We start from the raw sequence: 144,179 nt of genomic DNA on the forward strand, positions 1-144,179 counted from the left end.
CCAGCTATTGTGGCCATTTGGGGAGTGGGCCAGCAGATGCAGGATCTTCCTCTTTGTCTCTCCTCTCTGTAAGTCTGCTTTTCCAATAAAAATAAATGAATCTTTTTTAAAAAAAGAGTTTTTTTCCATACATTCATTCCCTGCAAAACTTGAAAACGGTGATGATCAACTAGTTGGAAAAAACCTGGTAAGTCCAAGAAATTGGTTGAATACTAAAAGTGAGGCCTGAAGAAAAAAAAAAAGGGAAGGCCTGGATCAAGCCCCGTTTCTCCCACCCCACCCCAGCCGGTCAGCCTGCAGGGGGAAAGGTCAACAGAGCTGGCTCTGGGCGCGGGCAGCATGGACAGAGCTAGGAAGCGATACTGCTTCATTCACCTGGCGGCTGTCCAGCCCTCAAATAGATTCTGCGTCCAGTCCAAAAATAAGATCACATGAGAGAGGGAGAAATAAATACGCAAGCACTTGTCCTTGGGCTTTCTGTGCACACCAGGGTCAGCCACGCTTGGAGGAGCCCAGGCGAGTGGCCCTACACGCCACCTGGCTGCCTCGGGTTCCAAGAGGCCCGCTGAGGGTGAGTGTGGAGGCTGGTTTGGCCCAGCCCTTTCCAGGAGCTCCCCTCACTCACCCCAGAAAGGGAGTAGGAGAGGGAGCACCAGTGGATCCTCCAGGCTGGCAGATCAAGGCATCGCCCCTCTGTCTTGAAGGACACCCCTGCTGATGCGGATGGGAAATCCCTTCTCCCGCAGTTGGCTGCCTGCAGCTCCCAGGCGGCTGCTGTGAATGCTGCCCCAGAACCTACCCACAGAGGTGAGTGTATCTTGGTGGCCAGGTGCCCCACTCCTGCAGAGCATCATCTGCTTAGCTCCATGCTCGCTCTACCTTCACGCTTGCTCTCCACAGCTACACTCGCGCCCACCTGCACCTGCCTTCCTGCCCTGCTCTGTCCGGCTGTGTGGTGGCTTCAGTCTGTACAAGGCACGCTACAGCACAGTGCTCCTGTCCTCCCTCTGCCTGGAGGCCAGTGCTCCCATGAGGAACTGGCTAGGTCTATTAGTGGGGCAGCAGGAAGTGAATCCCACCAAGTGACTTATCATCTTTGCTGAATCCAAGATATTTATCAACAAACCATTATATAAATTCCATTATGACAGTTATTGCTTCTTGCTTCTAAAAGGTGCAAGATGAGATAGGAAACAAAAGGATGTCAGCAGATTCCTCGACATTGGGTAAAAGAGGAAAAAGACAGTCTCCGACCTCTCCACCCCTCCCTTGCTGACTTCTCAGAGCCCTGCATGAGACTCTTCACATATCCCAGAACGCTTGGTTGACAAGAAGCGGAATGCCAAGGGTTTAGGAGGAAGGGTGGCTCTGTGAGAAGAGCCCAGGGACAAAGAGGAGAAATGCAGTGGTCCTGGGCTGACCTTTTAGTGTCTCTGCCTTGTGGCAGACAGGACATGCCCCCACAGCTATGTAAAAAATACAGGTGCCATAATCACATGTATAGGCATGTTGTTCCTCTGGACACAGACTGCTCCTGTGTGCTGGACTACACACCACCCGCTCCCCCTTGCTGGGAATCAGCCAGCAAGAGTGAAGTCGTTCCTGGGCTAAGTCATGATTCCTGCAGTAAGCAGACACTGGGAGACTTAGACAAAGAGAAGGCAATTGTTGCTCATGGCCCCAAAAGGGCAAAGGTGTGAGAGCATGCAGTGTCTGGCATGCCAGTGAGGGCTTCCAACATCTGTCTCCACTTCTTGGTGCGGTATCCCCTGAGTCAGGCTATTGCCAGGAAGACGTAACCTGACTGTGGGGACATGGTGGCTGACACCCTACCTGCATTGCCAGCCTGCAACAGCAGGTGCTCCCTGCTTCCAGGAGTGCTCGAGTCTCAGGGTCTCATCTCAGGGCACCAGTGTGGGTACTGCCCCTGTCCCTGCCATGGTGCTGTAGTCATCCCCATCCCAAATCACACGAACTAGAAGTAATGAAGGAAAGGCTGGCTCCCCACAGGCAAGGAAGGGGCTCGGCCCAGGAGAAGGGCATGATATAGCACGGCCAGGGCCAATGGCTGCCACTACGCTACTTGTTTGTGACTGAGAATTAAGCTTCATCCCCTTCCTTTCTCTTCCGTTCCACTAACATTGACCATTGACACAGCTCTCTCCGCATGCCCCTAAGACTCCATGTCATATCAATCCTAGAGACCCTCAAAGAGTGGGGAAGACATCTGCGGGTTGAGCTCTAGCTCAGACCCCAAATCAGCCACCATGCCCAGGTCCCCAGGTTGTCTATGCTTGTTTGGGTCTCCCTCTCCCTCACCCCTACCTCCCTGGTCCTGCTCTCCCTTCCTCTACCAAAATGACGCATCTAACAAGCACCAGATTCCCAGTGAGGCCTGGTGTGACCTCGCAGACTTTCTCTGAACTTGGCTGATACTGACTACCAGGGTTGTAGCCTAGAATCTATTCACTCCTTTAGAACTCCATGTACGTTTGTTTCTTTATCATCTTGAATTTTAGTTTGCTGGGGGAAAATGTAACTTCATTCCCCAGCCCACATATAGCAGGTGCTCAGTTAAGTGCATCCAATTAACTGCCAGCTGACCTACACAGCTTAGGGAGGATGGCTGCATTGTTCAGTTTTTAGAATAATTATTATTAGTGTAAATACCGGACTGCACTTGGAATGTGTGCTGGGGTCCCTCTAGGCCTCACCTCATCACAAGCCTATGAGGCAAACACTCCTGCTATCCCATTTGATATGGGGGGAAACAGAATTTCATAGAATGAAGTCACTAGTCCTAAACTAACATCTGGTGGCGATGTTAGGATGATAATCTTGGCTTTCCCCCTGCCTGACTAAAGAGCAAGGGACCTGGGGCATTGGTCAGGGCTCCGGAGGAAGCTCAGCTGCTGCAGGGTCCTCCTCTGCCACCTGCACTCCTGTGGTCACCAGGGGCTGGCGTGGTGTATGACTGTCAGGGTTCTTAGTAGATTCTACCCAGGTTGAGGGGTCATGCTCCTGCTCCAGAAGCCATAGGAAAATCAAGGGAGCAGGGACCTCACAGAAGGAGGTGCCCCTGAGGCTCTTAGGGCTCTAGATGCTCTCTAATTAAATGGAGGTGGGATGGTTTTTGGTGAAACTGCTGGAGGGCAGGCTTTGGAATTCAGGCTTTAGACCACTAGTCACCAGATGTGACCCTGCCCACCTCCTGCCCTTACCAGGGGTGATTGGGCCCTCTCCCTCAGAAGATGGCTGGATGGATTTGAAAGACAATGAAATTCCAATCTCAAAGGATATCAGAAGGTTAGGAAAATGGCATTCCTGACATCACACCTCCACATCAAGCCACGGCTGAACAGTCCCCTAGGTACTGGTGGAACACTGGACCCCAGGGCAAACTCTTTCTTTGAGGCTCCCTAGCTAGTGTCCCCAAAGAGCACATTCTGTTTGATTTGTGTTGCTGCATGGAGCCTCACCATGTTCACCAAGAGACCAAGGGGCTGAAGCCCTCTCCTCTCCTAATGGTACAACCAAGGCCCAGGGAGGTCACGTGGTGCCCCCACATGATACACAAAGTCCTGCAGAAGGATTAGAAGAGCACTGAGGTGTTGGGACTACATGTTTGGTGGTAATCTTCGGGAGAATCAGAGAAAAATCACCTTCAGACTCAAGAGAACAGAAAGCCTTCAGAGCAGCATCCATTCCTGGCATCCCAGCCCAGCAAACCAGACAGGTGCACTGCTGATGCTTGGACAGAGTGCATTGTGTCTGTGTGTGTGTAGGAGGGGTGGTGGTATCATTCTGAGCAGTAATAGGTGGGTACCCTGAAGATGCCTTGCTAGGGAAGCAGTCCACTCTGTGTGATACCATTTACAGGAAATGGCCAGGATGGGAAAATCTACAGACACAGAAACTTCATTAGTGACTGAGCTAGGCCTGGCAGGAGGCCTATGGAGTGACTGTCAGAAGCCATGGGGGCTCTCTGAGGTGGATGGTGAAAAAAAAAAGTCACTAAAATTGTGGTGGTGGTGTTGGTATAGCACGATGCCAACACCAAAAGCTGCTAAGTACACACTGTAAATGGGGGGATTGTAGGGACTGAGAAACCCTAAATAGCTCCTTAGTAAAGTCACAGGCTCAGCAACGGATCCTCTCTGCAGGACCCGGTGCCACTGGGTGGGGCAGATGAGCTCATCTTTGTCCCACAGAGCCTGACTGTGGGCTACGCACACAAGTCCGGTGCCAAGATCACAGACAGAAACCACTAGGATCCACACTAGGTCTCCCTAGAGGCCATGCTGGGAGGATTTCCCCTTCTGTAGCACAGAGCACTTATATTTCCCAGGATCAAGTTCATGAGTCTTTTCTCACTCTTGGCTCTCAGTCATGCTCCAACACTGAAAGCACCAAGAGTATAAATCTTATGAACTGATGCCTGCCTGTCATGTCTTCCCTTCAGATGTGTCTTTTTACATCTAAATTTTTTATTTTTCAGGATTTTAAAGAACAAACCGGAGTCCAAATTGATTTTGTTTGTTTTTGCCAGATGACCAATTTTTTTAAGATTTATTTATTTTTATTGGAAAGGATGATATGTAGAGAGAAGATACAGAGAGAAAGATCTTCCATCTGCTGATTTATTCCCCAAGTGGTCACAATAGCTGGAGATGAGCTGACCCAAAGCCAGGAGCCAAGAGCTTTGTGTGGGTCTCCCAAGTGGATGCAGGGTCTCAAGGCCTTGGGCCTCCTCTACTGCTCTCTCAGCCAAAAGCAGGGAGCTGGAGTAGCTGGCACATGAACCAGCACCCATGCAAGATTCAGGTGCATGCAAGGCAAGGATTTAGCTACTAGGGTATTGCATTGGGTTCAGATTGCCAATGATTAAACCAGGAGTCCTTAACCTTGGTTCAAGTGAGCTTAGTGTATCTTATAACTTCCTGAAAATTATGTGGGAAAAGTATAGTAGTGTGTGGGTGTACGTGTATGCAGAAAAACATTTATTTGGGGAGGGAAGTAGGGGGTCAAATATTGTAAGATTTTAAAAAATTTATTTGAAAAAAATTAAAGAGAGATAGAGACAAAGATCTTTCATCTGCTAGCTTCTTCCCCAACTGGCCATAACTGCAAGGGCTGAGCCAACCAAACCCAGGAACCAGGAGCTTCTTCTGGGCCTCCCAGGTAGGTGCAGGGTCCAAGCTCTTGGGCCATTTTCTGCTGCTTTCTCAGAGGCATTAATAAGGGGCTGGATCAGAAGTGGAGCAGCTAGAACTTGAACCAGTACCCATATGGGATGCCAACATTGCAGGTGGCGGTTTTATCCATTATGCCACAATCCTGGCCCTGATCTTGTCAGATTTTGAAGCACGTCTGTGACTCAGAAAAACCACAAGGCTTTCTACATCTCCTAACGTGCCTGGGATCCAGGCCGATTGGTGATGTAAATATTAGTTTACAGGACAGCTCTTATGCCCTCACAGATGGAGGGCTGAGGGGTACTCCTGGGAAGGCTCTTGGTCATGAGTCACGTGAAAGTCATAATACCTTGTGGCTCAGTATTTTGCTGAGACAAAGCAAAGGGAACCACTTTCCCCAGATTTCTTGGGGTGCCTACAGAGCTCCTCCATTTTAATTGAGGAGCTGATACATCGGTTTTGCTGAGCACATGGGGTCTTTTTTTGTCACAAATACTTTAAGGAGGCTTAGAGTTCAATAGGCACAAGCCAGGAGGAAACTGAAAACCAAACTGCTGTCACAGACTGGGAGGCAAAAGCCCTTGGGCACAGACTCATACATGCAAGTAACAAATACACCTGCTGCCCCCGCTGTGTGCCAGGCCTGGTCTACAACAGAGGCTCTCACCATGGTCCCTGCAGCAGGTACACCAGCATAGCTGTGGTGGTTCCACCCATACTCACCGGGTTATAAACTCAGCAGTGAGGAGGGCTTGGTGCTCTGCAGTCTAACAAACCCTTCAGGTGACTTGATGCACACTAAAGCTTGGGCACCACTCGGCTAGGTCTCGGGGATAGTATGACAAAAGGACACACACTTGTGCGATAGGAGGAGACAGCAAGCATGCAAGTAACTATCTGATAAACATGACAGTTTTCCAACTCCTAGGTTATAAGCATGGTCCTGTGAGGCAGTGTGTTGAGAGGCTGATGACAACAGGTGGTCAAGGTGAAGGTCATCCAAGTTGAGATCAGAATGCTAAGAAGAAGCCAGCCAAGAAAAAAATCCAGCGACAGACAAGGGTTGTACTCATTCTGGGCCAAAGAAATAGCAAGGTCAAAGGTCCCGTAGCAGGTCCGAAGCTGGTCAGTGTGAGGAGAAACAGTGTGCCTGGAGCACAGTCCTCGAGAGGCAGTACACAGGGGTGACCTGGGAGAGAGGCAGGTGGCCTGGCTTCTCAGTGCAAGGGAAAGGTACCAGGCAGTTTGGAACAAAAAAGAGCACAATCAGACTAATGTCTTTGCTTGATCCTCCTGGAATGCACTGTAGGAGCAAAGGAGGACAGCTAGAAGAATACAGCAATAATCTAGGCAAGACGTACTGATGCCTGGCTAGACTAGGTCATTGTGCAAAAAAATTCTGTTAAGTGAAAAAAAAAACTAACAAAGAATTGTGCAAGACAGTGTGCATAGAAAATGGTTCTCTAGCAGAAATATGCTGGAGGCTGCAAAGGCACCCCTCTGCCCAGCTCCACACTCAAAGGTAACAGGGTTTCTCTTTGAAGAGCAGAGGTGCAATGAGAGGTGCACTGCTCTATGCCTTGTGCATTTTAATTATGCGTAAGGAAGCTTTAAGAGGTTCATGCAAAAAGGAGAAAAGGCAGTGCAAATTTTCCATAACCTTTTAGAATTCTTCTACATGAGTATTCTGTTTTCCTTTAATTATTTTATAACAGGGGCTGACTTTATAGCACAGCTAGTAAAGCCATTGCCTATGATGTTGACATTCCATATGAGTGCCAGTTCATTTTCTGGCTGCTCCACTTCTGATCCAGCTTCCTGCTAATGTACCTGGGAAAGCAGTGTAAGATGGCCCAAGTGCTTGGATTCCTATCACTTATGCAGGAGACCTAGAGGAGACTCCTGGTTCCCAGCTGCGACTCAGCCCAGAAAATCTGGCTGTTGTGGCCATCTGGGGAAGGAACCAGCAGATGGAAGATTTCTAACTATTTTCAAAATAAATAAATCAGCCTCTAGAAATAAATATATGTGTGTGTGTGGCATTTAAAACTGCAACAGAGGAAAACATATGAGAAGAGGTGCCCAGTGACGGGTACTGGTGGTGACGATGCCCTCTTCCAGCCTCCTTTCCTGGAGCTGCTGGAGAGCTGTGCTGGCAGGTAAGGGGTGCACAGGGGCTCTGCAGAGTCCTGGGACCCAGCTTATGTCGTGAGGCTCTGCAGATGTGGGTGGCGCCATGAATGGCTGCTGCCCTTCCCAGTGCCCTCCGTCGCCCTGGCAGCAGGTTCACTGTGAGGCCAGAGTGCTGCTGATTTACTGGCTTGAGTGGACACAAACAGAGGAAATGCCTTGCTTGGGAGACAGAGGCACACAGCATCTGATTCCGGCCGTCAGCTGATTAGGATTTGTTGTGCCCGAACAGGGTCAAATGAGATTAGAAAGAAAATGCCGTGCTCCTGGGCTGTGTTTCAGAGAAACACACCATTCCTGTCAACAGGAGACGGTACAGCAGCTACTGCATGTCAGTCTCCAGTTCCAAGACGAGGAGATGCGGGGCTTCCAGGTTGCAGGGGGAGAGGCAATGCTGGTTTCTGGGCCAGGACAAAACCCTCTGCCTCCATCCATGCTCTGCCTCTTTTTTCCATTGGTGTAGTTTGTCTGATTTTCAGAGGCACTGAGCATAGAATAAGTAAAACCCTGGGGGTGCCACCCTCTTCCATTATTGTCACCAAAGGCTGAGTCACTTCCGGTGGCAGTGACTGTCTAAGTGCTTTGCATCAAGCCCACCCCTTCAGACACAGCAGGAAAAGTTTCACTCGTGGCTCCAGCCACAGCCCTTGGGCCTGACTCTGGGCAAGAGTGTGACTCTGCGTATAAGCGTGCACACTGGGATTCAGTGGGTCCTGCATATCTGTCATTTTTCTGCCTTTCTCACACCTCCTCGGTAGAGCTAGCAAGGCTCTCAAGTCAGGGTTCCTCATGGCAGACACGGCTTTGACCATGCGCAACAGCTTGGAGGGGAGACCTGGCTTGTGCTGGCTGCCCCTCACAGGACTATGCACACTGCGGATGCTCATAAAGTGGCCTCCCTGGTTCATCTGTCCCCTGATCATTTCCTGGACGGAGGCTCTTTTGGAGTCAGACTCTTCCACGTGGCCATCCTGAAGTCCTTCCCACTCGAAACAACAGTGGGGCCAAGCAACACTCACATGATCATGTCCTGGGATTCTTAAAAGTAAAAAGGTCCCCATGTATATTATTTAAAAGATAAATCTAGATAAATGGCATAGAAATTGAAATAAATATAGAAACTGATGGATGTTGACACGAGACTTTGAAATGTCAACGCTTGGGGGATTGTGTTACTGTGACACTCTCTCTTTCCCACTATTGGGATGGTAACATTGCCACTCAAAGGATGGTGCAGAAACGAGTACATGATGGTAGCTAGGGATTATACTTGTATTTGCCTAAAAGCTCAGTGTGTGAGTGTGTGTGTGTATGAGAGAAAAAAAACACTGTTTCAGAACTAGATGTAACAGGGAGATAAAATAATAACTTGCAGCTGTACATCCAACATCCCAGATTCTCCCACACTCAGTTTTCTCCACAATCCCATCAGTGTGCAGCGGAGATGTGCTGGTGGTGGCCAAGTCTTACTGATCTCCTTTAATGGGGAAGGCATTGGGAGCCCTGAGGGACTCAGGACCAGCCCACAAAACAGCTGGGCAGGTTCCAGGGTGTGAGCATGAAGTGAGGGGGCTGGGGGACTGCAGCCCTGGGTACCCCAGGTGCAGACATTAGGTCTGCACCTCTGGGTGGAGCACTTGGGATTCTTCAGGTTTTCCTGCCAAACCCATCACTCCACTTGGCTCAACAGAGAGAAGGTGCACACCCTATGGAGCTGGTGACTCAGTGTATTCTAGAAAGCAGCTGTCGGAAAAGCCTTCATCTTGCCATTCAGAAGACCCATGTAGTCTCATCAGGAGGATGTTGGGGTTGAATGCTAAAGACCCTTATCCCCCAATGTGTGGATGTGGCAGCTCACAAAGGCCTTGCTTCAGAGTATCTGCAGACACGAATGTGCTCTACACCTTCCAGTCCCTTTTGGGAAAGCAGCTGTTGGCCCACTATGAGAGTTCCATCCTAGTCTGGGTCACCAGCAAGCAAGCTCATCCCTGCAGAAGACTTGTCCCGGAGCTACGTGAGAAGACTGGGGATCAGGCTCCTGTCTCCGTCTTCCTGGACCAGAGCAACTGCCCAGAGGAGGGAGAAGCAGAGAGTAAATTTCCAGTTCCCATAGGTCTGGCTGTTTCTGAATCATTAGGTGGGCACGCTTGCATGTTCACAAACACACACACACTTGCACACTCACACCTCCTGGGCTCACCAGCGAGAAGAAAAGATCGATCATGTTTCATTGTTCTCTTCAAAGATTCTGCATCCATGCATGCCCATCCTTTACACTTTCTAGTTCAAGAGTCACTCATTCAGGTGGCTTCCTCCCTGTCTTAGCTGCCCTGCCTTGGACAAGTCCCTGCCCAAACAGCAGGGCCCATGGGAGGCTCCACCTAGTGCAGCCGGTCAGGGGATGGCACAAAGTGCTCTCTGCAGCCCTCTCCACCCCCACGGCTTTCTTGGGTGGTCGTGACCCCTGTGATTGGCTGTGTCTAGTGCCTTTGGCAGGGACTGGCTCAGGATCGGATATCGCGCGCGCGCGCGCGCACACACACACACACACACACACACACACCACGGCCCCAGACACTGACACCCTGGGCCAGGCGGCAACACAGTAGCAGAGAAAAGGGCTCCTTTCATCCGCAGCCCTGCAACTCCCAGAAGTCTCTGCCGCATGACCTGCTGCTCCCTGGCAACGCAGGCCTCCAACCAAACAGGACTCGGCGCTTGGGAGTCCTCCATGGTGATCGCCCCAGGACCAACCATGTTAAAATAACACTCAGGGGCGCTGCGGGGCTGTCTGCCGGCCTCTGCCTCCCTCCCCACTGGCTGGAGAAGCTCCACATTCCCCCGGACCCGGGGCCACTGACAGCATTGGGTGCGTCCCCAGGGAGTGGGCTGGGGCAGGGACAGAGCCAAAGGCCGCCGTTCTCAGCGCTGCCCGGGGACTGGTAGGGGCTGTGTGGCGCGGTGGCTGGAAGCGGGCCAGCACCTGATGTGCATGCCGTGGCCCGTCCCTCTCTCCACACAGAGCCGCAGTACCCAGAGGACCGGGGAGCGGCCCGGCCTGCGGGGGAAGCAGCCGCACGCAGGACACACGGGTGGGCTCTGTTTCTTCTGGGAGGACCCAAGCAAGTGAGCCGAGAGCCACAGCCTTCAGTCATCTTGCGCTTCCGGTAAGAATTGGGGTTTCTCTGTTCTAGGGGGACAGAGAGAAGCTTATACCAGGAGTTGCGTGTGTTTGCATGTGTGTTTGTCTGAGTGCAAGTACAAGGCTACTTGAGCAGAAAGAAAGAGGAGCCAGGTAAAGGCAGAGAGATGTTTTAAAGTGGCTAGCACTTAAACTAGCCTCCTGGCAGGTGAATTCCAGACATCTCCCTTCTGGCTCTGTTTACAGTAGGCAAGCGCTTGCTGACGCTGATGGCACAGACAAGGAAAAACAGCACCTGCACTCAAGAGACTACAGAGGGAGGAACAGGGGATGTACCAGTCTGCCCCATTATCTCTGCTGCTTCCGCCAGCCAGGGAGCTGCAGGGGTCTGCAGGGGGAGGGAACAGGCTAATTTACCGCAGAGCTGGACGCAGCCCTTGTGGTTCTGCGGGTGCCCACAGCCATGGCCCTGTGGATCTGGCTACTACTATCTTGCTGTGTCACACAGTCCACTCCCTCTGGGCAGTCTGGAGCACCTGTCCCTGCACTGGGCAGCTTCGGTTTTGACCTTCTGATGGACACTTGGGCCAAAAGGCAGGGTTACAGAGTGTGGCAGCTGAAGGTTTTAATTGGGGTGGGGGAGAGGGACATCCACTGAGTACCTGGGTAACTTGCAGCCGTGACTAGCACAGCCTCTCAGGACCCAGTTGATGGGTACCCGTTTACAGGAGCTGGAATGGCCGCCACTGGGCATTCTTTGGCATGTATGGCATAAATACTCAGATTGCTTCTGCATGCCAAAAGTATGAGAGGCTTCTAGAGTGAGCCTAAGAAATTCAGACTGCTGACTGTTGGGGTGAGAATTTCAGGTATTTCATCAAGCTCTCATGTTTTCAAGGACCTCATCTTGAGTCTCACGCACAGAGCCTACCCTGCATTGTGACAGAATGCAAACCTTATGCCTTCTCTAACTGCTGTCCATTCAGCCCCACTTCTCCTTCCCTTCTGCTTTGGCAACAGGCACTTTCCCTTTCACTCTCTGGGGGCTGTGACTGTTTCCTGCTGAGATGCACGAGCCCAGGAAGACGGGTCCAGCTGTCCCTGCGATGGCTCTGTGCAAGGGTAGCACGGTGGCAGAGGGCTGGAAAGCCAGGGACCTTGCCCTGGTCTGGTGGTATCTGCTGAGGACTCAGCCAGGGCAGTGTGTCCCTGTGGGGGAGTCTGACTCAGTCACAGATTCCCAGTTCCTTTGTTTTCCTGGGAGCTCACTGAGGGCTTCCCAGGCAGATCCTTTCCTGCGCTGGTATTCCTGAGGGCAAGAGCCCTAATCTGCCACAGGGGGCAGCTGGTGGACACAGGAGGCTGAATCCTGTGACCCCGGCTTCAGTTAATGTGAATGAAAGGACTTGGCCAACAACAAAGTCAATAGAGGAAAAGATAACAGGGTGAAGAATGAGTGTCTTGAAGATACGCTTCCAAACCTGTTGTTTCCATATGGCTTGTCTGGTTCCAAGAAGCAGGGTTGGGCTAAGTGGTGTGATGGTGCAGGCAATCAGCATCCACAGGGGACACGTGTCTGTGCACCTGACTCTTCCAGGAGGCATGTCTATACACTCTGCTCCTTGCTGAAAGATGTCTGAACCCAGGCAGGAGCGAAAACATTATCACTGTGCTGTAATGCACTGTGTGGACCCTGCAGAAACCAACAGAGCTCCCAGGGCTACCAGAGCTGCTGTCCTGCCTGCCACGAGAGAGGCTAGTGTGCGCAGTGGAAGGCACACCCACTTCCAACTCATTAAAGAGGTATTGCTTGGCAAATGCCAAGTGCACCTTGAAGGAGACTGCTGGAAAAATAACCTGTAGTCATTTGTGCCCCTGGCATAGCCTGCTCTAGGTAAATCTAACACCCATCCATGACACATACGTTGAGAGTGAATGAGTATGTTTTTCCTAAAGAAAGAATTCACTCAACCACCAATGTTTATCATGTCTAAAAATGAGTCCCATCTCAGACCTAACAGGATCCAATCCTGCCAACCACAGAGAAGGGCGGTGACCGATGGAAGAAGGGCAGGTAACGGAGGAGGAGCTTGGGCTTCAGGGAGATCACATTCAGCCAGCAGTTCTCTAAAGGAACCCCAAGACGGAGGAGCAAGGATGGGGGTCTGAGCCAGGGGCCTGCAGAAGAGAAAGGCAGGAAGGGAACACCAAATCTTTCAATTCCTGAATTGCACTTCATGAGGGAGGCAGGGTCACTCAGTGGCTAAGTACATCAATTCTGTGGTCAGTTTGCCTGGGGTCCAAAGCTTGGCCATGCCACTTCCCGTGCCTGTGCCTCAGTTGCCTCCGCTGTTACAAACACAACCTTACTGTTAAAAGAGTCAAATGGGTGACACCCTTAGGGTGGTGCCTGGCTTCCTGTGTGATGTGAGCACTGCTGTTATTGCTGAAAAGTGATCTCTGAGAGGGCTGCTCACAGCCCTTTGACTCCAAAGTGACACTTTCTGAGTGGCCACCAGGGCCCCTTGGATGGGTGGGCTGCCTCTGAGCACAGAAGGAAGTAGAAGAGCTCTTCTCATGGTCAGCGGCATGACTTATACCCCGACCGATCCCAGACACACCCCGGTCTTTATGTATAGCACCTTGTAGGTTCACAATCCCCACCCTCTGAGTGGGCCTGGGATGACTTTTAAGTTTACTTTGACTAGATTAAGGAATACTTACACATAGAAAACCACTATTTTGTATGTTTCAAAAGATCTTAACGCATGGACACCCTCCAGGTGAGCAGGCACCATCCCACCGGCAGGACACCCAGAGACCAACCTAACTGTGAATTGGTCTCTCCACCTTAGAGCTGGAACACACTCATCTCGGGCTATGGGCATCAGAGCTCTAGATGTGCTGGCCTGATGTAGACTCTAGGACCCACGCCAGCAGCTTCCGTGCCAGGCACTCAGACTCCTGACCCTCAGCTGGGAGCCTCCCCCTTTGGCTTCCCTGGCCTTGACACCCTTGGACTTGCTTAGAGCAGTGCTACTTGGCACTCCAGTCGGCACAGGACCTGTCATGGGACTTACTCGTTTCAACAAGCCCACTGGCCAATTCCCCTAATAAATTCCTTCTTGTAAGTTTGTGTATGAGGGCACCTCAAGAAGTTAGTAGGAAAAAATGGATGTGAAAGGAAGTTTATTTTTATGTAAAATATTTGGAAACCCATGTTGTTTTTTTTTCATAATATGCTTTTACCATCATCTTCTTGAACACTCCCTCATACATACTCTGTTGGTCCAAAAAGCTTTCTGGTTTCTAGAAAGCAATGACTCAGACAGGATTTGTACAGATGCAGGGATAGTGGTGTGGTGAGGTGGAGCCAAGCATTGCCAGTGACAGGCTCAGGGCGGGGGTAGTGCCTACCTTGGAGCAAGGTGGTGTCACCACATGGCATTGCTCATGAACACGATGCATCTCCGCTTATCCAGGATTCATGTTCTGTTCTCCAGGGCCTCTCATGCTGTGTGTATCCTAAGAATCAAGGGAAGCTTGCTGAGAAATCAGGTTCTGAGGTGCTACCTGCAGAAGTTGCCATATAGGACATTCCTGAGGGACCCAGGGGTCCTGTACTTCCTAGTTGGAGTCCAGATGTTTCTGCTGACAGGGGTCCCTAGGCCCCCGAACGAAGAGGCTCAGTTTGTCTGTCTGAGTAGAGGGACCACCGTTTCTTCAGCTTTATCTTCTTTGTCATCACCTACTTTCTGAATGACCTCACAAGACCTCCACTACCCTAATAACAATATCCATACGCTTCCTGCATGGTCCTTTATCGTGGCCAGGCACAGTGCTAAGCCTGCTACTCACATGCTTCTCTCATCAACTTTCATGTGCATCCTGTAAGTTAGGTGCTGCTCTTTCCACATCTCACAGCCCACTTTGGGCCCTGACTTTGGGTGATCTCATTGAAGACCAATACATGAACCAGGTGGCAACTGGTTCATTTTGATTCTGAGTGCCTCTATGTTGGCTTAACCCATGCTAGATACAAGCAAGCCCGAGGCCCAAGCAGGAAAGACTAAAGAGGAAGAGTAGAGGGGGAGGAAAGAAGATAAGGAAAGGGAAAAGAAGACAAGAAGCAGGAGGAGAAACAGCAGTGGAAGCCTTGTAGGAACTGCTAAGGACTGCTGCACTTGGCCCATTCCTGGGCTACCTCTGGGGACACACAGGCACAGGAGAGCCAGGACTGATGCTACACAGGTACAGACATCTGCTAGGCAGTCACACCCCTGTGTGCATATGGTGGAGGAGCTAGGTCAGCTTCTATAAGAAGCTGATGCTTGGGTTGCCATCTCACAGGTTGCCAAGTGTGTCACCTGCTGAGGGCAAGGTATGCCAAGTGGGGGAGGAACATGTGTGAAGGTGACATACCATCATGAAGGGGCAGGAGGAGGAAGGCTGCTGGGGCTGGAGTACCAGGAAGAGGGAATGAACCAGAGCCATAGGGGGCAGGCAGGGTGAACCCTACCGATGTACTGGAGGGTTTAAGTCCTTAAGCTGCAAGACAGGGGAGCAAGTGATCCGACATAGGGAAAATTCTCATTTCAACACAGGCAGTGTTGGATGGCAATGCTGGAGGTGTGCCTCAGCAGAAACCCAGCACTGAAACAAGATATGAGATTCCCAAGATAAAACATTTGGGTTCAGATGGTTTATCGATCCCAATGTCTCTCAACAGTGTGCTCTGTCACAGCCCCCCTGGGAAGGGACTAGAAGGGGACACTACTCTCCCAGGAACCAGGCTGGGCTCCTACTGCATGTGACAACATGGCCTATTGCTAGCATCAATGGGGTATACAGAAAGCTCCCATGACTACCAGCTCTCCTTTGCCTGCTTCTCCCCTGCCCAGCCCAAGAACAGGCAGGTGTATTTTTCAGCAGAGTCCTGGAGAATGATAAGGACTGCCATGGTTCAGGTTTTGCAATTGTTTTGCCAGCCTGCTGGAATGTTCCCCACAGTTCTTCACATAGTGAAGTTCCTCTCATTTGCAAGCCTTCCTGTCCCTCCCTAGTGGACCTCTTTTTGCTTCGTAGCACTTATCCATGGTGATCTTGCCAATCTTTCATTTTAATGATTTGAAAGTCAAAAGTTATAGCAAGAGAGGGAGAGACAGAGAGGCAGAATTTTCATCTGTTGGTTCACTCCCCAGATGGCTAAAACAGCCAAGGTTAGGCCAGGCCAAATCCAGAAGCCAGAGGCTTCATCCTGGTCTCCATGTGGGTGGCAGGGGCACAAATGTTTGGGCCATCTTCTGCTGTTAACAGGGAGCTGGACTGGAAGCAGAGTAGTTGGAATATTAAGTGGCACCTATATTTCATGCTAGTGTCACAGGCAATAGCTTTCCCGGGTATACTACAATGCCAGCTTCTAATTAGAACATTTTGTAGAAACTTGGTATTACCTATTCTCCCCTCCAGAACATTAGGCACAGAAAGGCAGGAACAAGCTTTTGTCTTGTTCCTTGATGTATCTCTAGTGCCTAGAACAGAGCCAAGCCATACAGCAGGTGTTCGGTTTTTTCAGGCATTGAATACTGAGTGGGGATACCCAGGGCAGCAATGGGACCTTATAATTGCACTGGAGAGGGGTGAGGCACTTCTGAGAGCAAAGCCAAGAAATTTCCATCAGAGCCTCTAATCCTAACAATGCCCAGGACCTCATGCTATGAGTCAACCATTCTAATCTGGTTGCCTTAGTCTCTTTTCTGCAGAAAAGTTAAGTTTGGAGTCAGGAGAAGTCCACTCTAGTGGTGCTGTTCAAGCAGAAGAGTGGATGACTTATTCTAGCTGATGGACATCACAGGCAAGCAAGTGAGGCCAGGTGCCTGGAAGGGAGACGGTGATCCCACTTGCTCCCAGAAGCAGATGGAGTCCCATCTCCCCCCACCCATCTGATGGGAATTGTGGAAAAGGTTTGCATTGATTAATCGATATGGGCACAGAGCTGAACCAATACCTTGGGGAATGAGAAGAGCTTCTGGTTTCTGAGAGTCCTCCTGTCTTTTCTCAGAATCTCTGGGAGAGTTGAGAAATGCAACTGAGGAAAAAGCTGAGAACGAGGCTCCCCAGTCCCTCCATGGGTCTGCCCATGGAGGGTGAGTTCAGAGTTACAGGCTGCCTGGAGCTCGCTGGCTGCACATGCTTTGGGAAAAGGTGATGCTTATGTCATAAGAGGAAATATTCCTCCCAAATTTCAGCCTCACTCGGTTTTTTCTGCTTGATAATGAGGGGCTTTCTAGCTGGAAGAAACTTAAGATCAGCTTCAGTTTCTTTCCAAGGTTAAACTCTGCACCCAGTTGACACATGAGACTGAACTCTGTTCTGGGATGCCCGGCCGGGGCCTTGGGAAACAGAGCTCTGGGTTTCTCGGAAAGGGAGTTGCCATGGGATACCAAGACTCCTTTTGATCCCTCCAAATCAGACCCGTGTCTCTCAGAACCTTTCATTATGTCAGAACAACAGCCCTGGCATCTGGAGCAGAGCAGGACTCTGGGGAAGCCCGTGTAGCTTGGAACTGCAGATCTGACACTCAGCAGCTGTGTGATCCTGGTCCAGTTACACAACCTCTGTGCTCCTGTAAAATGCAGGCAACAGCAGCCCTAAATGCTAGGCTGTTGACAGGGGATATATGAATTCACATACAAAGCCTACAGAACATGTCAACACCATGTCAGAGTCAGTTGCCTTATCTCAAAGGAGAGTCGTACATTTAAATGCAGAATATTTTACCACCCAAGGCACTGTATGCATGCAGTATTTGCTCAATAAAATACCACTGACAAACTTTGCAGTCTGGCTAACGGCTTCTGGATGCCTACACAAGAATGCATCTGAACCCCCTCAAAATGGCGATGGGAACTGAGGCACCTGCTGCCCTGTCATTGCCTGCCAATATTCTCTTCTTTGTTCCAGGAGAGGGTCACCATTTCAACCCTTTTTGGCACTAACATCCTCATGTCAAACATCTAAAACTAGCCAAAAAAGCAACATTCTTCCAGAGTTTAATCCTGGAGCAGACCCAGGCCCCACCTCAGCAGTTTGAAGTACAGGTGCTCTCAATAAATAATTAAACAAGAGTGGACTGGAGCAAACCCCTTCCATTTAATGCATGCACACATATGTACATGCGTTTACACACACACACACACACGCTGGATTCCCACACAGCCAGGGGTATGAGTTTCCCTAATACTTGAACTTTTTGAAAATTCTGTTCCTGTCCCCTGGTGCTGGGCTTTGAGTTCAAGCTTTCTGAAAGTTGCCTGTAGGGTTAAGGGGTTGACCTGGGTGGGGAGGGATGCACATGGGCTGCCTGATGTCCCACCCTCCCTTGCTTCATGGCCTGGTGTAGGAGATGGTCCACTGTCTGTAGCAGCTGCTCTAAGGATGGCTGTGGAGGGTAACAGAAGGATAGCGTGGCATAGCACAGTGAGCACTCTCTCTCCCTTTCTCTCTCTCTATTAGGGTCTATTAGAAATTCTACCTATACCATTGTAAGGCAGGAGCATGCCCTGGGCTGGCTACAGGCCAAGTCTGTTCATCCACTGCAGAGCAGGAGAGGGGCTGCGGGTGGCGGATTAGAGCTGCACACCCACCAGAAGACCGCAGCCCCGAAGGCAGGATTTCCCGGAGTCGGAAGCCCAGCCTCTCCCCTCCCAGCCGGCCCCACATCCTGCTGAGCCCGCACTGGCCACTCATGTTTCTCATTATCTCTCCCCCATCCTCCAGAAAGGCTCCTTGCTCCACCCAGAGGTTTATTTATAACTTGCATGGTAATGCTAGGGCCGCACAAGACACACTGCCTCCATCCGCAGGAAGCCAGGCTGCCTGGCAGGACAGTTGCCCTTGCTCAGGGAATTTCCCCCTCTCTCCCAGCCTCCCTTCCTTCCCGGGTCCATGACAGCAAGCAAGGGCAAGGAGCAGCCAGTAGGCACAGCCACCCAACTCCACCCTCTCAAGCATAGCCACATGGTGATGAGGTCTGTCCCCCACACAGGACAGCCACAGCCCTGCAACAGGGGGGCTATTACCCTCTGAACAGAGGGAGGAAGTTGCTTCTGGGAGGTGACACAGAAGTGGGGACCAGAGAGACAAGGGACCACCGTGCACACAAGGAGCAGATGAGATTTTGGGGAAGGTAGGAGAGAGGAGAGGAGGGGATATGGAAAGACTTGAGCTGGACAAGAGCTTGGTGTGTTCTAGAAGGCAAGAGAAGGCCAGCAGATAAGGGGGAAAGCAACCAGGATGAGACTGCAGAGGCAGATGGAGACCAGGCTGGGCAGGGCCTACAGTCGCACAGAGTCGGTGCTGTGCAAAGCCTTCAGGTGAGCTGGCAGGTGCAGGTGACGTGCAATGACTAACATCCCCATACCTTAGCCGTCTCCCAAGAGAGACTTGATCTAACATTGAGATGGGCAGGCAGGAAGGCAGGGACGTGAGTTAGGAGGCCATGGGGTCATGCAGGTGACAGAGCTGGGGCTCAAAGGGGACAGCACCCAGCTGTGAGCAAGCAGCCTCCTCTACAATCAGCAGACAGAAACACTTTCCTTCCACAGGGTGCACAACTGTGTCTTTCAGCTGTAAGACTGATCAGAACTGAAGGCTCAAGCTAGAGATTTGGTCAGTAGGACCTACAGGGTCTACACAGCCCATTGCCAATGACTGGCCTTATTCATTAGGTTACCAAGCACAGTTCAGGCTTAGTACAAGGCTGAGTGTTTCAGCCTGGTAGTTAAAACAGCAATTACGACATCTGCACCTCACATTGGAGTATCTGGGTTCAAGTTCCAGTTCCAGTTCTAGCTCCCGGCTCCAGATTCCTGCTAATGCAGACCCTGCGAGGCAGGAGTGATGGTGCAAGCAGCTGAGCTCCTGCCATTCCTATGGGAGACTTGGGCTGTGTCCTGGCTCCCAGGTTTGGCTCTGGCCCAGTCTTTGCACAGTTTTGGCCATTGTCAGCATAGCAGATGGAAGTGAGTGTGTGCTCTCTCTCTCTCTCTTTCAAGCATTTTTTTTTTTTAATTATAAAAAGAAGCCTAACCCCAACACCTGCCCCATTTTCCTGAAAGATGTCTAAGCACTCTTCTCTCTTGTTCCTTAAATCTTGGCCTCAGATTTGAGGCCACAGCCACCATTTCCATTTTCCTGTGTTTATGTCCCTGCTCATCTCTCTTCATCTCCCTACATATTTATATATTTATGCGTGTTTTTAACACAAAAGGCACAATTCTGTACTTTTAGGCTTTTTGCTTACTTTTTCATTTAGCAGTAGATATGAGCATATCTCATTCCATTAAACAATCTAAAACAGAATTTCTGAAGCATATTTGATTTTTTAATTGACATGAAGGAATTACACACGCGCATGGGGTACCATGTGACATAAAGCAGAGAGCAAGTGTGGCAGTGTGGTCCTCTGTGAGTAACTGAGCCCTCTCCTGACATCTCCAGTTCATGGTCACTGTGATGAATGTTGCTGGATCACACATCCTTCTGCAGAAATGTTTATGCAAAGCTACTGTCTGAGTGTGTCTGGGTGGCTGTAACACAGCGTCAGTGACTGGATGGCTTACAGACAGCAGACTCATCATTCATCGCTCTGAAGGTTGGGAAGGTCAGAGCTCCAGCTGATTGGGTGTCTGAAGAGGACAGCTCACTGGTTCATAGATGATGTCTTTCTTTCTGCTCACAATTGCACATGGCAGAAGAGGCAAGGGCTCTCTCGTGGGTTTCTTGCTTCATGAGAACCCCACCCCTGTGATCAGGTCACCACCAAGGACTCCATTTCCTAACACCAGCATATTAGGGTTAAAGTTTCAACAGTGAACTTGGGGCAGGGAAATGGGGAGACACAGACATTGGGACTGCAGCAGTGACATTACAGTAAGAAGGGAAGAGTGCTGCATTTCAATGCCGAAGGACAAGACAGTCAGCAGGGTCCTCAGGGCTAGGCCAGATGCCATATGCCTTGGCCCGGCTCCCCTCAGAATCACTTAAAGCTGAGTAGACACCACACATAAAGCTCCCCATTTTCCTTCCCAGGACTGGTCATTAGTCATTCTCTCAAATATGTTCTTGGTGCAGTTCTACCACAATGGGGGTAGCTTAGGAAAACATCCGGTTCGTGACTAAAATGTGGTCTCAACCTTAGCCCGCTGGTTTTGAAGGCTGGCTGTATGTGTCCCCAGGCGAGTCCACATGCCTGAGGCCGTCTCCCCAGGTACCAGTGGCCCACACCCCAAAGATGCAAGGACATTCTGCATTCTATGGAACAAACGCTCAGGAAATGTGCAGCACTGTTTTGAGGCTGAGGGGACAACTGTCTGTCCCACAGGTGCAGGGCTGTGGAAACCACCATCCCATCCTCTCAGCAGGAGCCAGGGAAGATGAGCTTGTAAAATTACTCACAATACCATCTGGCTACGTGACCCTGTTTCCATCTTGCTCTCCTTTCAGTTTTTCTGGGAGGGGAGGAGTGTGGATGTCTGAAGTATCCAAGGCCATTAACTCTCTTTACCTTCTTCACCATGAACCAGGCCAGCTGGATTAGAGAGACTAAAGTAATGCTGCAGTTTACAGACACATACAGAGTGTCACCTTCCAGATCTGTTTTTCTTTTTTAAGAAAGATTTATTTTTATTTTTATTGGAAAGGCAGATATACAAAGAGCAAGAGAGACAGAGAAAAGGATCATCTTTCTGCTGGTTCAATCCCTAAGTGGCCACAACAGATGAGCTGAGCCAATCCGAAGCCAGGAGCTAGGAGCTTCTTCTGGGTCTCCCACACAGGGACAGGATCCCCAGGCCTTAGGCCATCCTGTACTACTTTCCCTGGCCACAAGCAGGGAGCTGGATGGGAAGTGGAGCAGCTGGGATACAAACTGATGCCCATATAGGATCCTGGCATGTGCAAGAAGAGGATTTAGCCAATAGACTATCCCATCAAGCCCTCAGCTGTATTTTTAAAGGGTCTGTACTAAAACAGAATAGAAAATGGGCCCAGTGGCATGGTCTAGCGGCTAAAGTCCTCGCCTTGAACGCGCCAGGAAACCCATATGGATGCCGGTTCTAATCCCGGCAGCTCCACTTCCCATCCTACTCCCTGCTTGTGGCCTGGGAAAGCAGTTGAGGACAGCCCAAAGCTTTGGGACCCTGCATCCGCATGGGAGACCCGGAAGAGGTTCCTGGTTCCCGGCTTCGGATTAGCGCACTACCGACCGTTGCAGTCACTTGGGAAGTGAATCATTTGATGGAAGATCTTCCTCTCTGTCTCTCCTCCTCTCTGTATATCTGACTTTGTAATAAAAATAAACAAATCTTAAAAAAAAAACAGAATCGAAAAGGCTATGTGTATACACACACAATAAGCTCAGACACATATACCACATTATATACTCACACATACACGCATGCACAGAACAGTCTATATCCATCCCAAATTGTCCTGTGATACATAACACAGACAATGTCTAACCTCTAAGGCACAGGCCACAGGAAGGAGGAACCTGACATACACACTGCATTCTTTGTTAACAGACACTCTGTTGCCAGAGTAGTGCTCATGGACCCGTGTTAAACACATCTCTCACATCTACGTTTTCCTTACACACAGGGAGAGAGAACGAAACAGTGCATCCACGTAATCTAATTACCACCAGAGGTGACTGAAGGGTGATGAGGTGATGCCTTGGAGTCTGGAAGCTGAGTGTAGAGACAGAAAGACACTTTTGCACCCGCCTCATGGATTGTGACCCAAAGGGTCACAACAGCCAGCACTGGGCCAAGCTGAAGCCAGGAGCCCAAAACGCCATCAGGGTTTCTCACACAGCTGTAGAGGTCCAAGCACTTGAGCCATTATCTGCTGCCTCCTTGGATTCATTAGCAGGAACCTGGACCAGAGGCTGATGATCAGGACTCAAAGTGGCACTGGGACATGCATGTGGGCCTCCCGAATGGTGGCTTACTCGGCACACCACACCACCCTCCCCATATGTGCTTTTTTAAGGAAAGGCGGAGGCGGAGGTGGGGGAGTAATGTGGGTCTCAGGCCCTCTCCACAGACCTGCCTTTGTGAGCGTGGGCAGGTGGGCAGCCTCCTAGTCTACTCAGAACCCTCGTGGCATCCTGAGTCAACTGCAGTGGGGCAGTGAGGACTGAATGACTGGGAAGGGGGAAAGGCTGGTTACGTAGGAAGCTGGATACAGACAGTGACTTTCAGGCCAGCCATGGTGCTTCTTTCATTCCTTCCATTCCTGAGTCGGGAACAGAGAGTGGAAACAGGACGTGGCTGGCCCCAGAGTTTGGACCCTTCCAGGTTCCCAAAGCCTGCATGAGCTGCAGCCTGGGGCATCTGGAAGTGAAAGGACAGCCGTTCCCAGTTCCTCTCTCCCTTTCCCATTGGCCTGCGAAGGACTAAAAGGTTGATGGCCTTTCCCTGCTTTATTCCTTTGCATGGCTTAAGTCAGGCCTGTTTTTGCACACTGTATAGCGACAGCTTCCTAGACAGTTTTCCTCCAGATCCTGGCTTAAATGCTACCTGTTTTGTGGGGACCATGTCACAGAAGAGGCAGGCAGGGGCAGACCGATGAATAAGTCAATGCCGGGAATCTCATCTAACAGTCTGTGCTTTCTAGACTCTGATTCAACACTGCCACATTGCCGCTAGATTTCATGAAATCCTACACCACAACCCAGCCCATGTGTTGCACTCTGACTTTAAGAATTTTAAAGAAGCAGAAACAAGTTATGAGAGGCTAAGATTTTGGGGGCATGTTTCTCACAATATGAAATTCATGTGGTTGTGTTACAAATGCAGTGGAAAGTTCTTATCCATAGTTACCCCAGTGGCAATCGTTGAGCCCAGGGTGCTGCTCCACATTCAACCCCAAGTGAACAGGACCTTAAGGTGGAGACTGTGGCTAAGTTCCATTCAGTCAACTCTGATACTTCCACCAAATGCCATACCAGGGTGGTAGGTGGTTGGAACCACCGTGGAACTCCATCACTGTGTGACTGGTAGACATAAGTGATGGTGTTCATCACCCTGGCATTGATGCAGGAAGTGGGGGTCTCAGCTCAAAAGGGAACAGTGTACCTGTGAGCCAGCCTGGGAAAAAGCCACTGGTCAGTGCTCAGGAAATGATGCAAAACATTAAGCCAAGAAGAGGAGATGCTTACAGTCCTGTGAGCCTTCGCAGCTTCCCCAGAGGGAAGACTTATTTACAGTGCTTGATGAGGAAGGCTGGGAAGCTGCATAACTGTGACTAGGGGAAAGCCACAATGTCTGAAGACACAGGGAGGCTCCTGGCACAGGTGTTGTCCATGTTGAATGAGCAAAGCCTGCTGGCCTTGACTGACAAGGCTGCCTGTGCAGAGCCTCTCAGCCCTGCACAGAACATCATTTGTATTTAGGTCACTAGGCATTCAGGGACCCAGTCGGGACAGGGAACAGCTAGCTGGGGACAGAGTAATCAGGGAGTATGAGGGGAGACAGGAAGACAAACAGAGAGGACTTGTGTTGGGTTCAGGTCTTGGGTCATTAACGGCCTGGGGAAACCCCAGCCAGGACTCGCGGTGGCCTTTTCCAAGCAGGAGCGAGCCAGCCCTCTACAAGGTAAACATGAAGGGCCTGAGGAGGACATTGTCAAGGGACCAAGAAGCTTGACTCAGAAAGGAGCCCTCATGGGCAGCAGAGAGAGCAGGCAGGAGGGTGCAAGCTGAAATGGGCAGATACTGAGGTGCATAGTGAGATGTGTCCAGATACCATTACGGGGCTCACTTGGGCATGAGGACCCTTCCATGCATGCCCAAGATGAGTGCCTGGTGCTGGGGTTTCCAAGATACCTCAGAAATAAGAAATATTTTAATAATGTATAATAAGACAGTGTTATTAGTTCATAATTTGTATCATCATCATCACTTAACATTTACACTGTGTAGTGCTGTCTAGCACCTTATGTATCTGTGCCTCATTTCACTCTCCCAACACTGTTGTTCCTATTATTCAGAGGAGGAACACTGAGGTTCAGAGACATGACATTGGCCAGCCCAAGCCTCAGGGAGAGTGGCAGTGGGCTCAGGACTTGCTCTCAACTGGGCTGACTGCAGGGTTCCAACTTCTACCCACCAGAAGAGAGCATTCATGGGCCTATGGAGAGGAAAGGACAACGCCATGAATCCAACACAGTTACAACCACCACAAAGCTTCCCACCAGCCACTCACCGGATATCCCCTTACATATTCAACGAGATTGTCAAGCGTCCTACATTATGGGATACACTATCATCAGGTCTACCAGCCTGATGGTAGAGATGGTGCCCCCTGAGAACTGTGCCTCTGCTGTGCTATGCAATGTGTCAGTGCCAGGCGGTGCTAGAATCATGGCCTCCATGCCCTTGGTCCTGCCCCACGCATGACAGCCCTAACAGCACTACCAAACTTTGCAGAGGGGGACACTGGGACTAACAGCTGGGAGTGTGTATCCACTGGAGCTGCAGAACCTGAACCCGTCCTCAGCCACTTCCTGGGCCCTGCCCTTGACCATCAGGGCATGCTGACTGTTAGAGAGTAGTCACCTTTGTCATCTGCTCCTTTTAGTGGCCTAGACAAACAAACAAAATGGAGGTGTGGACTGCAGGACAAAGGGGGATTTTGCCTCCTCTGCTTTATGGGCTCTTCTGTTGGGGCTTACTTGGAAACCTTACACTCCCCTCTGGACTCCGTAGTTGTGAAATCAGGAAATTCATGAACTTGTAGGAGATCCCAGAAGTTCTGGTTTTCTTGATTCCCAGCTCAAGCCTCCCTGGATCAGGGTCTTTCTCGGATCATCTCTCCCTTTTCCAAAAGTCCACTTGTGATTTGGGCCAGAGTTTGTATCATCCTTGACCCTGAACTTTATTCTTCCCACATCTTCCTGCCTCCTCCCATCTCCCCGGGTGTCTCAGTGTTTCGACCTCACCCCATATTCTTCAAGAACCTTATTTATATCTTAATCACCGCCTACCCCTGTTCACACCTCCTTCTCAGTAAGAGTTTTCTTTTTCCTAGAATTCTGAACATTAAGATGAAAATATGGTACGAAAGAGGTAGAATAAAGAGGTTGTATGTGTGGAGAAAAGCCAACTAGATATATCTTCTCCCTTTAGTTTTTGACCTCATCACTCACTGAGTTGTGAAAACTACAAGCTGCTTTCTTGGATCCCCAACTTATGTCATCCTCCTGGATCTTCTTGCCCTCTGTCTTGACCTTGTGGCCCTCCTTCCCATAATTTTCCATGGTGAAGAAAACAGTTGGACTTGAATGAAATCTTCCTCAGCTCTCTTAAACACCCACGACCCCTCCCCTTCCAGCCACTGAGTCACTCTTTCCCATCTCATCTCTTCTCAGAGCTTTCTCCGACAGTGGGTGAAAGCCAGCCCTTGGCACATCCTCCTTTTTTGATTCGACGCCCACTTCAATAAGCGATTAAAATAGCTACTTGGAAAATCATTCTACTAGAAATGGTCATTTTCTTTGTTCCCAGTGAACCTTCTCCTCATGCATCTTCTGCCCTTAGGAACTTCTCTTAGGGGCTGCATAGTGATATCAATTCAGCTTAACTTGTCCACAAAGCCACACTAGAGGAATTTGGGAACCCCTTGCAATTCCAGCATATGTTTACTGAGCACTAGACATGATCAAGCATTCAGCGTTTGAGGAAAATGCGAAACCTGTTCTGTGTGATTTCCTTTGTCCCTTAATGCCCCTGGGACAGAGATGTCCGTTCCATCCCTGCTCTCCCTTTGTGGAGGGGGATGTAGGAAACAAGTGCTGAGTGTGGGAATGACCAGCAGTCAACACTGGGCGCTGTGCCCATTGAGGATGTGAGCTCTGTGAAGGCCTCCATTCACTCGGTCATGTTGACACTCATCTGTCCACAGCGTCCTGGGTGAAGCAGGGTGGACACAGCAATGGACAAAACAAACGCATTCCCACCCTCTGGGACCCTGCCCACTTAGGGCAGAAGACCATTTAAAGGCTGTTCCATTGATATCCACATCTGATTGGGCTCGAATACATGTGTTAAGAAGAGTCTTGAAATCACAGAAAGTAGAATTCATATTTGTTCTGGGAGAGCTATGACACTGAGAAAGAGGGAGACAGAGTGAGAAAATTTATTAAAATATAGTTCATGTGAAAGTCATTCTTATAGACAGCTCAATGGTTTTTGGTATTACTTGGAGAGTTGTATGACTATTTCTATCAGCTAATCTCATGGCACCTTCAACACCTTTCCTAATCTGGACATCTGGCAGACACGGAATCAGACAATGTGTATTCCTTTGCAATTGTCTTCTCTCACTTAACACAATGCTGTCACAACGCATCTACTTTGGTGTATGCATCAGAACTTCATTCCACATTGCTGAGCCATATTCAGTTGTTTGGATCTGCCACATTTTGTTTATCCAATTATTATTATTTGGTGGACATTTGAATTTGCTTCCCCCTTTTGGCTTTATGAGTAATTCTACTATGAATATATATGCACTCATTTTTATAGGGACATATGTTTTCCATCCTGTTAGGTACATGCATAGGTACAGGTCTGTCATGTCATATGATATTTCTTAGCCGTATACAGGACCACCAAACTGTTTTCCAAAACTGGTGAGTTATTTTGCATTCCCACCAGCAAAGTATGCAGGTTCCAATTTCCTCATATCCGCACTAACACTTGCTATTATCTGTCTTTTGGATTTAATTCATTTTAGGGGATCAGAAGTGATTCTGTGCTTTTGATTTGTCTTCCTGGTGGGCAATGACACTGAACATATTTTCATGTGGAGACAAAAACATCTGTTTTCTGTTCATGAAGTACCTGTCAACTTGGTACCCAGCACAGGACTATATACTTAAGGTGTTCAAAACCAACTGTCAAATGAGTAGAGCAAAGAACATTTTCTGGAGGGAAGTGAGTCCCATCAGGTATGGCAGGTGTGTAAGAGGAATGGTTGGCTGCCCATGAGGGATAAATACTTTGCAAAGGAGAAGCAATGTAATTTATCCCTCAAATCCCATCAGCATGCCTTGAAACCATGTTCCATTTGGACCTTGTTTCTCAGAGACTGGGACTAGGAGGTTTTATTACCTGGAACCAGAGAAGGAAACAGAAAGAGAACAAAAAAGACTCTTGGCTCAATTGCCCAGATTTGCAGAGAGATGATTTGCAAAATGGCCAGCACTCTCATTTCGCATAATGCAGATGAGGCCTGTAGATGGATTAGGGGCTTCTCTGTGTAGGGGAAGCCAGTCTCTCCTGGCGGGTGATCCCTGAAGATGGCATTGGAAAGGACAGAATGCTATGTGGGTAGGGAGGGGGAGAGCAAGCCTCTGGCTGTAGAAACACCCCCCCTAAGCTAGAGAGGCACTGAAGACAGATGGCCTGCAAATCCTGGGTGGCCTGGGGAGCTGAGAAGCTGCATGGGTGTGGTTAGATGGCGAGTGGGTGTTCGCTGCTGCTCCCACAGAATGCAGATGCTGAGAGCTGGAGGCCATTGTGGGGTGACCCTGCAGGGAGGTCAGGGGTAGACCTCCTGTGCAAAGAGGCCAAGATCCATGGCCAACAAGAGCTGGTCAGCCAAGGAGCCGCCTTGGGCCCTGACCCAGCGGAGAGAGGCTAGCAGCCCCAACTTGAGTCATAAAGGGCAAAGGGTGAGCAGCAACAGGGCAGGCAAAGGGCTCCATGCTGTAAGCCAGGGCCCCCAAGGACCCTGCACGGGTGATGTGAACTCTCCTCTCCCAGGGAATTCATGAGAGACTCCCACCTCTCCACCTACCGGAGAGAGGAGCATAGCAAAGTGAGGATGAACTGCAGTCCCGGGCATTGTGGTTCGAGAAAGCAAGGGGACCACCATGCTTGTGTTTCTGACTAGCTATTCAGCAAAGTACTCACACAGGGCTTAGAAAGGGCATGGTCCTACTGGTTCAACTGTGTCTCTTGGGCACCTATCATGGTGTCCGGAAACACATCAATGACAGGACTTCTCTCCTTCAACCAGAAACAGTCCCAAGTACATGTCCAAGGTCATTAGGATGCATCAGGCCAACAAAGTGTTGTTCCCTAACAGTGGTATCTGCTTTCGTATGCCACTGAACTTTCCCCAGCCACACTCTAGAAGCAGATAATGAAACGAAGGGTTGCAGGAGGTGGCCTAAGATCCACTAAGTGGTTGAACTGGTATTTGAACCCAGGGATCTAATTACAGAGACCAGACACCTAAGAATACACTGCCTCTCACGAATCTATTTAAAATGTCCTTTTGGAAGCTATACAGGATCTGGTTAAAAGCCATCTGTAAAAGACAACTAGCAAAGTGCCCATTTCACAATCAGAAGGAGGCTTAAGTAGAAAGCTGCCATGGAAACAAAGTAGTATAGAACCCATGCGAGGCCTGTTCCAGCCATTCTTTCCCCAGCAAGCTCCAGGCCTCAGGGTTGTCCGTCACGTGACTGTCCCCCAAAGACACTGCATCCAGCTAAGCTCAAATTGTGCATGTTTCTACCCATCCTCCATCTGTCCATCCCCCTCTTCTGCTACCCATGCAGTCATATGTGTATCTCTCCATCAACCCACCAACACATCTGTTCAACATTCCCATCCCATAGTTAGTAAGCCTACTATGCACCGGTTACTGGAGCTTTCCCCCACTGGAGAAGGTCACAGAGCAGAAATGTCCCCCCAACACGCGGGTCCAGGTACCAAGAGGGTGACTGGCTCTCTGGAACATATTTTTCCTTCTTTCAGGTCTCAGCTTCAATGCTGCCTTCTTAAGGAGGTGCCTTTTGGCCTTATTCTTTATTCTCTGCCTGGATTTCCTGATATTAAGAAATATGCCCCACAGGTTAGCCTGCAATGCTTCTGTCACTGTCCTTTAATTCGAATATGTGTGTATGTTTGACCTGTAAGATCCCACGCTGACATGGCACAACAACAGTGGGGACTGTAACTATTTTATGCACAAAGCTATCTTCAAGTCTTGACACACAGTAGGTGCTTACGTGGCTGCCTGAGTGAATACAGACTGCAACTACATCAGAAATAGCATTGAGTGCTAAGCTAAGAAGTTTGGACTTTGGCCTGTGGGCAGTGAGAAAAACAATCAGATCAAGGGCAAGGCAGAATCCCATTTGTGATTTGGGAGGACAAGGCTGGAGATGGGGGTGAGTGGAGAGGATCAGCTAGAGAGAGAACAATTAGAACTTATGTTGGCTGAGGCCTGAGACTCTGCTGGCCTGACAAGACACAGAGAGAAGGCAAACGAGAAACACTGAAAAAACAGGCAGCATCACAAGGAAGTACTGGGAGCGGGGAGGGGTTGGGAAGGGAGCAAGACTGAAGTCAGGGTCACATGGCTATGTCTGCACTGTGAGTGATGCCATGGAGGTACAGGGCACTGCCAAGCAGGGCAGTGGGTTCCTCTGCTCCCTGGGGCTGAATGTCTCACAAGACAGAGCGGGAGGACCCAGCCTCAGGCTGCTGCATGGGTGTAGCCAGGCAGGACAAGCTGTGCTGTAAGGCCAGGTCTTCAGGAGGTTACATGGAAGCCAGGAAGTGAAACGGGAAGCAAAATCTTCCAACTAGCCAAAGTCAAGTTGGTTAAGAACAGCATTCACACCTGAGCTAGGCTCGCTTCAGGCCCCTGTGTCCAAGCTGTGGGAAGAGCTGGCAGCAGTTTCAGTGGAGAAGTGGGCTGGGACGGGGCCTCCAGGGTTAGAAGGGGGCCTGGCAGGCCATGTGGAATAACCAAGTGAGGCAGCAGCAGGGATGCTCTAGGAGGCAGGAAGGTGTCTTGGGCAAGTCTGCAGGGATCAGTTAACAGCAGCTGTGCAGTCCTTCCAGTGTGCTTTTCAACTTGCTACTTCCTTTCCCTTTCAATCAGAAAAACACCTGAGCTGACAAAATCAAACACAACTTCCTTCCCCTACCCTCTCTGGCACCCCAGCACATTGCCCAGGGACAATCATGGTTTTCAGGTCTCCATCACTATCTTCACAGAGGATCATTAACAATTAGCCCTGGGCTGGGTGCCGCCTTTCCACTCACACAGGCACACCCAAGGTTGCTTGCTCTTTTCTCTGGCTAGTTGGGCAGTCCATAGCTTTTAGGTTAGTTTTGAATTCATCCTCTCATGATAGAGGCAACGCTGTTCTTGAGTGGCTGCTAAGTGAACAGCGCTGCAGTGACCTGCTTGATCCTTGCGTGAATCCATCTGCGACCCAAGCCCATACTCCCAGACTTGGCAGTCACCAGGGTCTGCGTGAGTTTGTTTTGCCTTCTTGAAGGGCTTCTTGGGCTTTTGCTTATGATGCTGAGCAAGAAAAACACAGGGAAGAAGACACATTTCCTGGAGCCCATGAGATGTTGCCAGTGTCAGTATTTGCAAATGAACACTCATGAACCAAATGATTAGGGACAAACAACTCTCTAAGAGATAAAAGAATGGTTTACTCTACTTGGCTCCTCCAGGGAATATCAAGACCTGTTATAAGAGTCATGGGGTAGGAAACTTGTTCAAGAATTTCCAGGGGACCAAAGGTTAAAAGTCCATTCAAAACAACAATAACAACTTAAAAAAAATGTACTATGAAGAGGCTTCAAAAGGTTCACAGAAAATGAGCCTTCTGTTTTAATTCCATTTTTTGGTTGAACTTTTGAAGACCCCCCACCCTCCATTTCTGAGATATGGTATTTAATTTGTGAGATCATAAGCTTAATTATATTTTTAGGAGATGGTTCTTTGGCAGAGAGTGGGGAAAATCCTCTCTCATCCCTGCAGAGAACACAAAAAACCTGCTGGGAAAACAACAGAATGTCAGAGCCCTGCCTGCTCTGACTGCAACATGGCCCCACGGCACACTTGGCTCCGCACGCCCTCTTCTGGCCCCGCCCGAGTCCGCCCGAGTCCAGCCCAGCCGGAAGACAAGTCTTCGGTTTCCATGGCAACAAAATCTTGTGGTCACTGAAACTCTGCGATGTTCTTTCTCAATATTTTTGCTGTTTTTTCAAGACACTTGGGGCTCTTCCACCTCATGAAAAATGATTCCTTGGTGATTCTTCTTTTTTAAAGAATGTATTTATTTGCAAGGCAGAATTAGTGCAGAGAGGGAAAGACAGAGAGAGAGAGAGAGAGAGAGAGAGAGAATCTCCCATCTGCTGGTTCATGTCCGAAATTACTCTTCTCTTCTCAGATTCTTCTTATATTTGAGTTATGCCTCCATATACATTTGTTAACTTTCTGGAATAATTTGCATGATTCTGCATATGCGGGGACTAGTTTTAAAGCCAAAGCAGAGCAGCAAACAGTTTTCTGTATCATCATATTAAAGCCAAAGGTGGCTGGCAGACAGGTTTTTTCCTATCCTGGAAAGCTGTCAGGACTTTAAGCTGGCCCTCTATTTCCTGTATTGATTTAACACATGTTCTGGGTACATGCTGTGTGCCAATGAGTCTGATAGGTGCAGGTCTCAACTACGGATAGTGCTACCTTAGTTGTGTTGAATGACACATTCAGGGAGATCTGCAAGCACTCCAGGGGGTTCCTTCAAACCACGTGTTAATCCATCCCTGCTGTATGAATGAGCTAAACCATGTTCATCCTCTCAGCTCAGACCAGGGCTCTTTCCAAGTCCCTCAAAGCAATTATTCAACCCTCCAGGGAACATGCTCACAACCTGTTGTGATGGGAAAATAGGGACAGCTTGAAAGGAAACCATTTTTTGCAAATAACTGACTGCTTTCCTTGGAGTGGGGTGGGCAGAGCTGAGGATGGGCCCTGTTTGGATGTGGGAGCCTGTGGTTACCTGGCAGCATCTTCATCACTCCTGCTGGGCGAGCAATAGGCCTGCTTATTCCCTGCCCTGCTCCTCCACAGGGCAAAGAGCAGCTCCCCTCTTTCTCCCTTCCTCTCTTCTTCTCTGTATCAGGGCTGGAAGCCAGATAGAAGCAGCTCAGGCCTTAGACAGGGTCAGCTCCAGAAAGGGAGGCCATGACATCCACGGAGTTGGAGACAGTGGCTGACAGCACTGGCGGCCGAGCCAGCCAGTGTCATCCAAGAGAGATAAGGAGATGATGGAAGGCCAAGGGCTGAAAGGAATCAAATTCCAATGCAACCATCCAATGAGATTCCACCGGTTATTTATGCCCTGACTTTTACTAAACTTGAGATGAACCTTGGAGGGGCAGACATCCTTCCTCACTTCTTTTAGATTTACAAGCATAATGCAATGGCACTTCAGAAAGTTCACCTTTAAATGGAATTAAAAGATAACATTATCTTGGAGCTAAAGGCTTGGAAATCCATGTAGCTTTTTCATAAGATACATTTTCCATGAATGTTTTTGAAAACCCTTCATATGCATGGATTTCAATACAGATTTTCTGGACCAAAATCTACTTACGTTTTAATTCCATCCTCCTTGAACTTTTGACAAAAAACTTGAGTAACATGTAAACTACCTACTGGCTCCCTGGCAGTAAACTTGACTTTTTCAAGAAGTTCACATTCTGTCTAAAATCACTCCTGATTTTCAAGAAGGTGGTCCTGAGGGTGGGCTTACTCTACCAAAAACACCATATTCAGCTACACTCTCTCAGTCACATGGTCTGTTATATCTAGCTCACTCGGTTCAACCTGACAAATATTCACTGCACTGAGAACTGGTTTAGAAAAAGATCTAGACACTGTTCTTGCAACTCACAGGCCCAGGGAGGAGAGATGAATAAACAGATCATTGTAGTTGGGGAAGTGCGAGGAGAGAGCTGTGTCCAAGCTTGTCCTTCCAAACCTCTGTCCCTAGGCAGTTATGGTCTGGAGGTGTTCATTGACAAGTCAAGAAAATAAAAGCAAAGTTTAACCTCTGAGCAGTGCCATGGAGAAGGGGCAAGTGGCACCATGGCAGCTTTAACCTGCCATCTGGCCAAAGGAGGCTGGCATCTGAGAGAGTGGTCGTAAAGAACTAAGAGTACAGATAGGAGGATAGGTCCAGTGGAGTTAGCTGGTGAATGGTGGACACAGAGTGAGTAAAAAGACCTGTGGCAGAAGGCACGTGAGGTGCACCCGAGCCACCGACCCAGGACTGGTGTGGCCAGAGCACAGAGGTGGAAGAGAAAAGTGGGCAGCTGCTGTGAAAGGTCAGCAGGGCTGAACCCCACCTGGGGTCTGGTCAGCCATCACTTCCTCATCTGTCTGAAAGTGATCAGGTCGGGAACATCCCGTAACAATAGTGAATTTATCCGAGGACTGTCCCATCACCTGCTCTAACTTTTGGGAACACCAGCCCTGTCTTCCTCACTAGGTGGAGCCCGAGGATGTGGGGCTCTGTCGGGCCAGGGTCTGGTGTTCCTTTGGAATAATTTGCCCTGGCTATGTGGGCACAGTTTCATAGAGGTCTCTGAAACCACAGAAATTAGCGCAAGCTGCTGTAAAGGTAACCACGGGCTTTCTGGAGACAGTCTGTATGAATGACTGGCTGGGCTGCTGACCACAGGACTCCAAAACAACCACCAGGAGTTTATCCCCAAACACCCAGAAAAAAAACAAGACAGAGGGAGGAGGACAGAGCCTCCTGAGGGAAGGCTGCCTATAAATGGAAAATTACACTGAAGGAAAACAAATCTTATTTGATGTGAGCCCATTTTTGACTCTGTCTGGACAGCCAGGGTAGAAGGAAGTGGAGGGGACAGGCAGTGAGCAGCTGTGCCCAGGCTGAGTCTGCCCACTGGGGACCGGCGCGGACACGTGTGTGCACGGTGATGTGGCCGTGAGGAAGGGCTGTTGCCGCTGTGCCCAGACCTCTGGCCAGAAGCTCTCAGGGCTGCATCTGTGTGGTGATGGGTGCCAGGTTGCCCGTGGAAGCCTCTGGGTTGAGATGGGGAAGAGGGAGCAGGGAAGAGAACAGACAGGGATTTTCGAGGGAGGTGTGCTGGGGTTCCTGGGGCACTTCTGTCTCCTAAGACAGGGACAGCACTGAGCAGGGTAACCCGCCTGCTAAGCACTTCCTCAGCCATCATGGGGCTTTCAGAGCCTCAGGCCCCAGGCTGAGAGCTGCAGTCCCTCCAGCTATTGGCACTCAGCAATTTCCAAACAGCTCAGTGCCAGGCATTTCTTGTTCGAGAAGAACAACGACTTTGCCATTCAAGATCTACTTCTGAAATGTGAGCTGCAAAAGCAGGCAGGATTTGGTGACATTCTAAGCATACTTCCTGAGCACCTGGGAGTGTTCAGAGGTGGCACTGCTGCTAGCTCCCTGCTTCTGCTTTCCAGGAGCCCTTTAGCACAATCCCAAAAACCACATTAAAAGAGGTTGAGAATAATGCTTAGCACTAAAAAGAAAATGAGAGATCAACCTCCAAAGAGACATGGAGGAATCTTCAATGCTCATTATTTTTTTATACATTTTATTATTCTTGTTATTATTTTATAGTACAGTTTCATATTCCCTTATCCCCTCCCCAGTTCCTCTATATCATTACTAACATATAGTTCTTCATACTCAGTCTTATGTCCATCATTGCGGGCCTAGACAATGGCAGAGAGTCCAGAATCCTATTATCAAGATATAGTAAACCGTTTCATTGTAAGTCCATCTTTGTCTGGAAGCGGAAATGCATACCACACTACATCCTCACATCTGAATGTTAGTCTCCATTTCACAGCTACTGTACATCCCCTTAAATGAAAAGTCATGTTTCAAAATCAACAATAGAAAGAAAAGAGGAAATTTACAATGCCGTGAAGTTAAATGTCATGTTACTAGATATGACAGTCTCCATTACACAGCTACTATACATCCCCTTAAATGAAGAGCCACAAAACAAAATCAACAGGAAGAAAAAAGAAATTAACAACACCAAGAAGTTAAATAACATGCTATTAAATGACTAATGTGTAGCTGAAGAAATGAAAATCAAGAATCTTCTTGAAGAAAATGATGCTACCGTATGATATACGTGTCATTGAATGATGTAATCAGAAGGAAGTGTTTTGAAGAGATGAAACTAACAGAATAACAAAACCCATGTGATATAGTTTCCGCTAATCTTTGTTGAAGTGTGTCTCCTCCAGACAATAAGCAGATGGGTTTTGTTTTTTAATCCAGTGTACTCCTGTATGATGTTTGATTAAGCTTAAGCCATTTACATTCAGAGTTTAATATACATGGGTGTTACGTTGGTCCTGTCATTTTTAGCAATGGGTTGTTCATTGGTTTAGTCTTCTGTTGTCATTTTACTGGGATGTTCTTCCCATTTGCCTTTGGTTTCGGTAGGTGCTATTCCTCTTCTCTGTCAAGAGAACATCCTGAAGTATCATTTGTAGGGCAGGTTTGGAAGAGGCAAATTCTTTTAGCTTTTCTTTACTGTGGAAGAATTTTATTTCATTTTCAAAGACAAAAGAAAGCTTTGCTGGATATGTTATCCTGGGCCGAAAATTTTTTTCTTTTAGAATCTGGAATATGTCACTCCATTCTCTTCTTGCCTGTACAGTTTCCTGGGAGAGATCTCCTGTAAGCTTAATTGGCTTTCCTTTATATGTCAATTGATTTTTTTTCACGTGCACATTTAAGGATCTTTTCCTTATGTTCAATTGAAGAGAGCTTGATGATCGTATGTCGTGGTGAAGATCGCTTTTGGTCAAGCCTGTTGGGAGTTCTGTGCCCCTCCTGAAACTTGTTTCCCAATTCTTCCTCTAGATTAGGGAAATTTTCCTTTATTATTTCATTAAATACATTTGCAAACTCAGCTTCTCTTTCTGCACCTTCTGGGACTCCCATAACTCTTAGATTTGGCCTCTTAATAGTGTCTTTCAATTCTTGAATACTTTTTTTGGCCTGATCCAGCTCTGCTTCCAGCTTTTTGTTTGCTTCCCCCTGGTGACAGGAAATATCTTCCAATTCTAAGATTCTTTCTTCTGCTTGCTTCATCTATTTTGGAGGCTCTCCACTGTACTCTTAATTTGCTCTACTGTGTTCTTAATTTCTGATATACCAGCCTTGATTTGCTTTATTGCTTCCTTAAATTCTTTGAACTCTTGCATGAGCTTCTCATTGTTGATCAGAATCTTTAAAATGAGTCTTATGGATTCTGTGTGCCCCATTTTCTCGATGTCTTCCTCAGTTAACTCTGAGATTGGCATAGGGTTTTGCTCCCTTGCAGGAGAGTTTTCGGTAATATTCATCGTGCCTTTGTCTCTTCTTTTGCTCTTGATCATTGTACTTCTGGTTAGCAGAGTCTTCTCCTTGGGGTAGGTTTCTAAGCTGTGTCACCCACAGGGGTACAATGTGATTTTACTTATTGCAGTTGGTACACAACTTTTCTTGCAGCCACTTGTGCCACAACCTCCAGCAAGTTCCAGGTCTGGGCTCTTATGTTAGATTTCCACTGTGGTCTCCACAGCCCCAGCTCCTGACTCACCACTCACCACCTCCTGTGATACCGTGGTGAGGCTGCACCGTTGTCTCTGCAACCTTTCTCCCACTTCCAGTTGGAGCAGGTCCCAGGATTAGAGAGACACCAGGTGTCCTATATAATTAGGTTGTTGGTGGCGCTGATCTTGTCGGAACCTGTTGGACATTAGGTCTGGGTGCCACACGGACCTACTTTGACCATACGATGACACAGTCAGTATTATTTTCCTGTGGGACCAGTGCAATCTCGGACCTCAGCAAGTTCTTGCGAGATCAGCACATGCGCAGTTCACTGTTGTTCCCTGCAGTCCCAAAGCTATTGCCACAGTGCCAAAAATGGCGCCTGCCGTACAACCACTAAGGTTCTTGATTTGCTGGCCGTCAGATCCAAGGGCTATCCCAGACCTGCCCTGAGTGGAACCCATAGAATGCCACGTCGTTGCAGTTCACCCAGACAGAAATGAGCTCACTCCCAGCTCAGCGCATGCTCAGTCCTCTCCCTCGCCCTTTCCTCCTTATGCAAAATGGCGCCCAATTCAGCTCAAGGGGGCTGACTGGACTGTGAAATGCACTCTGTTCTCACACTGCCCGTCTGAGATCTGCTGCTCTGTCTCTGCTCCTGGTCAAATCAAACGGACCAGCGGAACGGACAGTTCTTTGTCTGGGTTCACCACCCGAGCTCCCAGTGAAAGTCCCTTCCCACCTGGTTGCTGGCGGAGTTCCGGCTGCTGTGGAGTTCAGATCGCCGTGCTGGAATATCAGTCTCTGCAACACCACACCGTTGTGTCCGCTGCTTTCCTGTGTCTGTCAGTCTCCAGGTACCCCTCTGCTGTTGTTCTGTCCTTTCCTATTTCCTGAAATATGTCCTCTCTGCTTCATCCTGGTTAAATGTTTTTCCATCTGTATAAACGTGTCCTTACCCTATTCCGCCATCTTGATTCTCTCAATGCTCATTATTAAGTGAAGGAATGGCTGTCTGGTCTCCAAGAGATGACAGACCACAGAGATGGGGGAAAACCCCAAAACCCAAGAGTTAGGAAGGGAGGACCAGTTCGACACGCAGGATTTTTAGCACAGTGACACTGCTCAGTGTGGTTAATAGAAGATTGACATTTGTCCAAACCCCCAGAAGGTCCAACCCTGAAAGCAAGCCTTCATGGAACCATGGGCTTGGCTCATAATCATGTGTCCTGACAGGTTTACGGACAGTAACACTTGTGCTGGTCTGATGGAGGAGGTTGACAATGGGGGAGTCTACCGAGGAGTGGAATGGGAACGAAAGAATGGAAACTCTATACTCATAGCTCAGTTCTGCTGCGAACCTAAAATTGCTCTTAAAAAAAAAGTCTTATTTACTTAAAAAAAAAAAAAAGTTAAGTGACCCAGCTCCAATCCTGATGTAACTAAAGAACACAGCTGCCAGAAAGGAAGAGGGTTGCAAGTCAGAGAGGAAAGCCGTTGGTGCCCCTGGCAGGTCACTGTTTGTCCCTTGGTCCCTATGAAGATTCCCCCTCAACCCCAACCCCTCCCAGCCTGCTGGCTTTTCTGGAGCTACCAGAACCCAGTTCTCTCTGAGTAAAGGCACTGGCAAAACGACTGTGTCTGAACTGCCTTCACATCACCTGCCACTGACACGGGCTGAGCTCCCCAGCCGTGTATGCCCGCGACAACGGGGCCTGTTTTAATCATGTGTTTACTTATTTGAAAGGCAGAGTTAGGAAGAAAGAATCTTTAATCTACTGATTCTTTTCCCAAATGGCTACAACAGGAGCTGGGTGGGTCTGAAGCCAGGAGCTAGGAACTTCTTCTAGGTCTCCCACATGGGGGCAGGGGCCCAAGTATTGCTTTCCTAGCTTCATTGGCAGGGAGCTAGATTGAAAGGGAGCAGCTGGGACTTGAACCAGTACCCACATCTGTATTGCAGGCATTAGCTTTAACCCCCTATGCCATAGTGCTGGACCACAAACTACACGTTTATATTTACAATTTAGAATATTTATCCCCAACTTAGACGTTACCCCTCCTCACTCTCAGTGACAGGAAATCTCCACTTTTCACTTAAAGGTATTTCTAGAATTTGCACCTCACAGCTGATTGTCATACATGAGAATAATCGAAGAACTAGGGATGACATACTTGAGATTTCTAGCAGTATAGCAATGTTGGAGTAATATCCCATTAGTGTTTATCTCTGCTGTAATTTCACATCATGGAGACTCTGAGAAAACCCCAGAAAATGTATATGCATTGCTTAGAAGGGATTCAAACAATGACCACAGTGCATCACTCTCCTTGCAACTAGCATGGCTAGTCATGTCACTCTCCCTGTTATCGGCATGGCTCCCAGGTTCTGGACTCAGCAGGTTGTCTGTTTTCACTGTGAGGTGACTGCTTGGATGGTTATCCTGTGTCAAGTGGGGACAAGGTCACCAAGAGTACACAGTTACTAAGCTACTGCAGAGACCACTATCAGAGGCCAGGCCATTTTTAAACTGCCATGTTCAGCTGTATTGTCCTTTAAAGCTTTTACCATGTCATCTTGCCAAGATTCATGAAGTTCTTGTCTCTTCTGTGGATGACCGAATACACAGATCACCCCCTAACCCAATGTTGGCCCACAGGAACTGCCACTCCATGTCACTCACCAGTCTCCCCCTGCCCCCGCCCCACACACCGCTCTTCCCATGCACCTGCTATTCTTTCCAAGGGAAACTGTCCATCCTTCCAAACTGAAGAATGCCTAAGAATCACCAAGGAACACTTGTTACTGAAGACTCCCATTGGGCAGCTCTCAAGTTTGGTTCTAGGAGTCTATATTTGGAAATAAACAACCCATGTAATTCTGATTTTTAGTATTCTGCCCCACACACCTTGTCAAATGCATGTCCTACTTTGAGGCCAACTGGGGCAAGACAGACAGCTTTACCTGTTTTTCTTGTCTTTGCGTCAAAATAATCAGTATGTCACATGGCACATTTGGGGGATGGCAAATTCTGCTGTCTCTGACCTCTAACTCTTCACCATCAACGTCCATCTTTCCTTTCCCAGCCCCTCCTCTTTCCCATCTCAAAGTCATTTCTTGGTTGTTGTGCCTCTTGCCTTTTCTGCAGAAGCTGATACTCTGGGTCACCCCATTGTCAACCTTCTCTCTTGCTCTGGCTCTTGTCACATTTCCTTACATAGAGTCTCCCCTTACAGGCGTCTCATCCCTCAGGCTCATTCTGGGGTACCACATGGCTCACAAGCTCCATCATCTCTGTTCTGCCCCATCAATGACCTTCCACAGTCCCCTGACTTCAATCACCTTTGAGCATCAGGTGGACATGCTCATTGCCTTGTTCTGCCTCCTTGGCTGACAGCCACATTTCCCTGCCTGTGGGGCAGGCTCACCCCCTATACCTTGAGGATGGGATAAACTAGGCCCATCAAGTTCAAATCAAATTTAAGTGCTTCTCAAATTTAATGTGCATGCAGGCCACCTGAGGAATCTTGCTGAACTGCATGTTCTGAGAAGATGTTTGCATGGATGTGGTATCACCAGAAAGAGGTACATGAGCAAGGATCCAAGAGCAGAGGAGCATCTCAGGACAAGGAAGGTGTGTGCAATGCTGCAGCAGGTCCACACTTGGCAGACTCAAGGAACAGAAACATCATAGAGAAATGAAGGAATGGAGAGTGAAAGGAAAGAGAGAAAATGGAGCTGAACCTAGAGCCTACAGGGCAGTCAGGAGTGCAGATTATCTTTGAGGGTAATGAGAAGATGTTAGAGGGTTTGAAGCAAGCAAGCAAGCAAGCAAAGGGATATGGTCCAACTTAAGCCAGTTGCTGTAAGGGAGCAAGCACTGAAACCAGAGGACAGGGAAGAAATGACAGTGGCTTGGAACATGGTGGTAGTCATGGGACAGGTCCTAGATGTCAGACTGGTCAAGTGCACTATGAGAGTCATACATTTCATTCCTGTGCTGGGTTATGAGTTGGGAGAGAACAGAGCTTGCATCCTATTTTTTTTTAATATTTTCCATCATATCCAGAAATGCAGTTAGCACCTAGAAGGCTACTCATGCATGGTGCTGAGTAAATGAATGACTGGGAGGTGTCCCAAGATGATTGAGGTTAACGCAGTCATCGGCGGTCAGCAGTGGGAGATATTCTTACCCCTACAGGAACAGATGGTTTTTGTGCCATGGGTCATTCACTCAGAACTACTTCTGGCAGTGGTGCAGGCTGAGGAACCCAGCAGCTCCCTCCCCTGCCCCTAAAGTGAGGTGCTGGGTGATGAGCTAATTTGGAGGTACAGCTCAAGGCCTGGCTGTGACTGAGCTGTCTGCCAAGACTATGAACACTCATCTGCCATCAGGGAATATTCACTCCATTGTGCTGGGCCCCACCTAACCACTGTCTTATTGTCTGCCCTTCACCGTGAGTAATGCCACTTTCCATTTTAAGCTGGAAGCTTCAGCAGATGACCGTGTCCTAAGACAGAGTTTGAAGTTAAGAGCTGCTTGGGAGATTACTCACTCACTTCAAGATGTGGCCAACAGTGTACCCTCCCACTCAGGAAGCTGCAGGAAGACCTTCTTTCTTGTTAAAGCCTAAAGGAAATCTGGTTTTCCCTGGAATCAGACTAGGCGTGGTGCCAGGACATCAGAAAGCTACCAACATAACCAGTTCTCCCAAGACAACTACTGTGCTCGTTTCTGTTCCCCTCCCATGTGCTCAAGCTCTGTTGCTTGTTCACTTGTGAGGGCCTACTATGTGCTGGGCATTCTGCAGTAATGTCAGCCACGAGTTAAACCATCAATAGCCCTGGTCCTCAGGGGGCTAACTGGGTAATGATAATGAAGTGTCAGAACCAACAGACACTGATGAATGACATGACGTGGACCATCAGGAAGCTTGGAGAATCAAGAGCCAAAGTGGCTTTGCCCAGATGCATATAAAGACAAGGAGCTGGATGTTTTTTTGTTTTTTTTTTTTTTTCCTGTGAGCCACCAAAAAGTGACTCCAGAAAGAAAACACAGAGAAACTATAGTTGCCCAAAGAGTCACAAGGAATGTAGGTTAGCCCAAAATGATGCAGCAGGAATGGTCCAGTCAGACCCCAGACTCATGAGGGGGAAGTAAGTCTCAAATACACAGGGTGGGGCTTCAGATGCTAGACAGTCAAGAGGATGACAAGCATCCAGGAGAGCAGGTGGATGGAGGAAAGGTGGGGAGGAGGAGGCTGTCTCAGAATGACCTAAGGGAGTCTGAGTCAGAGAACCCAAAAGGAAGAGCTTAAAGAGAGCACTGACTTCACTGAGGCAAGCACGCCTTGGGGCCCAGCAGCCAGGCTGTCGGGGAGCAGAGGGACCACACTCAGCGCTCAGCAGAAGGCTTTGGGGAGCCAGCCCAGGGCCAGCAGGTCAGTAGGAACTGCATTTTCTGCCTTTCCGTTCTTTTGAGATACTAGGGTCATTCTAGATCTCAGAGACTGGGCTAAGTCCACAGGCAGGTGGCATCTGCCAACCTTTGCTGCCTGGACTAACAGGACCTTACACGCAGCCTCGCAACAAACCTCCTAGTTTACAGGCGAACAAACACAGACGGGAACACACAGATGACTTGGCCAAGATCCCAGGGCTAGATGATTGTAGAGCAAGGACGCAGATGTCCATCTTTCTCACTAAGAATTTATTGACAGAAGGCATACACTGTAAGGGCCAAAGGGAAAGGGTCATCTGTGTTAAGTGCATGCTAAGAAATTGGAGGTTTAAACTCTTGGCTATCAGGTCTCTCATGGGTACCATTTTGAGTCTTACGGTTAGCTATAGCTCCCTATGGAGAAACTCTCTCACTCCAGCTGATGGGAGAAGTCCTGATTCCTAGCGGGAGCCTTCATTGAAGAACTTTTGGCAGTAATGCAGGGTATTGACCCCACATTGTAGAAAGAACTAGGTATACATATATTCTGCTTTCAAATAACAAGTTCTCTGCCTATACAAATAATACTTGCTGCTGACAAAAAATTTAAGGAAAAATCATCTTTCATCCTACCATCCAATGACACATTCTTGGGTGTGTGTTTATATTTTGGGGTGTGTGTGTATGACTTATAGCTTCATTATGCAATGTATAAAATGTGATTTGTTAAATCACATTTCTTAATAACTGAAATTACTGCTATTGCTTTGGTTTGGTCCTTTTGCTCAAAGAAAAGCTGCATCATAATTCTTCAAATGTACAAAACGCACAGCAGCTCACAAAGCAAAGCACACTATGGGAGGCAGGGGTTCTGTTCAAGTGAGGGAGTAGAAGCCACAGGAGCTTCCTGGAGTACATGGATGCTGCAAGCGAGAAAGTGCTGTCCCCACCACCACCACCACCACCCCCACACAGGGAGGATTCTGCCTTTCACCATTAATGGGATTTCCAGGTACTAACCCTTCCCTGAGAATGCTTAGCAAAATGATAAACCCAACCAGACACACCACCTGCTTATCAGGAGAGACTGACACACTGCCCACTGTGGGCATGATCTTCAGGAAGGTTATGTAGATGATGAGCAGGTGAGAAGCTGCTGGGACTGAGCTGCAAATGGAATGTTTGTTCTGACTCCCCCTGCCCTTCACAAGAATAGAGCACTCCATCTCTACACAATTCATAGGCCAAGCCAGTTCCAAGCCCCCCGCAGGTCTAATAAACATGGCTGCTTGGGTTACTGAGCATTCCCAAGCATCAGGCCTTGGGGCCCACGTGGCCCAAGGAGCACAAAACTCACTGTGTTCAGTCACTGCTGTATCAGTTTTTGGCATACCATGTGCCGCCTACCTCCCACCCTATCCCCCTGCCTCATCAGGACAAATTCCTAGCAGTTCAAAAGCCCCACGTGTTCCTCCTTCGCACCCCAGATATTTGTTCAGAGGAGAAAGTGGGTGGCTGGGCAAGCATGTTGCAGCAAGATTTGCTGATGCAAAGCGGTTTGCCTGTGAGCTTTTTATCCCATAAAAGATCTGTCCCCTGACACCTTGAAAAGGGGACCCAGTCAAGGGGTCGAAACAACTGAACTTGACTTTAAATCAGCCAAGAGGGAACCAAAGCACTGCTGCTTTTCTTTCCCTCTCTATCTCCACGTAACCTTTATCTGCCAGCCACTCCTTGCTCTGATGGAGGGCATGTTGTTGCCTCATGCATGTGTTGGTGACCTTGGAGCCAAGGTTAGCTGGCTCCTCTGACAATGGGGTACTTCCAACTTGCTCTTTATGGCACTTGCTTTTGTGTTTTGCTTTCCCATGCTTCATTAGATTTTCTTTTTATTGACAAAAGGAAGCAGTTAAACAGGGAATGTGCCTATTTGAAAAGCTAATTATCTCCACCTTCTGTTCTGATTTTTAGCTCCATAAAATTCATGAGGTTCTCATTACACATTTCATCTGAAAAACACACACACACACACACACACACACTGAATAACAGTTCAGATGTTTACAATGCCTCCTAACCCTGGAAGTTAATTAATGTCTCAAAATCTCCTTTTTCTTAAAAAAATGGAAAAATATTTTAATGCTACGAGGCTGGTATAATAAATTATGAAATAACATACATGGAGTATGTGTATACCTCATATATATGTATATCCATATAACATATATAAAGTATGTGCAGCTGTATACACTTCATTTTATTTTTGTCTTAAATTTATTTACTGATTTGAAAAGCAGAAAAACAGAGGGAAAATATCTAACCATCACTGCCCAAATACACACAACAGCCAAGGCTGGACCAGGCCAAAGCCAGGAACCAGGACCCAATCCAAGACTCCTCAAGGGCGACAGAGACACAACTGCTGAGCCATAACCCACTGTCTCCCACACAAGCATCCTCAACAAGCTGGAATTGGGAAGACAGCCAGTGTCCATCCCACCTCTTTTAGCTCAAGTTCATCTTTATGGTGATTGTGGCAAATAATACTGAGTTCACCTTTTCAGTAAATGAACACAAGCTTCAATTTTAAAAATACAATTTAAGCAGGGATTCAACTTTAAAAATGCTAATTAACTAACAACCAAATACACATTCTGAATGTATATACCTAGCGTATGAATATCCTGTGTATATGTAGAAAATAATTTCTTCTAAAAAAAAAATGGTAAGGGAGATAACAAATACCAGACAAACCCTAAATCAAACAAATAACCAACTAGACAGTAGAAATCTCTAAGTGAACTTGGTTATTTATGGCACAGAGTTGGGAGCACAAGATAATTTCAATGTTCTTTTCTTTCTTTCTTTCTTTCTTTCTTTCTTTCTTTCTTTCTTTCTTTCTTTCTTTCTTTCTTTCTTTCTTTCTTTCTTTCTTTCTTTCTTTCTTTCTTTCTTTCTTTCTTTCTTTCTTTCTTTCTTTCTTTCTTTCTTTCTTTCTTTCTTTCTTTCTTTCTTTCTTTCTTTCTTTCTTTCTTTCTTTCTTTCTTTCTTTCTTTCTTTCTTTCTTTCTTTCTTTCTTTCTTTCTTTCTTTCTTTCTTTCTTTCTTTCTTTCTTTCTTTCTTTCTTTCTTTCTTTCCCACCACCAAGACAAAAAGCCAAATAGGCAGCTGGATATCAATGCCTTGCCTTCTTATTGCGCTTCCCATGACTTCCTTTTCCCCCCTTATTTGTTTACCTGAGAGGGAGAGAGAGTACGCTCCCAGCATTCATTGTGCAGGTGTCCACATCAGTCAACTAGAACTGGACTGGGGTTGACGCCAAGATTGTAGTCGTGCTCTCCCATGCGGGAAGCAATTACTTGAACCACCCTTGTTGCCTCCCAGGGTCTACACAGTCAGGAAGCTAAAATTAGAACTGAAGCAGAAGCCAGACCTAGGCACCCCGAAGAAGGACACAGCCATCCTGACTGCTAGGTTAGATGCCCAGTCGTCCACCTGCCTTTTTTCCTCCTGGTCATCTCCCTCCCTCATTGCACACTCTCCAATAGATGAAGCACTAGGTGTGGAGTCTCGGTGCGCTAAATCTATTCCTGCACTCAAACCAAAACTGCTCTCTTAAAGAAGAGGCATACCTCTTAAGTATTAGCCAGAGCCCCCGGCTAGTCAGAGCCACAACCATCAACAAATACTCACCTATGTCCTCATGGAAGCAGAGAGCACCAGATCCAATCCCTTGCTCTCTACGAGTTGAGCATTCACTGGGGAGGCCAAGCAGGGGGATGCAAATAGCTGTAATTGCATGGTCAAAGACAGTCACTGCCACAAACAGCTAAAGCCAACATGGCCAGGATGCCGGAGAAAGAAATGATGAATTTGGGTATGGAAGGGTTCAGGACAGGTTCACGGTGGCCCCTGAGAAGCATCTGCCCTCTAAAAAAGTTTCTATTTACTCTTGTGTTCCCTCCTACCCTAACTGGCAGGTTATTTTGAGTCCCTCACCCTTTCTGGGTTAACAAAAAAGATTCAGCATCCTGTTGCTTCCTCCCTGAAGCACGCCAGCTCCTTGCTCATGAGAATCACATAGTCTCTCCCAGACAGACTTAGCTGCATGTGGCTCTGTACACATCCTGGCCCCTTCTGGAAAAACCTTGCTCATCTTCACAGGGCTCAGCCCTGTTACTTTCTCAGAAAGACCCCTTGGCCACCCTCCATTTCTGGTGTAGTGTGCCCATCCCACCACCCACTGTCTCATTTAAACAGGGTGCTATGGGTGTTGGCACCACTTCACATGTTCTTAGCTACTCACTTGTTAAAATGTTTAGTTATCCACCCTACAGGAATAAAAACAGACAGTGAAAGCATGGACTCTGGTTTTCTGCTTTGCCCCTGTGTTCCTGCTGACTGCTAAATCACAGTGTCGCATAAATCCTTCTTGAAGGAGTTAATGAATAACTGCCTAGTTTAATCACATCTCTCTGAACACTTTATTTCTCTCGTTGACTAGTTCATTTTTTTTTAAGATTTATTCATTTTATTACAAAGTCAGATATACAGAGAGGAGGAGAGACAGAGAGAAAGATCTTCCATCCGATGATTCACTCCCCAAGTGAGCCGCAACGGGCCGGTGCACGCCGATCCGATGCCGGGAACCTGGAACCTCTTCCAGGTCTCCCACACGGGTGCAGGGTTCCAAAGCTTTGGGCCGTCCTCGACTGCTTTCCCAGGCCACAAGCAGGGAGCTGGATGGGAAGTGGAGCAGCCGGGATTAGAACCGGCGCCCATATGGGATCCCGGGGCGTTCAAGGCGAGGACTTTAGCCGCTAGGCCACGCCGCCAGGCCCGACTGGTTCATTTTTGTGGGGAGGAGTCCGTGATTTTAGGAAATATACAGGATTAATACCAGATTGATTCAGTTGTTTAAATAATCATACTTGAGTGCAGCATGGTAATTAGCAAATTAGCAGAGTTCACGGGCTTGGTTCATGGGAAATTTTAAGGCAGCACATGTCATTTCAAAAAAATCTCAGGTTACAAAAGTTGAGATAGCTCCTTATTCCTTCTCACTCTCCTTTCTTTCAATATGTATTTTTTTGCCTCATTTTTGGGAATAATTGATAAGATCACATATATGTATGTTATGCTAAGTTGTATCTCAATATTTGCATACATTATGTCTTTGGTGATCTAACTAATGCACATGTCAGTTATGTCATATAGTTATTATGTGAAGAGAGAACCCCTAAGATCTGCTTTATTAGCAATTTTTAAGTATAAACTTTAGGTTATTATAACTGTAGTCACTATGCTGGACCATGGATCTTCAGAATGTAGGCATCCTGTGGCCAGCACTTCCCCATTCCTGCTATACCTGGACCGGCCCCAGGAGCCACCATTCTGCTCTCTGTTTCTATGGGGCGTGACTTCTGCAGATTTCACCTATGAGTGAGACAACGCAACATTTGCCTTTCAGTGCCCAGCTTATCTCACTTAGCATGGCAACCTCCAGGTTCATCTAAAACTTCCTTCATTTTAAGCCTGGGAAGTATTCCACAGTGAATAGATGCCGTCTTTCCTTCATGCATTCAGCTGTTAACACTTAGGTTGACTCCATATCTTGGTTACTGTGAATAACATTGCAAAGAACAAGGAATGCAGATACATACTAAAGACGCTGACTGTATTCCCTTGGATATATATTTAACAGAATTGCTAGATCATATGAAAGTTCTTTGGATTGTTTAAAAGAATCGCCATGTTATTTTCCAGAATGGCTGTACTAACTTTTTCAAAAAAGATTTATTTATTTTTTTATTGGAAAGGCAGATATACAGAGAGGAGGAGAGACAGAGAGAAAGATCTTCCGTCCGATGGTTCACTCCCCAAGTAACCGCAAAAGCCGGTGCTGCACCGATCTGAAGCCAGGAGCCAGGATCTCTTCCGGGTCTCCCATATGGGTGCAGGGTCCCAAGGCTTTGGGCCGTCCTCGACTGCTTTCCCAGGTCACAAGCAGGGAGCTGAATGGGAAGTGGAGCAGCCTGGAAAGAACCGACGCCCATATGGGATCCCAGGGCATGCAAGGCGAGGACTTTAACCACTAGGCTATTGCGCTGGGCCCTGGCTGTACTAACTTTTCCATTAACAACATACATGGAAACTCTCCTTCACATCTTCATCAGCCCTCATTATCATTTGACTTTTCTTTTTAACAGTAGCTATGCTAACAGGTGTGAGGTGACAGGTCACTGTACTTTCAGTTTACATTTCTTTAATGACTAATGATGTTGAACAATTTCTCATGTATCTGTTGGCTACTTTTATATCTTCTGAGAATTCTCTATTCTGGTCATTTGCTCATTTTTACTCAGAATATTTTTTTTCTTGTTATTGAGTTTTGGCTTTCTGGCAAAATTTAGGTATTAGCCAATTATCAGATGTATGACCTGTAAATATTTTCTCTCATTCCACAAGTTGTCTCTTTACTTTTGGTCATTTCCGTTGCTGCACAGAAGTTTTTTGGTTTGATAGAATCCCTTTTGTCTATTTTCACTTTTGTGGCTGTGCTCTTGGAGTCATAGCCAAGGAATCATTGCCCAAAACAATGTCAAAAACTCTTTCCCTGTCTTTTCTTCTATTTGTTTGACAGTTTCAGATGTTGTACGTAAGACTTTGATTCATTTGGAGTTCATCTTTGTATATAAGTGAGTCAAATATTTGTCAAGCACATACTGTGGGGAAAACAACCTGACCAGGGGGCTTGGCAGCGTGGCCTAGTGGCTAAGGTCCTCGCCTTGATCCCATATGGCTGCTGGTTCTAATCCCGGCAGCTCCACTTCCTCTCTGTCTCTCCTCCTCTCAGTTTATCTGACTTTGTAATAAAAAAATAAAATAAATCTTTAAAAAAAAAAAAAAAAGCAAAAAAAAAAAAAAAAAAAAAAAAAAAAAAACAACCTGACCAGGGCAATGACTGGTATTGTGGTGCCCTGGGTTAAGGCACCACCTGCAATCAATGCTGGCATCTGTATGAGTGCTAATTCAAGTCCCAGCTGCTCCAATTCTGACCAAGCTCCCTTCTACCATGCCTAGAAAAGTATCAGAATAATAGCCCAAATTCCTGGTCCCTTCCACCCAAACATCCAGAGGAGTTCCTGGCTCCTGGCTTTGGATTGGCTCAGCTCTAAGCCATTGTAACCATTTGGACAATGAACCCACAGATGCAAGAGTATCTGTCTGTCTGTCTCTGTCTCTCTCTCCTCCTCCTCCTCCCCAGCTCCTTCCCTCCCTTTCTCTTTGTCTCTCCTGCTTTTTCTGTGGCTCTGCCTTTTAAATAAATAGGCAATTACAAATATACAGAAAAAGACAAACAAAGCCAATGGGGTCTTTGGCCTGTCGGATGGAGCAAGGTCAAGAGGGAAAGCCAAACATCATCCTCAGAACTGCCCTGTATCAAAGAACTTGGAATTTGGAGAACTTGGAGAACTTGGAATTTCCTGAGAACTGAGGCAGCTGGGCCTGTGCAAAGTTGGCCAAGAGAGGTCCAGGCCAAGGGCACAGCCTGTTCCAAGGCCCCGAGGGTAGGACAAGCTTCACACATTTGAGAACTGGAAGATCACACTTGTTCAAGGCCACTGCTGGATATCATGACAGGGAACTCTCTGGCCTCCTATCTGTGGTCAGTACAAAGATCAGGAGAGCCTGGAAACGGGTGGGGGGACGCAGGGATGACGAATTCATTCAAAATACTGCTGGAACACAGGCTGTGCTTTGCTTCCTGCCTGAGCATGAGCCCAAACAAGGTATATTCTTCATAAACACTTGCTGAACAAATGAATGAAACCGCCTCTGGCTTTCCCCAGCCTCACAGCATCTTATGACTGGAGGCATCTGGTGGGCAAGTTGACCTAGCAGAAAGAACAGTCCCTTGTAGAGTTTGTGAACTACAATAGCATGACATGAAAACCTAGTTTGAGTGATCATACCCACACTGCTGAGAGAGCACCCCTCAGCCAGTGGGGAGTCCCAGGAAGGCTGGTAAAGAGAAAGCCAAGGTCTGGGGTTCTTAGCCCAGCAAGGCCCAGCACCACATGGGGTCTATGACAGCACTCCAGAGCCTGCTCTCAAGGCTGCTGCTGCAGCTCAGCCAGCCCCACATTCCCAAATGTGCAAGTTACAAGTCCTGGGGTAATTAGAGGTGGGATTTTAAAGGCCCAGTATCACTCACCTCTTGGCACCATTCACTGGCTAAATGCTACTGCTAGCCTTAGAGAAGGTGGAAAGTGGACATCAGCTGTGGCCTAAGCCGGCACACAGCACTGTATGGCAGGGTTTGCCTCTTCCTTGGGCTTTTCATTGGTTTTCCCTGCTTCTAACTTCCTTCCAACACTCCAGGGTGTATTGCTTAAACACTGTATTTTTTTTATTAATTCATATTATGAATTCATATTGGATTCTCCCCACCCCTCCCCAAACCTTCCCACCATGGTGGATTCCTCCACCTTGTTGCATAACCACAGTTCAAGTTCAGTTGAGAATCCCCCATTGCAAGCATATACCAAACATAGAGTCCAGCATCTTATCGTCCAGTCAAGTTCATCGGTTTCTTAGGTATACCCTTTCTGGTCTGAAAACAGAGCCAGCAGAGTATCATCCCAATCAATCAAAAGCTCGAACATACCATCAGCGAAAATTTCCATCACCATGGAATTAATTGACATAGTAATGAGTAACCAATATGTTAAGAGTAAATGCAAGTTCTTAACCACCTTCTGTGACTACCTCATTGACATTTCAATTTTGGTTTATACACAACATATAACATACATAACATAATATGTTATACATAACATCATATCATCTTAAATTAAGGCAAACATGTGGTTAAACACTGTATTTTTAAGATTTATGTATTTTTATTGGAAAAGCAGATCAGATTTATGGAGAGAAAAAACAAACAGAAAGATCTTTCATCCACTGGCTCACTCCCCAAGTGGCCACAATGGCTGGAGCTGAGCCAATCTGAAGCAGGAGCCAGGAGCTTTTGAGTCTTCCATGTGAGGGCAGAGTCCCAAGACTTTGGGCCATTCTCCACTGCTTTCCCAGGCCACAAACAGGGAGCTGGATGGGAAGTGGAGCAGCTGGGACACAAACCAGTGCCTATATGGGATCCCAGCACTTGCAAGGTGAGGATTGAGCTATTGATCCATCATACCTGACTCTATTGTTTAAACATTTATCTGAGGACATCACTCTAGGCTGCAGTGGTTTGTTGGATACAAGTCTCCAGGGGGTCCAGCGCAATACCCTAGTCACCAAATCCTTGCCTTGCACGCAACAGGATTGCACATGGATGCCTGTTAATATCCTGGTTGCTCCACTTCCCATCTAATCTCCTGCTTGTGGCCTGAAAAAGCATTGGAGGATGGCTCAGAGTGTTGGGCTCCTGCATTCATGTGGGAGATCTGGAAGAAGCTTCTGGCTCCTGGCTCCAGATCGGCTCAGCTCTGGCTGCTGCAGCTACTTGGGGAGTGGCTTTAAGTGACTTAGACCTGCCAGTGTCCCCAGCTACAGCCTTTCCTCTTCATGTTCAATCCTCTTAGCAAAATATACTCTTCTTGCACTCAGGACCTTTGCACGTGGTTTTATCTGTAATCTTCCTCTCCCTATTCACAACCACACAACTGCCTCTTCCTTCAAGATGTCCACCAATCTCCCTGGATCTGTAGATCACTTATTACACCTATTATAGGGTTCTGATGGGGCCGTACACTTTGCTGATACAACAATCAGTTCAGTGGCCTCCCATGGATGGATGGCTGGGAGGGGTGGTGGGGGGTGATGAGGGTAGGGGCTCTTTCCTTTCAGAATTCAAACTCCAGAGGGCCTCCCTGTGACTGTCTCATTCTCTACCTAATGCTATGCGTCTGTCACACAGAAAGTCTCCTTAAACAGACTTCAAGAGAATGAGTGTGAACTCAGATCACGGGACGGGGGGTGGGGAACAGCTGCAGTTCCAAACCCCCAAGGCCTTCGTCCTACTGGGGGCCTGACTTCAGTGCTCACAGGCTTGTTCTTGGTTTCAGATCATAGCTTATGCATTCTTTCTGAATTCCCATCTCAGTTCAGGGACATCTGAGCCTTTCCACCAAGTGCCAGGACAGAGCACTGGAAGGAACAAGCAGGTGTAGTCAGGAGGGCAGAGCCATTCCTGCAGGCCTGTTCCCACCCTGGCCTCCCGCAGAACGACTGGCAATCTTCACTCCTTTCCCCTCAGCCTCTGTTTTATTGTCTTTCCCCCAATAAACAATAATCCAGCAAAGGAAATATGAGTAATGGAAAGAGAGAAAAAAAACAAACATATCAAAATGGGCAGTGTCCTCTTGGCCATGGCTTCTAAAGCAAACATGGAGAGTGCACTTGGAGACTTTCCAGACACTTGACAAAGACAGGAAAAATAACTGAGCTCAGCCGTTGCTTCCAGCTGGGCTTCTCTACTCCAGCCTGACTCAGGGGACAGGTGACCAGGACCTGGCTTCTCCCACTAGGATGTGGCACAAGTCCATTCTACAGGTGCAGAACACACAGGGGCCTGCCCCAAATATCAACACCTGTGGTGGGAGTCACCTCCTATGATTCTCGTGCAGGTGGGTACCACTCTGGGGAAGGAAGCTCAGGGTGGGACTTCCAAATGATACCTTGTGCCTGAGGATAGAAGATGCTGCATGGGGAAGGGGGTGAGATTTGAGGAGCAAGCTCAGGCCCGTTCCCAGCAACTCCCCAGAACTCCATGCATCGTATTAATTTAAGGTGACAGTGACTGAGCTGACCCCAGGAGGGGCCAGAGCAGGGCTCAGTACAGTCAACAGCCATGGAACTGAGCTAGATCCTGACAGTGACACTGGCTAACACCCCAGCATATGCTCAGCACTTTACACGAGTTCTCTCATTTAACTCTCACAATTGCTTATTACTATCCCATCCTATGGATGAGAAAACCTAGGTACAGGGAAGTAGAATGACTTGCCCAAAGCCACAAAGTAAGTGCAGAGCCGGACTCCCTCACATTGCAGTCTGGTCTAAACCATGAAATCTCCCATAAAATACTCAGGTCCTACCTTGCAATGAGTATAATTAAGAAAATCAAAAGGAAAAGTGTAAATTATATAGCTTCAGGCAGCAATGAGCAATCAGCCTGGGAAGCACCTGGTTAATTACTCAGCAAACTCTTTGATACAGAGAGTCATGAAAGGAAGGGCTGCAACCCAAATGACTGTTTTCCCTCCTCCGTGGAAAGGTGGAGTCATCAGGTTTTTAGAGAAGGCCAAGCAGCCACATTCCTCAGCATCACATGGGACACAGGAGCTTGGAGTTCCACAGCCCAAAGTCATGAGCGAGGCTGCACGATCTGGTGCATTCCTGAAGGAATTTGTGGGGAATTGTCACAAGCTGGGTACCTCACTGCTCCCAGCTAACCTGCTGTTGCGGACCTCAATCTGCACAGTGTGGGTAGATATTAGCCAGAGCAGGTAACAGATGTAGAGAGGCTAAGCAACTCGCTGGTGAGGAGTCTTGAACCACAGTGCAGTTCTTAGCCAGGCTCTTGACACAATGCTTAGAGAGTAAGAATTCTCAACTATCCACCATGTTTTATGTGGCTGGGCCAATCTGGGATGCTTATCTCAGCAAGTGTCTACTATTTTCAACACATTATGCCCCATGATAGGCTCAAGAGCTCCCCTCCATTTAAATAAGTGGAAGTGGTTTATTTACACTATTGATTTATTCATCTAAAAGGTAAAATGACCCAGAGACATGTGTCTTTCATCTGCTTGTTCATTCCCCAAATGCCTGCACTAGCCAGAGCTCTGCAAGGTTGAAGTCACAATCCCAGAACCCCATCCAGGTGTCCCAAGCACATGTTAAGGATCCAAGTACTGGAACCATTATCTGCTGCCACCAATGGCGTACATTACTAAGAAGCTGGATCCGAAGTGCAGCAGGGACACAAACTCAGGCACTCCAATATGAGATGTGGGCATCCCAAGCTGTATTTTAATCACTGTCCCAAACAGCTGCAGGATGTTCCTCTCAAGAAGCTGACAACATATAAAAAAGAAACTGTCAAACTTAGAGGTGATCCTACAGGTGGGTCTGGATTACCCAGTCACCAGTGCCTGCAAACTCACTGAGGAGGTGGGCTGTACACAGAGCACAGGAGTGGAGGAGAGGCCAGAAGTCAGGAGAGGCATTGAACAACGGTTAGAGCTGAGAGGGGAGGGTGGTGCTGCCAAGCAGGACACAGCCCAGAAGGGTGAGAAGCTAAGGAAAGTTCCATGGTTGTTTCCAGGTGGGACAGCAGAGAGGTATGGTATAGCCCATTTGTTCAAGCACACAAGATTCTTGCAAGGGACCCAGGCCACCCACTGGCTGACATGCACAGAAGCAGGTGCAGTGGAATCCCACGAATGCCCTTCACACATCCCCAGGGAGGTTCGGGCACAGGGAGAAGACTCCTGTCTCACAAAGGGACTCTGAAACCAAAGCCTGCCGATGGGGAAGACCTGGAGTTAATTTCTCCTCTACCTTGAAAAGCAGGTGTATCAGTAGAGAAGGAAGTACAGGTAATTAAAGGAGCAAAAATGAACACAAACTTTTTGAAAATTTACAGTAAAAATTTTAACAAAATGCCTGTGATTTCCACATCATTCCATTTCAAAATATTCTTCCTGAGGAAGTAATGGGATTGTGTACAAGGACTGCCACAGCAGTGACAAACAGTAAGTAGCTCAAATGCCCAACAGCAAAGAATTAGTTCACAGTTGTGCATGTCCATATGGAATATTATGCAGCCATTACAAATAGACTTGTTGTGTTTATCCCTATTTCTCATTTTTTCTCTTACTCCCCTATGTCTAAGAGAGAACCTGTTTATTTGAACTGATAAAATAATGTGAGGGAAACATAAATCTTTTTAAAAAATAAAATAAAATAAAATAAAATAGTGTGAGGGAGCTTCAAATATTTCCTAGAAAGTGTGTATAGTGAAAAAAATTATGTATAGATTTTTTTACACAGCAGAATAAAGTTATCCCTTCTCCCCACTGTTCCATGAACTTTCTGAGGTACCTATGGAAAGCTATAAGACCTAAACACTATCTATCTGCTTCCTAAAGCATGGGGCCCGTGTCCCTGCTGATAGAAGGGAAGCTCTCAGTGGTGTTGATGCTAAGAAGCAACTTTCCCAAGCACTGCAGAGGAAGTCTAAGTCCCTGGACTCAAATGCTGGCTATTCCAGAAGAAAGCTTTGTCTTGTGACAGCTCTGTTCTCAAGTCCTTCAAGCAGAACTGCTCTTGTTTCTTTGTAACCAAAGAGCCCAGTAGGCAGGATGCAGCAGTTAAGCAGAAGTTAAGGCCATGAGCTATCATTATACACGTCTGCCTTCATGACTGCCTCCCATTTATGGGAAGGTTTTGCAATTATGCTAGATACAGCTTCCCTTAAATAAGGCAGTTTCAGGAAAATGGCTTGTCCCTGACGTAAACAACATTAACAAGTAAGGATCTGGTAGGAAGGTCATGATTATAACGATGAAGGAAGGTACACCAGTATTGAAGACTGAGAACAGTCTTGGCCCCCTGATAAGCAGAAAACTTCCCGTTATGGAACACCCTGACAGCTCCACTCAGCCTTGATTTTTGTCTGGCCATCTTACCATATTAATATAGAAACAACCTCCTGAAAATGACACAAGGGCACGTTGCTGAAGTGCTGGTCCAACCAGTGGCCCAGTGGTGGGGATGACCCGAGAACAGGAATGAAGTCCAGATAAATCCTGCTGGGAGAGTGAATGAAGAGGAAGATTCCAGGGAGCAGATAAAATCCTTTAGTAATGTTTGCCCTAAGGACAGAAGCCCTTCAACAGGAAGAAGGTTAAGTCTGATCTATTTTTATAAGAGCATTTCAAGTGGTTAGTGGATTTACTTCCTGTGGTTCCTAGGCATTTTACAGCAGGCTCTCAAGGGGATGGCGGTGATAAGGACTGCATGAGGGAAAATCAATAATTATCTCTATATTTGCTTCACTTTTTTTCTATAAAAATAATCTAGGGGGAAAGCACTTGCTTTAGAAGAGGAAAGTGTGTTACAACAGAAAGCAGAAGGGAAGTCTCCTAGTGTGTCAGTCTCCTGGACAACATTTTATCACTGAAAATGCATTTACTCCCTCCCTCCCTCCCTCATTCACTCACGTATTTGAGCAATGCGGGTCATTGTTGGAGTCAGGGAGTGGTGGTCCTCCAGGAACATACGATTTTGTTTGGGAGAAAGTTAGGATGCACATGAATGGACATATGTGTAATTCATTACAATGGGAAGGGAAAAGAGAGCCACGGAGTGGAGGGAGCACTGAACTGAGATAGGTAGCCAGCAGGACCTACTAGCAGGTGCCCTGCAGCTGCCAGCTGCACATCGTGGAGAAGGGAACAGTCTGCAGCGAAGGAACTGCGTGCAAGAGGCCATGGGACAAAGGAGTCCCAGAGGAGAAGGGGTGGTTGGGGTCCTTGGTCTGCCCAAGGGAGGGAATGGCAGGGGGTGACGTAGGACCACTCAGGGTCCTAAAGGCCATGGCTAGTCTGGATTTTATTTATTATTTTAAGTAGAAAGCCTGGAAGGCTTTAAGTCAGGGCATGGCCATTCTGATACAGATTTTATAAGATTGCTGTGGTTCTGTGACGAGAAGGGACTATTTGAGAAGGCAAGATAAGAGCCTATGGTGGATTGGCCAGGTGCTGACAAAGGGGTTGATACTAAGTATGCCCATGAATGGGCTTGAATGGCGGGTCTCAGAGAAGTCAGCCAAATAAGAGGGCTGGGACCAGGGCCCGATGAGAGACTCACTTAGGGCAAAAGCTTGACTGAGCGATCAAGATACATATGATGTTAATGCAATACTGCTCAAAAATCCAAAGCCATGCAAAAATATCTGCATTATCCATTAATAATAAAAGAATCCTATATAATGTGAGCAGAATAAACCTAGTAATGGCCCAAAAAAAGCTTATGTGTGCACCACTGTGCAGTGTGATACATCATCACTAGGCATAAAGATAATGAAAGAAACACCACTAGGTCTGAGATGGAGGACAGGGAAGTAGGCGGCCTGGTGGGGATGGTAAGAGCCCAATATGATAAACCCAAAGGGGCAAGTGTTCTGCCTGGAAGGACTGCATGTCAGGATGACCTCTTGTAAATGGAATCCCTCAGAGCATGAAGTTGTACAGCCAAACAACTGACTCCTAGGCAGGAGGCTTTTAAAAAGCAAGAACCACTTGTTTCTTTTCTAAAACATCTCTAAAAGAGTGCAAGAACATAGTATCCATGAAAACACTGGGACCCCAGCCATATGTTGGCAGTGAAAAACTGGGCAAACGGAGACTCTAAGGTAGACTATGTCAATCAGTGGATTCTGCAGCAACTTCATTGTGCTTGGAATGACGAGACTGGCAGCAGTTCATAACTGCTGAGCTATCAAAACTACTTGAGCAAGATCCTCAGAGCATGCTCCACATCAGGGACCTGGGATGGGTGGGATACTGTGTGGGGCTTCTCCCTTTATCTCCCCCTTTACCCCAGATACAGGAAAAAAAACAATGTGGAAATAATAGTCTTACCCACTTTCCTGTGGCCCTTGAACCTTTTTGCAATAATTCACTATGTAAAGATTGTCAAAAATAAAGAAAATATGGAAAAAAAAAAAACATTTCCCAGAAAAAAAAAAGAATAAAACACTGGGGAATGTACGGCTGGCTGTGTGCCCCGACCCTTGCATCTATGGAAACACTGAGATTTATAGAATTTCCAGGAGAGCCCCTTGAGCCTGACAAAGGCCAGGAGGAGCCAAAAATGTGGGATCTCTGTCAAGAGGAATTACACGCAGCACCAGGAAGGAAAGAAAAGTCACGTTGACATCTCCCCTGGCGTCTCGTTGCTTAATCCTCTTTCGGAGGCCAATTACTTAAAATCCCCTCCACTTTTTGAACCCCACCCAACCTAATGGCTCCTTGATCTCTAAAACATGAGAGGGGAGTGGTAGATGATGAAGGATACAAATGGCTTTGAAAGGTCAGTTAGCAAAGAAAGCAAGACGGGGCTGTGAGGAGCTGTGGGGTGGGAAGCTAACCATGCCCTGAGCTATCCTACCAAAGTCAAGGCAGACTCTCAGGAGGGGCCATGCTTGGCAGGTACGTGTGCTGCCTGGTAACCAGGGCTTACCTGTCCCATTCATTTCTGATAAATTCTATCTTGACTGTAGACACTAAATACCAGAGGCAGAGCTTGGCTTCTTGGATACAAGACTTCAACTCACTTCCAGCCCTTTCATCCCTTACACAATGCCAGACATTTCCCAGCATCTTGGCTAATGTTTTCTTACTGTCTCCTTCATACAAAACCCACCTGGCTCCTGTTACCAGCTGGGCTGTCTGTGTATGTGGAAAAGAACACTGTAGACCCAGGACACTGAGAGACTTCAGTATATGGTGCAGTTGGGAGAATGGTCCCTTTTGGACTAGTCACCAAGGATCAAAGAGAGGTGGTCAGTGCCCAGAACCCCTAAAAATAGCCAAAGTCCTCAAAAAGAAAGATTATAAAAAGAAACAAGTTTTCTATGGTTGTAAGGCAGGCCATGCAAAAACTGGGCCCCGGAAAGCTGATGCCAAGTCAAGAGACTTTTTTTCCTGTCCTTGGCCTGTGACACTTACTGGGTCCCTTTGTAGACCCTAGCCCATCCCTGCCCAATTGCCTGCTGCCTGCACGGGATGGCTGCCTCTGCAGGATGCAGCCAGCTGGGGATCCTGCCAGGATCCAGACCAGACTAAGATGTGAGGTGGGATCCAGAGTGTCTACACTCCTCTGTGTATCCAAGCACCTTGAAACATAAAGCCACATTCCCACTGACTGCCCTTCCATTCCAGAGATACCTAGATAGCACCTATCCAGCAGCAATGTGAATTTCCATTCATTCTCTCTCTCTTTTTTCTTTTTTTTTTTTTTTAAGATCCACTCTATTTTTATTACAAAGTCAGATATACTGAGAGGAGGAGAGACAGAGAGGAAGTGGAGCTGCCGGGACCAGAACCAGCAGCCATATGGGATCAAGGCGAGGACCTTAGCCACCAGGCCACACTGCCGAGCCCTCTCTCTCTTTTTTCAATTTTGCTTTTGAAACCTCTAAATGAGCCAAAGCCCCTTTGCAAATGAGGCCTCCCATTATAGGGGCGATATCATAAATGAGTGTCTTGGGACCAAAATTTTTTGTTCTCAGCTGAGCCACAGGTGTGCTTTGATAAGGCCACTCAGCCTGTCTGCTGGAAGGTCTCCTGCCAAAAGAAGATGAGTGTCTGTTTAGCCATGTAACAGAAGAACAGCAAACACAAAATGACCTCACAGCACCTAAGGTGGAATCTCACCACTTACTGTCTTCCTGGCATTACTTATTCCATCTCAAGTAGGACCCTCCACCTACATCTCCAAGAGCTGTCTGGCCTCACCGAGGATCCTCACCAGCCGTGGCAGTATGTGACAAGAACCAACTTGGTCACATATGATGCTGGGTTACTTCAAGGAGTAACAATCAGGCAAGCGCTGGTGGTGGCCTTTGTAGACCAGGGCAAAACACTATGGGTCAGGTGAGGAATTCCAGAAGATTCTGCTTCAGTGAAAGCAAGTCTATCCCTGGGATATGGCCAGAGAGGCTAGGGGAGTTCTGGGGGCCCAGAAGGTAAGAAGCAGAGAGAAGCTGAGGTGAGCATTTGGCCAGGTGGCTAAGTCACCAGTTGAGAGGCTCACACCCCACACTGAGTTCAACTTCTGGCCCTGCTCCTAGTTTCCTGCAAACATCCACTCTGGGGGTGGAGGATGGCAGCAGGTGACATCTCCAGGACTTGGGTCTCTGCCACACATGTGGGAGACCTGGATTGAGTTCCCAGCACCCCATTTGAGCTGGCCCAGCCACGGGCATCATGGCCATTTGGGGAATAAGCCAGAAGGCAGGAGCATGTATGTGTGTGCTTCATCTCCCTCTCCTTCTCTGCTTCTCAACTGAGATTTAGAGGTCATTTTCTAAAAAAGAAAAATAGAGAAGCTGAACCATCTCCAAGGGTTATTTTTGGGAGGGTCTAATTTGTATTTCTTCAGCCATTAAAATCATGGACTCAGGGGACAAAACACCTCATTAGAGATTCATCCCCAACATGTCTTTGTGCGAGCTTAGATTATTTCAGCTCTGTGAGCCTTGGTGTCCCAAGCTGTACAAAGGAGATAAAAAGCAGTGCCTTGAGCTCAGGGCAGCTTCCTTTTTTTTCTTAGTTCAACTTTGGGATATTAAAGCAGAACAAGTAATAAATAGCCTCCTATACACACATGGTAAATAGTAATATTCAAGAAAAGGGATAGTATCTTAGTATTTGTAGACATACTTCATTATTTCTGAGTATGTCCAGACTACACACAGGGCAGGGCAGACCCTCAGCATTTCCAGACAAGATAAGAAACACATATTGCAAAATACTGATTTTAGAGGAGCTGAATTTTCTAAGTCAAGAGGAAAGAAAAATAAAGACCCAGCAATGAGGCCATCTTGCTACAAGTTGGAAGGCTGGCTGAGTTGGAGAAAGGGAAGTCTGTGGTGCACTGGCTCTGGAGACTGTAACTTGCGCAATGGATTTCTCGGATTGCTGGATACTCCACTAAAGGGGGTTCTGAAGAGGGCTGCAAGGGCTGCAGGATCCCGTGTGGAATCATTGTGCATCTGGCTCGAAGTCCTGGGTCTGCAGGATGGCTTTGAACCTGCGGGGTGCTCTGCACCAGAGGCAGCCTGGTCAAGTCCAGACAGGGCTGAAGCCAACAGAGCAGGCTGCTATGCCAGAGAGTGCTCTGGTTTTCCTCTCAGCACAGATGCCATTTTCTCCAAGTACAGAAAAACAATTCCTCTCCTGGGATGACATGATGCTTCATGGAGGCAGGCATCTTGGGGTTAGGCAAGCCAGCCAGCAGAGAATAAAATATGCAGAATCAAGGCAGAGAGAGAGGAGAAAAATCAACAAGATGGGCCAGATCCTCGGGTGTGTGTGTGTGTGTGTGTGCACGCGCACACACTTATTTCTCTACTCTTCAGGGAGGATTATGAAAGCTGAGTCTGGACTGAGCTGTTTAGTGATGCACTTAGAGGGGATGAACAGCCTCCACTCACTGCCAGCTGCATGTGGTCCAAGCACTTACATCCCTCCCACCTGAGGCACAGTTTTCTGAATCCAATGGGATCCATATAAACTCCAGATGGGGAGAAACCGATTTCCACCACCACCAGTCTATAAACTGTATCCGAAAGGCCATGGGTGAAGTATGCTTCAGAATCAGGAATTCTGGAGATCTGAGAAAGGTGATCAGATACCTACACCAACAAATGGAATGACTACAGTGCTGTATGCATGATGGTAATTCTGCTCATGCCAGGTTATATAACCAAGGGGGATAAATAAAGCCCTGGAACCCTCTCAGGACTGTTCATGTTCATTCTGGAACAAGGTGAGTTAGGAAAAAACTTCTAGTTTCAGAGATGGTTTACATTTCAGAATTGTGGATTTGGGATTCCTCACTATTCTATTTCCTCTTTTAAGTTTCCAGTACATCAGCAGCATTCCACAAGGGTGGACACTGATCAAACGTTACTGACATGCAGCATTATGATATCTTGATGTCCCTCAGATAACCTTGAAAGCCTGGGGTCTTTGGGATTCTTTAGGATCAGAAAAATCTGACAGTAAAGAATAGGAGAGAGATCGTGCAATAAATGAGTTCTTGTCATCCCACAGAGTAGGACATGCAAACCCATGCAATAAACTGAGAACCCCATCAGAGTATTGTACCTAAGCAAAGAAGAAGGGCACATTCTTGCAATAAATGATAATGAACAAATAACCTATCCTAGGAAATGGTGTTTTTCAAAAACTGCTAAAACATGCTAAAAAGCATGTCTGTTCAATTTCAAACCAATTGCACAGCTGACTGCAATTGGAAACTAACAACAGGGAACATGCATGGTGATAACCAAGCCAGTGTCTACCAAATGTTTATGTCTCCAGATGCTGGGTTCAGTACATCATGTGGCTCATCATTTAAAACTTACACAAACTACATCATAGTGCCTATTAGGCAGCCCCACTCTGCAGATAAGGAAACGGATGACCTGTGAAGATGAGTAATTTGCTAATCAGTACTCAACCAGTATTCAAGTCTAGTGGTATGCTGGTAAACCAGCTAAATATGTGTTTGGGAAGGAAGGAGCAAGGGAAATAGCTCTAATTTGTAACATTTGCCAATTTCTCTGGTATAAATACTCTCACCAGGATTGATTTCAAACTACTAGCAGAAGTCCTAAATATTTATTAATTGGTTTTCTTTTTAAAAATTGTTTTATGATACAATTCCATAGGCTCTGGGATTTCCCATTCTCCACCCCCTGCCTTAATTGGTTTTCATAAACTTGTTGAAGCCATCTCTACCATGTCAAGTCCATTTCATAGACAAGTCCCCAGCTTCTTGTCAATCTTAGAAAATGAACTTGAGTCCATGGAAATACAGCTAGCTTGGGGTATATGTGGACAGGATAGCCCAGGCCAGTCAGTCACAGTCATGCTCTTCCCTCATGCCTGCTACAGACCACTAAGACAAGGATGAGGGAAACAGAGAGCAAAACACATCTTTTCTTCCTTTCTCCAGGCAAACTTCCCTTCATCAGGACATGTAAGGTGGGTTCTTGCCAGCCCAACATGTCCAGGCAGGGCATGTGCAAGACCGTAATTTTTCCTCAGGCCCTGAAGTCTTTTTTTTTTTTTCAGTCAGGTAAGGAGGTCAGACTTGAGATGGAAGTCTATAATTTCTTCCCTCTGAGCCCCTTCATACATCTAGTTAGGAAGCACTTGCTCTAAGAGGGAACAAGTTCCAGCTCTTTTAACCCAGGAGATGGTATCCCATGCTAACCTAAGCCCAGTTGAAATACATGCAGGCCCTTGATTGGGTCCCTATGATTATACCTGCATGTCTCCTGATCACAAACCTCTAGCCAGGGTTCCTACGAAAGGATGACCTGCTAACCCATCAATAAGCATGCACAAGATTACATGCAAGTATTTGCCATGTGATAGAAAAAAGAATACAGATTTCATCCCAGGGCCTCAGAGATCACCAAGCAGCTTGGTTAAATGACATTTATTCACTCTTTCTACAAGTATTTATCTGGTGTCCATTAGAGGCCAGCCATTTTGCTAGGCACCAGGAAACCAAGGTGAGCAAGGCAGATTGGATTGCACTCTGGATGGAACTGGCATTCCAGTCTCAAAGAGACATCATTTACATGGTCACAAGAATGACCATAATTTAAAATTTTAAAAAACAATTAAAAACTGGGGTGGAAGAGCATGGTGGTTTCCAGGAACTAGAAAGCAGCTTGGCACTGAGACAGGTGGCAGAGTTGGCAGGGGAGGAAGAGAAGGCCTGAAACCCCGGTGCCGTGCAGGCCATGCCAAGGCTTTGATCCTTAAAGCAGGGTAATGGAAACCAGTGGAGGACCAAAGCACAAAATATAGATATCAGTTCGTTCAATACTGCAACCAAGTAAAGGAAGTGTTGCTATCACAGGGGCATCAACAAGTTGAAAACACTGTGATTACGGTATGGGAGACCAGGAAGATGCGAGTTGGGCATTTGTCCAAATAAGGTCTGGAGGAGGAAATCACTGAACTGATTTTTGAAGGGTGAGCATGACTTAGCCAGGCCACAGTAGGAGGGTGGAGAAAGGAGAGAGAAGGCAGCTGGCAGCTGGATGATGATGGGGATAAGGCCTGGGAGAGTGAAGGTGTGGCAAGAGGTCTGGAGGAGGAGCTATATAAGAGAAAAGGCAACAGGGTTAGGTGGAGAGCAGATGATGAGAGCCTCATAGGACAGGTAGGAGCCTGGGCACCACTGACCGAACCAGAGTTCTTCAGCAGGGAAGTGATCTTCAGGACAAGGAGTTAGGAAGGCCACCAGCATCAAGACTGGAAGTGGACTGAAAGGGAGCTGTGCTGGAGATGAGAGGCCACTGCTATCCACCACAGCTGCTCAGGTGAGAGGTGGAATCAGGCACGCATGAGAGTGGTAGCAGTGAGGATGGAGAGAGAGGGGCAAATATGAAGGGGTGTTGTCACCAACCGGATGGGTGGGAATGACATCTACTCTACCCCATGTGGGGTCTACACGGAACAAGTTTCATTAGGTTGAGGTTTGCCTCATGACCTGGTACATAGTCAGTGCTTAGAAATGTCCTGTGTGTCTGAGAAGAATGGTGTTCACTTGCTGGATGTACAGTTGTCTTGTATGACTACAATAATTCACTGAAGTGTGCCATTAATGCATTTGAATCTTCTATAACCTTACTAATATTTCAGAGATGTTTGCTCTATCATTTTTGACAGCAATGTAGGAAAATCTCCCAGCATCTTTGCGGATTTGTCAGCTTCTCCTTATACATTTTTCCATTTTACTTTAGATATATGTTGAGGCTATGTCCTGAGGTTATGTCATTAGACACACAGAAGGTGGAAATTTTATACCTATCACCTTATTCCACTCATCATTATCCTCTGATCCATTTTTTCCTTAACAGTTCTCTTTGTCTTAGACTCTGGGTCTAACAGCCACTTCAGGGCCAGCAATGTGGCACAGTGGATGAAGTCACTGCCTGTAACACCAGCACCCCATATTGGAGTAGTGGTGGAGTCATGGATGCTCCACTTCCCTTCCAGTTTCCTGCTAATGTTTCTAGGAAGGCAGCAAAAGTCAAAAAAGTCTTTGGGTCCCTACCACTCATGTGGAGACTGGGATGCAGATTGTGTCTCCTGGCTTCAGCCTGGCCCAGTCCCGGCTATTGTAGTCATTTGGGTAGTATAGCAGCAGATGGAAGATCTTTATTTTTTCATATGTCCCTCTCTGTCGGTTGTTCTGCTTTTCAAATACATAAATCTTCAAAGAATAAAGTCGTGTCAACCTTTGATTTTTTTTTTTTTACTAATATTTGCCTGGAATCTAGTTTTTATCTTTCTACTTCACTTTTTTAGTTTTTAAATTTATTTTATTTTTTTTATTGCAAAGGCAGATATACAGGGAGAAGGAGACACAAAGAGAAAGATCTTCCATCTGCTGGTTCACTCCCCAAGTGACTGCAACAGCCAGAACTGAGCCGATCTGAAGCCAGGAGCCAGGAGCTTCCTCCAGGTCTCCCACATGGGTGCAGGGTCCCAAGGCTTTGGGCTGACCTCTACTGCTTTTGCAGGTCACAAACTAGGAGCTGGATAGGAAGTGGAAGAGCTAGGTCCCAAACCAGTAGCCATATGGGATCCCAGAAGATGCAAGGCGAGGATTTAGCCACAGAGCTATCGCACTGCATCCTACTTACTTTTTAAATTAAGTAATTAATCATTCCAATCCACCTGAAAGGCAGAGAGACGGTGAAAAACAAATAGGGAAAGAGACTTTCTATCCACTGATTCATCATCGAATGCCTGCAATCGCCAGGGTTGAGCCAGGCTGAAGTTTAGAATGTAAAAGCCAATCTATATAATATGGAAGGCAAGGCCCCAGCTACATAAATGATCATCTTTTGTTTGCCAAGATATGACCAGCAGGAAGTTGGAACCAGAAATGGAACTGATACTCAAACCCAGGCACCCTCGCACAGGTTGTAAGTGTCCTAAGTAGCAGTTTAAGCATTACACTAAGTGTCCAATTTAATCTTCAACCCTTCTGGATTCTTCAAATGTCTCTTGTAATCACAGTGTAGGTAGACTTTTTAAACCTCTAAATCTAACAAGTCTAGCCTATTGACATTTATTGTGTGATTATATTTTATAAATATTATTGGATTTATTTCTGCCACCTAATCCTGGTCAACTAAAAAAAAAATTAAGGATTTCTTTTTATTTGAAAGGCAGATTTACAGAGAGAAGCAGAGACAGACAAAGAACTTCCATCTGCTGATTCACTCCCCCAAATGGTCACAATAGACAGAGCTGGGCCAGTGCTGGGCCAGTGTAAAGCCAGGAGCCAAGCACTTCTTCCAGGTCTCCGATGTGGATGCAAGGCCCCGAGGACTTAAGCCATCCTCTGCTACTTTCTAATCCATAAGTAGGAAGCTAGACCAGGAGTGGAGTATCCAGAACACAAACCAGTGCCCTTATGGGATACTGGCACCCTGCCAACCCCCAATTTTAAAATTTCATCCTTTTCTTTCTGGATTATTTTGAATAGATGCCGTTTTATTCAATCCATTTCATTTCCTACCAACTGTTGGCATAATTAGTATGGTCTACTTTTCTTTTCAATAATTGCCATTAACATTTAATATGTATTATTTAACAAAAATGTAAGTTTAATTACTATCTCTGAGAGTGCAGGCTTTTGGATGATGCCAGTCACAGAGACACACAGGATGGACTATGAGCCTATCTGGAACCACAGCAGGGTCCTGTTCTGTGTTTGCTGGCCTGGAAGGCTAACACATTTATCTACCTTTGATGGCTTTACACACTTTGGAAAAAGACCTCCTCTCTAGGTGTTCTGCGTTGCTTAAACAGTGTCAGAAGTTAAAAGCAAAACCAAACTAACAAGTGTCAACGTCTTCCTTCCTTGGGTGCTTAGAACCATGTCCCTCCTGCCCCCAGCTTAATCATCAGAGCCAAATGGAGCACGGTGTCTCCTAGAAATAGCATGTTTCACAAACACCCCCTCCAGTTACTGTTGCAGAAGCTGAGAGCTGAGTCTGAAGTGGATCCATTCATACAAAAACCACAACTCACCTTCTCTGATCTGTTTGTGACTTAAATAATGGGGAGAGTCCTAGTTCATCTCTGTTCAATATAAGAGGAGATGACAAAACTCCATTTTCAAAGCAGTTTAAAAAAATCATTTAAAATGAAGCACTTCATCACAGCTGGCCTGGACCACCCCAGACTTCAAGTAGCTGAACATAATCAGTTGAAGCATCCCTCCTACAGGGTTTCATTTTTATGCTTTAGAAGTGCTACCATGAATGGTGTACCCACTTAACCTTTCAGATAACTCCAGCAAAAGGCAGGGTGGGAACTGTTAGAGGAAATGTCTGGGATGACCCGCTTAGGTTCCAGAGTGAGTCAGCGACAGCTGCTGGGCTGTTCAGCCCCCACCCTAAGAGGGGACTGCTATGTCCCTAGGTATGGGACTCAGCCTGGGCAGCCTGTTGAAGTGGCAGAGACCAGCCTGGCTCCCAGAGGCCCCCACAACCGAGTACGTCAGCCTCAACATGGTCGTCCCCCTAGTCTCAGTGTTCTCACTCTGTGTCGCTGATGAACCAAGAAAATCCTCTGGATTTCCCAAAGCCTCACCAATGCACCACATATCCATGGGCCAGGCTTAGTGCACAGTGATGACATGGGGGCCAGAGAGCTTGCTCTCCATCCCTGAATGCACACAGATAATCCCCTCCCCGACAGCCAATAAAAAGAAAACAGTCACGAGAAGCAGAGCTCACAAAAACTTCCATTATGCTTAATGCCTGATTTCACTGAGTTAATGGAGCCACTTATCAGAGCAATGTGTATAAATCCCCAAGGGCCTGCTAAGGTGGCTGTCTCCGAAGTTTTACTGTGTCATATACTTCTTCTCCTTGAACAAAGAATGGGTTGCCAGCCACAAGTTATGCAGGGATGAAGTGGAGGCTGTATGATAGGCACACATGTGTGAATGTGAGCAATCGTGTGATCCTATGCCAGGGCTGGTGCCTCCAGCCTCACTGGGTCTGGGGTACGTCTCTTCCTCTTCATCTCAGTAGGAGAGAACCAAGAACACGAATGGACAGAGCCAAACCCATGCTTGACACTTACGGAACACAAGGGAGATTCAGGGCATCACTCATATTGATTGTCAATGCAAATGACTGCTGTACAGTTAAACAGGAACCACTAGGGTTATTGCTCCTGTGCAGAACTAAGTATATAACTCAAAAGCTTTGGGAAAAGATAAACAAGAGGAAAAACAGTATCATCTTATAGTGTGTTTTAAGGAAAAGGGACCTGGAAATGCCCATGTGCCAGTGGAAAGATGATGGGGTACTTGTGTCTGGAAGATTTGCTCTACTATACATCAGAAAGGGGTCCCAACAGGACTGGGGTGAAGAGCCCGAGAGTGTGACTAAGGGATTGGGGAGAGACACAGGCAGGCAGAGAGTTGTCATAGACAACAGAGCAAAGACAAGTGTTCCAAAGAGATTGTGAGGACCTGGGAGGACACTGCAATGGGCTGTACTGGGTAACATCTTCAGTCCTCCCTGTGAAAGCGACGCAGGGAGAAAAATGCTCTGTCATTGTATTATGTGGAAAGAACCAGACTGAGTTCCACCAGATGAGTATGTGGAGAGAACTCTGGGGAGGGCATAATGCCAAAGTGTCTCCAGGAAGGGTCCTTGGAGGAACCTCCATCAGTAGCAGAAACTAGCGCCAGTGACAGAGTCCCTGGTGGCTGCACCTTCTCGGTGGAAAAATACACCAGAATCATTAAAATGCTAGAAGCAGAGAGGACAAAGGGAGGCTTCCAACAGGAGCCCCGATTTCAAATTCAGTAGAGTGAGTGATCTTACATGGTGATGAAACTGTTTGCAGTGACAGCAGCTCCCTGAGGCTGCCGATGGGTGAATGAAGCTTACTGCAGGCAATGCAGGGAGGCGGGGTCATCTCCCAGGTTTTCAGTGCTGGGGGATCTTTGGGAAGGAACAGGTGTGGCATCCTGCTAGGAATCCAGCATAGGGGCAAGGGCAAGGCTGCCAGTGGACGTGAATAACTGAATCAGTGACAAGTCTACAGAGGCAGACATCTCTGCCGGGCAATGGAGCAAAACAAACAGCAAGCTGGGACTGTGTGCTCACAGACGCCCTCTGGGGGTCAGTTCTACCACCTTCCTGCTGTTGACCTAGATGTAATTGATGCATTTACATAAATTTGATAACTTTGTAAATAGTGGGTATATACAAGGTAGGTAGCTTATAACAGTGGAGTTGAAAAAAAAAATAACAAAGGCGTTTGTGCTTTCTATGTTGCAAGTATGTCTCCTATTGGAAAATAATTACTGATGACCAGTGTGCAAGGTATAGACCTGCCCTCGCCGTGGAGTAGAAGGCTGTGGGAAAGCTGGGAACCATGCAGCCACCAGGCACAGCCTCTACACAGCTCGGGCTCAGAGCACTGCCTCAGTGCAGTATCTGCTCTTTAGAGTGCTACTGAATCCGCCCCGGAGCCCTAGCCCTTCCAGCAAACACAGAAAGTTTCCTTCGCGCACTAGTCTCCTGCTGCCCCCTCTCATGTCCCTGAAAGGCCTCCTCCACCTTCGCTCAGAGCCCCAGAGTGGCTCCTTGCTGCACAGGGCTGTGCATACCCAGTCAAAACAGTGTGAGGGTGGACGGCAGGGCTTCGGCCTGGCCTCTCTGCTCCTGTGGGTTTTAGCTATACCCAGGGTGTTATTTTAGAGCAACTGCAGTGTTTAATTTGAGGATGTGTGTGGACCAGAAGGAGGGACCCAAACATGATTTTTTTCCCCTTTCAGCCAAATGATTAAATATGAAGTTCCAAAGAAACGCGCAGCTGGGTCCAACGCTGCATCCAATCAGAAAGGGGGAAATACCCCCCACAAGCCCCTCCCTCACTGGGGCCCAGCCTTGTCTAACCAGTGGCCACCTTGCAGGCATCACCTGGGCAGTCTGTGCTCATGCCTTGCCCTGTAGGCTGGCAGCTGAGCTCATCCCTCCTGCACAGGACACGCACCGTGGGCCTGCACTAGGGAATCATTGTACAGATCTATTTCCTTTCTTACAGTGGTGAGCTGGCTGCCACCATGGCCGAGGGAGAAGTCACCACCTTCTCAGCCCTGACGGAGAAGTTCAATCTGCCTGGAGGAAACTACAAGTTGCCCAAGCTCCTTTACTGTAGCAACGGAGGCCACTTCCTGAGGATCCTTCCAGATGGCACAGTGGATGGGACCAGGGACAGGAGCGACCTGCACAGTAAGTGCCCAGCTTGGTTGCTCGCCCTTGCCTGGCTGGGGTTCCTTCTTGGTCAGGGACTGGAGGATCTCTATGTCTCTGCTGCAGCAGGACATGCTCACAGGTAGCAGTGACATACATGTGTCAAGGTTGGGTTTGGGAAGCAGGTGGCTGTGTGGGCTGCTGCTTTCCTAAAGGTGTCTGATTTCAAGTTGTACAAAGGATGATACTGTCCTAACCAAGCTGGCTGCCAGTGTCCAGCTGCTGTGCGTTTCCCTAGGTAGCTGTAGCTGGCAAAAGAATCAGCCTCCAGCCTCCAGAGGCCAGCCAGGGGCCCACCTGCTCCCTGAAAGCTGTGCAGGGTTGCCAGAGCTGGTCAGGGGGAAAGCACTAAAATCCCACACAAAGCTGTGGGCTTCATTTGCAATAAACTGATTCCCTAGGTTGGGTTTGCCCTGGACCTGATTTGCAGGGTCCTCAAGCACATGCAAAGACTCACACAGCATAAATTAGTCAGTCCTCCTTCTGCGTCCACAGGCAGACGTGGTCCCTGAGAGCAGCAGGTCCTGCTCCAGGCCTCAGGAAGCTGGAGAGCAGGAGCAGCCTGGGCCAGAGGCTGAGAGCCTCTCCAAGGCCTAGCTGGCAGTCAGCTCCCAGAAGATGCTAACACACGAAGCAGGAAGCATCCTGTTGGCTGATGGCACCGTTCTCTTCCCTGCATCTGGGGGGTTCAAGGGCAGGCATAGATGCTGGATATCAGGTGTTTGATCCTCTTGGGATGCTGCCACAGAGTGTGAGTGCCACAGAGGCACTGCATGCCACAGAGAGGCTCAAGTTGGACCATCAGGCTAATTTGAGGCCAAGAATGTCCAGGGCCAGCTGCGCTGCAAATCAGGGGCAGGAAAGTGTGGGTGGGATCCGGAAGAGCCAGGGCAGGCAGGAAGCTTCTGCTTATGGACCAGGTGCTCTTAATTATATATGCGCCATGCGCCCCGGTCTGCAGGCTCACAGCACAAAAGGCCACTTCAGTGAGGCATACTGCTTGCCCTCCCTTGTACAGAGATGGGTAGCATGGATAGGTGTGGGCATGGACATCAGGAAACACCGTCCCTTCCTTCCCACCTGCCAGGCAGACCACTGAGATGAGGAATGGGAGAGGCTGCAGCCAGGCCTGCAGCTGCAGGGTTCAGGGCTACGAGTTTGGAGCTTTAGCTGGCTGTCGCACCTTCACATGCACCTGTTGGATGACTGAGATGCAGTGAAAACAGCAGCTGCAGAACGAAGCCCTTCAAAGCCTCCATACCAACATAAGCCAGGTTTATTGTAAATAGGTGGATGTGCATGATGGTCCATATTCTAAGGCCTCTGGATTAGAAACCCCCTTCTAGCAAGTCTTGCCGGCTCTCTGAGTCGGTATGGAGGCTCTCGGGTTCTCAGAGCCCCAGAGCAGGGAAACGTTGGGTGAAGCACTCCTTGGAGTTACTGACTGTTGGGAAGCTGAATTCCAAGCTCCCAGGAGAACACCATGCTGCCTTTCTGTACAAACAGCGGAGGGCTGTAGTTGTTCCGCCATCAACACTGGGGACTATACTCAGGGTATTTAATGCTGGAATGACCTCTCGGCTCTGCTGGGGATTTGACCGCCTGACCATAAGGCATCAGGAGCCCTGGGAACAAAACATGGCACGGCCTCAAGAGGTTGTGAGGGCAGCTGTAGCCTGGTGATGCTGGAAGCTTTGCCCAGTAAGTGTAGGCAAATGCCAGAATCTTCCCAGCCTCACTAATGCCACAGAGTAAGAACAGCAGTATCACTGGCTTCATGGCTTTCTGGGGAGGATGAGATACTACCATGGCTACTGCTAGCAAAGGGCCTGGCCCAGAGAAGCAGCTCAGCCTGGCTGGCCAACGCTGCTACTCCTCTGCAGCTCCATCAAGACCCCATGTACCCACCCCAGCTCAGGGACACACAGCATGGCATGAAAGCTCTCCTGGCCACCTTTCCTGCAAGACAAATGGCTCCCTCCAGGAAAGATGAAGCTCTGCTTCCAGGCTTCTCTGCCAACACTCAGAGACAACACTGATTAACTTGCTTACTTTGGAATTAAAGACTTGGACCAGGAGGACTGAAATCAGAGCAAGTGGCTGGGTGGGCAGAGCTCCGTGGCTGCTGATGCTGGGGAAGAACTCAACAGAGTCAGGGCATCTGGAGTCAGAAGCTGGGAGGCCAAGCTACCCCTTCCCACTTTGCATACATTGCTATGCAGAAGCCTGGGGCCCTTCTTGCCACCCTCCCTGGTCTAGAAATGTTATTGTCTCAGGGTTCCAGCTGTCTGATCCTGGGGAACATCTGCTTATCCCAGCGGACTCAGTTTCCTCTTACTGTGGAACAGGAATAATTTACTGCTATGGGCTCAGAGTTAATAAGATTTGCAGGAAAGGAGTGGGCCAGGGCACAGCCTTGAATGGGGTTCTGTCGCCCTCTTCTGTCCAGTGACAGTACTGCTGCAGGCAGCCTGAAATCCAAAAGGAACATGGAGAAACAGACTGAGCTCTGGAGGGGACAATGAGCTGGACCCTACCTGGGAAATGGCAATGCAACCCAGTGTGTAAAGAGAGTGGTCCTACTCCTTGACCACTAGTTGCAGGATGGCTGGAGGCTGCTGACAGGTGCATGGTCACACCCTGAAAGCCAACGAAGTACAGGCTGCGGACACCTGTGACGTGGACATCCAGGCTCAGCCAGGCAGAGTTGTAGATTTGGACACCTGCGGGCGCAATCTCTAAGGTTCATGTTCATCCCTTAGGTTTGGGCTATGGGAGACAGATACACAGTGTCACTATGAGACAGAGGGTCCGGGGCAGCACAGATATAGGGCAAGACGGCCAGTTCCGTCTTGGACACAGAGCATAAGGGCAGTGTAGCTTAGCCTGCAGTCTGCGGCTGTGGGTATCTATGTGCACACATAATGGACGTCTCCTCTAGGACACCCTCGAAGGACACAGACCTTGTGTCTGTGCCCAACACTACAACTGTCTGTGTTCAGTGAACTGCTTGCCCCTGGCTATAAGGATGTACAAACACTGATCTGATGGCAGTGGTGGCAGCTGCATTCAAACTCAACGACAGATTCACTAAATAGCTCCTGAGCACCAGCAGGTGCCAGCCTCGTGCCAGACGCTTCATTTCCAGCTGATCAGAATCCCGTGAGGTTCCTAAGCATCGACACACTGAGAACAATTGTACCCACAGGGGCAGGGCTGCATCCAAACCAGGAGGTTGGGACAGTTACTTCTGGATGTGCCTCAGTTTCCTCATTAAAACATGCATTTTTCACTATTATTTGTTTGAAAGTCAGAAAGAGACAATACGAGAGCGCTCTCCCATCCACCTGCTCACTTTCCAAATGCCCGCAACAGTCAGAGCTGGGCCAGGGCCACGGCAGGAGCTAAGATTTCAGTCTAGGTCTCCTAGGTGAGTGACAGGAACCCAACCACCCAAGCCACCGTCTGCCGCCTCCCGGGTGCACGACAGAAAGAATATGGAATTGGAAGCCAAGTGAGGACTTAAAGTCAGATATGGGACATAAATGGCAATTTAACCACCTTACCTGACGCCTGCCCTAGCTTCTTGTCTTAAACATCAGAATGACAATAAGGCCCGTCTTGTACCAAAGTAGGAGTGTGACATATGATGATGCTTGTGAAAGAGGTCAGCACACTGCCAGGCATAGGGTAAGGGCTCCAACAACAGGATCTGCCACCTTCTCATCGTCACCATTTCTCAGGCACACCTGTCTTCCTTATCTAACTGTGCCATCTCAAGGCCGTCAGAAGAATGCCACACTTGTTCAGAGAACTGAGGATGACTTCTCTAGGATTCTGTGGCTTGGAGCACCGGAGGCTTGGCACACAGGCACAACGACCTCCTCGGGCAGAGGCAGCTCTGCGTCTGATTCTGCTCTGTGTGTGGGCGTTTCCTCCCTGCTGAAGGGGCCGGAGACATTTTCCTTCATGGGCTTCATACCATAAACAGTAACTGGAGGGCAACAGATGCTCCCAGGCCTGCCAGACCTGCCAGCCCTGCAGGGCCTCCCCTCCCACAGCACCAAGCCCACCCCCATCCCCGGCAGGCAGGATTCCGGGCGCCGCTTACTGCATAGAGGGAAATGTGCTGGAGCTGAGCGTGCGCCAATCAAATATTTATAAATCCAGCCACATCCTACAGGCACTGGTGAGCCAGCCGGTCGGAAGATTCCTATTCATAGCCGTTTCTCCTAGGCAGACAGCACTCCCGGGGAATCCCCCTTAGTGCTTTGGGGGAGTCCAGATGCTCTCGGTTTGGTGTGATAGGACACAGCCCTAGCTGGACAAGGTTCTGCTCCTCACCTCAACAGCCCAGGCCCAAGTTCAGACCATGGCAAGCAGGGAGCCCAGAGTGGGCAACGGCTGCAGGAGGGGCTGCCCTCCCCAAAGGGTGTGTCAACCTTGGCCATGTGTGATATAAAGGACTTCCTGGCCCTGCTGCCCACCGACTCTTTTCTGATCATGCACAAGCATTCTTCTGGATTTGTTTAGGTCTCTAGTATTTACATAAATTTCTCCAGGCACTCAAAGGAACAGAAACCTTGACAAGCCTTGTGAAAAAAAAAACTTTTCATACATGCATGTGCACAGATGCAAAAACACACATGCACACTAAGCATACTTCACAAAGTCTGTGGAAAATCCAAAGACATGCTGGTTTTCATGCAGGATCATTTTGAAATCTGTGCATGCCTTCTCATGACACACACTTTTTACGGACCCTCTGCAGGCCCTCAGACATATTCTAAACTACTGGATTTTTTTGTCTCCCAAGTCCGATTCCCCAACCATCTCCATCCTCAACGTTTCCTGGAGCTCGACTTGGGGCTCTGTTTTAATTCCAAATGTCCCTGGACACAAAACTACCTTAGTGAGTTCTCAAGGAGGCTGACCTCACTCTGCATAAACACAGCAGAGGACGGGAAGTCTCCAGCCCAGAATAAACCAGGCACGTAATCTCCTTTGGCCTGTCTCTTTGGAGAGCAGAAGTAGGAAGCAGCATTCAAGGCCATGCCAGCTGCAGAGGCCAAGCCTCTTTCTGTCTGGGAACCTTCCCTGTTCAAGGCACTGGCTGCAATCTTAGCTTCCCAAGTTCCTGGGTAGGATGGGTATTTGGTCATTTGGGATGTCTGCATCAGCTATCCCAGTGCCTGGTCAAGTCCTGGATTCACTTCTAATACAGTTTCCTGTTAACGTACACCCTTGGAGGCACCAGATGGTGATTCGAGCACATGAGTCTCTATCATTCACGTGGGAGACCTGGGTTCTGTTTCTGGCTCCTGGTTTTTACCTGGCACGGCCCTGACTGCTGTGGGTGTTCAGGAGTGAACCAGAGAATGAAGGCCTCTATGTCGGTCTCTCTTTCTCTTTAAAAAAGTCCCCAGAGCATGACCAAAAGATGCAGGGATAGCTCAGAGCTCAAGAAACAGGCTAAAAAAGCAGTCCAAAGCTCACTTCTCTCAGTTATGGCAGCCTCCCAACTCCTTCACCTTCTTCCTCCCCTTGCAAACAAGAGATCATAAATGCATGAACAAATGACTGCTAAGATCTAATGAATCTTTGGGCATGAGAGTACAAAACAAGAGATACAGACTTGCAGGGCCTCGGCGGGGTGTGACTAGCCCATGGGGACTGTGATGTCCATTCGAAGACACTCTGGGTCCTGCTCATCCCTAAATCTACAGAGACCTATGAAGGGATTTATTTTTTATGTATTTACTTCTTCTAAGATTTTTTTATTATTATTACTGGAAAGGTGGATTTACAGAGGAGAGACAGGAAGAAAGATCTTCTGCCCACTGGTTCACTCCTCAAGTGGCTGCAACGGCCAGAGCTGAGCCAGTCTGAAACCAGGAGCCAGGAACTTCTTCCAAGTCTCCCATGTGGTACAGGTCCCAAGGCTTTGGGCCATCTTTGACTGCTTTTGCAGGCCACAAGCAGGAAACTGGATGGGAAGTGGAGCAGCTAGGGCAAGAATCAGCACATATATGAGATCCCAGCACATGTAATACTAGAACTTTAGTCACTAGGCTACTATGCTGGGCCCAGGACTTATTTTTTAAGATGTGTTTATTTCAAAGGTAAAGTGAGAAAGAAAGAGAATCTTCAATTCATCATTCCCCAAATCCCACGTGGCCACAATGGCTGGAGCCGGGCTGGTCTGAAACCAGCAACCAGGAGCTCCATCTCCCACTAGGTTTTCCCATAAGGATACTGGAGCCCAAGCACAAGGGCCACTGCTCACCATTTTCCCAGGCACTTAGCAGGGAACAAGACTGGAAGTGGAGCAGCCTGAACTTGAACTGGCATCTGTATGCAATGCCAGTGTCAAGGCAGAGGCTTAACTAACTATGCCACAATGCTGTCCCCTAGGACACTTTTTAGAAAACTGCTTTCTCTGTCCCCATCAAAAGATGCTATCCCTGTCTCAACACCGTGGAAAGAGGAGGACCTTAGGGCCTCAGCTCATTGAAGTAATGTTTTTCTTCTTCAGAGAGACAGAGAAAGAGCTCCCATATGTGCACTCACTCACGCATTCACTTGTTTTCTCTCTTTCTCTCTCTCTCTCTCTCTCTCACACACACACACACACACACATACACACATACACACACACACACCTTTTATCCCTCTAAAAGCAAAGTAGAACATGACAGCATCATGTGGTCTGATCCTCTCTGGTGCTGGGCAATGTTAAGCAGGAGCAGTGTGCATGGCTCCCAGCACACCCTGCAGTCACAGGGGAGACGGCCGAGCTGCACAGCGGCCCATGCTAGGCTGGGGTGTGCCGCAGGGCACGTGTGTGAAACACATTTTCTACACACAGTATTTTCAATTTATGCTGGGTTTCTTGGGCTGTAACCCCGTCGTGAATCATGCCACATCTACACATCTACATGCATGGGCTATGCATGCTGCTTTCTCTTTGATAAAATTTTCACAAAGGATCAAGCCCTTACTCTATTGTCTCACAATTTTCGTTTCTACTATAATTTTCCACTTTTCTTTGGAAGGGGCAAAAAGATTGCCAAGTATATAGAGATTTTCCTGTGTTCTGCTCAGAACAAGTGGGGTTTTCATTACTGGGTCAAGAGCAAGAGGAATTGTCATTACTGTCGGACTTCTCCATTCCTGGCATTCTTTATCCCTCATGGCGTGGAGACCCTGAAGGCAGGACCCACCTACCCACCTCCACATTCAGTGTACAGTTCAAGGCTCTCTATCGACCGCCCCTGTAGAGCGGTGTGGCTGGTCCCACCCTCCCTCTCTGAGGCCCCCTTTCCTCACACTCTCTCCTTCCGCCTTCTTCCTCTGTGGCAACCTCAAGAGGATATGGGTCTGCAGACCTGGTGTGAGGTTCCCCTGCTGAGTCAGACACCTAGTCAGCCGCACAAGCAAGCGGCACAGGCTTGAGTATCACTCCCTCCTGCCAGCCCTGCTTGCTACAGAAGGATATATGTTCAGGAAACTCAGCCAGAAAGAAATCCAGTGAAAATGAGCTATGAAACTTGGACATCCCGGAGAAATAATATTTACAGAGGAAACTCCTGAGACGAACTGAACTCTCTCAGCAGAGTGGCAGCTCAGGCTGTAGGCTGAAGCCCCGCGAGGGGCAGGCCTCTATACGGCCACCACAGGACTTCACCGGAGGCCAGCTCCACCTGACTTAAGCCCCATGGCAAGGCCAGAGGAATGGGGGCAGCATAACACAAATCAATCAGGTAACGAAAGCCCTTGTAATACCTAGGAGGACCTGCCCTCAAAGACAGCACCTTCCAGATAGTGGGGAGGAGCGGACCGCATGTCGGAAGAGGACGTGCCTGTCTCCCTGTGTGGCTACCAACCTGGTGTGAAAGAGAGGGAAAAGCAGGACTCCTATGGCATTCAAGGCTGCGCTCTGGTCAGCATTTTCTCCTTTTACTAAGCACAGCCTTGAGTGCAATGTGCTTTCACTCAATTTAGCCCCTGGCCTGTAGGAGGCAGCAAATGCCACCTCCCACCAGGGACCATGATGAGGGACAGACAACATCAAAACAGCTCAGAAAGATGGCAAGTACTGACCACTTCCCTGGCATTTGGTCATGGGAGCCTCACAACAACTCACAATGGATAAAGAAACAGATACACAACTAGCCCTGACATCACTCAACAGCCAACAGGCAGTCAGGCGGAATGTGATCCCGTGTGGTCTAACCCACGAGCCCTCCTGTTTAATTCTTCACTACTGAGACCAAGACAGAAACCAGCATGATACCTGGCTCACTATGGGTGGTCAAGTAATGGTTCCCTCTTTCCCACGAGCTTTCTTAGCACACAGGATCATGCTGAGAAATGGATGGAAAAATACATGTGACAGTTTCCTGAAAACCATCAAGTCCAGTGGAAATATAGATTGTGGGGGGAAAATATCTTTATGGAGATGTAATTCACATATAATTCATCCACTTAATGTGCACGATTCTGTGGTTTTTGTAGAGCTGTGCCAACCCCTCCCTCGCAAATAAAAAAGAAACACTTCATTGTTGAATGAGAATTTCTCCCTGTCCAATTGGAGAAATCTCCAATTTCTCCCTCCCCTTCCAGGACTCATTTATGTCATAACATGTGTTTTGCTCCTATTTCTGTTCAAATAATATCCAATGGTGTATAGCACTGCTATTAACTGTTCCCTTTAGGTCTGCAAATATCTTTAGAGAGACTGAAGCCAAACGCCTCCCCTTTGACTGAGGAGGAGGCTGTGCTGGAGAGAAGCTGAGTAGCCTCCCCGAGGTCATCCAACTAGTTGGAAGCACATCCCAGCCTCGAGCCTTAGAGCTCCAACTCAGCCTCCATCCTTCTTCACCCTACACAGCATTACTGGAAACAATTCAAAATGCACAGTTTACCTGTGACCAAGCAGCAGAATCATCCAACACATTTATATTGACTTTCCCCGTTGTACATCCTAAAATATTCAGCAAACACACAGTCACGGTCCCTTGTGCAAAGTGATGGAACTCAAGCAGGAACGGCTCAAGCAAGATCCTGCCTCTCTTCTCTGGTTGTGCACTCTATTGGCGAGGCAGACATAAATGAGAAAATTCTTACACAATACAACAACCCCATATTCAGGCCCAGGAAAGAAACAAACAAGGGACTGGAAAAGAGAATGATGTAGGAAGTAGGGTGGCAGGAACAGGAGTAATGGAGTGAGGGTAAAAGGACCCACTGCACAGAGAACTTGGGAAAGGCCTCTCTGAGAAGGATATTTAGGCAAGGACGAGGACAGCAGGAATAAGCTGTCAGAAAGAAGATACAGCATGTGCCAAGATCAGGGGGCGTGGGAAAAACTTTAGCATGTTGAAGGAGAACTGGTGTGTCCACGTTACCAAGTGCACATATGGTGGGATTGGAGGCTGGAAAGAGCTGGGGGCCTGCTGTCTCAGGCCTCCACTCCCAGAGCTAAAGAGAGGAGGACCCATGGGAAACCAGATGAAAGACTTCCAGTTGCCTTCCAGTGAATTATATAAACTCCAGTTTGCCACAGGAAGCTACAGAAGTCCTAAGTTTACATAGCAAAAACTTTCAAGGAGAAGAGAGCTGCATCTTCAGGGAGGGAGAGAGACCTAGTTTTGTGTCTCCCTGGGGATGAATTAGAAAATAAGGAAAATGAAGGGAAGTGAGAAAATACAGGTGTATGAAGAGGGACTATGGTATAGCTACAGGACTGACAAGGGAATAGAGTGAACTCTTCACAGTCACTAGCTGAGAAAGATTTGCACACAGTTGTAAAGGGGTAAACAAGAGAGATACAGAATTGCAAAATGTGTTTGAAGTATTTTAGCTGTTATCAGGACAACAAAGGGTGACATGGATGCCGTGTGCTCCACCACCTAGGCATGCATCCATGTGGCTTCGCTGCCCTGGGAGCAGGAATAGGCACAAGTGGAAAAAGGGCCAGATCTTGTCTGGGCTACTGGCTCAGCTCCAACAGTTGCAAGATGGAAAAACAGAGAAGGTGGGAGGGGGGCTTATCCGTCTCCCCAGCGTGCTTCCAGGTTTTACACATGTAAATCTATTTCCTATTGAAAAAAATTGCATTAAATAAAAAACCTTTCCCCTTGTCCCCCGCCCAAAAAAGGCTGCAAGGGGTCTAGAACCAACCACCAAGGCTCAGCATGCTAGCCCCTCCCATCTCTGGACATCTAAGGAAGTCCCCTGTCCAACGAGGAAACTACTGGGCAGCCACAGCTTCCTAGTCACTAATGAGGGTTGTGACACACTCGTCACCAAGAAAATTATCCAAAAGACACCAGAATTCATCCTGATTCCCAAATGGACCATCAAGGCACCTTATCCCTGGCTTCCAGTTTCCTGTTGCATCTCCTGATGTCCTCTGGGGCATCAAATCATCCCATCAGGAACCACTGTTCTCATCACTTCGTTTCCAACTTTCAGCTTCATTCTCACAGTCAGAAACTGGGGCTTCCCCATCTGTTTGTACCCAAGCTGGGTCACCACAGATGTTGAAGGTTGACTGAACTTGACGGTGGGGGACAGCCTGGGATTTAAGATGCAGCAACCAATTCTAACTTCCTGGGAATTTTTGTCTGGGAAAAGAGTGATTTTTTTAAAAAGATTTATTTATTTTTATTACAAAGTCAGATATACAGAGAGGAGGAGAGACAGAGAAGATCTTCCGTCCATTGATTCACACGCCAAGTGAGTGCAACAGCAGGTGCTGTGCCGATCCAAAGCCAGGAGCCAGAAACTTCCTCCAGGTCTCCCACACGGGTACAGGGTCCCAAGGCTTTGGGCCATCCTCTACTGCTTTCCTGGGCCACAAGCAGGGAACTGGATGGAAAGTGGAGCTGCCGGGATTAGAACCGGCACCCTATGGGATCCTGGCACGTTCAAGGTGAGGACTTTAGCCACTAGGCCACCGTGCCGGGCCCAGAAAGGAGTGATCTTAAACAATCTGTGGATGAATTGCTCTCATGCTTAGAAGATGTAGCTGTGACAAGGCCCCCCTAACCCTGACTCACATGGGAGGTTTACTCTACTGCACCCTACAATTGCTGGGATGGTGTTGATACCCCCCACTAAACAAAGGTCAGTTCCTCCTGTGACTGTTTCCCTCTGGGCGAGAGAGAGAGAGAAGTAAGGCCCCGAGAAGGTGACTGGGGTTGTTTAGTAACCAGTGCAGGGGTTGACAGGGAAGCAAGCATGTCATCTGTCTCTCTCCTCCTTCCCTCTTCCCCTCCTTCCACAATTATGCCTGGGCAGCTTGCTTTGGAGGGCAAAGAAAAAGGAACTGTATTTCTGTATTTGGATTAATTTGAGGCTCATCCTTGAGGGCACTGGGAATGAATGAGCAGAATTTTCCAGGGCCAACTGTCCTTGCTGCCAGCCCTATCGGCAAACGCATAGTGTTTATTTACTTGTGCTCGTGTTATTTCTATTCCAGTTCAGCTGCAGCTGAGTGCGGAAAGCGTGGGGGAGGTGTTTATAAAGAGTACGGAGACTGGCCAGTACTTGGCTATGGACACCGATGGCCTTTTATATGGCTCGGTAAGTATGAGGCTGACATGCGTCCAGACGTGGCCAAAGTCTGAGGTTTCCAGAAATCTTGTAACACTGAGTGATGCAGACTGTGAAGCATCAATTAGCTTCTGTTGATTTTTCCAGTAGGATTCCCACCCTCTACCCTGCCTTATTTTAGACACAAACATAAAAGAGTTTCTTGTGGTATTCTCTGAAAATACTCAACTGTAGTATCATACAGGCCCACAGCAAACATCGATTGATGTTTTGGCAACTCATCAGTTGCTCTATTCAGAATCCCAAATTCCGTTTCATTTGTTCCTTCTGAAAATGGTAACTGAGCACTTACTATATGTATCAGAGTATTTCTAAGTGATAGTTACAAAAAAAAGCAAAGCCCAGGTTTTGTCGTTTATATGTCATTCATAAAGCTTTAAAAATAATCCCTTTTATTCTGGATCACCTCAAAGGATGACAAACTTAATAACTTAATGGAACATTTGTCAAACCTGCCCTGGGTCCTAAAAAATGAATGAGCCGGGTTGAGAAGTGGGTCTAATTGCTGACTCAGCAGCTAAAATCCTGTCCATCTCCTGCCTCTCCCCTCACAGTTCATGATTCATGGAGGTTTGAGTCAGTGGTCATTGTAAGAAAAGAACAGGCAATTCTATTTCTGCCCCTGTTGGTGTCACTACTCAGATTTCATCTAGAGAGGGAGCTAAGATCCATGACCATTTCTGAATTTAAAAAGTTTTTTTTTTATTTTATTTATTTGAGAAGCAGAGAGAGAGAAAGGGAATTTTCATCCACTGGTTCACTCCCCAAATACGTGCAAAAGCCAAGGTGAGTGGCACAAATCAGGGTACTTGAGCCATCGCCTGCTGCTATCCAGAGTTCACACAAGCAGGAAACTAAACTAGGGAATGGAGCTAGGACAGACACCCAGGCACCAGGATACGGGATGCAGGCTTCCCAAGCGCATCTTAATCACTAGGACAAATGCCTACCTCACCTTCTAGATGGCAGTGATTTCTTTGTCTATCCTGACAACTTTGACTGTAACTCATGATCCAATTTAAAGTCCCTCCTTCCCTTTCATGGGAAATTTTACAAAACAGTGGCCTGTACAGGATAACAGTCTGGGCCTTCATTTGACTTGGAACAAATCGCCACGTGACAGTGGTCCTGGAAACCCTCTGCACTTCACTTTTCTCACACTGCCCACTAGGGGTCAGGAGATGAAGTGTTCCAAGCGACAATTTAGTCTTTGCTTCCTGAAAGGTCAGCCTGACAACTCTCACCTACTGGCAGCAGAGGCGCTGACCGCTATTTAGGGAGTGCATTTCATACAAAGTTGTTCTAGCTATGACCAAAATTAACCAGTCAATCTCTGGCTTATAACTGCACTCAAGCCTCTGCCACCTTGTCAACTTGCTTGTCTGCTCTAACCCTTGTCTGAAACGAGGACTAAGGGCTGCATTGTACAGGCAGCAGACAGTTCTATGACTAAATACATAGAACCCCCCAATGGGCCAGGACCCCAAGCTGCTGTATCCATGGCAGCTGTAAGATACATAATCGCATATAACCACCTCACCTTTACTCCATTTTAGGCTATCAATTTTAGTCCTGTGATTTCTTCTACTTTTAATTAATTTTGATGTTTACTATAAACTTTTTAAACTTATATGAGAATATTGAGAATTCATGCCTGAATCTACTGTCTTCTGGGCTCCAAGCTCTCCCTCTCCCACCCTGGTCCTGGCTAGCACCATTATTTACCCAAAATGTGGTCTTAGGGAATCATACCTGAGAGTTTTACATTTTCCTCCTTGAACAAGAGTAATATCAAAACATCTCAGAGCTCTGTCTCATGCTCTTAACAGATTTCAGATACTAAAATTCATCCTGATTCAAATCTGTGTGTATTTATGTAAAATGGATATAATTTTTCTAAGAAAAAATTGGGGGTGGTGAGTGATTTTATAATAAATGAATGTCTTCCTGTTCTTTCTAAATTTTCTGTGATGAATGTATCTCACCTGTCTAACTAGAGGGAAAACAAGGCAGGCTAAATATAAAGAGAAGACAACTAAACAGCAGGCGTGAATCAACATCTAATGCACACGCCCTCAGCACTGGCACCAGTGCACTGCAAGTGCCCACAAATCTGGACTGAGAGAAGGAGTCCTCGGATCCATCCTGCTGACTCAGCCTGTGACTCAGCCATTTCGTGTGTATCAACAGCCCCAGTGCAATGCAGACATCAGGTGGAGCCAGGGGCCATCCTCACCTTCGTCATAGCACAAAGGTCTGACGCCCACTGAAGTGTCATGAGTTGAGCCCCCCACCCCTTACAGGGGAGTGGACAGTCCACAGAGCTCCAAAAACAGCTCCCCTTCTGGCCCCAACCTCATGCATCTGGACTCTGTTTCTCCAGAGGCAGCAAAGTCATCCCATTAAATATTATAGTTATATCACAGCTCGTCCCAGAATGATCCACAGTGTCTCACCCAAGTGTCATTCTTCTAGATTGTGAATGAATAAGAAGCAGGATACTTCCTGTTACCTAGTTCCGTAAGACCAAAAGCTACAGTTATTGATGCTGTGACAATATTCCAAGAATCTAGTTAAATTTACTAACTAGTCAGCAAGGCCTATTATTTGCAAGGCTGTGTGTCCAGTCCAGCAGGTAGACATGAGGTCAAGTGACTCCATGTCTTTCCTCAGTAGGCTTGGTGATCAGGGACAGGGCACAGCCAGCAGAGAGTACAATATAGCATGTGAACATGAACTTCCAGGGGGGACCACTGCCCACAGTGAATGCAGCAACCACAGAGATCACATGACTTGAAAAAGTAACAGTCAGATGTGACAGGTCACCCAGGCAAGACAACATATGGTATAAAGGTTGTGATATTTCGGTTTTAAGTCAAATGCAGTTAAGTGTATTCTAAGATGTGGACAGAAACATGGTTTGAAGACTGGGTCCCCCACTTTCTAACAGATGATAAACCAAACTATGTTGGCAGATATTTTTCAAGGAACTGTGCTGTTTGGTTAATATGCCATACCTGTGTTTCCATCTTAAGACATTTAAAGCTGTGCAGAACTCTACAGTATGTATGTGCTTTTTTCTACTTAACCAATCACCATCCCATGGGGATACAGGTTGCTTCCAATTGGTGGCCCTCATATTCAATGCTCCTAAGACCACTTTCAAAAATATGGTTTTATGGCACTATGGCTCAACAGGTTGATCCTCAGCCTGCTAGCACCAGTATCTCATATAGTCACCTATTCATGTCCCAGCTATTCCACTCCCAAACCAGCTCCCTGCTTATGACCTAGGAAAGCAGCAGACGGCTCAAGGCCTTGGGCCCCTGTACCCATGTAGGGGAATAGGAAGAAGCTCCTAGTTCCTGGATTTGGATTGCCTCTGCTCTGGTTGTTGAAGCCATTTGGGGAGTGAACTAGCAGACAGAAGAATAAAATGCATAGTGTATTCTTTTATGGTTTTACTATAAGGATGAATTCCTACAAAGGAAGTTTTTAGGCAGGCGGTAATATATACTTTAAATGTTTATACTTATTGCCAAACTACCCTCAGGAAATTTCTATCAATTTACCTCACCAACAGTGCATGAAACTGCCTATATCCCATGCTCTCACTAGCCCTAAAAAATTTTGAAGTATTTTGAACTCTGCATATTTTATAGTGAAAATACGGCAAAAAAAAAGTACACATTAATTTGCTTTTACCTTGCAATGGTAGGTTGAATGCCCATGTTGTAATAGCAGATGAAGCACACTACTTTATTTAAATCTAGATCCACATAGTCTTACTTAGTGGGTATGAACATAAATACAGATAGCTGAGAATGCTTGTCAACTTTAACAGTTGCCTTTCTGGGTGGCGGAAGGCTATGGGGTAATTTCATTCTTTTAATGTAAAGCTCTGATTTTCTTTTTTTGGAAAACACAGTTATTTTCATAAGCAGAATCTTTTTTAAAAAAAAATATTTATTCATTTATTTGCAAGAGGGAGAGACACAAAGAGATAGAATCTTCCATCTGCTAATTCATTCCTCAGATGGTCACAATGACCAGAGATGGACCAGAACAAAGCCAGGAGCTTCAGCCACATTGTGACAGGGGTCCAAACACGTGAGCCATTTTCTTCTGCTTTTCTCAAGTCATTATCAGGGAAGTGGATTGGGAATGGAGCAGCCAGGACGCAAATCGGTGCCCAAACGGGATGCTGGCACTAGAGGCAGCAGTTTTACCTCTCTTGCCACAATACCAACCCCAAAAAGCATCTTTTTATAAATAGCCAAAAATAAAGTCACTTCCTGTTTTTAAGAACTTATTTAAGTGGCAGGATATGTTTTGTGCCTAGGACAATTTTTGCAGAAGCATTTCTGCTCATAACAATAATGACATCAAATCCTGATATTGTTCGTGACAGCACCAGGATAAAAAGAAACACTGGTGGATTTTCATTTGCTTCTCGGGTTTAAACTTGGGAAACCCCCACCCCATCACCGTCTAGCTTTACCCTATTTTTGAGTACTTTTCTTTACTCATGCCCATATGCAGGGCTCTCTAGTGAGACACAGCACGCAGCCCTGCCTTGGCTGTGCTGGTGGTTAAGAAGGCTCTCCCCAGCAGGAGATTCTAGAATCCCAAGATCAGATGATGGAAAGCGAGCATGCAGTAAGAGCCAAGGCATGCTGAAGGCTCCTGCTGTGCCAGGAACTGCTCTAAGTCCTCATGCCCACACTCTGAAACAGGTGTCACCCTAATGAAGACACCAAAACACAGACAGGTGCAGCACTGTGTCCCAGGCCACACTGCTAGGACGTGCAAAAGGCCTGTTTGAGACTCCCCACTGAGAGTCCAACTATCCTTTGGCTTTACCTTTGTAGCAGACACCCAGTGAGGAGTGTTTGTTCCTGGAGCGGCTGGAGGAGAACCACTACAACACCTACACATCCAAGAAGCATGCCGAGAAGAACTGGTTTGTGGGCATCAAGAAGAATGGAAGCTGCAAGCGTGGTCCTCGGACTCACTACGGCCAGAAAGCCATCTTGTTTCTCCCTCTGCCAGTCTCCTCTGACTAAAGAAATCCATCCCAGTTGCCACTCACTCCCAGGGGAGCCTCGTGGGAGTCACTCACCTGGTGGACCCCAAAATGTTCCCTTGACCTTTGGCTGCACTAACCCCTGGCCCACAGAGCCCAAGTATGCAAGCAATGCGCTTCTACTTCTACATGCCTGGTTCCTTTTTCAGCAGGGCCCTTTCCCCCCAGCACAGTTCAGAACAGAGGGACCAACTTGCCTCCAGGGGTTCAACCAGCTGACAGTCTGGGCTTAAGTGGAGCTGGGCAGTTGGGGTGCCTCTGGCCCCTGATGCAAGCTGAGCTTCTCAGTCCAAGAGTGGGGGTCAAGTGGAAGGGGAAACGGAGGGGGGGTTAAGGCACCTGCTAAGAGGGCCATCACCAGTACATACCATTTCCCTCTGGTGAAGCAGCCCCATGAGTCCCTTTAACATCTGGCATGACTTCCTTTCATCTTTCAGCACCCCAGTAATACGAGCAGAGAAGCTGAAGCTAGGACAGAAGTAAGCAGTGTTCCAGGAGTACACACCAGAACAGAAACGAAGAGACTGAAAGGGGAGATGGAAAGACTGCCGTTTGGTAGACAACTGAGAAAGACGAGATCTCAAGGTGGAAAAGCTGAAGGGCAGAGAGAGGCTCAGCCACAGGGAAGCGGAATCGCTCCCAGCCTTGGGAGTCATCACTCCCGCCTTGATCTCCCCAAGGTCAGTCAGCAGCAGGAAGTCCTTAGATGATGCCAGGTGGTGGAGAGCATGACAAATCGTTGTGGATCAAAGCAAGGATGTTGGATGCTAGGAAATTCAGCTGGGTCTGGGGAGTGCACATGGCAGTGATGAGAAAGAAAGGAAATGTTGGCTGAGAGGATGCTAGCCTCTACGGGGGTGGGGAGGAGGTGGTTTTGGAAGGGAGGAAAAGGAGAGAAAGAGCTGCTTGGCCACCAGGAGGCAGATGCTGACCTAGCACGGCTGGGTGGAGCTGCTACGCTTCCACCAGGCTCCAAGAATGTGATTCCAAGCCAGCTCAAATCCCCTATCCACATCTCACCCTTAAAATCACCCCTTCCCCAGTGAAGATCCCTGGGCAGGCAGGAGGCATGGACAGAGGGGCTACCTGTGCCAGGGCTGGTTTTAAGGCACTCTGGCCCAGTTGCTATAAAACATCCATTCAGAAGATACACAATAGCATAGTTCAAAAATGTTAAGCCCTCACAACAGCTTTCCCCAAGAGCCCATTTGTGTTGCCATTACTTGTATAAATGTGCTTCCTGCTTAAAGTAAACTTGACCCAAGTGGCTAGCAAATTAGAAACACCATTCATCTCTGACATATGATGCCAAGGCCATGTAAAGGCCTTTAATAAGCTATTTAAATTTACTGTAAGGCTCTCTGTGTTTTAATCACATTTAAAAATATACAGCTTGAAGGCAGTTAAACTGATTAGCATTCAGCCACTGAGAATGATAATAATATCAAGTAGAAGCTACTCAGTTATCTAATGCTTACACTACATGTACATATAAGAGGAAATCTTTCTGCTTTCCACTGCTTGCACAAATTTTCTTTTGAGAAGGAGGACTCATCAGCATGAGAGTGTTAGCTTGTATTTTACAAGGACCGGAAGTAGTCATGAATTGGAAAAGAATTACCTGATAACCAAGCTGTCCTATTGAAAATGGAAGAGAAATGACACTTTGTGAAAGTTGAAAGTGAGAGGACGATCAAAGAACCAAACTAAGGAAGGTAACAATGTGGTTCATAGCAGCCACCTGCCTGTACAGAAAAATGTTTCTGGAACTTGGACAACAAGATTTGATTTTGTTTTGGGAAATCTTTGCAGACAGGTTGTGGGGGGGAGTGGGCACGCAGAGCACCTTAACATTATCTTAATATGAAGATTTGGCCAGCAAATAGTATGCAGGGAGGATCTCTAAGACATTTATCATAGCTCATAGTTTATGTTGTAGGAATCAAATTCAAGCATAACATGGGCCAAGAACAATTATATACCATCACCAACCCTTGAAACAACAACCTGTGATTTCATAGGTCCAAAGCCCTGTAGTAGGAGGACTGTTGTGACCCTAACAGTCTTGACTGGGTCATTGTTCATATATTTTATTCAATACATATTAAATGCCTAATGTGTGCCAGACACTGTACTGGGTCCCGGGCCCTGAGGACTCTGTCAAACTTGCTGCGGTGTCCTCTACCCAGGTATTTGTTTTGTGATAATGAAGAGGCTGTAGTTTCATTTCTTGAAGACAAATAAAAATCATATAGACTTTGTAGGTTTCTTCTGAGAAAAACAGCAAGCTCTAGGAAGAACAGGGAGTGTCTGAGGGCATGGCCAGACTTCAGAGCTGTGTCAAGTTCGGGGGCACTGCTTTGAAATCAGGAAAAGAGCCTACCAGACAGCACGGTTCACAGCAGTTCTTGTTCTGTAATGCTCCCTTCGGCTGATTCCAACTCTGGAAGCCAGTGGCCTGCTAGGTGCCTCACATGGGAACGAGTTTCCACGGCCACTGTCGGGAGTCAGTGTCGCCTGACACCGTGCACAGCATCACAGCAGGCGTGCTCTGGATGTTTACAACATGGTAGCAGTGGAGGTGGTGACCTGCTTACATGAACAGGATGGATGTTAAGGCATCTGGAAGCCAACACTGCGAACACGCAAAAAGCTGTGTGGACCTCACGCCTCCTGAGGAACAAGTTCCTGGTGGCAGAGACCTCACCCTCAACCACGCAGAGCACAGTGCCAGCTACGAAAGACCATGTGGGTCTCTCACCCCAGTCTCTCTGTGTCACAGCACCTTACAAATGTTAATAAATGTTCCCTGACTAGCGACACTGTCTCTGAGTGTCAGGGCATCACACTGTCTCCTTTTTTCTCGAAGGTCCCCCAGCACCTTCTGGGGCTTACTGCCTGGTTCCCTGTACTGCCACTAGAACCAGTTACAAGACAGACCACTGTGAACAGCTAAGGGAGATGGGGTTTCCATTTTGTTTGGAAACATAAGACAGTGCAGGTGGTCTGCTAGGTTTCTGTTAGGGAGACATAATGCAGAAAACGTGCCCTCTATGAAGCCAGGCACCATGGGCAAGTCTGGTGAAGTTTCCCACCATCATCCCCCGATCACTACCACACACACACAACCTAAGTCATGCAAAATGACACTGCTACTGTGGGCTGGCCAACTGGTGCTCAGGCAAGTATATTTCAACCAGAAAGCAGCACTCCAGTGCTTGTTTACACTTTGAGGTCCATGTCAGAAATGTGTATCTCTCTATCTCAGAACCCTGGGCCGGTGTGGGACTGCAGATTCCCCAATGTGATTTCCTGAATGATGACACCAAGCAATGGTTTCCCAAAGGAACCTCCAAACTTTTTCTTTAAGATTTGTTTATTTTTATTGGAAAGGCAGATTTACAGAGAGAAGAAGAGACAGAGAGAAAGATCTTCCATCCACTAGTTTACTCCCCAAATGGCTACAACAGCTAGAGTTGAGGTGATCTGAAGCCAGGAGTCAGGAGCTTCCCCCAAGCCCCCAAGGCTTTGGCCCATCCTCAATTGCTTTCCTAAGCCACAAGCAGGGAACTAGATGTGAGGTGAAACAACCAGGACACAAACCAGTGCCCATGTAGGATCCCATAATGTGGGGACTTAGCCACTGAACCACTGCTCCAGACCCAAATCTTGAAATTCCCCATTGGTACTATTGCCAACATACCACAGCAGAATTAGATTTCTCTCCCCTCCCCTTACACACACACACACCAGGCATATGCACCACCAATGAAAATGCTGGACATTGGGTGCTTGCTCTGCTAATTACATGACACAAGCAAGCCCTCCTTTTCCTTCTCAAGCTTTCTCAAGCAGAACTTTCAATGTTCTGGAGCTTGATCCACATTAAGAACAATGGTTTTCGGGCCCAGCGGAGTGGCCTAGTGGCTAAAGTCCTCGCCTTGAACGCTCCGGGATCCCATCTAATCCTGGCAGCTCCACTTCCCATCCAGCTCCCTGCTTGTGGCCTGGGAAAGCAGCCGAGGATGGCCCAATGCATTGGGACACTGCACCCGCGTGGGAGACCCGGAAGAGGTTCCAGGTTCCTGGCTTCCGATCAGCACAGCATCGGCCCGTTGCGGCTCACTTGGGGAGTGAAACATCGGACGGAAGATCTTCCTCTCTGTCTCTCCTCCTCTCTGTGTATCTGGCTTTCCAACAATAATAAATCTTAAAAAAAAATAACAATGGTTTTCATTGCAATCCAGCACATATATACCTTTTCACATACACAGCATGGCCCTTCTATTACATCCTGGTCACACATCTGTTAAACTGGGTCCCCACATGAAGAAGTCACAACCACAGTTTGAAAGCCTCTGCCTTGAAGTAACTGTCCTCCTTCCCAAAGATGACAAGACCCAATTAGCACCCTGTGCTGTGACTTCAGTATCTTTAGGGACACTGTTTGCTCTTAAGTAAACAAGACCAGGGGACATTCTGTAACCCAGGAACCATCTGTTCTGAAGGCTCTGTGAATTCTTTCAGCCAGATTTGCTATTAATCATGCAAAACGAATGTGCTGATGTGGACTCCACAGCACCCACCTCTGCCTCCCACTGATGCTGGCCTGGGCAGATTTCCGCTCTCAGCAGCCTGGGAGACACACATACCGCCCCCTTCCTTTGAAATTCCCATCACTCCAGGTCTTGAGAACATTGCCTCTCTGACTCCCACAGTCTTCCTTTCAGCCCAGTGTCTTGCCACCTCCCCAAATTCCAATTTCATAATCACTTCTAAGAAAGGCACACATAATTTGGTAAGCCAGGAAAAGATTGTAAACCCAAGGCTACTGAGCAGCTTCCCCAGCCTCCATCACTTTCTGGAAGTTACTGTAACCTCTTATCTACCTTTTTAAAAAAAGTTTACCACCATGACTCAGTCATAAGATAAATGCCAATGCTGCTGGGATGCGAGCTTATACTAGGATTTACAATTCCCATCTTTGCTGAATCAACTAAAAAAAAAAAGTATGTCATAAATGTCAGAGGGGTCTGGCACAGCTGACAATGGACCTTTTATGGGTGAACTTGACCAAAAGGGAAATACAAAAGTGACAAAGTCACTTTGCATATTTATCTGAGTGATGTCCTCTTTGTCATTGGGTGGGAACAGGAGGGAAATCTCAAATCCTCAGTGCTTTGAGGTTGTCTATGTTAGTTGGCTGTGATAAAAGCGGTACAACAAAGCAAAAAAAAAAAAAAAAAACTATACTTGCAGGGATTAAGAAGAGCAGCAGTGATGACAATGCAGGAACAGTCCTGCCCAGCCAAGCACTGGGACTTACACAGCATGTTCTTTATTTTAGCATCACCAGCACTGGGATGTTGGATGATTGCTAAGACTGAAATAATGGCACTGTTCATTCTGATGCCACTCCTAAAACAGATCCTCCACCATCAGAAAGAAACGCCTTTTGCCATTGTTCATAGATTTCATTCTAAAACCCATCACAGGACTCACAGTGTATGAGGCTTGGGGAGTTGACATCAGATGTGCCAGACCTCGACGGTTCCAGAACATTCTCTCAGGTTGGTTACCAGGGAAACGCTCTACATGACTACTGGACTCTTTCTGCAACACTGGGCCCACTTGCAGTTGACATATTGACCATGACATGCTACACTATTAGCTTTCCACCCCAGTTATAAAATTGAAAAGAGAAATGAGGCCACATGCAGCTTAAAGCCAGAGGGTAGGTTTGCTGTATAGAATGCATGGATTGTAGGACCCAGTTTGGGGAGTTTCTAGATGGGGCTGAGAACATTTGTGACATGGGGAGTGGGTATTTCCCAAATTGCTTCCTTCCTTTTTCTGCTCCCCATTGTTACACAGGTTAAATCTCCACGTTCAGAAGCTAAACATCAATGTCTAAATACATAAACCAGGAAAACTTCACCATGGCCTGCAGCCTTAGTGAAGAGCTGAGCACTCCTTATCTGGCACTATGTTCAGCTGAAGGTCCCAGTTCACTTGGCCCTGAAGTTTGAGGACCTAGCCATAGACAGGCAATTTGTGCAAATCATCACAGAAATATACTTCACTGTGATTCCCACATTTCAACCTTTCCTGTCTTAGGAAGCAATTTCTTTTAGTCTGACCCAGAGATACCTAAGAACAAAACGCTAGATTGTTTTTGCTGATATGTCTAAGCCCAAACACATTATTCTCCAAAGTAAGTTAGAGGAATGTTGCTACATACTCTCTTGTTTTGTGTGAATCGGATCAACAGGACTGTTTGGAGCGTGGGAATATCAACTGTGTTTTAAGTTCAGTAATTTCCTGGGGAAATGAACAGTAAAATCGCCAGGGCCCTTGAAACAGGAGAGTCACATTGGAAGCAGTGCTGCTGCCCTGGGAAATGGCACAGGGCTTCCAAGGAGCCATTTCTGATCAACCAGAATGACTGACTGTGCAGAAAAGGGAAATGAGAAGAAAACACTGTTGTGGGTGGCTGGTGCTGGGGCATATGTCAGAACGGACTGAACGAAGGCCTGTCAGAGCAGTGGTTTTCACTGTGCAGCTCCTAAGAATCTCGAACATCTGGGAGGAGTCTACCGCAACAGAAGGCTAACCAGCCCAGGAACAGACTGCTGCTGCTGCAACCAGCTGAAAACAAAGGATCTTTCCTCAGTTCCCTCCCTTCTCGGTCATTTCTTGTTAACTGTATGAGTCAGGGTCTGGTCAGGACATGAAAGTCACATCAAGATTTAGAGCAAGGAATTTTTTTAATAAAGATTTATTATTTATTTGTACGGCAGAACAACAGAGGGAGAGAGAGAGAGACACAGAGGTGATAGAGAGAGGAGAATGATTTTCCAGCCACTGATTCACTCACCAAATGATCGCAACAGCTAGGTCTGGGCTGAAGCCAGAAACCAGGAACTCCATCCTGGCAGTCCACATGGGCTGCAGGACTTGCCAAGCACATTAACAGGACATCAAATGGGAACTAGAGTGGCAGGGACTCAGACATTCAGAGATCTGAGTTAAATAACAGCTTAACCACCTGCACCACATCATTAGCCCCTGAGCAGGCAGTTTTGAATACAAAGAATTATTAACTAAAAATAACAGATGGAGGGACAGTGCTACCTCCAAGGCTGAGGATGTCATTTGAGGAAGGGGCAAATTTGGAAGAAATTGTCCATCTGAGGACACCAGTTTGGCTTTATTGGAGAAAATGTGGCTGTGGCCCACGGGTCTGTGAAACATTTCACTGAGTGGCTGCTGAAAGCATCCTGTATGGAACGTGGTGAGACGCCTGTAGCAGCTTGCTGGGATGACAGCCATCTGGCCAGCATCATGTACCACCAGGGCCACTGTGCCACAGCAGCGAGAAGAAAAGCCCCTTCTGGGCCCAGCGCAAGGGTTCGATTGGCTAATCCTTCCCCCATCATAAGCATCAGGATTCCATATAGACACCCATTCGTGTCCCAGTTGTTCCACTTCCCATCAGGTCAACTCTGGCCACTGCAGCCATTTAAAGAGTGAACCAGAGGATGGCAGATCTCTATCTTCTCTGTCTCTCTGTCTCTCCTCTCTGTAAATCTGCCTTTCCAATCAAAATAAATCATTAATAAAAGAAAGAAAGAGCCCTTTCCTTCGACACTGCCACCTCTAGCACCCTCTACTGACAACCCTTAACTGCATCAGCTGGCATAGAATAACGTTCACAGGGTCCAGCTCTAGTGTCCCATTGAAAAGCAAGAGTTTGGAGGCGAAAAGCAATTCACAGGAACCCAGCATAAGCACAATTCAGATTCCGTGCTCTAGGTAGAGTAATCAAAAGAGAAAAGACAATCCTTTCTTTTCAAAAGCTTGTCACAGTATTGGAGAATTCCCTTAAGTGAGAGCATGAATTTGTTTTTATTTTGGTCCCTTAAAAGTCTGCTGCTGTCTTTCAGAGCTCTGGCAGTCCCTCAGAAGGATACGTGTCCTGCAGCCACTGCTGTTACACTCTGCTGTCTGATTTCAAACAGGCTAAATCCACGTGACACACAGATACACTAGAACAGAGCTTTGAAGCCAGACTGTTAGAGCTGGACTTCTGGCTTCCCAACTCACTGACTCAGCAACTTGGGGGGAAGTTGCATCATCTTTACGTGCCTCTGTTTGTTCCCCTAGAAAATGAGCAGGCGACAACGTTAATTTCACAGGGCTGCTCATGAGATAATGGCATAAAGAGTGTTTAAACACAATGTTTGGAACGTGGTGAGAATTAAAATATTTACTGCTTAAAAAAAAACGCATATATTCCACATGTTACATAAGAGAAAGCCAAAAACTGATGCTTTGTTTTTAAGTTTATTTATTTGTTTTTATTATGTTGAAAGATGAGGGGGAGCTGTTGTTCCATCCACTGATTCATTCCTCAAATGTCTGCAACAGCCAAGGCTGCACCAGTTCCAAGACAGGAGCCCAGAGCTCCAGCCAGCTGTCCCATGTGGGGGGCACAGACCCAAGCACCCAAGCCATCCTTTTGGGCCTCTCAGGGGAGCCTGGAGGAGCCTGGATTAGAATAGAAGTACAGGCCATACCACCCTGAACACGCCCGACCTTGTCTGATCTCGGAAGCTAAGCAAGGTCGGGCCTGGTCAGTACCTGGATGGGAGAAGTACACATGGGACTCTATCCCAGGCACTCTGATAGGAATGTGAGCATCCCAAGAAGCAGTTTAACTTGCTGGGTGACAATACCTGCTCCCTTAAAATTATCTTTCAGCTTGTCAATTTAAGGGCCCAGTGGCTAATCTCAGAACTTCACATTTGGAGAGGTCCTGCTCCAAAGTAATCTATCCAAAAAAGATAGGCTAATCTTAGTTGACACCAAGTTTAGTAAAACCCAGATTATAGCAATTTCCCTGTCACCATTTGAGTGCTCAGGCTCCATCCAAGCTGTATCTCATACCAGATGCTGCATAGTAAATAACATGCTATAAATTTAAAAGCCCAAGTTACATGGAAGACATCAGATGAGCAGTAAGAGATCAGCAAAACATGTACAGGAAACAGCAAAAATGAAACAGGCTTGCTCAGTAAGGAAGAAGCTTTAAAAAGAGATAGGCTCACAGCAGTTTTCAGACAGTTCAAAGGTCACTTTGGTTTTCTTGCTGTAGTGGTCCAAAGGAGTGTAAGTACTTGGAACTTGGCAAAGAGGTAGTTTCAGTTCAATACAAAGGTGTTCTAGTTTTAAAGAAAACCATTCCGAGAGTTTCCCATCATGGAATACACACTTCTGGGGACCAGCAAGTTCCACTCCAGGAGAGTCTCACACCAAGCCTGTTGAGACCCTGTGACATATCACCCAGACCTTCAGCAATGACCCTCCTTGTGATCTTCAAGGACAGTCTTCGAGAAGACACTACCCTTGCCGGGGTCATGTGCTTCCCAAGGCAGGGTGTATTATGGACAGATCTCAGGGGTCATTCAGCTTCAGAACTGCCCAGAGGGTCAACTAGGCCTTTACTGAGACTGTCTCAACTGGTTCTTTTGCTGTACTCTGCCTCCTCCACTTGCACACAAGCTCCGAGAGAACCCCCTAATCCTCTTCCCTCCATGTCTATCTCAGGACCCGCTTCCTAGCTGTGGTCGTAGCTGTCCAGATACTCCTGATGCTGTTGGGGGCAGGACTACAGCAAAGGTCCCCTCCATCCCTGTAACTGAACCAAGTCTCCTGCAGGGCACCTGAAGCAGAATACTCTACCAAGACTGAGCGTGTCTCCTTTGGATCTAGCCCACATGCATGACCAGCCAAGTAAATCTCACCTTCTCCCTGTTCACCTGGTCTACAGCTAGCCTGCTGTCACTGAGAGTTGGGAGGGGTCACTTGCAGAGCATGACATTTACATTCTGTCATTTGTCCAAAATTTTGCTAACGATTGAACAACACCCAAACATGCACCAGGCCTATTGAGTCCAACAGCGCATAAAAGAACCCTGGCCTGGAGATGACATTCTACAGAGGGAAACAGGTGGCAATAAGGAAAGTGTGACTTCCCGAATGCCAGACACTTGCTTACTGCTTGCACATGTTTGCTGTTCATGCTTATTGCCTGATCACTGAGTACCTCTAATTCATATGGTTTCTGTAAGATGAAGTCACAGTTTGGTCTACTTTAGGTCCATGACGAGGAAAAATGCTGATAGTTGATACTACTTAGATATTTCTTCTTATATAAACTGAAACAAATGTAACTCTACCACAATAAAATAAACAATTGCAAATCATCTGTCCCAAATATATACTCTACAATCCAGGAAGCAATTTACACAAGGATCACACCGAGAAAAGTAAATTTGCAACTGTGATAGCTGCTTGCAAAGAGGTTTCATGGCCACGCAAGGAGACTGAACTTACCCAAGAGTTTCTTGAGAATGTATGGTGATATCTGACAGAAGAGGGAGGATTTGACGAGGTCAAGAGGTGGGTCAAGGCCTCTGAAGTACATTCTGGATGCAGGCAGAGGCCAGTGCAGAAGAGAGTGGTGTGGCTCCATTGTGTAGCATCTACAGACACCTGGAGGAGGGGGGAGAGTAGAACACACATGACCATTCTCTTTCCCCACACAGATGAACTGTAACATGCTTCTGACCCTGTGCCAAGGAATACAGCAAATCATAATCAGCAGGCAATCTTCTGGCCTGAGTTCAAGTCCATGAAATGTATTCTGGATGGGAAACAAGGGGCTGAGGCTCTGATGAATGTCTGCCTTCCCCAGAGGCTTTAATCATTCCATCCAGCAGGTGGAGTCCACGAAAATGATTTTTGCTCCCAGTGAATTCCCTGAGAGTCTACAGGAAAAGCCAAGTTTGCCAGCACAGTTAAGAGAAGAGGGGAGCAGGGATTGAGCCTGCAGGTCTCATTTATGTTGAAAACATGAAGTCATTAGCTTCTTACTGCTGTGCTTCCAGAGAATTCTGAACTGGCCGTTTCTGTCCAGGGTTGGATAGCTATGCTATTAATCCATCCAAAACCAAATGAGGTGGCTTAAAAAAAGAATCACATAACCAAAAACCACATCCTTTACAAGGCAGAAAACCAGAAAGGCAACTTGGAAAGTTTTCACAAGTGGGGCCAGTTTCAGGATTTGGGGGCAACTGGCTGACTAGAGGTGTCTCAATCTGCATTCGGAAACAGGCAGCACTGGGAATCATTGCACAAGACCCTCAGAGCCCACCCGACTCTTCAGCACTAACCTCTCACAGTCCTAACATCACACATTGCACCCCATAGAAAGAACAGTGATCAGAAGCAGCAAGTGAACAGAGAACCTCTGTAGTGCTCCATCCACGTCCTGGGAGAAATATGACCAGTTCTTAGAGTGACTACTGTGAATTAATCTCATTCAACTTTAAAAAAAAACAAACAGGATTAAACAAAGGACACAGTGCCTGAACCCCTGCTATACAGAGAGAAAAGTACATCATGGAGGAAGTCAGAGCTTAGCTGAAGAATGTGACTGATAAACCAATCCTTAGGATGCAATCCAGGAGAACACTGAGAGAAATGTCCAGGAAGCCTGGCTTACAAGTGGAGATGCTTTTTCTTTCCAGGAGAATCTGAAAAGGAGGAGCAACATATGAACTAGTTCACAGGAGATGAACAGGTATTGTGGTTGCAGAGCTCCCGTGCCCTCAGAGTAAACTTTGCTACCTAATCACAAACATGAAGGTGCTGAGACATGTGGCCCTAGGCAGATAATTAGGTCACCAGGACTCCGGCCTTATGACTGGGATTGACATCCTTATATATAAAAAAAGACTCCTCTTTGCCTCTTCTACCAGGAAAACAGGTGTCAAAGTTTCCAAGAGCAGCCCTGCAGCCAGTGAAGGAAACAATCCAAAAAACGGTCTACAGGGGTAGGTGTCTCGTGTCATGGTTAAGACATGGTTTGAGACATCCACATCCCTTACTAGAGGGTCTGGGGTATAATCCAGCTCTTCTTCCAATTCCAACTTCCTGCTAACACACACCTTGGGCAGCAGCAGGTGATGGCTTAAATACTTTGGTTCCTACCACCCACATGGGAGATCCGGATGGAGTTTCCAGGTCCTGGCTTCAGCTGGCCCAGCCCCATCTGTTCTGGTCATTGGCATTTGGAGAATGAACCAGCCAATTAAAAATGTTTCCCCACCCCTATCTCTTTCAAACAACAACAAAAGAATTAATTTTAAAAAGAGGGAACAAGTGTTATAGCATAATCAGTCAAGCCTCAGCCTACAATGCCAGCATCCCACATGGGCACCAGTTAAGTGTCCTGGTTGTTCCGTTTTAAATCCAGCTCCCTGTTAATGTGCCTGGGAAAGCAGTGAAGGATGGTCCAAGAGATTGGGCCACTTCTACCCAGAGGGAAGACCAGGTTTCTGACTTTGACCGGGGCTAACCTCAGCCATTATGGCCTTCTGGGGAGCGAATCAACAGATTGAACATCTCACTTTTCCTATCTCTCCCTCTCATTCTCTGTAACTTTTGTCTTTAAGATTTATTTATTTTTATTGCAAAATCAGATATACAGAGAGGAGGAAAGACAGAGAGGAAGATCTTCCATCTGATGATTGACTCCCTAAGTGACCACAATGGCCGGTGCTAAGCCAAACCGAACCCAGGAGCCAGGAGCTTCTTCAAGGTCTCTCACACCGGTGCAGGGTCCCGAGGCTTTGGGCCATCCTTGACTGCTTTCCCAGGCCACAAGCAGGAAGCTGGATGGGAAGCAGGGCTGTCAAGTCATGACCTGGTGCCCATATAGGATCCCAGCGCGTTCAAGGCGAGAACTTAAGTTGCTAGGCCACCGCTCCGGGCCCTCTCTGTAACTTTTTAAGTAAGAAAAATCTTTTAAAAGAAGAAAAATATTCTATATGTACTGGACTATGAAGATGGCTGTTGTCAGTTCCGTGTCATGAGGAAGACAGATGTCCCTCTGAGAATTTCTCATTAGGAACCTGTCCTCAAAATGTGGCCTCTACATTCAACAAACTGCATGGTCAAGGAAACATGAGATTAGAGATAAACAAAAATATGATTCATGGTATTCCTGGGACACCAAATTAAAGCAAACGACTCCTCTCTGCAGATACAAATTACCCAAACCACAGTTATTCCATGTTTACTGCACCATTAGTTGTTAGCTCATAATCAAAAACATTGAACAAAAAGAAAGAAGACACAACAAATGGTACTGCTCAATACCTAGGAGTCTCAGTTTCTTGGAAAAATGGTATAATGATCGGATGCAGGCAACTGTTAAGTATCTTTTAAATGATCAAGTCATGTCCCCAAAGGGATCTGAAACATAAGACTTTAAAAAAAGTTATCATAAACACCAGGAACTTTTCATTCAGAAAGGAACAAAATAGAGTTTCAGGTAAAAAATGGAAACTGAAATTAAAAAATCTAGAAGAAATGGCAGGGTGAGAGAAGGGGGGTGGTCATGAACTCCTCCCACAGATAGCAATGATCACAACATAATAAACAGGCAGGCATGAGCCCAGTAGATGTGATGTCTGCGTCCCAAAGTCGGAGAGAGAGCACAGGCGTGGCTCCTGGCTCTGGCTCCTCCTTCTGCTGTCCATCATTGCAGACCCAGGGAAGCAGTGGTGATGGCCCACACAACTGGGTTTCTGCTATCCTCATGGGAGACCAGGACTATGCTCTGGCACAGCCCCAGATGTTACAGGCATTTGGGGTATGAACTAGTACCTAGAAGCATACTCTCCTCTCTCTGCAGTTTCCCACCAAACAAAAATATTAATACTAATTTTAAGAAGGATACTGAAAGGCCCTGGAAAGACTCCAAAAACAGCCAGAAGCAGGAGGAGAGATCAATTCATGCAACAGGAAGGGGTCAGAACTGTGAGTTGATGTCTGTCCTGAAATGCCCAAGCCTCAGAGCTATAGCTGTGAAAAACAGCAGTGGAAAACCACAGCCACGCCAACTAGGGATGCCAGAGATCAGGGGTCAAGGCTGAACACGTAGCTAGAAATCTACAGGAAAAGCACCAGCAGCAGCCAAACCACAGATGTGGAATTGAACTCTGCATACCAACTCTGACCAAATCCCTGCAGTCGACCCTAAGGGACCGGATGAGAAAGCAAAGACCAGAACGAAGTGGACTCCTGAATCACAGCCTTATGTGAATTCAGTGCTGAGTCAACCTCCCAACCACGCTTAAGTCAGGTAGCAGCAAACTGAGCCTTACCAGCTTGAAAGGCCACAGACAGATTTTCAGTCGGATAAACAGCTATAGGATGGGCAGCAGCCCCAGAAGCAAGAGAATCTCAGAGGGAGTGAATTCCATCGCTGTCGAAATCCTTGGCTGACCACCAATGTACACAGAAACAGGGAGAACTCCCAACACACAAGGCCAAAAATCAGTCCCAGGAAGTTCTACGAAGAGATGCCAGCTGCTGTGCAGCAGGAGAGTGACAATGTTTGTGGCTGAAGTCCCAGCCATCTCCCACCAGAACAACACAGCAATCCTCAGAAGAATACAACAGAATCTAGAGTTGCCATCATGTATTATCTACAAGACCCAATTTTACACCAGAAATTATTAGTCAAGCAAAGAAACATCAAACTGCTCCTGATCCGTGGGAGAGAAGGCAACCAATTAGAAATGGACATTTGAAAGACTCCAGATGTGAGATGTGGCAAAGAATCTCTACAGTTGTGATGATGAACACAGCCAAAGAATTAAAGATATCATATCGAATGAGCAGGTACCAACTTTGTGGGAAGAAACGACAACAGAAAGAACAAAACAACAAAAAAACATCAGGATCTGAGAAGCACAAATACTAAACTTTAACAAGTACACAGATGGGCTTAAGATGAACACCAATGACTGCCAAAGAGAAAAGTCAGGGAATGTGAAGATAGCAACAGAAACATCACATCCAAACAACAGAAAGAATAAACACTGAAGCAAAATGAAGTAAACTGCACCTGGTGAAATTGTATCTAAATGTCCTGTTTAACTGGCATTCCAGAGGAAGAAGAGAGATAGAAGGATGAAGGAGAAAATGTCTGAAAAAATAATTTCTGAAAACTTCACAAGAAGCACAAGGCAACTTTCAGAGGGGGCAGAAATATTCTGTTCTGAGTGTGGCCGTGGTTTCGGAGATGTATGCATTTATCAAAACTCATCTGACTGTGCAATCTGCAAAGCTACTTATTAGCTAGGCAGAGATCCAGAGGGAGGAACAGAGAGACAGAGAGAGCACCTATTTATTGAGTCACTTTGCAGATGCCTGCTCCACCTGGGGCTTGGTCAGACAGAAGCAGTAAGTCAGGAATTCCATCCAGGTCTCCCATGTACTTGAGCCGTCACTTGCTCCCTCCCAGGGTCCACATTATCAGGAAGTTGGAATTCAGACAAGAGCTGGAACTCATACCCAAACATGGGACATGTTTTCTTAATTTCTAAACTCTAAGATTATCTCTGTATAACTCACATGAGTGTGCCTTATATGTGAACGTATCTCAAAGTGGGTTTGTGTGTGTGTTAGATTTTCTTTATTTGAATATCAGAGTTACAAACTGTGAAGAAGAAACAGAAACAGAGATCTTCTCTCTTCTGATTTGTTGTCCAAATGGCTGCAACAGTCAAGGCTGGGCCAGAACAAAGCCACATGCCAGAGGCTTCATTTGTCTTCCATTTGTGGGTGACAAGGGTCCAAATACTTGGGTTGTCTTCCATTGCTTTGCCCAGTCATCAGCAGGGAGGAAGATTGGAAGTGGAGCAGCAGGAACTCCAACAGGTGCCATACGGTGACTTTACCTGCTATGCCACACCACCAGCCCCTCGAAAAGACTTTTAAAAGCAGACAATGGGACAGGCATTCAGCAGAATGATTAAGATCACGCTTGGGATGCATACATCCCATATTGGAGTGCCTGAGTTCCAAACCCAGCTCCACTCCCAACTCTGGCTTCCTGCTCACACTTGCCCCGGGAGGCAGTGATTGATGGCTCTAGTGCTTGGGTTTCTGCCACCCAGTAGGAGACTCAAGCTAACTTTCTGGCCGCCAGCTGCAGTTTGGTCCCCTTGCCTCAGCTGTTATGGGCATGTGGGGACTGAACCACAGGATGAGAGACATCTCTGTGTCTCTACTTGATGGAGATAGAGATAAAATTGAAGGCTGACATATACTATTTCCTCCATCAGAAAGTCATCCCAATATATGAGCCAAGCATTATGTGGGACACATCTAAAGATAAGAGTAGGCAGGAAAGCACTTTGGAAATGAACCAGAAAGCTGTCCAGTGAGGGAAATGAGAGCAGGAGTTATGGCATGAGCACAGAGTCAAAAGGAGAAGAGATTTTCACTGAAGATTTTCTAGTTCATGTGAAAAATGAACATGCTGCTCAGGAAACATGATGGTTTCTCAGAGCATCAACCACAGCTGGGACACCGCAGCAGGGTGCTCAGGGACACTCCTGACAGGACCTGTGCGAAGGGTGATGCCCCATCAATTGGCATTTGTGGGTAGCAGACTCCTCAAGGCAGCAACATCAGCCAGGATGGAGAGGAGCTTGGTCATGAAGAGTTGAGGGAAAACATAACCAGTAATCCGGAGCCACTTCCAGTCTGAGCCCCTTCCTACCCCTCCATTCCCAGTCCCTCAGAATGCTTGCAGTCTCTGCAGGTTGTGAAGGCATTTTGTTTAAAGGAAACAGTGTTAATGTGTTCAGGGTGTTAATGACATAATATTGTGAACTGCCAGTGTTGACCTAAACCATTTTTAATTACAAAATTATTAAAATATCCAAACATATAAAACCAGATATAAATTTCTGTGTTACAACTATCAAACCCAGGGGCCAGTCCACCTCTGATCCAGCTCCCTGCTTATTGACTGGGAAAGCAGTAGAGGATGGCCCAAGGCCTTGGACCCCTGCACCCACATGGAACACCCAGAAGAAGCTCCTGGCTCCTAGCTTCAGATTGGGTCAGCTCCAGCTACTGAGGACATAGGGGGAATGAATCAGTGGGGGAAGCGCACTCACTCTTTCTCAATCTGCCTTTCAAACAAAAATAATTTTTAAAAAAATGACAATTACACCCAAACAGATGTCTAAATATTAAAAGTACTATTATTTGTAAATTTAAAACAAAATTTCATTGTCAACAAGATCCAAGATACTGACACAATCATGACAGAAAGCCCTATTGTTATTTGTTGATGGGCACTTGGATGGTTTCCACAAAATCCCAGGTTCTTAGAGGCTGGAATCACATCACATGGTTGTGTATGCTCTGCTTTATGATAGACTGCAGTCAAAACACCTGTGTTGAAGTCCCACTGTGTGATTTGGGCCAGTATCTTAATTGTACTCTCTGCCTGTTCTCCTGTAAAATAGAGATACAAGTTGAGAATCCCTAGTGTGAAAATTTGAAATTAGGGTCTCGCACGATAGCGTAGTGGTTCAAGTCCTCGCCTTGCATGCCTGGGATCTCATATGGGCGCCAGTTCTAATCCCGGCAGCTCCACTTCCCATCCAGCTCCCTGCTTGTGGCCTGGGAAAGCAGTTGAAGACAGCCCAAAGCCTTGGGACCCTGCACCCGCGTAGGAGACCCGGAAGAGCTCCTGGCTCCTGGCTTCGTATTGACTCAGCTCCAGCCATTGCGGTCACTTGGGAAGTGAATCATTGGATGGATGATCTTCCTCTCTATCTCTCCTCCTCTGTGTATATCTGGCTGTAATAAAATGAATAAATCTTTATTTTAAAAATGCTCCAAACTCTGAAACTTTTAAAGTACAGACATGATAGCACAACTGGAAAATGCCACACCTGACTTCACGTGACAGGTAACGATGAAAATGACTGTTGCACAGAATTACCTTCAGGCTTCATGAGGATATATGAAACAAACACATTTCACATTCACACTTGACTCTCATCCTAAGACATCTTGTGTAGGTATACATAAATATATCAAAACCTTAAAACATTCAAAATCCATACCACTGTAGATTTAAGCATTTAGAGTAAATGATATTTAACCAGTCCCAGGAGTATCTGTGCACAGGCATCTCACAGGGATGCTATGAGGGTAGGAGGCAACAGGAAGGTCAGCACTCGGTTCAGGGCACATACCTCCAAAAGGCTTTGTAAATTATCAGTGTCATTGTTGTAGTTTCTCCTTTTTCATGATAAACACATTCTAACCTCCCACTGCCAAGGCCCATCAATTTAATAAGGTGCTCCAAAATGCGAGGCTCAGGCACATGCTTGGCCTAGTGGGGAAGATCTTCATGTGCCACACCAGAGTACTTGGGTTTCACATCTGTCTCTAGCTCCTAACTCCAGCTGGTTCACTCACCATATGGCCACAATGGCCAGAGCCGAGCAATCTGAAGTCAGGAGCCAAAAGTCTCCTCTGGGTTTCCCATGTAGGTGCAAGACACCAAAGACATGGCCCATCCTCCACTGCTTTCCCAGACCATAAGCAGGGACATGAATCAGCTCTCATGTAGAATGCTGTTACCACACAGAGGAGAATCAGCCCGCTGAGCCATGGCATCAACCGATTGAACATAAAATTTAAAAAAATCTTTAACCCATGATACATTCAATATACAAAAAGGACAAGCTGAGCTGTACAGAAACATAACCTTATCATCTTAGCTTCCATGGGATAGTAAAAGATAAGAAAGGCTGACCTACACATCTGTCTTTGCAATATCCATCAGGAAAATTGAATAGGCAAATTAGTCACACGAAAGAAGAGATTTGTCACTATTACAAACACCTATTTTAAGCAACTTCATCCCCTTTTGTGTATAAATACAGCTATTAAAGAACAAATTAATTTAAAAAGGTGTATTATGTTCTTCACCACAAAGGCAAGTCCTGGAGAACATTACAGGCTATCCCCAGAGGTGTTATGGTTCAATCTGGCCCCACCACCAATCACTGCCTAGGCAAGGAGGAGCCAGCTGAGCTCTCTGTGAGTCTGTGAGGGTTCAGACAGGACCTTCAAAGGAAGCTGATCCGGTGCGCAGAGAAAAAGGCTGCTTCCACCTGCCCAAATCCAGTGGCCTGACAAACCATGGTGACAAAGTAGATTATGTGACACGTGACCACATCCAGACCAAACAAAACCATGACAGTCATGTCTGGGAGAGTGCACTCAGAGGCTGGCTCCAGTGATGGGCTCTGGCCCATAACCAAACTGTAATTCCCTCACTCTTCCTCTCTGGGCCCTGTGGAAACCAACTGGTAGAACTCCTCAAATTTGTTAAGAAGACGAAGAACAGGGCAGGTGTTCAATGCAGAAGTTAAACTGCATGTATATCAGAGTGCCTGGGCTGAGTCCTGTCTCAGCTTCTAATACAGTTTCCTGAGAATGTACACCACGGGAAGCAGTGGGCAATGGCTCAAGTACTTGAGTCTCCGCCCCCCATGGGAGACACCAAGCCATTGTGTGCATTCCAGCAGTGAACAAGCAGATGGGAGATCTCCTGGTGTCCTTGTCTCTCTTTGCCTTTAAAAATTTTTTTTAAAGATTTGTTGAATTTATCTGAAAGGCAGAGCTACAGAGAGGAAGACAGAGGGAGAGACAGAGAGAAATCTTCCATTTACTGTCATTCCCCAGATATCTTCAACAAGCAGGGTTGTTTTTTTTTTTTTTAAGATTTATTCATTTTATTACAGCCAGATATACAGAGAGGAGGAGAGACAGAGAGGAAGATCTTCCGTCTGATGTTTCACTCCCCAAGTGAGCCGCAACGGGCCGATGCTGTGCCGATCCGAAGCCGGGAACCTGGAACCTCTTCCGGGTCTCCCATGCGGGTGCAGTGTCCCAATGCGTTGGGCCATCCTCGACTGCTTTCCCAGGCCACAAGCAGGGAGCTGGGTGGGAAGTGGAGCTGCCAGGATTAGAACTGGCGCCCATATGGGATCCCGGGGCTTTCAAGGCGAGGACTTTAGCCACTAGGCCACTCCGCCGGGCCCAACAAGCAGGGTTTTGATAGGCTAAATCCAGGAGCTTCTTCCCAGTCTCCCACGTGAATGTAGGGGCCCAAGCACTCGGGCTATCCTTTGCTGCTTTCCTAACTGCAGTAACAGGAAGCTGGATCAGAAGTAGAGTAGACTGGTCTTGAACTGGCACCCTTATTAAATGCCAGTGTCATAGGCAGCAGCTTTATCTACTATGCCACAATGCTGGCTCCATAAACAAAGATTTTAAGTAAAAAGAAAAAAAAAACAATAACTAGATTCAGACAAAATTCCAGAATCCGAGAAACTGGAGTTCCCACCTCCCCTATGAGTTTGAATTTTAAAAAGAAATGGCAAAATAATTGAAGCAGTCATTCAAACATATACTTGAGTACCATCTGCATGGCAGCTCTGGGTACAACAGCCAAAAAGGTGGCAACCACCAGAACATCCATCAGGAGAGAGAGAAAACATGGTGTATGCCTATAATGTAATACTCGTCAGTCACCAGAAGGAATGAAATGTCAAAATATGCTACAAAACAGATGAATTCAGAACACATACGAATACGAACTGAAATAAGCCAGACACCAAAGAACAAATACAGTATTATTCCACTTGTACAGGTTCTCTAGACTGGACAGGCTAGCAGGAACAGGAAACAGATGAGTGGCTCCCCAGGCTGGAAGGAATGGCAGATTATCGCTCTGTGGTTACATGGTTTAGGCTCAGAGATATGAAAAAAAAGTTTTGTAAATAGTAATGATAACTTCATAGCAGAATGAATATAATTACATCATTGACTTACTTAAAAATAAAGATTGTGTATGTTAGCATAATTGTTTAAAGGAAGTTCTCAAATCACAGGGAACAACTCAAATGTCCACCAACAAGTGAATGAATAAGCAAACCATAATACAGCCACAGGTAGGGATAAAGTGGACCAAATTAATGATAGATCCAGCAGCTTGAATTAATCACAAGGGCATTCTGCAGCATAAAAGGAACCAGTTTCCAAAAGGTGACATTGGGACATGCAACTGGCACAGCGTAAGACCCTACCTGCATTCTACATCCCACATCCCAATTCCGGGGTTCAGGGTTCAGCTCTGCTCTTGAGTCCAGCTTCCTCCTAAAGCATGACAGTTCACACTCCACTGGCAGCTCTGGCCTTTGGAAGCCTCTGGAAGCCGCTGGGACACTATGGCAGCTACGAACCATGGATGTGAGCTGGACCAACCTGGGTGAAGGCTCAAGGGTATGGGTCCCGGCCACCCATGGCAGAGCCCCAGATTGAGTTCTAAGGCTCTTGACTTCAACCTGGCTGTTGGGAGATACTTAGGAAGTGAACCAAGAGATAGGTGGAACATCTCTAACTGCTATTAAGACAAATAAAAAATAAATAAAATTTTCAAAATAGTGGCATACTCTGACATTTTTTACATCCTCAAAATTCAGAACCATGGGACAGACCAAGGGTTGTGGTGGGTGAGAGCACATGCTTAAACACAGCAAAGGAAGTTTCCTGGAGTAGATGATGTTAGTATTCTGAATCCTGCTGCTAAAACCCGTAGGATCATTTGTTAAATATTTTTTAAGTTAAAAAAAACAGTAGGGCAGAAAGAGAACTAGCACTAACCTTCACTGCTGTTGTAACTCATAACTGTTTTCTCTCAAGCTCCCTGACTTCCTGTATATTTCTCCATCTCTTAAAACTGTCCAAAGAGTGCAGTCTGGAGAAGGAATCCTAAATTCATAATTATAACCCCCTCTCTGTTTTCAGAAAGAATTGATTTCACTGTCCCTTACCTTTCTACATACAGTTCCACTGTTGGTCCCGTTGTTCTTTCCTAGACAAATTTTTCACTTAGGGGAAAGAAATGGGGCTTTGTCCCAGCAACAATCTCCATAGAGTCTTGGAAAATACAACAGCACCCATCCACTGTGATGCAATCAGGGCATCCTTCCTCTGAGACACACCCTCAGAAATGTGTGTTCCTACAGTACGAGTTCCCCAAGTTGCTTAATGAAAGTAGCCCCTGAGAACCTTCTGGTTTCTTTGAATATTTGGGGTTAGCCAGCCCCTCTAGAGCCAAAACAGGTTCCATTTAACATGCAAAAAGCTCTGGGAAACTCCAGGTCCAAATCTAGGCCCTGCAGGAGAAGGTGCCAAACTATGTTTCCATAACAATTCACACTCCACTGGCAGCTCTAGCCTTTGGAAGCCCCGGGGACATTGGCACACAGACTGTGGATGTGAGCTGGACCAACTTGGGAGAAAGCAGAGATGGACTGCTGGACTTTATCTCACCACGACACTTCCTCACCTCTCCTTGTTAGATGGTAGTGTCACCTCATGAGAGTATTACACAAGCAAGCCATTCATCAGAGTTCCTAATTAAAAATCTGGAGAGGGTTACACCAGAGCTGCTCCTGCCGTCTCCAACACCTCATCAACCTCGTCACCGCTCTTCCATGGCAAACGGGCTCAGGAGTGCCGGTGGAAGGACCATCCCTAACACTCAAACCCAAAAAGAAACAGCATTATAAATGACCTCCCAAGTGACCACAAGAACCGTGCCAGATCACGCACCAAACAGGAAGGACATGACAGGGGGAAGAAGACCTGATTAGACTTTTTCACATTGGGGAATATTTGCCTTTACCCAGAGGACAATAGTCAGAATGATAAGTAACCCATTTTTCACTGACGAGGAAGATCTGTTCCTAACTTCTGAGTAAGATAGCTAAGAATAAATAGCCAGGGATTTGAACCATGCTGTGAACCCAAAGCTGCACATTTTGTGAATTTTGAACTGAGCCCAAGTAGTCTTTTTTTTTTAATTCAACTGTAAAACTAAACTTATGTTTTAAATACATAAATAAACCTTGGGTTGCAGTTCAAACTGAAATCATGTCCATTTATTTTCCATGACAGGTGAAGTGAAACATAAAAATGTTCACCAACCAAACCCATATTTCTTGGAATATGGAACGTTTAATGGAAACGGGAGGAAGAATCTGAGTCACCCTGGGGCAGGGAATCCAGCCCCATTGCACACACTCCTTCTGCGTGTAGGGCCATACTTAAAGGAGGAGCTGGCCCAGGGGCTCACATGATGCTCAGGGACAGCGCCCAAACCCCAGGTAGAATCTGAACCTATAACATCCTCACAAGTGAAGAACCTAGACGTTTTCTGCCTTTTGTGATTCTGCCTTAATGGCTTGGCTGGAGGCTGTGTGAACTCCAGGCCTGAAAGTCTATGTGACACCTGGCAGGACACCTGGCAGGTCATGTAGGCAGACCACTCCTCAGGAACAAGGTACCTGGTGTTTGATAAGATCCACCGCCCTATAGCTCATCAGTTTGTACTTTTTGATAGGTGCTTGCTTCAAACCCACCAACAGAAGCCTGCTAAATCATGACTGCATAATTAATAGCCTAAAATGTATAAGAATGCTGGGCTGTTCAACCGGCGAGGTGGGGGGGTGCTCTGTCTTTTTTTCCCTCCCTGCGGATCCTGCAGCAACCTCGGCTGCGGCTGCCCCTCCCCCAGCTGGGAGACCTAGGCTAACCTGAATAAACCACCTTTATGCCTTAGCACCGACTTCAGACTTGATGATTTTCTGGGGATTTCAAAATCCGGCACAACACAAGCACCACAATCCCTTTCTTTGGGGAAGCTTTCAGGGCCTATTGTTCCTGTCAAAATGAAAAAAGAACAAGGTAAAGCAGAAATTCTTTTTTTTTTTTTTAAGACTTATCTATTTTTATTGGAAAGGCAGATTTACAGAGAGAAAGAGAGACAGAGAGAAAGATATTCCATCCACTTGTTGACTCCCCAAATGGCCACAATGGCCAGAGCGAAATTAATCTGAAACCAGGAACCAGGAGCTTCTTCCACGTCTCCCACACTGGTGCAGGGTTCCAAAGCTTTGGGCCATCCTCCAGTGTTTTCCCAAACCATAAGAGGGAGTTGGATGGGAAATGCGGGCGCCGGGACACAAACCAGAGTCCATATGGGATCCCGGTGCATGGAGGTAAGGATTAGCCAGTTGAGCTATTGCACCAGGCTCCCAAATATGAATTCTAACTCTCATCTATTTTCTATGGCTCTAGCACAACTTAGTGGGGCTGATGCATGGCTGCCTAGTAATTTGGATTCCTTCCTCAAGGTTCTCTGCGGTACCTTTGAACAGAATTGGATGATGCAAAACATGGAAGATGCAGCAAAGCCACATACTTTCCCCTCCCTCATTAGAAACCAGTGGTGCATGTGGACAGATTGCCAGCCAAGCAGGGACACTAACATAGCCTGCAAATGCTGATACCCTGGGCAAACAATGCTGAAAACCAAGGACGCGTAGGCCACCCAGAAGGCAAATATAGAAGCAGCAACCAGTCTGCCTTGTCTTGCAATCTCTTCTGATTGGCTTTCCCCAGTCCTTTTTGCAGAGGAGCCTGTCTTTGGCTTCCCCTCTCCTTGGAGAGCTCCAGCTCATCTTCTGCCTCCAACTGAGTGTGTTTCCTGACGACTTGCACGTCAGTCCTGCAGTTTCTCTCAGGGTCTCTGGGGATGCTCCACTGCTCCCCACACAGTGGCCCGCAGGGAATCTGCAGATTCCTTTACGGTCGGCCCCTTCCGTCCAGTCTCAAAGTTCTGCTGCCTGTATTCACTAATGAAAATTCGGAGCAAAAAATTACTCCAGAATGGCTCCTGTGATGCTTTATCCACCTCAAAATAAACGCATTTCTGGCAAGAAGGCAAGAGGGTGATGGTGTCACGTGAATGTGAACGCTCAACCCTAGGACCGGTGTGGGGAATGGTGTAGGTGGCAGGGGATGATGAGCAGCAGTTACCAGAAGACAGGAAGTAGTTGTTTGAAAAGTTGGGAAAGCTGCTCAAACAAGCCCACAGGGACTCCAAGAGTTGTCAATATTTATGTTTCTGATTGCTGTTTATAAGAAGTACCTTGTTGTTTACAAAGAAAGTGTATACTTAAAATTGTAGAGTTGAATTCTTCAGGATTTCAGGATTTCTAGAATTTCCTTTCCCAAGTCAGCATGATTAAGTAAGATTCATAATCTTCTCAGGAGAGTGCCATCCTCTAGTGGTACAAAGGTTCTGCAGTCTCAGGTTCTTACCCTGAGTTTTTGCTTCCTTGTCTGAGGTTCTTAAGCTGTGCCCGACTAACACTTCTCATTGGAATACAAACAAAGTTTCCTTTTTCTAGTTCCACTTGTGATGTTGTAGCCCAGCAGGCAACTTTATAGAGAACATCAGAAAATAAATACGCAAGCAAAAATAAAGAACATTTATTTTCTCACTTACAGCTTTTGGCTATTAAAAAAAATACAGTGATAATTAAATCAACAACTTCTTTAACTGTCTTTTCAAAAATGAGGAAACCAGTCCACAGAGAAAGTAAATGGCCCATGATCACAAAAGTTTTGTGTGAGAGAGGCCCAACCCAACCTTGATGATTGAACTGCCTACATGACATGCTTTCATCCTCTCGAGCTTTTTTTTTTCTTCACTATATTAAAATATCAATTTATTTTCTTTTTTTTCTGATTTGTGTGTTTTATTTCTTTTTTCTTCATTAATTACATTGTATTATGTGACACAGTTACATAGGTACTTGGGTTCTCCCCACCCCTCCCCAAACCCTCCCACCATGGTGGATTCCTCCACCTTGTTGCATGAACACAGCTCAAGTTCAGTTGAGATTCCCCCATTGCAAGCATATACCAAACATAGAGTCCAGCATCTTATTGTCCAGTCAAGTTCAACGGCTTCTTAGGTATACCCTCTCTCTGGTCTGAAGACAGAGCCAGCAGAATATCATCCCAGTCAATTGAAAGCTCCAACATACCATCAGCAAAGATTTACATCACTATGGAATTAATTGACATAGTAATGAGTAACCAACATGTTAAAAGTAAATGCGAGTTCCCAGCCACCTTCTGTGACCACCTCACCTACACTTCAATTTTAGTTTATACACAACATATAACATTCATAACATAACATGTTATACATAACATCATATCAGACAATGTTGAACATGTCCCTTCAGCATAAGCCTCTCCAGTCACTCCCAGCACCATTATGGTTGCTTGGCTCCTAGGAATTGGTTTTTCCAAATACCTTGTTTTATTCAGGATCAAATTCCAATTTCTCTAATAAGCCAAACACTTTTTTTTCATATAAACTTTCCACTTAAGTTTGGTTTACCACTTAAGCAATGTGCCTGATTCGCAGCAGAGTTTTCTGGTGATGGGGACTGCTATCCATGGGTGTCCATGAATGGCCATCGTTCAGGTAACTGTTTCAACTCATCTGGGGGGCCTAGGGTGAGTCTCCCAAGCAATTCAGAAAAATACACTCTCAAAATGCTGTGTACTACTCTCCCAATATACCAATGCTTCAATCACGTGAATCTTTGACAACTGCATGTGTGTGCACACAAACTTACATTCATATAAACATCATGGCATAGTTATTCCTGTAATAATACTGATGGTGGCTATTCTTGCAAAAAATGAACAAAAATTCTGATAATAAAGGCACTTGAAGATCTGGGAGTTCACACAATACCATGCAGTAGATTTACCACTGGGCTGCTAGTCATCATAATGTGTTCCTTGTCCTGATTTTGCTAGCCAGAACTCTGATGGTCTGATCTGTATGCCAACTCAGGAAAGCTGGGGAATCAGCTGAATTAGCAGGAATACGATTTGTCTGAGGTCCCCAGAGCCCCATAAAATAGTTTTCAGACATCCTCAGCTATCTCCTAAGGGTAGATGCCAGAGACCCTCTCCACATTTGCAAAAGCGACATTATCTAATATTAGGGTTACAATTTCTTTTCTAGAAGTTTGCATATGGCTTTAAATTTTCTCTGGTTTGCATTACAGAGCATATTTAAAAGCAAAACTCACACTTTCTCCCTAAATTTTTGCTTTTGGATACTTACGAATGAACATTATTTCTTTTCCCCAATTCAGTGCTCAGACAAGGCCTGAATTTGTCTTGCAATGGTCTAAGCACCTGACCCCTCTCACCACCCACTCTTCCCTCTTCCTCTCTCCATCTTCCTACTCTTAGAGAGCAGGTACATGCACTGCATGTTGAGTGTGGGTGATCAGACTGCATTAGCCAGAGAGGGAAGGATGGAGGGTGGCTGAAATTCTCAAGAAGGTAGGTGTGTGAAGTGTCTGTGGCTGGTGTCTGAACATGCCTGCCATGCTGGAAATGCCCCATGCGCAGCAGGAACAAAGGACAGTTGCTAAGCCATGAAACCTAGGGAGAAGCACCAGGGGCTTCCCACTCTTCCTGGATCTAAAAAAAAAAAAAAAAAGCTCTTTGAAGGGCATGTTGGGCCAGATGGCTCAACAGATGGCCACAAAAAGCCGCCTGGACATAGCAACAAATGTCCACAATATTTCCCAACTCAGCTTATATATTCTGATATGAAAAGCAAAGACTTTGTAAGTAAACTATAGACCAACATACTTCATAAACACACAAAAATCCTCAACAGCATAGTAACAAGTACATTCTAGTGATTCAGAAAAAAGGATCAAGCAGCACACTCACACAACAGGGTAATACTCAGCCATGGCGAGAACGATGATGACCTGCTAATACAAATGAAACAATTATGCCTGCAGTCAAAGGAACAAGGCAAAAACCAGCTGTGTGTAGTCACAGACACGAAGATGCAGAAAATGCAAGAGGGAGTCAAAAGGTCCGCAGAATGAAAAATAATGTACATTTCCAAGAAAATTAGAAGCCTTTTCCTAAAAATATTCTATTGAGAAATCTCTGAAAAAGGCAAGTCAAATGTATAGTAACAGCAAAATTAGTTGTGCTGTTAATGTGTTAAGCCACCACCTGCCAAACCAGCACCTCATATGGGTATTGGTTTGAGTCTTGGCTGCTTCGTTTCTCATCTAGCTCCTTGATAATGAACCTGGGAAAGCAGTGGAGGATGCTCCGAGTGGCTGAGCCCCTGCTTCCATGTGGGTACCTGGATGAATTTCTTGGCTCCTGGCCCAGTCCCAGGCATTGTAGCCACTTGTGTAGGAAACCAGCAGACTTAAGATCTCTTACTCTTTGTTCCCATTTTTCCCTGTTAGTCTATCTTTCAAATAAATAAAATAGTTTTTATAAATAGGGATATAATAAATAACTGCTTATTTATTTCTTAACAATTATTTTTATTTGAAAAGCAGCTACAGAGAGAGAGAGAAAGAGGGAGGGAGTGACAAAGAGAAACAGAGAGATTTTTCCTCCGTTGATTCACTCTCCAAATAGCATAAGGGTCATGACTGGACCAGGCAAAAGCGAGCAGCCAGAAACTCCACCTGGATATCTCACATGGATGACAGGAACACAAGTATTTGGTTCATCTTCCACTGTTTTCCCTGGCGACTGGCAGAGAGCTGGATCCGAAGTAGAGGAGCAGGGCCATGAATTAGTGCTCTTATGGGATATGGCATTGCAGACAGCTGCTTAATCCACTGTGTCATGATGCCAATCCCCAATTACTTCTTAAAAATTTGACACAAAGTTTGTCTAATGAGAGCCTTCACCTTTCAAAGGCCATAATGTTCAATAAACTTGGCCCAAAGCAATCTAATCACCTGGATGGTCTCCCAACAGCAAGGATTCTCTGCAAGTGCTAACAGAGGAGCCCTGGAAAAGGTGACATTAGTGGAAAGAACATAGAAGAGTTAATCCCAAGACTTCTGGAGCTCAATAGCCCTGGATGGTACCAGAAAGTTCAAAAATCAAGGTTGACAGGGTTAATGCAGATTCTTCAAGTCCCCACAGTCTTCTTTTCTCCCACTAAGGCTCTCAGAAGAAACCTCCAGGAGCTGTGTGTGGATCTCAGCTCTTCAACTAACGGGCTCTAAATTCTTCCAACAACCTGAACGAACTTGGAAGCATACTCCCTGTAGGAGCTTCCAGAAAGGAATACAGTCCTGTCAACACCTCGACTGGGGTCTGGGAGAGCGGAACACAGAGTCAGCTGCAGGTCATTTTTCTGACCTATGGAATCAGTAGCTTCTTCCAGGAGAACTCCATAATGGCTAAAGGAGAGAAAAAGATGGGACATCGGCCATTTGGAACTTTTGGTGTTACCTTTACTTTTCAAATTCACTGGATACTGACTTGAAAATGACACAAGACATTTATCTGAAGTGGACTCAACAGTTCACATTTTTAAATAATAAGAAGTAAACTGTTCTATTGTTGCAATTACTTTTGGTGTTTAGATTTGCAAGCCAGTGCTCTACAGAGTTACTGTGCCTCATTAAATACTTAGCTTCTTGCTAGCGGGTGCCTTAGGCACAGAGAAGAGCATGAAGGACTATGAAGTTTGAGCTGTGAATTACCACTGCAGAAAAACTTTCCTAGGTGTCTCAATAGAAGCTTGTTCTAATATACTAGAATCTGAAAGGAGACAGGCCAGGCACCATGACTCTAAAAGGAGGTTGCCCTTCACAACAGCGCAAAGTAGACGAGTTTTCATTTATTTTCTTTGGACCATGCTATTGGCAGCTGCACACACTTGGTTCATGGAATACCCTGGAGTCATTAAACAGGCTCATTTAAGGAAGAGGAAGCAGCCTCTCTCTCTCCTAACACATCCTCCCAGGGTGATGCCTCTTCAGTGACTCTGGGGAAAGCAGTTGCCACAGGGTGTGAGAATCTTGAGCAGACATTAGAGAATGCAGAATGAAGGCGGAGAAGTCTCAAAGGGAAGGAATTTACAGGCTAAGGCCTCCTACACAGCTTGCCCAACAGGACTTGAATTGAACAGTGACACTGCCAATGTCAGGCCCCCCTGCAGGCTGACCAAGTTTACCCGAGGACTTGGCATTACCTCTGCACACCATGCCCACCCTGAGCCTGCTTATCCATGGCTTTGTTCTAGGACGTTGGACTACATGACTTCATGACAAGAGTCTCAATCTGTGGTCCCTTGCTGCTGAAATGAGAGCTAGACAACATTTGGCTTATTCCAAACAAAAACTCTGAAGCGGAAGCTAAAATCTTCAGATAGATGCATGAATTTTTAAGCATATTTACTTATTTGAAGGGTGGAAAGAGAGACACAAAGAGCAACAGAAATATTTCTTCAGCTGGTTCACTTCCTAAATGCCCCTAAGAGGTAAGAGAAAGCTTAAAGCCAAGAGCTCCATCCAGGTTTCCCACTGTGGTGACAAGAATCTAACCTGGTGAGTATTCCCTGATGCCTCCCAGAGTGCACCTTAGCTTAAGCTACCATCCAATCCAGGTGCCCTGACATAGGAGGCAAGTATCCTAACCACTACGCCAAAAGCCTGTCCCAGACGTGTGGACTGGGATTTGTGGTTCCATGAAGGCTGAATTCCATTAAGGTGAATGTGACTGCAATAACATCAAAAAATAACCTAAAACTCCTCCCAGGGCCCACTACATCCAGCAATATTTAATACCATGTACGTCTAGTGCAACCCAAAGGGTCTGTTACTCCTTTAGTATTTTCTCATACTGCATTTGACATAATGATACTTAGAAAAGAAGAAATTTAATCATGCACTAACATCTACCAATTATCCCCACCAGTGACTGACAATGTTGGGGTGTTTTAAGAGGTTCAAAATCAAGATCTGCTTCTCTTTGAAATACCACAATCCTACATTGCTATTTACAGGTCAGCTCTCTGCTCCCCTGTCTCTAAGCTTACCCACCTCATGACCTCCCCATGATACCTACCCCACTCAACGTAACAAAGTGCCAGGAAGTAATTCCGGTCAGTCCATCCTGCAGGCCACAGGTCGTGCTGAGGGGGAGCAGGGGAAGGCAAGTACCTCTGCCTGCTCCCACCACCACCCTGATGTATTTAGATACCTCAGTTCTACAAAGCCTAGTGTCTTAGCCAAAAACTTCATACACATGGATGATAAAATTCATTTCTCAACTTGAAATAGAAAAAGTCAACTGAAGGTAATGAGCACGAAGTTGGACTCCAGAAATTCAAACACAAACAGCTATGCTCAAGAAAAAACCATCTTCCCTCTTCCTTCCCACATATGCACTTCACTCCGCACCATTATAAACAAAGATGAAGCATCCAGGGAGGAAAGAGCCCTATAGCTTTTGCCATTTCCCTATTTTGTTTCTTCTGCCCCAGAATAAGAGGCATGAAGTCACATAAAATCCCCGTACTTTAGGACTCTTGTGTAAATTGCACTTTATGTTAAATAAACAAACTTTCTCAAGTATTGCCATTTGTTGGAGAAGAATGTAAATCTGGACTTAATGGGCCTCAGATGTCCTTCAGGGCTGTCTGAACTTGACCATGAATGGAAAAGTCCTAAGCAACAGAAGGTACTTTCAGTGCATGGCTGAGGATCTGCTAGCTGAAGACTTTCTCCTTCTCTCCAAAAGCAACTCTTCCTCCTGGACCCCTGGAACTTGAAGGGAAACTGTAGGGCTATCCACCAGGGGTCCCAAGGGAGTGCTGAGGAAAAAGTGACAGAGCTTCTGACATCCTCCAGGACCCAAGAGAATTAAGAAGCCAGAGGCATCAGTTCCCATGCCTGCCCAAACATTTGCCCCCAGGACACTCTACTCTGCCAATAAACCCCATTCTATCACTCATGGACAGTCATCTAGAAGGATCCCATCTGCAGGCAGGTGCATACCCCAGGAAGGAATTCATCCATTCTGTTTTGATTTTCTCCCCTAAGAAATGGGGATGGGGATGGTGTTGGTATCCACGCCACAGAAGTATGGCAGATGTTCCGCAGCAAAAGGACCTAGCTGGCTTCCTTCAGTCGATGCACTCCACTCTCATCTCTGGGATCCCAAGTCTTGACTGGGAAAGGTATGGACTAAAGGGAGTGGTGGGGGTTGGGGAAGTGGCATGGATTTGCTACTTCTTTCCCAGGATCATGATTCATTCCTCAAGACTGGCAAGGTCATGAAAAACAGGGAAGGACTAGAAGACTCTTAGACTAGTGCCTCCCGGGCAGACATGACAATCACAAGCTGTATGGTGCTCTGGACAGGACCCTAGAGAAAGCACTCAAGTCTCCTGGCTTCTCAGCTTTGATCAAGGTACCATGTGACATAAGATGGTAACAGCAAAAAATGAGTGAAGAGATCCAAAAGCCAGCTGTGCAACTTTCCTTTAAACTTAAAACTATGCCAAAACAAAAGGCTAAATGTACAAATCTGAAAACATAAAGTCCACAGTGATGGCACAGCAAAACAAACCTAATAGCAGCAGTAGCAGCAGATGCTTAGCAGATACTAGTGATGTGGCAGGTCCTGAGCAAGACATTGGTCACCACTGGACGTAAGGCCACTCTCTCCCTGCAACTGTGACATGCACACTGATTCTATCCCCAAGTCTTAGGTGACAGAACAGAAAGGCACAGAGCTGAGGTCATAGCAGGCTAGTAGCAGAGGCAGAACTCAGACAGGAAATCATTTCAAAAAACATTTTTTCCTGCCCAGGCATTGCACCTCCTTTTTGCTGTTGTTATTGTTAAGATTTATTTCTTTTTTATTGGAAAGACAGATACACAGAGAGAAGGAGATACAGAGAGGAAGATCTAACCGCTGGTTCATTCCCCAAGCGGCCGTAACAGCCAGAGCTGAGCTGAGCTGTAGCCAGGAGCCAGGAGCTTCTTCCGGCTCTCCCACGTGGGTACAGGGTCCCAAGGCTTAGAGCCATGCTCGACTGCTTCCCCAGGCCACAAGCAGGGAGCTGGATGGGAAAGCGGGGCTTCCAGGATTAGAACCAGTGCCCATATGGGATCCCGGTGCATGCAAGGCAACGGCATTAGCCACTAGGCTACCATGCCAGGCCCTGTGCCTCCTATCTTACTGCTCCCCATTCGCACAGTGTAAAAGGTAAACTGGAGGTAAAACAGTATGTATGGAAGTAGGGGCACTAGGTCTCCCAGTGAGAGACAAAGTGGATCTTCACCCAATGTGATGGCATCCCTCAAGAGGAAGCTGGACAAGAGAAGACCCACTGGGGATTTGCACACAGAGAGAAGCATGGGAATGAGGCCACCTGTTGCCCCAGGACAAACCCAGCCTGACTTCACCTTCCAGCCTCCAGACCCATGAGAACGAACTTCTGTTGGTCACCAGTCTGGCCTTCTCCAGGGCAGCCCTAACAGACAGGTCCCCTAGCTGCAGGAATCTGTAACAGAGAGGTGGAGGGAGCCAGAGTGGCAGGATTGCATAGGCTGCGAGCTCCCACCCATGCCAAGGCAGAGCATGGCACTCCCCTGATGCCACTCCCCATGGCTAGGAGGCAATGCCCGTGCAGCTCCAGAGCTTCAAGTTCCATCAAACCAAGTGACTTTCTGGCTCTGAAATCCTAAAGTTGTTTGGGAGCTCTTCAGAAAGGACTGCATCCCTTAGACAAATGAAAATGCACAATGAAGACGCAGTCCTCAAACGCAGGCGCATCGTAGAATTTTCTGTCCATCTCCAGCTTTCCACTCCTCAGCAGCTGATTCTGTAAGAAGCAGCTGGACACATCAACACATCCTTTTCTTACACTTCCAATGCTCCAGGAGCCCACCGTGCATGCATGAGCTGCCAACACACACACACACGCACAACTCCCCACAAAATCAAAGAGCCGACAGGTCCCTACCACAGCACGTACTTTCAAGGGGGCAAAAAACTATATGGTGAATTTCAGCAAACCTGTGGGCACCTGGCAGCCACCAGTGCTCACAGGCAGAATGGAAGGAAATCTGGAACGCAGGAATCTGCCTTGTAACCCCTTCATCTCACAACAGGAAAGATGAGTCTCGGCATCCTTAAAGTCAGCTTGGATCAAAGTATTTTCTTCCCTAAAAAGCTTCCTATACCAGGAAAACTGGTAGGAAACACTGGTTAGGAAACACTGTTTTCTTCATATTAAGAAATCTTTTAAAAGTGCCAGGAAAAGATGAGCTCATGACTGAGACGTGGGCCAACATCTGAGGAGGCAGGTGTGAACTAGAATGGTTTGACTTCTCTTGTAAGATGTAGTCTTGTTTCCAATGTTTAGCTGGATTACAGACTCAAACATTAACATAAAGAAAATATGGATAATTTAAAATTCTTAGTTATGAAAGGGTTTTGGAGCATGTCTAGAAGTATAAACAAATCACTCACAAACTTTCTATTAAAATAGCTTCCCAAATAGTTTAAGGGAAAAAAAACTGAAGAAAATCAAGTAACAATGATAAAGTTGGGAACTACTGGTAACACCTATGATAAAAAAATTTTTATCTATTAGGAGATTTTTTAAATCTATAAGTACAAATAAAATATTAGAAAATAGTTAAATTTATGTGAGCAGGAAATTCACAGAAAAAATGGTGATTATTTGGGAGTAAGGCTGGAAGCTGGCTCTAAGGAAATATTCATTTAAATAATAATAACTATTAGCAAATTCACAGAAGGTAGAATTTGATCGTACATGACATGAAAAAACCATAGTGGGTTTTGAAACATACTGGTATTGGGGTAAGCAGCATGGAGGAGTGTGTTAGGTAGTTGCTTGTGGACACCCATCTTCATGGGTCGGCAGTTCAAGTCCTGGTTACTCCATTTGCAATCCAGCTCCCTGTCCGTGCACGTGGGAAGCAGCAGAAGACGCTTCAAGTAATTGACATCCTGTCACCGGTGTGGGAGACCGTGGTGGAGTTCCTGGTTTCCTATTGACCCAGTCCCAGCAAATGTAGGCATCTCAAGAATGAACCAGTAAATGGAACATTTTTCTCCCTGCCACTCTCTCTTCTTGCCTTTCAAACAAAATAAATTTTACCATCACCACCCCACACACAAATTTTAGTTCCATCTTTCTACAATGTTTCTGAAGTACTTAAGTATTTGTAAGTGGTACCTGCCACCATATACTGTGACTCAAGTTTAGGCCAGCATAACTGCAGGGTGGCTGTTTGGGACAGAGGCTGACACCCAGCTTGGGAAGCTGACATTCTATGTGAGAACATCTGCATCCACTCAATTCCAGCTTCCTGCTGCTACACACTCCGGAAGGCAGCAGGTGAGGGGTCAGGTTCATGCCCATGTGGGAGACCAGGACTGAGTTCCTGGTTCTTAGCTGTTGCCCAACACAGCCTACCAGGGTCACCTGGACAGGGAACCAGTGAGCAGATCTGTCTCTGCCTTTCAAGTAAATGAAAGAAATTAACTAAATAGCCTTTTATAAGAGCAAATTGACAATACCCCTCAAAATTTTCATTCCCTTTTACAAATACACGTTACAGCAAAAGCATAGGATATGGATATAGCTTTAGGATAACTATGTTATCAACCATAATCCTATATATATCTGATACATATTACTGTTATATTGTTTGTAACCTCAATGTTCATTAATAGAGCTGGTAAGACACACTACTACATTCACACAACACAACACCACATAGCGATTTTTAAATGAATCAATCTAAGTTTATCGAAATGTCTAACATCCAAAATGCACTAAATGAAAGATAGCAGGTTGTAGAGCGAGCCTTCCAGGCGGCTTGCGCTTGCAGGATGGTCGGCACACTAAGCATTTCTGGAAGGAGGCAACAGAACGCTAGCTGCAGCCTCATCTGGAAGCGATTGCATTTGCAATCCCGACCGAGATGGTAAATTTCTTTAGTAATAAAAAATATATAGTTAAATATAAAAGGCCCCATGCTGCTGCTTCAGAAATTCCTCAAATGGGGAAAACTAAGTTTAAAAACGGCAGTGCTCATCATTTCCTCCTCTGGGTCTGGGCTTTGGGTGAGTCTATCCAGCTAGGGCGCGGGGCGTCACCAGAGCCCTGCCCTGGCTAACCCGGCCTTCCCCTTCCTGCGCCCGCCAGCAGCGCAGCGGGACTCCTGCCTGGCGCTCCGGAGCAGTCCGACGGGCCCCCCTGGGTGGGACTTCAAGGCGCTGCGCCCTCTCTGACCTCGGGGTCACGGCCCGCCCTAGAGCCCACCCAGGCGCCAAGCTGGAAGCCAACGCCGAGTGATTGAGGAAATCGCCCCGGCCCGGGCGGGTGGGCAGGAAAACGGCGATTAAGGGCGAGAAGGCAAAGCGAGGCATCCTCGGGAATGAGCGCCTTTGGAAGGCGGGCAGGAAGCGGGCAGGAAGCCTTGCTCGTAAAGCAATCTGACAATTACGTGTCAGCAGAGGAACGGGGCTCTGCAAACTCGCGCTCTCCCAGCCCCCGGCGATTTCCTCGGAAAGTCAAGAGAGGAAATTATATTCGAGGCCAGGTGTTTGCTCCTCCATATTAGGGTTCAGTTTGAGACTGGGAATTTGATGCTCACAGCCTGGGGTGGAGGCAGTTCCGGTGCTGCCGCACACCACCTTCAGCAGCACTGCAGGCACGAGCTGAATTTGGCGAGCGCTGGGCCAGATGCTCAACCTGCTTAAACCCAGGGATATGCCCTCAGGGCTCCACACTACAAATCCACCTGGAAAGCTATTTGATGGAAACTTCTAAGAGTAGCCCAGGCCATGACTATACACATCTACCCACAGGCAGTGGGGTCAGAGCACCCGGCTGCACCACAGGGGCTGCCTTCATGCACTCACTCTGCCATTCATTCCTTCACACCCATTAAGGACCTATCAGCATTTGGGGAGTTCACCAGCAGCTGGGAGCTTTGTGTACATTTCTCTTTAGTTCTCTGACTCTCACATCAAAAATAAATATATAGGTCTTGACGTGATGGTCTAGCAGCCAAATCGTCACACTGCAACTGCTGGAGTCCAATGTGGGTACCAGTTAGAATCTGCTGGGTGCAATTCCCATCCAGCTCCCTTCTTGTGACTTGTGAAAGCAATGGAGTATGGCTCAAGCCTTGGGACCCTGTGCCTCCGCAGGAGACCCAGAGGAAGCTCCTGGCTCCTGGCTTCGGATTGGCTTAGCTCTGGCCATTGTGGCTACTTGGGGAGTGAAAAAACAGAAGATTTTTCTGTCTGTCTCTGCTTCTCTCTGTAAAATCTGCCTTTCCAATACAAAACAACTTTTAAAAATAAATTAATTAAATTTATTTTGCTTCTGACTTCAGGTAAGGGCTCAGGAAGTGACAATTGCTAACATTTTAAAAAATTATGATTATTTTTGCAATGAAAAGCAAGCAAAAACAACAGATCCCGGGGCCCGGTGCTGTGGCCTAGTGGCTAAAGTCCTCGCCTTGAACACGCCAGGATACCATGTGGGCGCCGGTTCTAATCCCAGCAGCTCCACTTCCCATCCAGCTCCCTGCTTGTGGCCTGGGAAAGCAGTCAAGGACGCCCCAAAGCTTTGGGACGCTGCACCGGTGTGGGAGATCCGGAAGAGGTTCCTGGCTCCTGGCTTCGGATCGGCGCAGCACTGGCCGTTGCACTCACTTGGGAATGAATCATCAGACAGAAGATCTTCCCTCTCTGTCTTTCCTCCTCTCTGTATATCTTTTATAATATAAAAAAATAAATCTTAAAAAAAAAAAGATTCTTAAATTAGGAGATAAAATGAACAATGCCCATAGTGATTAGAATTAACCAGTACATCTATCCCCATCAGGGTAAATGTTTGGATGAAATGGACGCTAAACCGCTGAGCAAATTTAAAAAGCAACGATGAAACTATCTTCAAGTAGAACAACTGCTGGAGAGCAACAAATGGATGGTGAAGTGAAGGGAAGAGTATAGAAAGTGGTGGCAGGTGGTGGGAATGTGCTAAAGACTTACATGGCACAATGAAGTGGTCACTTGTTCAACAGAAGGACCCTCTCCAGTACATAAAGACTTCCCAGGGATGAGGATCCATGCCCATCCTTGCCTAGTGCCAAGCCACACACCTGTCCCAGTGGCTCTAGGACCTCTTGATCTGTCTGTAATGGGTTAAAATGGCCCTCAGTGACTTGCTCTTCAGACACCACATGCATGCCAACAATACGTTTTTGTTTCATATCCTCTCACCCCTGCATCATGGTCTTAACCTTAGCAAGTCCTCTTGCTGCCTATCCAGTCTTAGAACCTCCTGGGTTACTCCTGCAGGAATTTGCAGTCCAGCAAAGGAGTTGGAATAAAAGCCAGAAAGAGCCAGGAGGGGGCAGTGGTGGGGCAGAGCTTGGCAGAGTAAGGAAAATTCTAGTTATTCTCCAGGACACTTTCAGGCATTTGGACTTAGCCCAGGAGACGGTGCTACCTACTTCCCAGAGCGCTGCTCCAGGAAAAGCCAGGTCACCAGCTTGGCTCTGGAGCAGCCCTCTGGTCAGTGCCAGGGAAACACTACCCTCACCCAGGTCTTCCTGCTTTATAAAGAACTCTTGTCAATCAGGCAGATAGCAGGCAGGAGCCTTGTGAGCATGAGGACATCAGTAGAGCAGAAGCAGAGAGGGCTCCAGATGCAAGATCAAGAATCTCCTGTGGTTCTCAGCATTTACCTAGCATTACCAGCTGGCTAGCACTAGGGCTGATGCCAAAAACCTCCATCACCGTCACCACCTCCGCCATCACCATCACCACCAATACGACATCCTAAGAGGTGTGCAAAAGAATCTAGGGAGAGACAGTAGGGATAGGCAGAGGTGGTTCCAGATTATACAGTACTGAATGGGCCCCAGCTTCAGTATTGTGGGCTTTCCAACCACCTAGTCCTCGCTGCAGCACTGACATAAAGCATCTTGCTGTTTTCAACAGTAGTCAAAGTCCCTTGTGCCTTTGTGATGATTAACTTCTCCAGAATCTGATATCTATAAGTTTGGCCCTGCTCTTTGTTTCACCACAGACATCCAGCCAGTCCTCTTCTTTCTTAAGAGCTTCATACACCCATAGCTTGAATGTGAGTAACTACTAGCATCTTTTCAAGCAGATGGCCCATCCACCCCTGCCACACTTCAAACAGTGTAAAGCTCTGTGCCGAAGTCTACCATTCATCTGCTTTTTGGGGAAGGCAGAGAGGAGCTCCCTCTGATCATGTAACAAAGTAGTGGGACGGAAATAAAGCTATTGTCCAATCGTGCCTTCCAGTGGAAATTGGAGTTTAAAAAGTAGCCTGACACTGTTGTTGTTGGGACATTACACACCTAACCCCACCTGCATCTTGAAATGTCAGCTCTAGGAAATTCTTCTGCACGTGCACCCAAGAGGATCTCTTACAGCAAAGTGTGTGGGAACAAAACTTTGGAAAGAAAAGCTTGTTTGAACAGGACAATGATTAAATCAACTACGGTATCACTACTGTGCAATGCAGTTAGATGAAAGTTGAGACATATATCAACACTCATATATGCTGTTCAGGAAAGATGTTTAGAAATATGATTACATTTTAAAAAGTAAATTATTTTATAGCAATTGTCATATCATCAATTCATATAAATGGCATATAGATAAATTATGAATATGTATAGAATACATGCATACATGGTAAAAATTGGACATGTGTTCTTTTAAGAGGGGCTCTATACACATGGAAATTTTCTACTAGGATATCCTGAAAGCTTTGGACATGGATTTTAAATTGTGGGACTGGGGATATGGGAAACATTTTATTGTAAATTATTTTGTATTGCTTGGATTTTTTCTATCCATGTAACATCTATCATAATAAAAACCAGACTAAAGGAGTAGTGGCACATCTCTCATTGCCTTTAGAAGCTGCTTTGGCTCTTTGTCTCTACATCTGGAGTCCAGGACAACAGCATGAGCTGGGACAAGTCCCCACAGCAGAGGGGACACAAGAGTACAAGCCACATTAGAGATAAAGCCATTGTGGTCACATATTGTTATTCAGGCATTAATGCTGATGCTCAGGACATCAGGTGTTGAGGGAGAATGACCTGTACCGTTAGTAGAATGATCTGTGAGTAACTAAGGCATCTACCACTTGTGAGCAACAATGGGTACATCATTTTGGCCACTTGGAATAACCCATGGCGCATCTCACAGTTGCATTCATTAGCATTAGGAGAAAAACATCTCCAGTGAAAAACACAGGCCCCAGAGTCTATGCCACTCCTCCCTGCTTACAGCAACACACATGACCTCACAGCAGGTCACAGCATCTGCGTTTTGGAAAACTGAAGTGGAAAGCATAAGGAAAGAGGGCAAGAGGGCCGCAGACCAGACTTCCATATAGGGTTCCCAGGAACTGCCACTGGGTCCTTCCACCCACTTGCATAGTCCAGAATTCAGTGTGATGACTACCTAGCTCCAAGGGAAGCAGGAAACAAAGTTGGTGTGCCAAGTAGCATATGGCCTGAGTAAGGAGAAATGCCCTGTTTTGCCAGGGACTTGAATGTTAGACACTAGTTTATGGCACTGAAAGATGGGGAGACATCCTGGACTCACCTGTGATTCTCCCATCTCTGCCTACCCCGTCCCTAGCTCAGGGATCTTGACTAAAATGGATGGGATCTGCCAGCTAAGGGGACCAGGAACCACTTCATTCCCACAGTGGTGCCACAATAAACATCAGCGGGATACAGAACTGTCCTGTGATGTCACTTACAGACTATTTCCTGTGACTGGGACAATATGCACGGGAATAGGATACTATTTATGTTATGGGAAAAGCCCGTGAGGCTTCAGATTTAGGTTCAAGGAAAAAGGAATTCATGGGCTGATTACACTGGATCCCTGGGGACTGAGAATAATAAGCAGTCATAAAGGAATTGAGAGCTGCAAAGATTCCCAAGGTTAGAAAGAACTAAATCCAATTCCGGTGCAGATAGAGGCAGGCCCTTCCAGGCAACTGGTCTGAGACCAGTCACAACACCAGGCTTCCTTAAGACTATGCAGAAGACACCTGAGATGGCCCTGGCTGGGCAGTGAGTGCTACCACTTAGGGCCAGCTCTTCCCAGGACCACAAAGTGTCCTCAGTGTCTCCTGACCCCAGCAGCCAGCCAGCAGTCAACAGCTACACACCTAAAGGGCCCTAACTTCTCTGTTGTGGTCTTCTGCCTTATTAGAGACAAGTAACCTCAGAATTCTTTGATCAATAAATTGCGCAGGGAATATAGATAAAGGAAAAGACCATTAGCACAAGGGGACCAGACTAAACAAGGCCCTGGCTGATTACTCAGAGCGGAGGGGCTAAGATCAAGTGTAGTATCAAAGGCCTGCTGGCAGCCATTGCTGGTGACTCCAGAATTTCAGACTAGAGCACCAGGGGCCCCGCAGGTTCAGCATGCACGTAGTGTGACCCTGAATCCACGCTGCCCAGTCTTCTCAGACCCTTGGCTAGTCAGGGCTCAGTGCTCACCCTGCCAGGCAGTGGGACGAAGACTCCACCCTCCTGAATACAACTGACTAGCTGGCCTCTCCCTGCTGCTTCAGTGGGTCTTCTCCAATGCAACCCCACAGGCCTGCCTCTCCCATGGTCTCTTCCACCTTATCACAGGCCTGGGGCATGTCTCTGCCCTGGCTACCACTTCATATCCCACTTCTAAACCTTCAGACAAGCCTACCCGTCCTGCCTCCAGAATGGATGCAGAGGCAAATTTCACTTTTCACTTCCGCATCACCAGGTTACTGCCCCTCTCACCTGGATCATGACAGGGCAATTCTACCTGACCTCAATGTTTCCCTCTTGACAACCTCTGCCCCCCATTCTTACTCCACTCAGTAACCAGAGGGAGGCAGCTGAACCCCTAGTAAAGTCACAGCAGCCCTTGGTTCTAGAGTAAAATTCAAAGTTGTCCCAAGGCCTCCCCAGAGCCAGCTCCACCTCTCCAGCTCGCCCTCTGGCTCCTCTTCCCCAGTTCCCAGCTTCCACGCTTCCCCACAAGGAACTCAAGTGCCCCTCCTCAGGCAGAGGTACTCACAGCTGCCCAGGCGGCGCTTTCCAGCTCACTCTGCAAGGCTGGCTGCCTCACTTTTGCAAGTCCAAAACTCCCAACTGCCTTTGCATCCTGCTTTCCTTTTCTTCATCATGCTTCTCCCCACTGGACAGAAGATGTGTTGCTTTTCCTGTCTGTCTCTCCCCACTGGAATGCAAGTTCCACGGATACAGCATTTTCCCTCCTAGGAACAGCACCTGGGACAGGAGAAATATTTGTGACATGAATCAAGTTGTCCAGCGCTAGTGTGCAGCACAAGGCAAAACAACCATAACCACAATAAAATTCTCCATCACCTGTCTCAAAGCAAGCAATCTCTTCTATTTTTTTTTTTTTTTAAGAGAAAGGCATTTTTGTTGGTGGTTGATGAGGGGAGCTCACTTAGTGACATCTACCACATCTCAGGCCCTATTCTTGTTTTAGAGGTCTAAGAATCAGATGAGTAGACATCCTGATTTTTGTGCTTTCATTGTATCTGAAAGACAGAGAGCAACAGAGATGGAAAGACTTCCTCAAATGCTGATACCAACAAGGGCTGATCCAAACTGAAGCCAGGAGGCCAGAACTGCATCTGGGCTTCCCATGTGCATAACAGGCACCCAAGTACATGAGCCACCACTTGCTACCTTCCAGAATTTGAAAAAGCTGGGAAAAATACTAAATAAGCTACCTTATGTTTGAACGAGGTAATGTCAAAGAGCTGTTAATACTGTGTATCTCAAGAAAGCTTGGTTTGAAAAGAATCAATAAAAAGGCACCTGTCTTGGTGTTACAGCACAAGATTAAGCTGCTGGTTGAGACGCCTATATCCTATACTGGAGTGCCAGGGATGAAGTCCTGTTCAACCTCCTACCAGCTCCTTGCTAACATGCACCAAGGTAGGCAGAGGATGATCCAAATATTTTGTCCATGACACTTACCTACATGAGAGAAAAGAATGGAGTACATGGATTCTGACTTATCCAAACCTGACTGTTCCAGCCATCTGGAGAGTAAACCAGCAGATGGAAGCTCATTCTCCCTCTTTCTTTCTCTCTCTCTCTCTCCTTCTCTCCCTCTCCCTTTCATTCTGTCTTTCATGTTATAAAAAAAGCTAAAAACTAAAAATTTTTTTAGAAATTGCTTTAAACATGGCGACTTAGAAGTCTCATTCACCTTCCCCTCCAAACACTGGAAATAATAACTGAATACATATATTGTGGGTATATTAAGCTAAAACAAGGTATTCATCTTAGAGGAGCTATACTATAGCTTCAATTTAATGAAGGGCTATGCTTTGTCAAATGCCCCCTCAGACATGGGCTCCTGACACTGTCATCAGGCGTGTGTCCAGGGGCACCCATGAGAAATCCACAATCAACTTCCCCCATGTTCTCCCAAAGGGAACATCTGCGCTTCTTCCCGGCCTAGTCTTGAAGCCTTGTGGGTGTTTCTTGTAGAGCCATCATTGCATGCTTTGATTTTAGTAGACAATTTTAGTGACAATTCCATATGGATCCCTCCATTCACAAAACTGAATGAAAACACAGACCTCTTTAAAATAAAAATAGACACATTTGGGACTCACAAGGGAAATGTGACTTATTCTCAGCTTCTGCTATCCCTGGTGGTGGGAACCCACACTGTCATTTCAATTTCCTACAAACTTGGCAGGACTCTGTGTCCATTTGAAATTGTAATAGCCTGGATTTCAGTGTGGGGAGGAAGGAAGCAGTCAGTCACTGCATCCCACTAAAGCATACTCCAGTGGAATCCCAAGAAGCCAAAGCTTAAATGCCAGTGCTGTCCCAAAGGAAAGTCATGACCCATCCAATGTGTTTACCTGGCTAACACTCCATAGCCAATTTTGGCAGACTCCCTTGCCTGGTGTTTCTATGGTCATGAAAGTTCTGGCTCCTGCATTATTATTACTACTATTTTCAATTGTCCTTTTTCTTTTCTTGTTTCTTGTTTCTTCTTTCTTCCTTCTTCCTTCTTCTTTCTTCTTTCTTTTTTTCTAGATCAAATGTCCCAGGCTTTGCAAACTGAACATTTCAGGTTGGGTATATTCTTGCCATCCACACTTCACTCCAGCCATCTTTTTCTGTTGTAGCAGGATGACAGAGGAGCTGAACCCTATTACAGTGGGGGTGGCACGAGCAGCCCCTCCCCAGCACTGTGGTGGGCCAAGCGGAGAAGTGGGAGAGATCCACTGACGCTTGCTGAAGGCTGAATAAGCTCTGAGTCTCCTCCTTTACTCTTTCTCAGTTACTGTTCCAAATAAGTGATTTGCATGCAAACAGCTGCATTCCACAAGCAAGTCCTCTCCTCTTCCTTCAGGAAGGCAAGGGTGGGGGGGGCGAGCAAAGCTCTTAAGAAAACCTGCACTATGTCAAGGTCTCCCCAAGGCCCAGCATCTGTTCATTGGAGGACTCCATTCTTGTCTCTACCTGATGGAAAAAAAGGACAAAACACTACAGCCCCATTTAAGACAAATGTTTTTTCCCCAGCATCATCACGGAAGAATTTTCAATTCTGCTTTTAAAATTCATTTGGCTCTGAGGAACCAATGTCTAAACAATTCTTGGAAAATGAGAAGATCTAACATACAGATGGTTTTCAAATGAAACAAAGCTATTAATGAACACTGAAGTTAAGACCAGATTGACATAATGTTGCCTGGTGTAAGCATTTGAAGGAGGCATTTTCTAGTTTAAATTTTGTGAATTTATTTTCTTATGTTGGAAAATATAGACCTTGGTAAATATAAAGATATATCTATGACTATAAATGTGTTATGGCTGTAATATTTTTTCAGGGTTAAATATGACTGTCAGCCCTCAACCCTATGCCTCAATAGTCAACCAGAAACTATAGAAGGGAAAGTCCTTTCAACAGCAGAAAACCAAGACGTTAGCATAAAGAGTGAATGCAAACTCAAGGCTAGCGAGTGGCCAGTTGCGTGGAGGTATCCTGGCCAACCCTGTGGTCTAATAGGAGACCCAGTTATAGGAGGTCTCAGCCCCTTTCCTTCAGAGGAAGCAGTAACCCACACCCTCCCACATTCCCTTCCACAGGGACCCTCTTCCAGGCTGTCCTTCCTAAACCACTTGAGTCTCATTTCTCCTGCAGCTGATTCTTTTTCTTTTTCAAGATGTTAACAATTTCTGTGGAACCATCTGGATGTTATTAAGAAAGTGTCCCGGGTCCTCTGAGGCAGCCGGCTGCGGCCTCTTGCCTTGTTTCCTGTGTCCTGGATGTCTAAGTTGACTTTCATAAGAAATTTGGAATATTAGCTTAAAAAAAGAAACAGTCAATATTTTTCAGGCATTGAGCTCTTGCAGCTTAATTTCCCCGGCTGGGACTTTGCGAGTTCCCTTCTTGGGCAGGATGAAGCATGTCTGTTTCAAAAACAGAAGGCACCGTGGTCAGGGCTGAACCAGAAACCCAATCTTCCCTGCCCTCCCCAGTGAACCTCACAAAACCTTCCTTAGTGGCTGTTGCTGCCCTGCCATTTCCACACCCCCAATGCTTGTTCCAAACTGAGACCCTGAATCCCTGCCTTAACCATCACTTCAGTTTTGTTAAGACTATCTCCTAGCATCCTTGAACAAAGACAAAAATCAAGCCAGGCAGATGATAATGACTCCTTCAATACAAAAGGTCATGTGAGTAGGTGCGACAGTGGGTGATAGCATATTGCTCCTTTCTTAACCATCAGCTGGCAGCAGCTGGGACCAGAACAAAGAAGTTCCAATGGGTCAGAGACTGTAAAAGTGGTTGGAGTAGTGGCTGACCTCACTTCCTGTGTGTTACACAATCCCAGTGTCCAAGCTTTGAATTTCCATCCTTGACCATCTACCATTTATTTTATAAGAGTTTAAGCAATAAAAAGACTAGGAAAAAATACATGTGGGGTAGGAATCGGGTGCAGTAGCTAATATAACACTTGAGACACCTGCATCCCATATTGGCACATCTCTGTTCTTAGCTGGATACGGTAACTGATCCTACAGCTTAAGGGGCTCATCTCCACATGACCCTCACCCGATTCCCACGCCAGTCACAAGCCTCAGGCGGAGACTTGGACTCTAACTTACTGTCTATCATACATCAGGACTCCCACACCCCTCCTCTTGATGTTGATTAGTTTACTGAAGCAGCTCTAGGAATTGAAGGAGAATGCCTTGCTTCCATTTAGCCATTCATGATAACGAATATTTTACAGTATGTAAACCACTAGCCCATAGAAGAGGCAGGCACACAGGGCCAGGTCTAGAAAGGTCCTGAGTGCAGCAGCTTTTGGCCCTTTGGAAATGGGATGTGCCTCCCTTCCAGCTTACGCGCAGCAACCTGCAGTCCCATTGGGTTTTTAGGAGACTTTATTACGCAGGCCTGACTGCATCATTGGTCAGGAGTCATTAGATGAACCTGCAGCCCCTCGCACCCACCTCAGTTTGAAGGGATGGAACTGAAAGTTCTACCCTCTAATAGCATGGCTGCTTCTGTGGCAACCAGCTCTCCAACCTGCAACTACCAGGAGACTCTTCAAAAGTCATTTCATTCACATAAACTGAGGTGTGATAGAAGAGAATTGTCTTTTACATTCACCTGCTTCAGGAAGCAAAGTCAAAAAAGTCAAAAATTTTAACAAAAAACACTCTTCTTGCTCTAATCACTTGAGAGATTATAAGGGTTTTAGGAACTACAAGCATGGAGCTGTGGATGAAAACCAAAACATGTTGATTTCACAATATCACAGGGGTGAAGTAAGAATGATCAGACTTATTTTGTACTTAACCTACTTGAGATGTGATAAAAGCACTTTTTTAAAACAAGGCCTGGTTTCTTTTAGTGAAAATGGTATAAGGATCTAATCATTGGTCTTAACGATGTTATTTGCTTCTCCCATGGATAACACATTGGTGGCAGTTTTGTTTCAAGCAGTTTCATTTAGGGAAATTACAGGCCTAGGTCTAGGAGTGCTAGATCCAAAGAGACAAGTAGCTACCATTTGCCTGTAGCCTCCCAGCTGACAGAAGCTCACCTGGCTTTCATACAGTTTGGTCACCTTACACAGGCAGCTCATGCAAAGGGCAGCCTGTTGATGCATCAGGGTTAAACAGCTGCCTTAATTTACCATGTCTCAGAGTGTACACTGCCTTGCTCTTTATCTCTGTTCTTTCTGCAGACAAGCAGAGCAAGATGACCTGGTCTGGCTCGGTATAATTTTGCCAACTATGGACCTCTAGGAACACAATAATGAAACAGAGAAGGAATGTACAAGACTTAGGGCCTGCCCCTACACCCCAGACTTGTGGCACCTTCATGATTTCAGCAGTTGCTTCTTCCTCGTAGTCTCCTAAAAAAAAAAACCCAAGACATCCTCATCCAGCACAAGTGGCAGCTCTTGAGTTGGAAATCTGTTACCCTCTCAACCATCGGCAGACTGAACTTGACTCTCAAACCTTGTTGTTGTTATTTGGATTTGGCACTAGAGCCAGGGTCCAAGTTATCAGAAACAATTCCAGACCTGCTGAAGTACTTAGGTGATATTATGCCAAAAACAACCACAGGGACCTGTGAGTATGCCTTCAGGTTTGCAATCCCCACCTGGATATGTTACGGCATATTTGTGAAGTGGTGTGGTCACTATAATCCACCTCGAGAGACAGCCAGATGGAACAAAAGGGTCAGGAAGCACATACGGGTGGATCAATCCCTTTACGTTCCACACCTCAAAGCACTTAACAGAGGGAAATAAAGACATAGACCATACAGACAGCCCATACCTGCTTGTATAGCAAACAAAGTTACTGCTAAGGGTAACATAGAAGCAGAGGCCTCTGCAGGAATGACAAAGCTCTTTCTAACACAAGAAGTAGTTCTCAAATCAAAGTGTGTGTAATCATCACCATGTGGAGGGGGCGTACGCTGAAGTTAAAAGTGCAGGTTACCAGGCCCCACTCCTAGACACTGTGTCTTAGTGGTGTCAGAATTAAGAACATGATGCTCCCAAGTACAGTGCCTGGGCATGCTGAATCCTTTGAACGGCAGGAAATGCAAAAGGTCTCAACAGCAAGGTCCTCCTGCCCGTCTCCTGCCCTCCTGCCTCCCACCCCACATTTTTCCCCTGACGCAACTCATAAAACCTAGAAAGGTCATTCTCTTTCTTCAAGATTCATTTCAGAGGGGCCCTGCCCCACCAGCACGAGGAAGGCATGCTATACAGAGAGACTGAAAAGAATGTGAACAGACAGATGTGCTGCACTTGCCCTCTATCACTTTTTCATCCCCACACGCTGCCAACTGCTGTCCAGTGTTCCCTGAAGGCAACATTAGAGCAGTTTCTTTAGGTCTCTGGGTCATTATTTCTTAAAGCTCCTGTGACATGTGAAACTTCAATTACATAAATTCACTGGGGCTGTATTATGGTACAGAGAGTTAAATGGATGCTTGCAATCACAGGTTCAAGTCCCAGCTGCTCTATTTCTGAACTAACATCCTGCAAATGCTCCTTGGGAAAGCAGGAAAAGACAATTCATGTGCTTGGGCCCCTGCCACTCCTGTGGGAAACAAAGATAGAATTCCTGGCTCTTGACTTCAGTCCGGACTACACCTAGCTGTTGCAGCTATTTGCGAAACAAATCAATAGATGCAATGTCTCTCCATGTCTCTCCCTTTCTCTCACTTTGCCTTTCAAATAAATTTTTCATAAAAGTAAATTTGGTATGCTTCTCTTGTTAATCTGTTATTTGCTACAGAACTATCATTCATAATTGTCATGATGGGTGAGGAAACATATCAAACTGATGTGGGCTCCAGGAATCTGCATTTTCACATACTTCTAAGCGGTCCTGATGCAGGCAGCTCACAGATCACTCTCAGTAATGCATTCAATCAATGGATGTGAGATGATGAGAGAAGGGACTATAATTTCATGCCTGGAAATCACTTGCACATCTTTTGAAATTCATTCCTGGCACCTGATTGTTTTTTCTGTTTGTCTCTCCCTCAACCTTTCTCCTCCATCTCTCCTATTCATCCTTAGTTTTGGCTCAAGTGTCACTTCCCTAGACTCAACTTCCTGATAGCTTTGGCCTCCACCCCTCTTTCCACCTCTCATCACAACCTTTGATTCTGCATAGCAGACATCAACCTGATCATTAAATAACTTCACTTAGTAATTACATGCCTAGTGTCTGCTTGCCTCGAGGGAACACCAACACTGTAGACCAGTAACTGCGGCCTTTTCCACAAGTCCAGTACCCAGCACAGATCTAGTGTATGGTGGGAAATCAGTTTATTGAACAAGAGTTCATTGAACAAATTGAAAAGCTGAAAACAAAATGAACTTAATTACTAAACAAGGTTGAGGGCAGGCAATGAGCCTCCCACTCAACATGGTAGTTCATATGCCTACATCCCACACTGGAGTACCTGGATTTGATACCTGGTCTTGGCTCCCAGCTCCAATGTCCTGCTTCCTGGGAAGCAGTGGAAAGGGCTCAAGTGACTGTGTCCTTGTCACCCACATGGCAGGGCAGGATTGAGTTTCAGGCTCTTAGCTTCTGCCCTGACTTAGCCCAAGTTATTGCAAGGATTTGGGAAAATAATCAACAGATGGGAGATCTCTGTCTCTCTCATTCTCTTTCTCAATGTTTCTCTGAATTTCAAATAAACAAATAACTACCAAAGAGAGAGAGAAGCGGGGTACTGAACAGAATGTAGAATTCTCAATGAACACAGACCAAAGCTCATTACCAACATGAATAATTGGATCCTCCACTTCCTGTTATCATCTTTCCTGGGGTCCTTGGAAAGACAGTTTTCATAAAGGAAATTGCACTTTTAATGACAAATTTGGGGACAATCTGCTCAGAATAGGCAGGAATTCATAATGAAATTACAGCCCTCTGCTCCAACCTCTCCCCCACTTCCTTCCCTCCTGGCTTCAGCTGTCGTCTCACACTAAAGCAGCAGCATCCTCTCCTTCCTGCTCTGCCAATTTTACTCAACTAGTACCAGGCAGGGAGGCGATAGCATGGGAAGGGGTGCCCCATGGGCCACCTTTAATTGCCTATGTTCCCCAAGTTATATGCATTTTCATTTGTGCATTTATCTCCATCCTGAGTGGAGCCCTTAAAGCTCCTTTATGATTTGACCTCAGGCCAAGCAAGCATTGAATTTCACAACCAGAGTTTATGCTCATGTATTTATGGCAAGGTGGGAGGCAGAATTGTTTTGTTTTAAATATTTGTTTCTCCAAATTAGCCGCTGACTCTGTCTGGAAAAACTGAAAGAATCTACGTGAGGCAGTGAGAACAGGAACCATTCCTCCTAAGGTTTCTAGAGCTCTGCAGAGACTGTGACCAAGAAGGCCCGCACAAGTGTGGGCTCTGAGAACCAAGCTCATGCAGCGTCTCTCCCTTGGGACACCTCTCTCTGAGCACACAAAAGTCAAGCAGAACAAAGACCCAGGGAATTCACAGCTCCTCCAAAAAAAACCTGGTTTCCATAGCCTGCTACATTGGAGAAAATGTTAAGTGAAAGATGCATGATTTCTACAATCTGGTCATTTTCCTTTGAAATTCTCTTTGGTTTTAGCATTGCCCAAAATTAAGAACTCATGAGGGACAGTGCCAGTGGTGACCAAGGACCAGAAGTGGGTCTTTTCCCCAGTAAACAGGACTGCCGTCTGGCAGAATGGTACCTGGCTCACAAGGCTCTAGTCCCTGCTGCATGGCTCAGTGGCTGAGAGAGGCAGAACGTGGCACATCCTCCAGGAGCCACGGTGTCTTCAGCTGCAGGACAGGATAACTCTCTCTCTCAGTATCAGTAGATGTTTTAGGAGATTTTCTTCAGGGTCAGAGTGAAAAATGCATATAAATACCTTACCCTAAGGCCTGCATGGACTGAAAATTAGCAACTGTTATTTCAAATGTCTGGATTCAAAGAAGATTCTGGCCTTTAAAAACAAGCACCGGGCTCGGCGGCGTGGCCTGGTGGCTAAGGTCCTCGCCTTGATCCCATATGGCTGCTGGTTCTGGTCCCGGCAGCTCCACTTCCTCTCTATCTCTCCTCCTCTCAGTATATCTGACTTTGTAATAAAAATAAAATAAATCTTAAAAAAAAAAAAAAAAACAAGCACCTACATGACAAGGCCCAGCTGACTTTCTAGAGCCAGTATGGTCAGTCTACACAGCAGGGCAGTAGTTGTCACATGTGGTCACTCAGTACCTTCTAGGTGTTTCCAAGTTTGAAGAGCCATTTCATGCTGCCCAACATTCTTGGCCTACCTGGAAGAGAGACTGAAGTTTTATACCCAGTCTCTTCTGAACAGAAAGGCTGATACTTGTAAGAGTAACCTGCAGCTAAGGCTGGCAGAAACCAGGAGCCAGAACTCCCAGAGAGGACCCAACCTTTTGAACCATAACCTGCTGCCTTCCAGGGAGCTCTTTAGCAGGAGGCTAGACTTGAGAGCAGAGCTAGACTTTGAACCCAGGCCCTCAGATACAGAATGTTTGCATCCCAAGCAGCATGCTAACCATTATGTCAAACATATGCCTCTCCACTGTTCCTGTAAGGGGGTTCCTGTTCTTTGTGGGTGAGGTCAAGAGAGTGGAGAAGGCAGGCAAGAGAAACAAATGATTAGTTCCATTGTCAACAGAGCTCCCTATGAGCCTATAACATGACATACAGGGAGGTACAAACAACCCAGGCTGTAAATAATCAGGAGGAGCTTATCAGGTCTTCAGAGTCCAGGCAAGGATGGCGGGAGAAGAAGGTAGCAGAGCCCAGGGTGACAACAAAAGCAACAGGCAAACAGGCAAGCAGAAGCAGAAGCAGAAATTATCACGGTCCATCAGAAGAGTAGAAAGTTCAGCTGGAGCCTGGAGCACACAGATGTCCATCCAACCTGAAGGCATGCCAAGAGAGGTAGACTATTATTCAGTTAGGGGCTGGAAACTTCAGGGGCAAAAGGGGGGACTGGAGGTGGAGAAGACATGGCAAAGAGACAGAGAATCCAAGTGTGGCATGTAGCTGGGAGAGGATGAGATCTGAGGGAGGGGGCCAGGGAAGGCTTCTAGAAGAATCCGGACAAGAGGTGAGGCACATTTTAAAGGCACTGGCTAGGAATGATGCGAGACCTGATAGGCCCCAGTGATGGATCTAGGCAGAGTAGATGCATATTATCTCATATGCCCTCCCAAGAGATCTCTGAAGTTGGTACCATGGTCACTCCCTACTTCACGGAGTGGACACAAAAGTTGTGAAAAGTTAAGAGAGCACCCAAGTCACATGATGAGTAGCAAGCAGAGCTAGCATTGGAAATCCAAGGTCATCTTACAGCAAAACATGTTTCTTTGTGCTGTCAATGTGGAGAGAAAGGGAGAAGGGGACAGAGGAAGGAGACGAGCATGAGTCTCAGGTGTTTTACTCAGGTGACAAGATGATTGGTGGGGGCCATTAATTGAAATACATAAAAACATGCAGGTAGGGCCCTATGTATTAGCCTAGCAGCTAAAGTCATCATGTTGCAAGCACTGGGTCCCATGTGGGTGGAGGTTCTAATCCTGGAGGCCCCACTTTCCTATCCAGTTCCCTACTTGTTGCCTGGGAAGGCAGTATAGCATGGCCCAAAACCTTGGGACCCTGCACCCATGTGGGAGACCTGGAAGAGGCTCCTGGCTTTAAAATGGCACAGCTCTGGCCACTGTGGTCACATGGGGAGAGAATCAACGGACAAAATTTATTCCTCCCTGTCTCTCCTCCTCTCTGTGTATCTGACTTTCCAATAAAAATAAAATAAATCTTTAAAAAAAAAAAAAGGACATGTAGGTAGGGAAGGAGCAGACACTCTGAACTTTATCCTTCTGGTCGAAGCAATGGAAAGAGATGAACTCAGAGAGTGTGATAAGAGCTAGGGCTGGAAATCCGGGGAACACTGACTTGTACAGGGCCAACAAAGGAAGAAAAGCCACATAAAGTGTTTAAAAATGAAAGCTATGAGGAGATTAAGGCAAGAGTCCAGGAACAACACTGTTCCATAGCAGAGCTCACCGCTGGGAGGCACAGGGCAGAACGAGCCAGGGGAAAGGTTCACAAGGCTCCGGCGGGCTTAACAGATGTCGCACTAAGTGAGCACTGAGCCTAGTGGTGAAGTCACTGGAATCCCTGGGTCAGACACCCACTTCTGGCTCCTGACTCCAGGTTCCTGCTAATGCAGGCAGCAGAAGGGAGCAGTGACGGTTGGACTGGGTTCCTGGAATGAGTCCTCAGATCTCAACCTGTTCTTGGCCATTCTGGGTAGGTGTGGAATGAACCAGCGAATGGGAACACTCTTATTTTCTCTGTCTCTCAAATAAATAATTTTAAAAAATGAGATATGAATATGTTTACAGGTGGAGAAAGAGAAGCCAACAGAGAAGTAGCTGCCAAATCATGAGAGATGCCATAGACTCATGGGAGGAAAAGAACGAGAGCACTAAGATCTGATGCTAACATACATTAAAAAGCTACAACTAATTTGTTAATATGTGGCATTTAAAGTAACTGCTTCATAGGAAGTGTCATACAGCTGAAGATGTAAGCCCTGAGGCAGACATGTGTGTATGTGTGTGTGTCTAAGAATTCAGTAAACAAATTAAGGATGTGGTTTCAGACTAGTGGGGTACACAACAGCTTATTCAACAACTAGTTTAATATATCTAGCGAAGTATTTAGATTCCTCCATCTTACAGTACACAAAAACAAATTCCAGGAGGGTTAAAGATGTAAATCGATGAATGAAATCACACACCAAGATGTGAGAAAGAACCCAGGGGAAGTTAGCATGGGCTTGGTTGAGGGGCAGCCTCTCCAGGCATTGCAGTGTTGACCCAATGGGGCCTGAATGCTCAGAGGTGGCTGTGGTTGGCAAGTGGGGCCTGGGAAAGTAGCTGGGGGTTAGGGGCATGCTCGTCACTTGGAGGAGGGAATCAACACGTTTATCGGAGGGACAGGGCAGGAATGAGGAGCCCATGTCTGCCACCCTGAAGGGTCAACAGCAGAACCCACAGCAGCACAACTGGTTGCCATTTTGCCCAGTCAATGCCTCCTTGTTTCCCGAGGGCCAGTTTCACACAGTTTAGAAATGACCCAGAGAGAGGACTCTGGGTTGGCAGTGGCAGAGTCTGTGAATCTGCATCCCCTTACAAAAACAAACAGCACATTCAAATGGGCATGGAAGACACCAACAGCCACACCTGGTGTCACAGATCAAACATGGAAAGAAATCCATCCTTGCACAATTCTTATCTGGACTGGCCTTGTGACCTGCTTCCAACAAGGGAATGTGCTGGAAGTACAGGGATCTGACTCTAGAGCCTGGACCTTATTGCACAACCTGACTCACTACCCTAAGAGGGTGATGAATCCAGGAGTGCAGATACTGTTAAAAGTTTATCTTAAAGTATATATTTCTATTTTATTCAATAGGCAAAGATATTTCACCCACTGGATCATTTCCCAAATATCTGAACCAACAGGGACTGGGTCAGGCCAAAGTCAGGAACCCAGACCTCAGCCTGGATTCTCCCATATAGGCAGCAGGGGCCTAAGTACTTGAGCCATCATCTACCTACCCTCCTCAGGGTACACATTAGCAGGAAGCTGGATGGAAGGCAGAGCAGCCTTTGTTAGAACCAGGTGCCTTGACATACAGGTGTCCCAAGTAGCATTTTGACCAATATACAAATTACCCATTCCAAAACAGTATCTTCTGAAGACATGGAATTGATTAGGTAACTCAAAAACTTGATACATAGAGGCCAGTGTGTGGTGGTGTTAGGCCCCAAGCTCCTTGCTAATGCACCTGGGAGAGTAGCCGAAGACAGCCAAAGCACTTGAGCCCCTGCCACCCAAAAGGGAGACCTGGGAGAGTGCTTGGCTTCAGCCTGGCCAAGACCCAGCCATTGTGCCATTTTGGGAATGAACCAACAAATGGAAAATTGCTTATGTGCTCTGTCTCCTGCTCTCTTTTACTCTACTGTTCAAATAAATCAACATACCTTTTTCTAAGATACTTGGACAGTATTTATCCTTTCTTACATGAACCATATAAGATGAGGTAAAGCATCTCTTTATAATAAAAAGTATTCCAGAGAATGAAGTTTAAAGGAAATCAAATATCCATAATCCACACAAATTAAAATCCAGGTAGAATGCAATAACAGCTACTAACCACATAGAAAGTCAGACAGCTGAACGTCATATGACTGCTGATAAAAGAATTCAATGCCACTTCAAGCCCTACCACAGGGATCAGGCTTAAGTCTGAGTGTCTGAACCAGCTGTCAATTTGCAGGAAATACAGAGGACAGGCAAACAGGCTGACAGGCACCAGGCACTGCCATCACCTTACTCCAAGTCAGGCACCCTGAAATTTGCAACAGATAATTTAAAAGGAAAAGGACAGTGGGAAATTTGAACAGTCTCAAAAACAAAAACAAACAAACAAACTTTTAAGTAAGGAAGATTGAACTACAATACCTAGGGAGGCATACTTAAGTGCTAAACTATATTAAAAAATGCAAACAAGGGGGATTGTTGAGTCAAGATGGCAAGTGCACCTGAGGAGAAGAAGGAGTAGACAGGACAGAGGGCAGTGCAGGCTGAACGGGGCATGCGCAGTGTGGGCTAAAGGGGGCATGTGGAAGGGCAGTCAACCGCACTGGTTGCCCTGAGTGAGGCCTGCATCACAACAATTCATGAAGTCAAGAAGGGTCTTCCACAAGTCATGGAAAACACATACCATGAAAAACAAAGAGTTCTAATTTGGTAACAAAATACTCTTAATTCTATGGCTACACAGTCTTTTTGAAGTATCCTCATATAGTTTATTTTTGGAACTTTTTCTATTTTGGGGATTTTGTCCACAATCAGAAATTGTGTGTGTGTGTGTAGGAAATAATCCAGAAAGGCAGATGTGGGACCAGGAGACAGTTAGTTAGTGGAATTCTTTCTTCCCCATCTTTTATGGTGACCCAGGAGGCAACCATGAGCTGGGTTTTGCTGGAGAGACCAGCCAGAAGGGCAGCATAGCCAGAGTGGTTTGGCATGATGGTCACAGACACTCTGAGTGTATTAGAATTCAATTCAATTAAGGCATGAAGCAAGTGAACGCATCTGTAGCTACAAAACCTTGAAAGGGGCCCGGCGGCGTGGCCTAACGACTAAAGTCCTCACCTTGAAAGCCCCGGGATCCCATATGGGCGCTGGTTCTAATCCCGGCAGCTCCACTTCCCATCCAGCTCCCTGCTTGTGGCCTGGGAAAACAGTTGAGGACGGCCCAATGCATTGGGACACTGCACCCGTGTGGGAGACCTGGAAGAGGTTCCTGGTTCCCGGCTTCGGATCGGCGTGCACCGGCCCGTTGCGGCTCACTTGGGGAGTGAAACATCGGACGGAAGATCTTGCTCTCTGTCTCTCCTCCTCTCTGTATATCTGACTTTGTAATAAAAATAAATAAATCTTTAAAAAAAAAACCAAAAAAAAAAAACCTTGAAAGGACAATACAAAGTGTTTGCAGGAGCATTTTATGAATTAAAGAATATTGATATCATTTATAGCAAACAATTTTCTTTCCTTGTTTTTGTTTGATAGATTGTTTAGGATTTTTATTAACTCCTAAATGCTCAAAAATAAACAGGCATTGGTTTTGTAGGGACAATTTTATTAATTATTTGAAAAAGCAGAGAGTGAGAGAAGCAGAGAAAGAGAAAGAGATTGATTTGTTGATTCAGTCCCTAAATGGCTACAACAACCAGAAGTCAGCAGTTCTCTCGAGGTCTCCCACATGGTGGCAGGAGCTCACTGGACCAGATCCTGTGCCGCACCATTAGGACTGGCTGTCAGTTCACCAAAAGACACTGAATCAAAGTTCAGCTTCAATCAGGAAACACCAGGATACTTCAAAAGATTCACATGGGGTCCAGTGCGATGGTTCAGTGGATAAATCCTTACCTTTCATGCCCTGGGATCCCATGTGGACGCCAGTTCTAATCCTGGCTGCTCCACTGCCCATCCAGCTCCCTGCTTGTGGCCTGGGAAAGTAGTT

At 46.7% G+C, this 144,179-nt stretch overlaps 1 protein-coding gene across 5 annotated transcripts; it reads left to right on the top strand.

Moving 5' to 3' along the window:
* The first annotated feature begins 476 nt into the window (after positions 1-476).
* On the top strand, positions 477-87,388 carry FGF1 (fibroblast growth factor 1). Of its 5 annotated transcripts, none has more exons than XM_058677777.1 (5): positions 477-807; positions 64,460-64,575; positions 70,346-70,533; positions 82,043-82,146; positions 87,048-87,388. In XM_058677777.1, exons 2-5 carry the CDS (start codon positions 64,541-64,543, stop codon positions 87,240-87,242), a joined length of 522 nt encoding a protein of 173 aa, XP_058533760.1. In that variant the 5' UTR covers positions 477-807; positions 64,460-64,540; the 3' UTR covers positions 87,243-87,388. The 5 variants fall into 5 exon arrangements, with proteins under 5 accessions (XP_058533760.1, XP_058533763.1, XP_058533761.1 ...); XM_058677778.1 differs by lacking the exon at positions 477-807 and adding an exon at positions 10,461-10,552 and having other exon boundaries at positions 64,457-64,575; XM_058677779.1 differs by lacking the exon at positions 477-807 and adding an exon at positions 10,461-10,552.
* Positions 87,389-144,179: the final 56,791 nt, after the last annotated feature.

The sequence above is a fragment of the Ochotona princeps genome, chromosome 19, assembly GCF_030435755.1.
Source record: "Ochotona princeps isolate mOchPri1 chromosome 19, mOchPri1.hap1, whole genome shotgun sequence".
NCBI classification, from domain to species: Eukaryota; Metazoa; Chordata; class Mammalia; order Lagomorpha; family Ochotonidae; genus Ochotona; species Ochotona princeps.

Excerpts from the sequence above, each read along its gene's own strand:
- FGF1 (XM_058677777.1), top strand. The coding sequence starts at position 64,541 with ATGAGAGGCCACTGCTATCCACCACAGCTGCTCAG. Across the intron at positions 70,534-82,042 it reads GGACAGGAGCGACCTGCACA|TTCAGCTGCAGCTGAGTGCG; the intron begins GTAAGTGCCCAG and ends TTTCTATTCCAG. Across the intron at positions 82,147-87,047 it reads ATGGCCTTTTATATGGCTCG|CAGACACCCAGTGAGGAGTG; the intron begins GTAAGTATGAGG and ends TTACCTTTGTAG.